General features: G+C 40.6%; 2 protein-coding genes and 1 long non-coding RNA gene across 5 annotated transcripts; all 3 read right to left on the bottom strand.

Annotated features, from left to right (window-relative positions):
• Positions 1-4,256: 4,256 nt before the first annotated feature.
• LOC117098071 lies at positions 4,257-13,097 on the bottom strand. Its single transcript, XR_004443161.1, has 3 exons — positions 12,989-13,097; positions 12,228-12,360; positions 4,257-4,400 (listed from the first exon to the last, which is right to left on the bottom strand). It is a non-coding gene; the product is annotated as an uncharacterized LOC117098071 (long non-coding RNA).
• A 23,596-nt stretch (positions 13,098-36,693) lies between these two features.
• IL22RA2 (interleukin 22 receptor subunit alpha 2) lies at positions 36,694-65,795 on the bottom strand. 2 transcript variants are annotated; one of them, XM_033235336.1, is made up of 6 exons: positions 65,340-65,795; positions 55,685-55,810; positions 52,343-52,478; positions 48,963-49,141; positions 41,446-41,615; positions 37,828-38,641 (listed from the first exon to the last, which is right to left on the bottom strand). In XM_033235336.1, exons 2-6 carry the CDS (start codon positions 55,743-55,745, stop codon positions 38,492-38,494), a joined length of 696 nt encoding a protein of 231 aa, XP_033091227.1. In that variant the 5' UTR covers positions 55,746-55,810; positions 65,340-65,795; the 3' UTR covers positions 37,828-38,491. The 2 variants fall into 2 exon arrangements, with proteins under 2 accessions (XP_033091228.1, XP_033091227.1); XM_033235337.1 differs by lacking the exon at positions 41,446-41,615 and having other exon boundaries at positions 36,694-38,641.
• Positions 65,796-90,118: 24,323 nt separating this feature from the next.
• Positions 90,119-110,911, bottom strand: IFNGR1 (interferon gamma receptor 1). 2 transcript variants are annotated; one of them, XM_033235335.1, is made up of 7 exons: positions 106,268-106,286; positions 99,469-99,583; positions 98,650-98,822; positions 96,849-97,021; positions 96,005-96,191; positions 93,212-93,339; positions 90,119-91,278 (listed from the first exon to the last, which is right to left on the bottom strand). In XM_033235335.1, exons 1-7 carry the CDS (start codon positions 106,278-106,280, stop codon positions 90,670-90,672), a joined length of 1,398 nt encoding a protein of 465 aa, XP_033091226.1. In that variant the 5' UTR covers positions 106,281-106,286; the 3' UTR covers positions 90,119-90,669. The 2 variants fall into 2 exon arrangements, with proteins under 2 accessions (XP_033091226.1, XP_033091224.1); XM_033235333.1 differs by lacking the exon at positions 106,268-106,286 and adding an exon at positions 110,728-110,911 and having other exon boundaries at positions 90,122-91,278.
• Between the last annotated feature and the right edge of the window lie 10,985 nt (positions 110,912-121,896).

Raw genomic sequence — 121,896 nt, 5'->3', positions numbered from 1 at the left:
TGTTAGTCTCGAACTCCTGACCTCAAGTGTGCTGGGATTATAGGCGTGAGCCACCGTGGCCGGCCATTACATGGTATAATCACTATGTATGTGTGTCTGTGTTTTCACATAGCGTTCTTTTTGAAGGACACCAGTCATATTGGATTAAGGGCCCACTCTACTCCAATAAGACCACATCTTAACCAATTACATCTGCAACCATCATATTTTTGAATAAGGCCGCATTTGGGGTACTGGGAGTTAGAACTTCAACGTATGAATGTTGTGGAGACACAATTCAACCCATGAGAACAACAGATTTAACGTCTCAGTCTTTTTATCTATCAACCAGAGATGTTAGTAATAGCCACATTGCAGAGTTGGTGTAAAAAAGATTCAGTCATTTACTAGACAGTTGTTGTAACTAGCTAAGCCTCGAAGCCTCATGCTCAGTCATCTGGAACATGTTAAGAACATCGAGACATCTCTGGCTCACAGCCAGCAGTTGGTAAATGTGAGCCATCATAATTGTTTACAACTGCAAGTGTAGATTTTGACCCTGGGAGGATTTTTTGTTCTAGATTTAAAAACTAACACCCCTACCCCTCCCATCTGACCTTTGACCAAGGTTTTTACTACACCTATAAAAATAATAATATAAAGGAGTATGAGCCAAGTACTAAAGTCCTGAGGAGGTGATATTTCTGTGTGCCAAGCAGTCACGGAAGCCTTCTTGGGAGATGTTAGCAGACTGTGTTAGTCTGTGCTTGCAATGCTATCAAGAAATACCTGAAACTGGACAATTTATAAAGAAAAGAGGTTTAATTGGCTCATAGTTCTGCAAGGCTGTGCAGAAAGCATGGTGGCTTCTGCTTCTGGGGAGACCTCAGGAAGCTTCCAATCATGGTGAAAGGCAAAGGGAGAGCAAGAGTCTTACGTGGCTGGAGCAGGAGCAAGAGAAAGGAAGTGGGGAGGTGCTGCACACTTTTAAAAGACCAAATCTCATGAGAACTCATTCACTATCACGAGAACAGCACCAAGGGGATGGTGCGAAACCATTGACAAGAAATCGCTCCAATGATCTCATCATCTCCCACCAGGCCCCACTCCCAGCACTGGGGACTACAATTTGACATGGGATTTGGGTGGAGACATGTATCCAAACCATATTACAGACCTTGAAGATGGGGAAGGGGATTGAATAATCCTTTTTTCAAAATCCTGTTTTGTGCCTCTGATTTTGGGAAAAATCACTGATCTTCCTTGAACTTCAATTTCTCTATAAAATGGCAATAATATAGTTGTTGCAATGATTAAATGAGACAAGATAAAGTGTTTGTCAGATGCCCCAAACACAATAGGTGTTCAGTGAATTTTTAAAAAAATATTGAAGTTGTGTTGTGGGCAAAGACTTGGGCAAATTTTTAGGAACAAGACTGTGGCTTTTGGGCAGAGCACAGTTGGACTTACTGGCTCAGTAATTCCACATTTGAGTTCAACGACAACTAGTTTCTCAATGATGACACATCAGGATCAAATACCCCAGGGACCTCTCCTGCAATTGCCGTTCTCTTTGAAGAGACAGTACCTTGAAATATGGCCACAGGAGGTCAGTAGCGTGCTGTGGTTCTACACAGAAGCAAAACACTGCGTCCCCTCTCAGCATCTTTAAGCCATCAATTCCTTGTTGTAAATTAAGAATATGTTATTTCTTCCATATTTTCAGAGAAATTGACAGGTTACCAGGAAGGAAATATGCTTTCAGCTTGTAAGATGGAATAGGCAGGCATTAACTGATTTTTAAAGACTTGTATTATGACACTGCTGTGTTTGAAGAAATTTTTGTAGTTGTTGTTGTTGTTTTAATGAAACCTACGTTTTGGTCAAGAGTGTTACCACATCCAGATCACAACTTTTCTAAGGAAATACACTCAAAGACATCTAACATTAGAATGAGATTAATCATAATGTAAGACTTCTCAGATGTTTGCAGCGGGGCTTCAGTATCTTAGATCTTATCACGATGGGCGATTGCTTGTCTTTTTCAAGCTTTGATTTCTCATCTTTAAAACAGGAATGATGCGGCTATTGTCACAATGAAGTGAGGAAATGTAGTTCAAGTGCCGATCACCAAGCCCTAAACATTTTGTGCTTCTGTATGCCCAGTATCCTTCCTATTTGGGGAGAATCCGAAGATGCGTGAGGGACAGGGCTTGCCTCTACCGCAGTGGAAGTCAAAGTGGGACAATGTTTTTTCACCTCTTTGACCCCTGGCTGCTGGAGCATGGTCATGTGACCAAAGCGTGGCTGGGCATCTCAAAGGCTCAGCCACTTGCATATTATTTGTGATGGTATAACAGCAAGTACCTGGGATCAGCAGGGCCCTGCAGGATGTTGGTGGGGCTTTGCCTACCTTCATTTCTGCCTAAGCATGCGGAGTTTTCCCAACAATGCTGGGAGCTAATTTATATCCTTCTAACAAATTCAGGTTAGCCAGAAAATCTACTTTTGTTTGCAACCCAAAACACTGAAGAGTGCAAGCTTCAAGTTTAAGTGCAAAAGTACTGGTTAAAGGATTCTGGCTGGTGGATAATAGAGTTTCTCCTGAGTTTTTTTTTCCACAGTACAATCGATGATTGTAAAAGAAAAGCTGAATAATTGAAAAAAGGCCTAGTGTTTTGACATGACAATAGAAATAATATTTACTAGACACACAGAGCAGGGTTTCAACCATCCTGTAATTGTCAGCCATGCAGCAGGGCTGTCTGAGGACGCTGTGCATGTAAATCATAGCTGTTGCCTGGATGAGATAACTAGGTTCCGGGTGGCTTCCCCTTCTTCTGGCTTCAGAGGTTGCACCCAAGCTTGGTTTCCCATGGGCCCAGTGACTTCCTCTCTCATACCGCACCCCCGTCCAACACACCAGACCTTCAATGAGACTAAATGGAAATACCTCTGAAATCTACTGATGAGAGAGCAGTAGAACTGACACTGTATATATGTGTGTGTGTACATACTTCAGTATCAAAACAGAAATTCCTGTGAATAAATTGCATAACAATACCATGTGGCCCCTCACCGGTGCATCCGAAGGTAAACAGCTTCTCTTCAGATGATGTTAGAATAATCATTTGTTCAGTTATTCAAGTTAAATGTCATCGACTTTTGAAATGTTTCATTGTGATTTAAAGCCTATAACTAAAAACAAACCCCACACCACCACCACAAAACAAAAACCAAAAAATAAAAGCAAACCACTGCTCTTTGCTTCTCAAACTCTCTCACTGCCTGATATCACACTCACCAGGACAATTTTCTTGGTGACAGAACCTCCATTTCCTCACTGTCTCCCTCATCCGCTACCCTACCTCCCATCAGCCCTGGCCTTAGGAATGAAGTGGTCAGAGAAAATGATCTCCTCATAAATGTCTGATGAAAACGGGCTTGCCACTCTGTAATATGGGAAGACATTTGTATCATCTATATTCTAGGTTGATCATAAAACCATCTTATAAAATTGGTTAATTATGCTGGAGTTCAACTGTTTATTATGTCAGACAAGTAGGGTTTTGTGGCAGGTCTGAGATGAAGAGATTGGTAGTCAGGGAAGACTTAATTTATGGCTTTTACTACCAGTAAAATCTGAAGCCTTGCAAAACCTCAATGGTGCCCAATTATATAAAGCCAAGGTAATTTTTCTTGCATCATCAATATTTAAAAGCCACTTGGCCGACCATGTTGGGACACCTATGTTTTGAAGCATGTGAGGAAACATCTGTGCGCACATTTACAGTATTCTATCGAATAATATGCTTCAAATTCAAGAGGCGTTATTTCACATTAGTAATGTTTACAGATATGTCTGCATCCATTGTACCTAAAAGAAAGTTAAAATGAGACAAAAATCTGGGGAAAAAAAGGTGGCAGCTCATTTCCTACAATTTCCTTTGCTTTTTAAACTCTTACTTTCAACTTAATGCTTTTTGCATGATAGTCTTCCCCTTTAATTCTTAAATTTTCCAAATTGACGTTAAAGTCTTTAGTGACTCCTTTTAATACCAAATAACTCTCTCTTTTTTTCTTTTTACCAACTCTGTAATATGCAAATGTATGTCTGGAGTACCATAAAAAGGATTTTATTTTTCAAAATAAGCAAAGGGAGAATGTAGGTAACAAAATCTAATACAGAAGATGCATTTGACATCATAGTATAGTAGAAAAAACCAAGTTATTCTTTCTTGCATCATTGATGTTTACAAGTCACTTGATGAGCCATTATGAAATATCTCTGTTTGTAGCATGCAAAGTTAACAGCTGGGTTACATTTATAGCATTCCACTCAATACCATGCCTCGGAGTCCGGGTTGAGAATTTGTAATTTGCAATTGATAGGCATACTTGCCTTCAGACATTGGAAAACTCTGAAATAGAAAAAATAATGGTGAAGATGTTATAAAGTATTTTTTTCCCTCTGGCAAGTAAAAGATTAATTACTGATAGTATACCAGCTCTTTCTTACAAGAAATCATCCTAAAATCCTAAAATATCCTAAAATATCCTTTCATATCAGAGTCATATCTAGAAGCCTCTTTCCGTGTCTGTCCTAAAGGACAAAATGCCCACCCTCCAACAGTTGAAGACAGATTTTTCATGGGGCATAATGTTGAATTTTGTGATGAATCTTGCTGAATTCTTCAGCCTTTGGCAGCAAAATGTGGCTGGGAAGAACGTGGACTGTGTGACTTCACCACAGCAGCTCAGTAGATGTCCTGGGGCTTGAACTTTCTGAACTTTGGCTCACTCTAATGAAATGGGAAAAACAATGGCAACTTTATAGAGTTGTTTCAAAGACTCTATGAGAATTACAATAATAGCTAAGATTCTTGAAAAAATTTCCATTTGCCAGACACTGACTAGAAAGCTTGATATAGACTTGTCGTTTCACACAGATCAAGTCTATATGGAAAAGGCACTTCAGGAATTAGGCCACAGAAATGTGAATTTATTCCTCCTTCCTCTGTCATTTTAAATTCTCATAAAAGGGACTCTGTTTTTTTTTTTTTTTTTTTTGAGATGGGGTCTCACTCTGTTGCCCAGGTGGGAGTGCAGTGGCAGGATCATAGCTTCATGCAGCCTCCAACCTCTAGGCTCAAGTGATCCTCCTGTCTCAGCCTACTGAGTAGCTAGGACTGTGTGCCATCATGCCTAGCTAGTTAAAACAATTTTTTTGTAGGGGTCTTGCTATGTCTCCTAGGGTGGTCAGAGACTCTTGGCTTCAAGCTATCCTCCTGCCTTGGCCTCCCAAAATGCTAGGATTACAGGCCTGAGCCACTGCACCTGGCCAAGAATGATTTTTTTTTTTTTTTTTGAGATACAGTCTCGCTTTGTCACCCAGGCTGGAGTGCAGTGGCGTCATCTTGGCTCACTGCAACCTCCGCCTCCCGGGTTCAAGGGATTCTCCTGCCTCAGCCTCCTGAGTAGCTGGGACTACAGGCGAGTGCCACTACGCCCAGCTACTTTTTTGTATTTTTAGTAGAAACAGGGTTTCACCATGTTGGCCAGGCTGGTCTCAAATTCCTGACCTCAGGTGATCTACCCACCTTGGCCTCCCAAAGTGGTGGGATTACAGGCGTGAGCCACCGCACCCGGCCACGAAGAATGATTTTTAATGAGAATCTAACAGCTTAAAGGACACAGCTATGTACCTTACCATTTCCCTATAGTTGAAGCGCCTTAAGATTTTTTTCTACTTTTTGTTTGTGTTGCAAAATGAGTATTATAATTTAATCCCTTTTCTGTTGATAGGTGTGAATAGTATTTTGCTTAAAGTTTTAAAATTACTAATTAATTGAATCATAAAAAATTACCAAAATTTGTATTTCCTTTTATAAAACTGCTTATGCCTTTTTCCTATTTATTTATTGTCTTCATGTTTTTCTTATTGATCTATAAGAGTTCTTCATATGCTAAGTATATTAACTTTTTATTCATTAACTGTTGCAAAAATTTACACCTCTCTTTTTGTCTTTTAATTTGGTTTATGGTAAGTTTTAAGGTTCATAAAATTTATAGCTTTATGGGGTTATAAAGTCTATTAGTCTTTTTTCATTATGACTTCTTCCATTGTTTTTATATTCTAAAAGCTATTTACCTTCCAGAGATCAGAAAGATGGTAAAGTGCTTTCTTCTAAGTTTATTTTTGTTTTTCAATTTAATGCTTTGGTTAATCTGTAATTTGTTTTGATGCATGGTGTGAGAGGAGAATGAGAACTTTCTTTTGGCCTAACCACAATGACAGGCCCTTATATCTACCTGTTAAAATAAATGAAAAAAGACATCCAAGCCAAATACTCAAAGCCAAGAAATCGATTAATAGATTTTCTTCTTGGAAATACGATCTTGTTACAAAGGAAAAAAGCTTAGGAAACTTTCATATAACTTCAGGTTTAGCCCAAGATTTTTTAAACACAGGAAAATCTCTTATCTTTTTTTCTTAGTTATTCAGGCATACAGTACATTACTTTTACCTTATTTCAGAGTATTCATGTCTGGTTTTGTTGATATATAAACACTTTGAGGCTTGTCTCTCTCTCTCTCTCTCTCTGACTGTCTCTTGTCACACATCCATATCTTCTTCATTTGACTACCCCCTCACTTCCTAAACCTGATAGGAAAAAAAAAAGGGTTACCTTCAGGTGAATGAGTAACTTAGAGTTGTGATACAAAGGACTTGCTGGGTTAATTCCCTGCCATGTTGCAAGTTAAGACCTCAGGAGGGATCCTGATGGAGACTGAAGCATATACATAAATAAACCCCTAGCCAGTGCTTGATTTGAATAGATTCATGGGAGCTGGGAACAGAACTGACCAGATGCCGGACCATATGATAAACACAGAGGATCACGGTGTGGTATAAAACCCGGGTAGCTCCGTGGTACAGCTGGCCATGCATAATCTTCCGCTAATTTATAAGGCGGGAGCATCTGCTCTTTCGCTGCTACTCTCCAATTTTCTAACAACCTTATCCTTGGGTCTCTGGGTTAATAGAGCAGCCCCATGATGTGGCAGGAAAGAAAGGAGGGTTATCACCAGGGAAAAATGACACCATCCAGAATCCTGACTTTCAGAGAAAAAAGAGAGAAAGTCCTTGATACTTGGTCTTATCCTGACTAAACCTTCTTTTTTGGATAGTGTCATTTTGAAATCATTCTTTTAAATAGGGCATCTTGGGTTGCCATCACTGGATAGTGTCTTTCTCTGTAAGAAGAAAGCTTCTTTCTGCTCCTTAATCTATTAGAGGAGGCCGGGTGCTATGGCTTATGCCTGTAATTCCAGCACTTTGGGAGGCCGAGGTGAGTGGATCACTTGAGTTCAGGAGTTCAAGACCAGCCTGGCCAACATGGTGAAACCCCGTCTCTAATAAAGGTAGAAAAATTAGCCAAGCGTGGTGGCTCATGCCTGTAATCCTAGCTACTCGGGAGGCTGAGGCAAGACAATCACTTCATCCGGGGAGGTCGAGGCTGCAGTAAGCTGAGATCATGCCACTACACTCCAGCCTGGGTGACAGAGCGAGACTCTGTCTTTAAAAGAAAAAAACAAGTCTATAAGAGGAGAATTTAGGCCAAACTAAAGCTTTCAGTTAGAGATAATATTGTTTCTACTTAATTCAAATCAACTAGTATTTTCAGGGGGCTACACAGGCAAAATTGAGAAACAGGAGTTATGATGCCCTCCTGGCCCAGGAACTTCCCAAACACCCGTTGAGAAGGCCTGTCTCCCTACTCATGATTCTTTCTCCTCTTACTCTTTCTCTTTCGACTTCCTGCCAGGCAGGTTGGGGTTATGGTGGTGGTGTGCCTTTCATTACCTACTACATTAGGCTCAGCTTTCTGCTACATCTCTGTTTAGCCCCACTGATGTATTAGTTGATAGAGGCTTAAAATATTTTGATTTTAAAAGAGACATCTGACACTGATGTTAAAAGGCTCAAAGGAGTGAATATCTTAATGATGGAATTTCGTTTTCTGGAACTCATAGGTAAAATAGTTTAAAGAAATGGACGACATTACCTTCGAATAACACTTTCTGAAAGAAACTCATTGGTCTAGGGATTAGAAGAGGTTTTAGTCCTTATTCTGCCACTATTATAGCCTCTGACATTGGTCACACCACTTAATCCCTCTGAGCCTGGAGTCTTAATACCTTTTTCCTTTTGAATGGCAGAGAAAAGCAAAACAATACACTTGGACATTACTCCCTTGAGGCTTTTGGGACAGCCCCCATTTTTTTTTTTTTTTTTTTTTTTGCTGAGCCCTAGAAAGGTATCTGAGGAACCTTCAATTAGAAAGTGGGAGTATACTCCAACATGTAGATAACCTTCTTGTGTGTAGTCCAACCTAGGAGGCATCTGACCAAAAAAGCTTAAAACCATTTTGCATTCCCTGGCACTCGAGTCAGAAGAGTACATGGATCTGCCACTAACGCGTGGACTGGGATCACGACCTCATTCATTGCCCCGAGATCCTGTACCTTGGTATTTCCCCAAAATCTTTAAAATGGGTAAAATGAGAGTATTACAGGGAGAATTACAGGATTTTAGAAGTCCATGGGCAAGCAGCCTCTTAACTACAGACACTACGCCCTTTCTTGCTTCCAGCTTAATTGGGTATTGTTTTCTGTTGGGGAAATGACTGGGGTCTTTGAGCTGTATTTTGATTGGTTGTTTTCTCTTGGGGAAATGACTGGGGTCTTTGAGCTGTATTTTGATTGGCACTACCATTCTAGCTCTTCCAGCCTTCCCAGTACACTGTGCTAGTGGGTTGACCTGTTTGTGTACAAAGGCCACTGTCAAGGATACCGTAAAACTCATAGACAAGCTTAGGTTGCTGTCATATTGGAATTCATCATATAAATGAATTTACCCCAAAGTGTTTATGGCCAAAACACTCGATGAAAGTTACATTTATGACCTTCTGAAGTTTCCCTTTGACCCAGCATCACCTTGGCCATTTGTATTCCCTTGAGCCTCCTGCCCTCCCCATCCAATGGACAGTGGAGTAGCAAAGGCTCATGTCAAGTTGTTGAGATGATTTTTTCAGTGCTGTGTGTGCCATGGGCAAGGGTCAGGGCAAAACTTTGACCCTGTTGATCCCTTCTCACACCCTCCTTCAGCTTTACCCATTTCTCCTGGGCCCGCGTGCCATCTTTGAATGCCCTCAATTTCTCACCATGTCCTGCTCAAAGACCGTATTCACTGATGGTTCGCTGGCTTTTGGTATTATAAAGATTCCCAAACTCCTCTGATCATAAGAATCACTTGGGCTGCTCACCTTGTAATTCTGAGTCAGAAAGTTTGGGGTGGGGCCTGCTGATCTGTGCATTTAACCAAGATTCCGGGTGAGTCTCATGATCATATGAGTCTGAGACACATGTATTTAATGACTATGAAAGTTGAAAGATGCCCCTGAGATCATTTAAACCAGTGGTTCTCAAAGTGCAGCTCCCAACCAGAGCATCAGTGTCACCTGGGATTTGTTAGAAATGCAAATTAATGACTCTGTGAAGCAGGAACTCTGAAGGTGGGGCTCAGTTCCCCGTGTTTTCACAAGCCTTCCAGACAATTCTTGCATAGGCTAGAACTCCAGACTTACTGATATAGACCAGCCCTCTCCTGTTGTCCTCTATTTTACAGATAAGGAATGTTGGCACTCTGTCTATCACTTTGGGACCTTGGGTGCTGAGGTTGGGGAGTGGGACAAGTGCTACAATCCCTAGGTAATTGTGAACAGGGTGAGAAAAGAGATGGTAGAGGGCTCCTGAGAATGGGGCATCAGTGGCGTGATCCTCAACTTCCAATTCCTATTCCCTGAGCCGGAGGTCTTATCGGTAGACAAGGACTCATGTTTGCTGAGGGTGCTGCTAAAAGACACTAGGTGTCTGAAGGGCCAAACTTTGGTGGTAAACTAGAGCTTAGATGTTTATAGTAACTCTCCACTAAGAAATCCCCTGAGAACCCAGCCACCAAGAAGCCCCAGTTCCTCTAGAGAAAGTCGTGTCTCACTCTTAGAGAAGTTTCAGCTCTGCTTTTGGTGGTTACTGCCTGCTCATTCTCAGGATGGTTCATGAAAGACTCTTCTACTTAGCGCTGTGGAAGAACCATCTGAATTGCAAGCTGTGGGTAGATAGTATTGTGGTGTAATCACACATCTTCTTGTCACACTGGTGGGAAGGATCAGGGGTTCAGCATAGTTCAACCATCCCTGTTATTCTCAAAACCAGTGTTCCCAAACTTCAGTCATTTGGCTATAATTTTCACAATGTTTCTAAATTCAAGTACAATATGTATTGTCATTTTATCTAATATTTTTAATTTGCTCAACTTAAAAAAACTAAGAATATTTTCAAAATGATTGTGAAGATAGTACAGAGAGTTCTCACATATATACCCCACACCTGGTTTCCCCTGTTGTTAAAATCTTATATTAGTATGGTACACTTGTCACAAATAATGAACTAAATTAATTGATACATTATTGTTAACTAAAGTCTGTGCTTTATTTAGTTTTTACTTAATGTTCTTTTCTTTTCTGTACCTGGATCCCATTTAGGGTACCACATAAATTTAGTCATCACGTTGTATTTGGGTTCTATTCCAGACCTAATAAAAAGTGAACTGATAAAAGAAAAAAAAAAAAGTGAACTGATGCAAAAGAATGACACTCTGGTTAAAGCTATTGCTGTGAGTATTAAAGCCCTTTGTCTCTGATCCAAGAGTCTCATGTCTTCTGCCAGCATCTAAGAAACACTGACAAGTCAATTAGTTAGTCTCCAAATAGGGTAAAGGCTCAGATATCTTACAGTTCTTGACAACTTTTTTGTTGTACAACTGAAGAATTCAAAAAGGGTAAAAAATGTATCAAGTTCTTAAATATTTAAACTAATTCAATTAAATTATAAAAGACTCCTTAAAAGTGATGGTTAGAAGTTGCCAGATTCATAAACAAAGTAATAAGGTTTATGAGTTGAACTTAAAAATTCAAGGAATAATGAGGAATTTGAATTTGTAATTTTAATAAATAAAGTATTAATTTAAGAAAATCACAGTATCGCCTTAGTACTTTTTCCTGCCTATAAAAGCCCCTATCAAGGATGCCACAAAACTCATCTAGATAAGCTTGGGTTGTCATATTGGAACTCATCATATAAATAAATTTACCCAAAATTGTTTATGACCATGAATGACAAAGCTTTAAGCACATTTGCATTTTAGCATAAGGTGAACAGTTGTTCAAAGAATGAATGTCTAATGGTGAAATTTTGCCACCAGTGTGGGGCTAGTGTCCCTCGTGTCACATTATGAGGTTAGCTTCTTTCACAGATTCAAAGGATAAAACAAGGACCCTCTACTTTGTCTCTACTGAATCCTCGAGACCTAGAACAGGCACATAATTGATGCTTATTAAAGTGGTACAAATTAATGACCAGATTTTAGCCAGGGCCAGATTTCAGTTTTAGAAACATCGCTCTGGCTGTAATATGAAAGTTAGATGGAGGTGGTAACACTAGAGAGGAGACCAAGCAGGAAGTCGGTGGCAAACCCTGACAGTGGACACACAGCCATGGCTTCTAGGGTTTTGGACTAAAATCCTATCCTCTTCAGCAAATAACTAGTCTCATTCTGGAAAACATCTGTTGGCTTATTAGTGGTCCCTGAGGGAGGCTGAAAGTCTGACCCCGGGGTCCCCTGTGACCATGTGGCCCACACTTGTCATCATGAATGGGTTTTCTCTGGACCACTAAGCCATGAAGCAGGAGGAGCTTAGCAAGACTGGATCCAATCTTACAGCACAAATAAAACTGCAGGATGTCAAGGATCAATGGAGAAGGTGACCTGCTCTGTGGACATGAGACCTAGTCAGTCTCTCATTTTCTCAATGTACTCATGAACAAATGTCTGTGCAGTAGAGATGGGGGTCCCATGTGGCTCAGAAGCATAGGCCTCCTCTCACTGAGGCTGATCTGGCTGCTGCAGGCCTGAGTGTCCCGTCAGCCAATGGCAGGAAGCAGCCTGTGAACATCTTGGAGGGGGCAGTGATTTGTCCTCAAAGGCGTGGACCCATCCAGATTTGGGTTTGCCTTCTGAGCCCATCATACTCATGTGACTTATTGAATGTCTTAGTCACCACGGGTGTTTTACCAAACACTGCTTCTGACTAAGAACTCAGTTGGCTTTGGGTCTGCTTACTTACGGTCAGTTACCTGGGCCACTGACCACTCTCAATGTTCTTTTCTGCACGTGGATCTTCAGGCTGACCTATTTCCTGGCTTGTAGGTTTGACACACTTTTCTTTCCTCTTTGAATGGTAGGTACCTTGAAGCTACCTGAAAAAAAAAAATTGGCTTGGGTAGGAAGGCAACACCCTAGATTTGTTCTTTGCCTGAGGCTTCCTCTCTGTTTGGCTGAGAAGTCTTAACAGGCCTTTGAGAAAGGGTGTGAGTAATGGTTTTATCATCTGCAGCTCTGGTTCAGTTAAGTGCTATTGTAAGCCTCTTTACGTATCAGTTGGCTTTTCAACACTTATAAGTCTCATCTTTTTGGATGCTCTCTACTTTCCTCCAACTCTGCTTGCGAACTTGCCACTTCTTGTCTTAGTTGATCACTGTTTTAAAAACCTGTTTATAGACAGCAAAGAGCAGCCAACACAGATTGACATTCGGATTCTTTCCAATAGCTTCATTTGAAGTAATAGGAGATGTGATCTGCTTCTCCAGTTATCGTAGGTAATAGTTTTGCCAAATGTTTTGTGACAACAGAACAAGGGTGGTCAACATTTTAGCCTGAAATACCCACGTCCCCATCACCTGTGATTCTGTCATCATACCAATGCCACATCTGAAGTTTCAGTTTTGGCAGCACCATGCACGTTTCTGCATTATTTAGGGCAAGTGCTAAGCTGCTGTAAAGAGAGGCCAAAATGCCCTGGTTTAAATATGATAGATATTTATTTACCTCACTTATTACAGTGCAGTACAGTGCAGGTTCTGTTCCAGGAAATCGTTCAGGGACTCATTTGAGTGAAGTCAAGCAATTGTCTTCAAATCATAGCTTCCACAGCTACTGAAGACAGAAAAAGGAAGGGTGATTTGAAAGTAAACATCTTTCAGAAGAGGAACTGGAAGATGAACATACCAATTTCATTCATTTCCATTTGGTGAGAACTCAGGTAACTGGCTACATCTAGCTGCAAAAAGTTTGAAAAAAGTCATCTCAAGCGGGGCAGCCCCACCCAAGAAAAAGTGAGAATAGTTTTGGGGGGATAAGCAAAATTAGAGTCAGCATGCTGGTCTACCTTATTCTTTATAGTGCTTATGTAGCATACGACTTAATAGACATACTGTAATTTTTCAACCATGTCCCTCTTGGAGGATTTTTAGATTGTTTCCAATGTATTGCTGTTATAATCCCTCTTTATGCATAAATATTTGTGCCCTGTAATTTTATAATTTGTGTCCAAACTGCCCTCTGAAGTTGTGTTATCCTATCCTCACACTAAGGGTGTGCTGGCTTCACCATGGCTTCACAAAATTTTGTCTTATCTGACTTTTTAGTTTTTGCCAATTTATTAGGTAAAAGATAGTCTCCTGTTTTAGCCCGCATTTAAAAAATTATGTTTAGCATTTTTTCCTTTCTTTATAAAATCATTTTCTTCTTTCCTTCCTTTCTCTTCTTTCTTTCTTTCTTTCTCTCTCTCTCCTTCCTTCCTTCTTTCCTTCTTTCTCTTTCTTTCTTTTTCTTTCTTTCTTTCCTCTTTCTTTCTTTCCTTCTTTCTCCTTTCTTTTTCTTTCTTTCTTTCCTTCCTTCCTTCCTTCCTTCCTTCCTTCCTTCCTTCTTTCTTTCTTTCTTTCTTTCTTTTCCTTCCTTCCTTCTTTTTTTTTTGAGAGAAGTCTCACTCTTGTCCCCCAGATTTGAGTGCAATGGCTTTATCTTGGCTCACTGCAATCTCTGCCTCCCAGGTTCAAACGATTCTCCTGCCTCTGCCTCCCAAGTAGCTGAGGTTAAGGTGCCTGCCACCCCGCCCAGCTAATTTTTGTATTTTTTAGTAGAGATGGGGTTTCACCATGTTGACCAGGCTGGTCTTGAGCTCCTGATCTCAGATGATCCACCCGCTTCGGCCTCCAAAAGTGCTGGGATTACAGATGTGAGCCACCGCGTCTGTAAAAGAAGGAAGGTCCCTTCCTTCCTTCTTCTTTCCTTCCCTGCCTCCCTCCCTTCCTTCCTTCCTTCCTTCCTTTCTTCCTTCTCTCTCTCTCTCTCTCTCTCTCATTTTGGAACTGCCTGTTCTAATCCTTTATCATCTTCCTGTTGAGTTTTTGGTAAGTTTTCACAATAAATTTTAATAAGAATTTTATAGATGCATAATGCTTTTCCAAATATAGTATTCCTGGGTATCACTAAATACCAGAGGTGGGCAAACTACAGCTTGGAGGCCAAATCTGCCCTGTAAATGGCGTTTTATTGGAACACAGTCATATTCATTTGTTAACATGTGGTCTATGGCTGCTTTTGCCCTACAATGGCTGAACTGAGTGGTTTTGGCAAATATTATATGGCCTTGAGCCTAAAATATTTACTCTGTAACCTTTACACTGAAAAAGGTTGCTGATTCTTGCCCCAGATTCCCTGAAAGAATCTCCAGTGTTGTGGGCTGCACACATATATTTTGAAAAAAGCTTCCCAAGTTTCCAAAGTTTGAGAAGCATGTTTGGGAAAAAAGTATCCAAAGTTTGAGAAACATGATTTAGTTAGTAGTAGGATACAGAAAGACATAGTTTCTCATCAGATTCCTTTTCACCTCCACTGCATTTCTTCCCCTTTTCTTTCCACATCTGACCACCCCAAAACCAAAGTTTTAAGAGAAACATCTAGGGGGTTTCCAAGTTAGTATGGCTAGTAATAATCTGTCTTATTACTCAGGCATTGCAAAATTTCTTAGCTGTAGTAAAACTTTATAAACAGTAAAAATTTGGGGCAAAAGCAAAAAATGGACATTTCTTGCATGCTAAAAAAGAAAACGCAATTCTTCTCTTTAGAAAATAATATTGATATGCACAGTTGTACATGTGTGTGCCTAGACATGCATACATTAGCATAATGATGTGTGTGTATGTTTATGCATAACACACATGGAAACATATACATTGGAAGCACTACTTGGGATCAAACTAATGATTCAGAAAGTCCAGTATATTGTTTCTAGTACATGTCCCAAGCCACTCTCAGACCTGCCAAGACCAGCTCGGTTGGGGAGACCCTAACCCAGCGGCGCTAGAGGAATTAAAGACACACACACAGAAATATAGAGGTATGGTGTGGGAAATCAGGGGTCTCAGAGCCTTCAGAGCTGAGAGCCTCAAACAGAGATTTACCCACATATTTATTAACAGCAAGGCAGTGATAAGCATTGTTTCTATAGGTTATAGATTAAAAGTATTCCTTATGGGAAACAAAGGGATGGGCTAAAATAAAGGGATGGGTTTGGCTAGTTATCTGCAGCAGGAGCATGTCCTTAAGGCACAGATCGCTCATGCTATTGTTTGTGGATTAAGAATGCTTTTAAGTGGTTTTCCGCCCTGGGTGGGTCAGGTGTTCCTTGCCCTCATTCCGGTAAACCCACAACCTTCCAGCGTGGGCGTCATGGCCATCACGAACATGTCACAGTGCTGCAGAGATATTGCTCATGGCCAGTTTTGGAACTAGTTTATGGCCAGATTTTGGGGGGCCTGTTCCCAACAAAACCTTTCATGAACAAGGAAATATCCAATTAAACATCTGAAGCTTTCATCTCAACATCAATCTCAAAGTTACAGGACGAGTCTGAATGATCCTACTTTCCCTTAGTACTCCATTTGACTCTGTTATTCGTGACTTTATTAGAGCCTCTTTAAAAGGTATTTATATTTTGTCCCTACTCTCATTCCACTCCAACAAAGTGCAATAGGATTCTGCTCCTAAGGACAGAAAACACTCCAGGTGATGGCATGCAGTTATTATATAAGTCACTAAAGCAGCATTTATTTTCTGTGTGATTTTCTCTCTCATTGCAGGAAATGTTTCAATACCACCTGAATTTCAGGCAAATGCTCATATAAAGTTTTTTTCCCTAAATGTAAACAGATTTAATATCCTAAATGAGGAGGAAATTCTGTATATGCTACACTGATAGCCTAGAATCTTCTTATGTGTGAACTAGAATTTCAAACAATTCTGTAACTTAAAAGGTAGAATTGAAGCATCCCAAAAACAATGTAGGCGTTGCATATGTTCCTTCAGCTTGGAGTTTAGAATTGGTATTTCCTTTCAGATGGTGCATTTAGGGCCAAAGGTTCAAGGGACTATGTTTCATTTAATAGGTTCGTTATGTTAGAAACAGTACTCTGGATCATAGAATTAATAGATTTTTCCAGAAATGGAATTATTATTATTATTCAGAAAAAGAAATTAGGTGCTTCATAAGATTTCTAGGCTCTTAGCAAAGGAATTGTGGAATTTAATGGGCTGACCAGGGCCCCTCTGTTCTGAATATCTTATGGTAAGTTCACTGTGTGAGAATTCTATGTTCATGCCCAGTTTGAGCCATGTGCAGAGCTATATATGATCCTGCATTAAGATGTCCTTTAAACACAATGCACACACTGAGATGTTTTGACTTAATAAAAGTGAAGATTAGTTAATGTGATGGTTAATTTCAGACATCAACCTGAAAGGGCTAAGGGATTCCCAGATAACTGGCACAACATTATTTCTAGGTGTGTCTGTGAGGATGTTTTGGGAATAGATTAACATTTGAATCAGTGGACTGGGTAAAGAAGATCCACCCTCACCAGTGTGGGCAGGTGTCATTCAATTCGTTGAGGGTGAGGATAGAACAAAAAGGTGGAAGAAGGAGGGGTTTTCCTCTTTCTTGAGCTGGGACACCCATCTCTTCCTGCCCTTGGACATCGGAGCTTTTGGCTCTCAGACCTTCAGACTCTGGGACCCAGACTAGCAGCCATTGACTGAGTTACACCATTGGCTTTTCTGGCTTTTAGAGTCACACATCATCAGCTTTCCTGGTTCTCCAGCTAGCAGATGGCATATTGTGGGACTTCTCAGTCTCCCTAACTATGTGAGCCAATTCCCATTATGAATCTCCTTTTATATATCTATATATCTATATCTTACTGGATTTGTTTCTCTGAAGAACTAGGACTAATACAGTTACCTTCTTTTTTGAGACAGAGTCTCGCTCTGTCACCAAAGGCTGGAGTGCAGTGGTGCGATCTTGCCTCACTGCAAGTTCCGCCTCCCGGGTTCACACCATTCTCCTGCCTCAGCCTCCCAAGTAGCTGGGACTACAGGCACCTGCCACCAAGCTGGGCTAATTTTTTTGTATTTTTAGTAGAGACAGGGTTTCACCGTGTTAGCCAGGATGGTCTCGATCTCTTGGCCTCGTGATCTGCCTGCCTCAGCCTCTCAAAGTGCTGGGATTACAGGCCTGAGTCACCATGCCCGGCCCACAGTTAAGATTTTCAAAATCTTCAAGGTTTTAAGATTCATATTCCTTACCCTATTCAATACAGATTTAGTTTACCTGTTCATTTCATCCTTAGGTTTGAATAACTTTTATTTCATCACTGACAACACCTTTTTTTCTTAGTGTCTCTCTTCACTCATGTAGATCATGTAGGTCAAAGGCTGGTAAACTATTGAAAGTACAGCAGCAAAAGAAAAAATAAATACATTAGTCTACACCAAAATTAAAAACTTCGTGCATCAAAAAACACAATCAACAAAGCGAAAAGTCAGTCCACAGAATGGGAGGAAATGTTTGCAAATCCTATATAGGATAAATGGTTAATATTCCAAATATATAGAGAACTACAGCTCAAAAGCAAGAAAACTTGATTAAAAAATGGGCAAAGGACCTGTATAGACATTTCTCCAAAGAAGATAGATAAATGATCAATAAACACATGAAAATATACTCAACATCATTAATCTTTTAGAGGAATGCAAATCAAAACCATGTAACACCTTATACCCATTAGGATGGCTACTATTAGAAAAACTGCAAAGTAACAAGTATCGGTGAGAATGTGGGAAATTGGAGTGAAGCACTGTTAATGGGAATATAAAATGGTGCAGCCTCTATGGAAAAAAGTATGGCAGTTCCTAAAATAATTAAAAATACAATTACCATATGACTCAGCAATGCCGTTTCTGGGTATATACCCGAAAGAATTTAAAGCAGGGCCTTGAAGAGAGATTTGTTCACCCATGTTCATAGCAACATTATTTGTAATAGCCAAAAAATGGAAGCAACCCAAGTGTCCATCAACAGGTGAATAATTTGTAATGCATGTTAGTGATTTCTTTCTTTGCTCCTATAAGGCTATTGATCCATCCTGCACAATTCCTTGAGGAATTGTCTGTCTAATCTACTTATCTATTGCTGTATAGCAAATGATCCCTAAAGGTAGCAATTTAAGACAACAAAGATTTGCTTTCTCATATAATTTAGAGTTAGCAATTTGGAACAGATTAGTTGGGTGGTTCCGGTTCATGAAGTTGCATTCAAGCTGAGCTGGGGATACAGCCTTCTTAAGGCTTAACTGAGGCTGGAGGATATAAACAGAAACCCAAGCTCATTCAGGTGGTTGCTGGCAGGAAGCTTCAGTTCATCACATTATGGATTACTCCATAACGTTGCTCATGACATGGCAGCTAGTTTTCCTTAGAGAAGTGATCTGAGAGATAAAGATTGGAGATAGACAAGTATATATATGTAGATATGCAGTAGTACCCTCTTATCTTGAGTTTCACTTTCTGTAATTTCAGTTACCATTGCCAACTGCAGGCCAAAACTCTTAAATGAAAAATTTCAGAAATAAACCTTTCGTAAGTCAGTTGCATGCCATTTTGAGTAGCATAATGAAATCTTGCACTGTCCTGCTTCATCCTGCCTGGAACATGAATCATTCTTTTGTCCAGTGGATTCATGCTGTATGTGCTGCCTGGCCATGAGTCACTTAGTAGCTGGGTCAATTATCAGATGGCAAAAACATAGTATATATAGGGTTCTGTACTATCTGCAGTTTCAGGCATCTACCGAGGGTTTTCCACTGGGGAACAGATCCTCCGTGGATAAACAGGGATGGGGAATACTGTATATAGTGTCTTTTATAACTCAGTCTCAAAAGTGACATGCTCTCACTTCTGCTATAATGGTCAGGTCTGACATAATATTGCGGGGGGACTACACAGGGTGTGAATAGCAGGAGGCAGGGATTTTGGGGCAATCTTGGAATCTGGCTACCACACCTACTGATGCTTTGTGACCCCTCAAGTTTCAACCCTCAGTAGCCTACCCACAACAAGTTCCCCCCGAGTCCTCCAGCTCCAGTAGCCCTCTTGTATTGAGTTCCTTCAAGACAGCTCATACCCAGCTACCAATTCGTCTCATGAGAAAATTGTTGTCTCTGCCATATTGATTGAGTGGTAGAAGCACAGACTTGTGCTCCTGCCTCAACTCTACCCTTGTGCTGCCATCATGAGCCGCTTTAGAAGAGTCTAGAAAATTCCCTTTGTTTGTTTTCTTTAACTATTTTGCTATTATTTCCATATAAGCATCATTATACTTAATCAAATAGACATATAATATTACTCTTTTAAGAACATCACATCGGTGTTTTCTGTTGGTGTTTACTTGCCTTTGTTTAATACTATTGATTGACTGCCATTTGTTCAGTCTTTTCAGTTAAATAATTTTATGTGTGCAAGTGCTGTGTCGTGATCAGTAATTACTTCTTCATTTAATAAAGAATGTGTGTGAAGTTGCAGGGATTCTGTCTGAACTAATTAAGCTGTGCATTTGATGATAATATTTTTCTTGCTTATTTTCATTGGTTTCACCAGTAATTAAATTTTTATGAAAGATTTTAAAGTCTAGTTTCTCTCATTGTTTTCAGATTTTGAGTTTAAGCTAACCATTTCTTTGAAGATGTTCTTATTTTACATCTTTTTCTTTTTACCTCCCCCATCTCCTTTTTTTAAAATTTAAATTTTAAGCTCTGGGGTACATGTGCAAGATGTGCAGGTTTGTTTCATAGGTAAATGTGTGCCATGGTGGTTTGCTGTACCTATCAACCCATCCCCTAGGTATTAAGCCCAGCATGCATTAGGTATTTTTCCTAATGCTCTCCCTCCCTCCCACTACCCCATGTCCCCCAACAGGCCCCAGTGTGTGTCGTTCCCCTCCTTGTGTCCATGTGTTCTCATTGTTCAGCTCCCATCTCCCACCCCTTTGATACATGTTTGATCAAGTTCTATCATTAGGCAGATGAAAAAATTATATAAGATTTGTTTTATATTATGAAATCCAGATTATTAATTCCTACCATATTCTTGACTTGTAGTTATTCTCAATGATTTAGTTTTAAAAAATACAATTGTGTTCAGACTGGAATCTATATTTATCTACAATTGAAATAAATGTTAAAGTGAAATACAAAAAGTATAATATCATTTTTAAAAAGTTATTTTTCACTAACATATTTGGGATATCTTGTTAAAATAAAAGGTAAAATAGAACTATAATAAATTATATGTACAATTGATGAGATTTTAGAATCAAGATGATCTAAGCTGAAACAATGTTTTTTAATTTTAATTAAATCTTACTACATATATTAATGAAAATAACACAATTTATAATTCTAGTGTTCCATCTTGCTTTAGTTGTCTAGATAAGTAATTGAGATACTACATATACACCTATTAGATACAGTTTTAAGAAAAACATAAATTGTTCAGTGTAGAAAAGTATTTTTTAGCTACTAATATGTGCAACTGCTGCACATCTCACACTGATTTGTGAAAGCCTCTAAAACATGTTTTGGAGCATGAACAGAAGCAAGTAAATGGATGCTTCTGGAACATGGTGCTTCATGATGCAAACATTTATTAGTTTAATGCTGTGAGGAAGGAACAATTTGGCAAATATATTTTTCTTTTCTCTTTCTAAGCACTTCTACCTCACAAGTCCTCCTTGATGTCTTTCTGGCATACTCCATAGCAGAACCCATCACTCTACACCCTACTTTATTTCTAGCCATAGGGTAAGAGGTGTGAACCACAGTTATTCCTGGGGTATAACTGGTATTTGTCAAGAGAGTAGGTGTTTTGAATTATGGGTTACACATGCCAGCACATTGGATGTGGTGTACAATATATGTTCAATGTATTTTTACTGAGTCAAATTATCTATACTAATTAGTTCACCTTAACTGAGACTGGATCTAGTGCTGCTGAGGCCATGAGACTCAAAGCAGAAGGATATTGAAAGATTCTTTAATGTCCTAGGAGCTTTAATGTTTGAAGAAAATATGTTCTTAATGGTTGTAAATTGTTTAATGTTCAATTAAGAAATAATTTTAATTTATTAATCAATTGCCTTTTTTTTTTTTTTTTGAGATGGAGTCTCGCTCTTGTCACCCAGGCTGGAGTGTAGTGGTGCAATCTCAGCTCACTGCAGCCTCCGCCTCCCAGGTTCAATCAATTCTCCTGCCTCAGTCTCCCGAGTAGCTGGGACTACAGGCACGTGCCACCACGCCTGACTATTTTTTTGTATTTTTAGTAGAGATGGGGTTTCACCATATTGGCCAGGTTGGTCTCGAATTCCTGACCTCAGGTGATCCACCCACCTTGGCCTTCCATAATGCTGGAATTATAGGCGTGAGCCACTGTGCCTGGCCAATCAATTGCCATTTTTAAAAAGGTGACATTTTCCAAAAGGATTACACAATACTTACACAAGTGATAAAAAAAAAGTCTTGGCCGCGCGCGGTGGCTCAAGCCTGTAATCCCAGCACTTTGGGAGGCCGAGACGGGCGGATCACGAGGTCAGGAGTTTGAGACCACCCTGGCTAACACGGTGAAACCCCGTCTCTACTAAAAAAATACAAAAAGCTAGCCGGGCGAGGTGGCTGGCGCCTGTAGTCCCAGCTACTCTGGAGGCTGAGGCAGGAGAATGGCGTGAACCCGGGAGGCGGAGCTTGCAGTGAGCTGAGATCCGGCCACTGCACTCCAGCCTGGGCGACAGAGCAAGACTCCGTCTCAAAAAAAAAAAAAAAAAAAAAAAAGTCTTATAAGTTTTACCAATTAGATTTTGCCAAATATTTAAACATTTATTAAACATTTAATTAGAGGCCTTTTACATTTTAATTTAAACGAAGATTCATAAGTACTTAAAATCCCATAAGAAACACAAATGTATAAAATATTGCAAAGTTTACAAAACCAGTTAAAGATGTTATACCAAAATGATTATGAACAGAAGAGACAAAATATTACTTTTTGTTCTTATCCTGCACCTTCCCAGGGTTTTATTTTTTACATTTTCTAGGGGTTTCAATAATCCTGCCAGCCATTGTTTTATTACTAGCTTATGATTTTTGTAACCCTACCAGACCCAAAGAAAAATGAAGGTTATTACAGAATAGCTGATATTGCAGGTTCTTGGGTAGAAATCACAAGTTCTTGAGTGGCAACATCCAAGAAATTCAAACCCAAGTGGTAGCAGACTGAGCCTATAAAAATGCACTCATTTCATTATGGGACTCGCAGGTCCTTGCCTTTTATGAAGATTCTCAGTTTTTGAGACATGTCTTTCTTTAAACGGGGCATCCTTTAAGTTTTTGAGAATAGCTGTACATTTTGGTATATAGATATAGATTGCTGATATTTTAAAAATACAAGTATTTATCAGTATTTTATTAAAATTAGCTATAATTGGTGGAAATTTTCCTTTCCTAGAAAATAGGAGCTTGAGTTTGTCTGGGTAGTTTAACATTTGGTGAATATGCCCTTTCGGAAGCCTCCTGTTGCCTGTCTTTGTAACTGATCTTACTAAGAGAACCCACAGGTGCTGGGCCTTCCTCTCTCTGCCTGTTGTATAAAATCAGCAGAGCTGATCAGATCTTCCTGTTCTTGGCACGGTTCCTACTTTTCTGGAATTGTTTGGTTAACTCACGTGTTTTTGTTCACCCTTTCCTGTTTACATAGACAGAAACAAATACAAATATACAGTTTGAAATATATATAGATGCTTAATTGAAGAACAAAATCTCCATAAATAGCACCCTTTCATATATTCATGATTTCTTCAATATTTTTATATTTGTATTTGTATATATTTTATAAATATTTTTATATTTTATATGTTACATATTTAAAAGTCATTAAAAATTAAAACCAATTATTTTCATTTTTATTATTACAACCAATTTTTTCTGCATGCTATGTCGACTTTTCTCTTTTGAGCTTTGTTTTGAACTCATTCTCAAATTGGCATAACTTGGCTGACAGGAAGTAAGCTGCCTTCTACTTCATCCTTTTAGCTCTGCCCCTAATTTTCTTATGACAAAAATAGTATCATAAGAAACATCTGGGTTTTTTCTTCCATACGGACTCATTGAAGAGTCCTGTATCTTTGAATTGGAGTTTAGTGTTAGAGACCTAAATCTGAGGGTTGGGATGCATCTGAGAATTGTGAAGGGTGAGAGCTGTCACTGCTACTATGGATTGAACGAAAGGTAAAGATATTTTTAAGGTTATGGCTTCACATTAATCTTCCAAATTTATCCTAGTGCCATATCTCATTTTAATTATAGTCAATAGTTTTATGACCCACCAAGATATCCTTCAACAGTCCGCCCTGACTCACACCTGTAATCCCAGCACTTTAGGAGGCCGAGGCGGGTGGATCACCTGAGGTCAGGAGTTCGAGACCAGCCTGGCCAACATGGTGAAACTCTGTCTCTACCAAAAATACAAAAATTAGCCAGGCATGTTGGCGGGCGCCTGTAATCCCAGCTACTCTGGAGGCTAGGCAGGAGAATTGCTTGAACCTGGGAGGCGGAGGTTGCAGTGAGCTGAGATGTTGCCACTGCACTCCAGCCTGGGCAACAGAGCAAGACACCATCTCAAAAAAAAAAAAAAATTTAGCTAGGGACTACGTGCCTGTACTCCCAGCTACTTAGGAGGCTGAGGCAGGAGAATTGCTTGAACCTGGGAGGTGGAGGTTGTAGTGAGCTGAGATTGTGCCATTGCACTCCAGGTTGGGTGACAGAGCCCCCCAAAAAAATCTTTCAACAGTGACAAAGCAGAGCTTAGTGAAGAGAGAATGTGCTTTTAGGGGATTAGTGAGATCCTCCAGCTGGGTCATCCGGAGGAAAAGATTTATGTATGTATGTATGTGTGTTTGTATGTGATATGTTGTGTCATGTGGTATGTGGTATGTGTGTAATGTGTGAGTATGCGGTATGTGGTATGTGAGTGCATGGTGTAGTGCATTGTGTGTGGTGGGTATATGTGTATGGTGTGTATGTGGTGTGGTGTGTGGCTGTGTGGTGTATTGAGTGTGTGTGTTTGTGTGTGTGGTGTAGTGTATTGCGTGTGTGGTGGGTGTATATGTATGGTGTGTGTAGAGTGGAGTGTGATATATGTGTATGATGTATGTGTGTGTTATGTGTGTAGTGTGGTGTAAGTGCGTGGATATGGCACATATGTGGTGTGTGTGTGTAGTGTGTATGTAGTGTGTTTTCTGTGTGTGGTGTGTGGATGTGGTATGTGTGTGTAGTGCATTGTGTGTGGTGGGTGGATATGGATGGTATATGTGGTGTGTCTGTAGCGCGGTGTCTGTGTTTGTATGTGTGTAGTGCACTGTGTGTCATGGGTGGATATGTATGGTGTGTGTAGTGGGGGTGTGGTGTATGCATATGGCGCATATGGTGTATGTGTGTGGTGTGTGCATAGTGTGTTGATGTGTATACTCTATGTGTGTGGATGTGGTGTGTGTGTGGTGTGCATGTAGTGTGATGTGTGTGGTATACATGTGTGGATGTGGTGTGTGTGTCGTGTGAGTTAGTGTGTATGTAGTGTTGTGTGTGGATGCAGTGTGTGTGTGGTATGTGTGAAGTGTGTATGTAGTGTGTTTTCTGTGTGTGGTGTGTGTGTAGTGTGATGTATATGTGGTGTATGGTATGTATGTGGTATGTGTTTGGGGGTTGTATATGTGTTGTGTGTATGTTGCGTGTGCATGTGTTGGGATAAGAAGAGGGAGATTGGCTGAGACTTAAGCTAAGACGGGTATGGCATGCCCAAACATTCTTGAAATTTTTGATGTAAAGTTTTATTTTTTCCTATCTTTTGATATTGATTGAATTAGGGTAGTGGTTAGTATTGCTTTTGAGTGTGTTGGTTTTAGAAGCATTTTAGCTTGAGTCAAAAGGACAAATAGTATATAACCATCACTCTTTTTTGCCAGCTTTTTTTTTGAAGCAAAAACAAAATTCTAATTCCTTAAGAATGAGCAAAACATGCGCCCACATGGCCACTGCTTTACAAGTCAGAGAGAAAGTCTAGAGGGAGCTCTGGTGACACTAGTTTAAGTGACAATGAAGTTACTTACATACATTCAGAAATTTATACAAAGAGGGCTTTGTGCATGGAGGCAGGTGGGTCAGGCACATCCTGGTAGTGTAACAAGCCCTTGGAAATCTGGGCACAGCTTATCTTTCTACTTTCACATCCTCCTGTATGTAGGGGCTTTTGTCCTTATTCTTGTTGCCTCAGGGCTAAAAGATGCTTTCTGCACCTCACAAGATGCCTTCTGTCAACTCTACTATCAGGAACTAGGGGGAAGAGGTAAGGGTGAAAGTTGTGGCAGTACCTACTTAATAACATAAAGTCTTCTTGAAAGTTCTACCCAGCATAAATGGTGGAAATAGAGGAAAGTGGATGGATTTAAGAAATATTTGGAAGGGAAAATTAATAACACTTGGAAATAATTAGATATGAAGGATGAGAGGGAGGTGCTAAGGCTGAGGTCAAGGTTTCTGGTTTGGGTACCTGGATTGGTGATGGTGCCATTCACTTAGAAAATTGTGGCAGGGAATTGAGTTTTGGGAGAAGATCATGTGTTTTGTTATGTTGAGCATGAGGTGCCTCCAAAACATCCAAAAGGTTGAAAATTAGATATAGTTCCTCTACTTCTTCCTTGCAATGAGAGTTCTTTTATTAGAAACAGTGTTGCGTGGTAAAGCATGATGGCCAATAAGACGCTCAATAAGTCCACAGGTGCTGGCCCAGACAGAAACACGATAAGCTAGGATGGTAAACCCAAATCTGGATGTGTCTACCCCACTGGGGATAGATCACTGCCCCCTCCCCAATACGCTAACATCCAAGATGTTCACAGGCTGCTTCCTGCCATTGGTTGACGGGATGTTTGGGCCTACAGCAGCCCAGGTCAGCCTCAGTGAGAGGAGGCCTGTGCTTCTGAGCCATGTGGGACCCCTGTCCCTACTGCATGGACATTTGCTCATGAGCACATTGAGAAAACACCAGGGTGTCTGGGAAAGAGACTGAGTAGATCACATGTCCACAGAGCAGGTCACCTTGTCCATTGATCCTTGACATCCTGCAGTTTTATTTGTGCTGTATGATTGGATCCAATCTTGCTATGCTCCTCTTGCCTCATGGCTTGATGGTCCAGAGAAGACCCATTCACGATGAGAAGTATGGGCCACATGGTCCCAGGGGACCCCCCGGTCAGGCTTTCAGCCTCTCTCAGGGTGAGTAATAAGCCAATAGACGTTTTCCAGAATGACACTAGTTATTTGCTGAAGAGGGTGGGATTTTAGTCCAAAACCTTGGACACCATGGCTGTGTGTCCACTGTCAGGGTTTGCCACTGACTTCCTGCCTGGTCTCCTCTCTAGTGTTACCTCCTCCATCTAACTTTCATATTACAGCCAGAGTGATGTTTCTAAAATGGAAATCTGGCCCTGGCTAAAATCTGATTATTATTTTATTCAATCACAATCCTTCAACACATCCACCTATGTTGTTTCAGTTTTGCCTTCCCAAGATCATATCTTAGATTCATAAATTTTTTTTTCTTAAAAACGTTTTGCACCTAAACAAACTGTGGGGTTCCTCTGAGGTTCTTCCCAGATTAAAAATTGATTTGTTTGTTTATTTAACTTTATAAAAAGTGGGGGGCTAAAAATAATTAACTTTGGGGTGGTCTATTTTTCTTTTTTTTTTTCTTTTTTTTTATTATACTTTAAGTTCTAGGGTACATGTGCATAACATGCAGGTTTGTTACATATGTATACTTGTGCCATGTTGGTGTGCTGCATCCATCAACTCGTCAGCACCCATCAATTCATCATTTATATCATGTATAACTCCCAATGTAATCCCTCCCCCCTCCCCCTTCCCCATGATAGGCCCCAGTGTGTGATGTTCCCCTTCCCGAGTCCAAGTGATCTCATTGTTCAGTTCCCACCTATGAGTGAGAACATGCGGTGTTTGGTTTTCTCTTCTTGTGATAGTTTGCTAAGAATGATGGTTTCCAGCTGCATCCATGTCCCTACAAAGGACGCAAACTCATCCTTTTTTATGGCTGCATAATATTCCATGGTGTATATGTGCCACATTTTCTTAATACAGTCTGTCACAGATGGACATTTGGGTTGATTCCAAGTCTTTGCTATTGTGAATAATGCCGCAATAAACATACGTGTGCATGTGTCTTTGTAGTAGAATAATTTATAATCCTTTGGGTATATACCCAGTAGTGGGATGGCTGGGTCATATGGTACATCTAGTTCTAGATCCTTGAGGAATCGCCATACTGTTTTCCATAATAGTTGAACTAGTTTACAATCCCACCAACAGTGTAAAAGTGTTCCTATTTCTCCACATCCTCTCCAACACCTGTTGTTTCCTGACTTTTTAATGATTGCCATTCTAACTGGTGTGAGATGGTATCTCATTGTGGTTTTGATTTGCATTTCTCTGATGGCGAGTGATGATGAGCATTTTTTCATGTGTCTGTTGACTGTATGAATGTCTTCTTTTGAGAAATGTCTGTTCATATCCTTTGCCCACTTTTTGATGGGGTTGTTTGTTTTTTTCTTGTATATTTGTTTGAGTTCTTTGTAGGTTCTGGATATTAGCCCTTTGTCAGATGAGTTGATTGCAAAAATTTTCTCCCATTCTGTAGGTTGCCTGTTCACTCTGATGGTAGTTTCTTTTGCTGTGCAAAAGCTCTTTAGTTTAATTAGATCCCATTTGTCAATTCTGGCTTTTGCTGCCGTTGCTTTTGGTGTTTTAGACATGAAGTCCTTGCCCATGCCTATGTCCTGAATAATACTACCTAGATTTTCTTCTAGGGTTTTTATGGTATTAGGTCTAACATTTAAGTCTCTAATCCACCTTGAATTAATATTCGTATAAGGAGTAAGGAAAGGATCCAGTTTCAGCTTTCTACTTACGGCTAGCCAATTTTCCCAGCACCACTTATTAAATAGGGAATCCTTTCCCCATTTCTTGTTTCTCTCGGGTTTGGGGGGCTAAAAATAATTAATTTGGGGTGGTCTATTTTTCTTAACTCGTTCAATGCTATCGTAAGAGTGGCATGGAAAAGGTTAAATAAATGAGGCTCAGCTTTTCCTAGATTAGTTCTGTGCTGGTAACGTCTTACTGATAAGTCTGTTTCAGAGCTTGTTACAACTTGGCAGGATGGATTGGCAAGCCCTGGATATTTGTTAAAAACTCTGTTTATAGACTATTCTTATCTTCAGGGGAAACATTGATCAAATCCTCAGAAAGTAATTATGTATTATACCCTAGTAGAAAATTTTACTGTCCTTCATTCTGATTTTGTTAGTCATTACAATAACTGCATCCAGTCTGTCTTCTTATAAACCAGTGGTCTCAGCCCTTCTCTTATACTTGCCTGAAGGCTGTGCTATAAGCTACAATTCTAGAAATGGATTGTTATCAAAAAAGGATAGTTTCAGAAATTTAGCGGAAAGAACTCTTCCAGAAACTTCTACTCCTATTGTTACTTGCAAGACTGGACTCATGCAAACATGGTTTCTGAGTGGACATTACTTAGACAACTGTCAGACTGTTCCATGGGACTAAGATTTCCAGAACTTTTTCCAGTCCAGAAAGACATGAACTCTTGAAACTAGACTGCTCCTCAATATCCAGTGAGGCAAGAATTAATTAAGACAAATGATGGGCCAGGCACAGTGGCTCATACCTGTAATCCCAGCACTTTGGGAGGCAAAGGTGGGTTTATCATGAGGTCCAGAGTTCGAAACCAGCCTGGCCAAGATGATGAAACCCCGTCTCTACTAAAAATACAAAAATTAGCCGGGTGTGGTGGCAGGTGCCTGTAATCCAAACTACTCAGGAGGCTGAGGCAGGAGAATTGCTTGAACCCGGGAGGCATAGGTTGCAGTGAGCTGAGATCATGCCACTGCACTCTAGCCTGGGCAACAGAGCAAGACTCTGTCTCAAGAAAAAGAAGAAAAAGAGAAAAATGATGAACTGATGAGAATACAAAACTGTGATTTTTTATTGGAATAATATTAGCATTAGTTTGATATTATATCTTTTTCTTCTTTTTTAGTTCCCTGCAAGTGTTGCATATCAATGTTATATTTTTGATGGGTATATGATGGATATTGCTACTTAATCTATTCTTAACTCTTTTATCTCTAATCTTATTTTAGTAGCACATTCAACATACTAAAACCTATGAAATGCAGCCAAAGCAGTTCTAGGGGAGAAGCTCACAGCAATAAGTACCTGTGTTAAAAAGTAAGAAAAATCCCAAATAAGCAGCTTAACATTGTGCCTCAAGGAACTAGAAAAATGAACAAACTAAACCCAAATTTAGCAGAAAGAAGGAAATAATAAAGATGAGAATAGAGATAAATCAAATAGAGAATAGAAAAGTGGTTAAAATTTTTCTGAAAAAAAATTTAACAAACCCATAGGCAGATTAAGAAAAAAAGAAAGAAGACAAATATGTAAAGTCAGAAATGAAAGTGGAAACATTACAACAGATGCCTCAGAAATAAAAAGGATCATAAGGGACTGACTATTGTGATCAATTATATGCCAGCAAATTTGATAACCTGTAGGAAATGAATACATTCTTAGACAAATACAACCTACCAAGGTTGAATCAGGAAGAAATAGAAAGTCTGAATATAATAATAAACAAAGAGATTACAGTAGTTATTAAAAACGTCCCAACAAAGCAAACCCAGGACCAGTTGATGGCTTTTAAAGCTGAATTCTACCAAACTCTCAAAGAAAAATGAACCCCAATATTTCTTAAACTCTTTCAAAAATAGAGCTGGAAGGAATACTCCCTAACACATTTTATGAAGCCAACATCATATCGATACCTAAGCCAGGCAAAGATACCACATAAAAAGAAAAGTACAGGTCAATAGCACTGATGCACATTGATGCAAAAATCCTTAATGAAATATTAGCAAATCAAATTTAACAATGCACCAAACATGTTATACCTCATGATCAAGTGGGATTTATCCCTGGCATGGGAGGCTGGTTGAGCATAGGCAAGTCAATCAGTGCAAGTCAATCAGTGTGATACATAACATTAACAGGTAGAAAGACCCAATCCACATGATCATATCAATAGATGCAGGGAAAGCATTTAACAAAGTTCAACATCCTTTTTCAATAAAAACTCTTAACAGTTTAGGTATAAGAAATTTCCTCAACATAATAAAGGCTATTTATGAAAAATCCACAGCTAGTATCATAATCAACGTGAAGAAACTCAAAGCTTTTTTTCTAAGATCTGGTAAAGGCAAGGATGTCCACTTTTTTATTCTACACAGTACCAAAAGTACTCTCAAGAAATAAAAAGTATTCAATCCAGAAAGAAAGAAGTAAAATTATCTCCATTTGCAGATGGCATGATCTTGTAAGTAGAGAACCCCAAAGACGCCACCAAAAAACTATTAGATCTAATACACGAATTCAGTAAAGTTGTAGGATACAAAGTCAACATGCAAAAGTCCATGGCATTTCCTTACACAAATAGTGACCCAGCTGAAAAAGAAATCAAGAAAACAATCCCATTTATGACGGTATCAAAAAAATACTTAGGAACAAATTTAACCAAGGTGGTAAAATAACTCTACATTGAAAATGATAAAACATTAATGAATGCAATTGGAGAGGACACAAATAAATGGAAAGATAGTCCATGCACATGGATGAGAAGAATGAATATTGTTAAAAATGTCCTATGCTATTTAAAGCAATATATAGTTGCAATGCAATCTTGATCAAAGTCTCAATGTCATTCTTGACAGAAATAGACAAAACAAATCCTAAAATTTGTATAAATCCAAAAAAGATCCTAAATAGTCAGAACAATCCTGAGAGGAAAAACTAAGTTGGAGATGTCACACTTTTTAATTTAAAATTATATTACAAAGCTATACTAATCAAAATAAAATGGTACTGGGAAAAAATGGACACATAGACCAGTGGAACAGAATAGGAAGCCCATAAATAAATCCAAACATGTATAGTCAACTAATTTTTGACAAGGACATGAAAAAGAAACAATGGAGGAAAGGACAGTCTCTTCAGTAAGTGGTGCTGGGAAAACTGGATTTCCATATGCAAAATAATAAAACTGGACTCTTACCCCATACCCAAAACAATTCAAAATGGATAAAAGGCCTAAACACTAGACCTTAAAGCAAAAAACTCTTAGGAAAAAACTTAGAGGAAAAACTCCTTTACAGTGGCCTTCGCAATGATTTCTTTTGTGTTTTGGATATCACGTCAAAAGCCCAGGCTACAACAGCAAAAATAGATAAGTGGGTCTACATCACACTAAAAAGCTCCTGCACAATAAATGAGACAGTCAACAAATAGAAAAGACAACTTACAGACTGGGGAAAATATTTGCACACTTTATATCAAATAAGGAGTTGATATCTAAGATTTATAAAGAACTCATACAAATCAATAACAAGAAAACATAACCCAGTAAAAAATGGACAAATGACTTGAATAGGCATTTCTCTAAAATGACATAAGAATGGACAGCAGATACTTTGGAAGTATTAGTTGAAAAAGTGTCCAACATTACTAATTATCAGAGAAATGAAATCAAAACCACTATGAGATACTACCTCTTAGCTGTTAGGATAGCTGTTATCAAAAGATAAAAGATAACAATGTTAATGAGGGGGAAAAAGGAAGCCTTGTTGCTATTAGTGGGAATGGAGATTGATGCAGCCATTATGTAAAATAATATGGAGGTTCCTAAAGAAATTAAAAATAGAACTACTATATGCAATTAATCTTCTGGTATATACCCAAAGGAAATAAAATTATTACCTCATGAAGATATCTGTACTCCTATGTTAACTGCAGCATTATTCACTATAGCCAAGATATGGAAACAACCTAGATGTCCTTCAATGAATAAACTATGGTATATACATACAATGGAATATTATTCAGCCTTTAAAAAGAGGAAAATGAGGAAATCTTGCCATTTTTCACAACATGGATTGACCTGGAGGACATTATACTAGGAGAAATAAGCCAGAGACACAAAGAAAACTATTGTATAATTTCACTTATATGTAGTATTCTCCCCAAAAGATCAAATATATAGAGAGAATGAAACAGAGTTACCAGTGCTGAAGTCTGGGAGGGGAGAATGGGGAGATCTAGGTAAAATGTTACAAAGTAGCAAATATATAGACTAAACAGGTCAAAAAATGTGATGTACAACAACATGTGGATTAAAATTAATAATAGTGTTATATACAGGATTTTTTTCTAAACTAAGTAGATTATAGTTGCTTGCCACAAGGGGAAACATGGTATATTAGCTCATTTTGCATTGCTATACAGGAATACCTGAGGCTAGGTGATTTATAAAGAAAAGAGATTGATTTGGCTCACCATTCTACAAACTGTACAAGAGGCTCATGGTTCCACACACGGCGGCTTCTGCTTCTGATGAAAGCTTCAGGAAGCTTTCAGTCATGGTGGTGGGTGAAGGGTAGCAGATGTGTCGCATGATGAAGGTGGGAGCAAGAGAGCAAGGGGTAAGTTCCCAGGCTGTTTAAGAATCAGCTTTCATGTGAACAAACAGAAAGAACCCATTCATTACTGCAAAGAGGACACCAAGCCATTCATGAAAGATCTGCCCCCAGGACCTAAACACCTCCGACCAAGCCTCACCTCCAGCACTGGGGATCACATTTCAACATGAGGTTTGGAGGGGACAAATTATATCAAATGGTAACTGAGAAGATGAATACATTGATTTGTTCCACTGTAGTAACCATTTTACTACACACATGCATCTTATAACATCACATTTTATACCTTAAATATACGCAATACAATCTTTTTTTTTTAAAGCTAGTTAGATATGGAACTTAGCAATGAGTGAATGTTTGCCAGTAATTGTGTAGACTTCAGAGCTCTTTCTAGTGAGTACAGATGGCCTCCAACTTACTATGGTTTGACTTAAGATTTTTTGACTTACGATGGATTCATCAGGATGTAACCTCATTGTAAGTTGAGGAGCATCCATATGTACCTCCGTTAATGCTGGATAAATAGATTCTTTGCCTTTTTTTTTTTTTTTTTTTTTGAGACGGAGTCGTGCTCTGTCACCAGGCTGGAGTGCAGTGGTGCGATCTTGGCTCTTTGCACCCTCTGCCTTCCAGGTTCAGGCAATTCTCCTGCCTCAGCCTCCTGAGTAGCTGGGACTAGAGTTGCGTGCCACCACACCCAGTTAATTTTTGTATTTTTAGTAAAGACAGGGTTTCACCATGTTGGCCCGATGGTCTCAATCTCTTAACCTCGTAATCCACCTGCCTCAGCCTCCCAACGTGCTGGGATTACAGGCATGAGCCACTGCACCTGGCCAACAAATAGGCTCTTTAAGGCACTGCTCTTCTTTGTCCCTGAGAGCAGACAGCCACCCACCACCTGACCAGCTGCCTTATCAGATCTCCCTGTCCCATGCTCTCTTATCTAACACTCACCCTTCAACATACAGGAAGAGGAGTCCCAGAGTTCAACAGGGCAAAACTGACATTTTAAAAAGAAATTTTAATTAAGAGACTAAAGGGAAATCTCTACAAAGGCTGAGAGGAAGTTCTAAAGGGTCTGATAGAAAGAGAATAAGCTGTGGAATTAGACAGATACGGTTTCCAGACCTTGGCAAATCTCTCAAACCATCAGAGGCTCACCTGTAAAGTAGAAACAATCATGACTACCTTGTAGGCAGTATGAAGAAATAGAAAACAGCGTACGTGCAAGTGTCACCTTGGGCAGGCCAAAGCCTAAACTTGCTGAGAAATATGCCTGAGGAAACGACCATCACTATATCCCCTCTCACAGCCAGTTTGCAGGATTGGGGTGAGACTATTTGTCACCATTTGCTTGCTCCTGTGAGCAGGCAGACCTTTAGCCAGACCCCTCAAAAGACAGGTGAGGGAGAACCCAGGGGCTTCAAATCCCTGTGAGGATGGCAAAGAGGGCCTCTCACATGCCAGAGCGTTATTCCAAGCAACTGGCAGTAGCCACAGCCCTGTCTTCACAGGGGAATGTAAGGACTGGGGGTGCTTAATCCTCACTAGGAGCTGTGTGTTCCCTGTTGAACCATTTCTCCAAATTTCCGTATTACATCTTGTGTGTCTATTGGAATCTTTCCTTCAGTCTCATTGGCACAAAAGAAGTTAGCTCTCTTCTGTTGCCCCCTCCCTCAAACAACTTTGATCTAACCCCAGGTGAAATAGGCTCATCTGCCTATCGGGTGTATTAGTCAGGGTTTCTTGAGGGACAGGACTGATAGGATAGATGTATACATGAAAGGGAGTTTATTAAGGAGTATTGACTCACACAGTCACAAAATGAAGTCCCACAATAGGCCGTGTGCAAGCTGAGGAGCAGGGAAGCCAGTCCGAGTCTCAAAACCTCAGAAGTGACAGTGCAGCCTTCAGTCTGTGGCTGAAGGCCTGAGAGCCCATGGCAAGCCACTGGTTTAAGTCCAGGAGTCCAAAAGCTGAAGAACTTGGAGTCTGATGTTCGAGGGCGGGAAGCATCCAGCATGGGAGAAAGGTGGAGGCCAGAAGGCTCAGCAAGTCTGTTCTTTCCATCTTCTTCTACCTGCTTTACTCTAGCTGCGCTGGCTGCTGCTCAGATGGTGCCCACCTAGGTTGAGGGTGGGTTTGCCTCTCCCAGTCACTGACTCAAATGTTAATCTCTATTGACAATACACTCGTAGACACATCCAGGAATAATACTTCAATCCAATCAAGTTGGCACTCAATATTAACCCTCACATAGGGCATCCTGGTTTTTCATGGTTTTATCTACTTGCCTCAACCTTTTTAGAGAAGACTCTAAAATTCTTTTTTGTCAGTATGGATATGTCTTTTTTCCATACCCAATTTTACTCCCTCTCTTCTTTTGAAGAAAATCTTGGACAGGACTTCTGGACTTAAGCACCAGCCAGGGAGAAGAAACAATACCTAGGAAGTGACACTCAGTTGGAGGAAGAATGATTATTCTAGAATTGCTCTCTGCTGTGGCACCAGAACTGCATGAGATCTGGTCTCTGCACATGTTGGTGTCTGCATCCCGGTAAAAAATGGCTCACTTTCCCACCCTTACCCACGGAGGAAGATGAGGCAGCCAGTTGTAAGAAATTACAAGAAAAGCCTCCCTCCTGATCTCCTGACCCACCCCTCTCATGCTCTCAGTGCTTCTACTCTTGCTTCATTAATTTATCCAGCAAATACTAATTGTCTAGTAGGTACCAAGTTCTGTTATAGATAATGAAGATATGGCTGTGGAAAAAGAACTAGAAACGTGCCTTTACATTCTAGTGGAAGAGTAGGAAGATAAACAATAAACAAGGTCAACAAGCAAACTATAGCATGCCAGGTGATTTAAGTGCCAGGAAGGAAACTGAGTGGTACAGATCATTGCAGAGGGTAGGTTGCAATTTTAAATTGAATACTGAAGTTAGCCTCACTGATAAGGCAGTCTTCCAGCAAAGATCTGACAGAGGTGAGGAAGTGAATCTGTGGAAACCTGGGGATATAGCCTTCCAGCAAATAGCAGGTGCAAAAATCCAGAAGCCTAAGGCATTTGTATTTGAGGGCAAACAAGGGGTCTGTGTGCTGGAGCAGAGTGAGCAAGGTGAGAATTAGAGAGTGAGGACGGAGAGATTATGAGGAAAGGAAACAGGTCATACAGCATCTTGGAGGCCATTATAAAGACTTTGGTTTTTACCTTTATGAGATGGGAAGCCATTGGTGGTTTTAGAGCAGGAAAGTGACATGATCTGATTTATGTTCCAAGGCTCATGCCGGCCGCCCTGTTAAGACAAAACTGGAAGGAGACAAGCAAATTGGGGACACCAGTGAGGTAGCCATAGTGACCATCCAGAGGAGATTTCTGGATGGCGGCCTGGAATAGGTAGTTCTGAAAAGTGTTGTATTTTGGAGGTAGATCAATAGAATTTATTGGTGCATTGAATATATACGATGTGAAAAAAAGCGGGGAGACAAAGATAACCTCAACGCTTTTGGCCTGAGCAGCTGTAAGGCTGGGATTGTATTTGATCACAGGGCAAGCTCAGTCGGGCTCAACACTGTTTGCTCCTTCCTAGTTGGAACTTCGTGTGGGCCTCAGATGTTTAACTGGAATTTCATCTGGCAGACGTAAACATTGTATTCTTCTTTTAAAAGCTCAAATAACAAATATTCTAAAATGTAAAGCAAAAAATTAAAGGATTTATTGAAATCGTGTGACAATATATCCCTAACACAATGAAGAAGATGACAATTATGATTTTCACATAGTATTTTGCACTTGCCTAAGCACAAAAGCAAAACCAGAGCAAGGCGAACAACATACAAACAAAATTTGATGATATCTAATAAGTTTCATGAAACAACCATAAATGAATTTTGTTTTATTAAATCAGGCTTCAGGACTACTGAATTGCATTCACTAAAATGCTGTTTGAAATTTTACTTACTCCCCACCCACCCCACTACTCTTTATTCATCGCCCTCCCCACAAGAGGACAAAAGGCAAAAAAGTTAGTAAGCAAGATATAAATAATAATTCAAAAACAGAGATCAAAGTAAATTTTTTTTTCAGTCTCTGCGTCTATGCTCAAATCAATGTTTTCTGAGCATACAGGAAAGCAAGGAAACCAATTCTCTAGCTCTTGCTCTGCCTCTTATTCTCCTCCAGCCCCCAATACATTTCTGAATATTTTTTAATCCATTTATCACTGAGTACTTGTATATAACCAGAAACCCTGACTATATTGTTAATCATACTTTGGAGCAATTTTCATGGGGAATTGTATAAATGTTCTCTGATATGTATCTCCTCACTAGAAAGACAACCTTAAACATAATAAAGACTTAGCCTGAAGTGAAGAAGGCAACTTTCTGTTGACCACACTGAGCCTTAGGTCACCAGATTTCTACTCAGGAGAGGCAGTGGGCAGGAGGGGCAAGTTTGGAGGGCTTTGTTTAGTTCTATAATCTCTGTAGGCACCCACCAACACCAGTCCTTCTCCTACTACCCACTGTGTGCTTCCAGCTTCAAGCTGAGTGCTCTGCATGGACCCCAGCAGTTCCCAATAAACCATCATTCATGGGATCCTCCTGTATAGAGATGAGGAAGGCACTACAAGCAAGACATGCTTGGCCAGAAGGGTTGAGTAATGAGGTCTCTTTTCTTCTTTGTCACTAAAAAAATTACATTTAATTTTGAGGATAAAGATAAATTATTCTAAGACAGGATTAAAAACTAAACAAAACAAAAACAAACGTAGAAAAGAAAACCTTAATACATCTTTTAAATGAGGGACAATTGTATAGAGTAGACTTCCTTGTTGTTAATAGTTTTAATTCAGATATCAATCTAGAAATCATAAGTTTTTTTCCCCAACACCTGTTCTTATTTACATAAAGTAGAATTTAAAACAAAATTTTGATTCATTAAGTAGAAATATTTAATAATAATAAATACATAAAAAGTATATTCATATAAAATAGAAATGCATGAAAAATATTCATCCATATAGAAATTTTAAATTGTCATAGCAATGTCAATTTAAGTGGCTCAAGAAGAAAGTGAAAACCGATTGCTTCAGGATTGCTTCAGTCTGTAACGCTATTTAAAAAAAATTATTTCAACATTTTCTTAAATACTCTTCATTGGTTGTTAAATTTTTATTTTGCTGTCTTAGAATGAAGGTTGTTATTAGGGATGTTACATTCAGAAATCAAGTTCCAAATTTCATAGAACCCTTTATTCTCTGCCTCATCTTTACATTTCAATTTTTTGGGGGAATGTCATTCAAATATAGTTTACAAATGAAATATGAAGGATGAAAGAATGGGTAAACAAAGAAGTCCTCAAGGTGTAACAGTGAATATTGCTTTAAGAAAATACAAAAACAACTTTAAATAAGATCCTTCAAACACGAGTCATCCCATTCTCAGGGAGCTTCAGAATTTCCACATTGCTGAGTGCCAAATTCCACAAGTCATGGAATTTCCACACATCTCTCTTCACTTCTCTGACTTCTTCTGTCTAACATGGGCTGATATATTTCAGCCACTACACAGTAGCTGGAATGTGGTGTTAGAGCTTCAATTTCAACAGCTCTGTGAGCCCCTTCATAAACCTTTTGCTCCTACACACGAGAGAAAATAATCAGTTGGTAAATGGCTGTCAGTAAGTCACAGTTGTATTTTTGTTTAAATTAACAAGTTGTACATGGTCACAGCAGTAGATGGGTTGTGGGGTTTCTTCCCAGACACACCCTTCTTTCCTAGAGTCCTAGGCCATAGCCTAGGTAAAGGTAAAGGGACAAGGCAAGTAGCTGTGTAGGTGCAACTTGACTTCTCCTTGAGGGCTGCTGGCTGGTTGACCCTGTGGTCAGAGTCTTCTTTTTAAGAATTTTGGGCCGGGCGCGGTGGCTCAAGCCTTTAATCCCAGCACTTTGGGAGGCCGAGACGGGCGGATCACGAGGTCAGGAGATCGAGACCCTCCTGGCTAACACGGTGAAACCCCGTCTCTACTAAAAAATACAAAAAACTAGCCGGGCGAGGTGGCGGGCGCCTGTGGTCCCAGCTACTCGGAGGCTGAGGCGTAAACCTGGGAGGCGGAGCTTGCAGTGAGCTGAGATCCGGCCACTGCACTCCAGCCCGGGCGACAGAGCAAGACTCTGTCTCAAAAAAAAAAAAAAGAATTTTGTTTGTTTTATGAGACACAGTTTCACTCCATCGCCCAGCCTGGAGTGCAGTGGCACTATCTTGACTCACAGCAACCTCTACCTCTCAGGTTCAAGGCATTCTCGTACCTCAGCCTACCAAGTAGCTGGGATAACAGACGCACACCACCACGCCAGGCTAATTTTTGTACTTTCAGTAGAGACGGAGTTTCACCATGTTGGCCAGGCAGGTCTTGAACTCCTGACCTCGAATGATCTGCCTGCCTCAGCCTCCCAAAGTGCTGGGATTACAGGCATGAGCCACCCCACTTGGCTTCTTTTTTTTTTTTTTTTTTTTTTTTTTGAGACGGAGTCTTGCTCTGTCGCCGGGGCTGGAGTGCAGTGGCCGATCTCAGCTCACTGCAAGCTCCGCCTCCCGGGTTCACGCCATTCTCCTGCCTCAGCCTCCCGAGTAGCGGGACTACAGACGCCCGCCACCTCGCCCGGCTAGTTTTTTGTATTTTTTTTAGTAGAGATGGGGTTTCACAGTGTTCGCCAGGATGGTCTCGATCTCCTGACCTCGTGATCCGCCCGTCTCGGCCTCCCAAAGTACTTGGCCTTCTTTTTTTTTTTTTTTTTTTTTTTTTTTTGTTGACGGAGTCTCGCTCTGTCGCCCAGGCTGGAGTGCAGTGGCCGGATCTCAGCTCACTGCAAGCTCCGCCTCCCGGGTTTACGCCATTCTCCTGCCTCAGCCTCCCAGAAGCTGGGACTACAGGCGCCCGCCACCTCGCCCGGCTAGTTTTTTTTTTTGTATTTTTAGTAGAGACGGGGTTTCACTGTGTTCGCCAGGATGGTCTCGATCTCCTGACCTCGTGATCCGCCCGTCTCGGCCTCCCAAAGTGCTGGGATTACAGGCTTGAGCCACCGCGCCCGGCCTTGGCCTTCTTTTTAAGAATTTGAAGTGTGCAGCGAGAATGGTGTGCAGCGAGATGAGCAGAGATAACTGCAGGCATGCAACTGTGGCCACAGAGAGACAGAAAGTCCAAGAGACAGAGCAGGATCCCTTAGAACTCACTTCTGTTTCCCTTCCCAGTCACCACTAAGCCTGCCGGCACTCCATGTCCTGCCTCTGTCCCTGAGATTGCTTGCCTATCTCCTAATAATCCCTCCCTCCTTTGTTTCTAAACAAGTTGGACTGTGGTTTCTGCTCCTTACAACAAAACCCTCTAATCTTAGATGACACCAAAAAAGGAACAAATTCAGTTATCCACCAAGTCCAGACAGAAGCACCGATGGTAGATTAGAATACCACAGAAAGGCCGGGCATGGTGGCTCATGTTTTTAGTGCCAGCAGTTTGGGAGGCCAAGGCAGGCGGATCAGTTGAGCTCAGGAATTTAAGACCAGCCCAGGCAACATGGCTAGAGCCTGTCCCTACTAAAAGTACAAAAAACAATAATTGGGTATGATGGCATGCACCTGTAGTCCCAGCTACTTGGGAGGCTGAGGTGGGAGGATCATCTGAGCCCAGGATGTTGAGGCTACTGTGAGCTGTGATTGCATCGCTACACTCCAGCGTGGATGACAGAGTCAGACAGACCCTGTGTCAAAAAAAAAAAAAACATAGCAAAACTGGCGCAAAAATAATCATGTGATTCAAAAGCTATTTTAAAATAAGGTGTGAGGCTGGACATAGTGGCTCATGCCTGCAATCCCAGTACTTTGGGAGACCAAGGCAGAAGGATTGGTTGAGGCCAGGAGTTTGAGACCAGCCTGGGCAACATAGTGAGATCTCGCCTCTACAAGAAAAAAAAAAAAAAAAAAGCTGGATGTGATGGTGCATGCTTATAGTCCCAGCTCCTCAGGAGGTTGAAGCAGGAGGATCACTTAAGCCCATATGTTAGAGGCTACAGTGAGCTATGATCACCACTGTACTCCAGCCTGGGTGACAGAGTGAGACCTGGTCTAAAAATAAATAAATAAGGTGTGCAAAGCCCATAAAAATGATTATTTGTGGCAGTCACATGGAATTAAATACTGTTAATACCAATCTTTAGATATGCAGGGAAAACCGTGGAGACAAACCGAAGGATGGAAAGGGCACACACACATTGATGGTGATGCCAGCACCAACGGTGGATCAATACTGGTTAAGAGTAAGAAGAAATTAAAGATAAGGAAAAATAAGAGGAGGCAGAGTAGCAGAAGAGAGCATCTCATATGACCAAAATATTGGTTAAATAAACAAAAGAAAAAACACTAAATATATCTATTCATCTGAACTTACCTTTTCTAGTGAATTGTTTATTATAAAAACTCGGTATACTAGTTCATAGTAATCTTCTATAGATATATTTTTTTCCTTTTGGTATCTATATGGTAAATTTGGAGCATGGAGAATTATCAACAAAGATCCATTGACTTGGGTTATATTCATGACTGGAGGATCTATTTTTGCTGGAGAAAAAAACGTAAAAATTTGACAAATCATCAAATGAATGTATTATATACAGATACATTATGTATAATGACAAATCAGCTTGGTGGGAGGATCACCTGAGCCCAGGGAGGCTGAGGTTGCAGTGAGCTATGATCATGCCACTGCACTACAGCCTGTGCGGCATAGTGAGACCCACATCAAAAAACAAAAACAAAAAGAAAAAAGAAAATTGCACATGTATTTGAATCTCAAACCTTTATAAATTTAGGGGGTGTTAGATTCTTAGCAGAGTAAAGACGAAACATACAAATTACTTTCCTCAGTTTATTGGAAGGGCTTTCTTAGTCCGCCTTTTGTTTGTTTGGTTGGTTGGTTGCTTTGGGGTTTTTGTTGAGACAGGATCTCGTTATGTTGCCCAGACTGGTCTCTAACTCCTATACTCAAGTGAGTCTCCTTCAACTTCCTGAGTAGCTGAGATTACAGGTGTATGCCACCACACCCAGGCTAGTCTGACTTTTTATTGACAGTGTAGCCCTTGGAGGTTCTAAGATTTTTGTGGGGGTATTAGTTATAACTCCCTGCCTTGTGCTGGCCTAAAACCTTGTCTTTTGTCCTGGGAGTGGCTGTTACCACTGAGGGTCTAGTTACCACATCCAGCAAATGCCCTCAGGGCAGCTGGGTCACTATGTTGATCCTCTGGTTCCCCTTTGATTTCCATGTACTTTGTTTTGACCCCCCGAGGATTCCCTTTATTTTCATTATTGCCCCTCTGTGGAGTTTGGAGAATGTGTTTTATTTTATCCAGAATTTCTAAGTGTTTTAGAAGAAGAGACTTTCCTACTCCCAGGCTACTTAATTTGGAACCAAAAGTTTTTAAACCACTTTCCAACTATATTGGAATAATGTGATAGTTAACTTTAAATACACATGTCTCTTTTGTAGTCAGGCACATATTTCAGGCATTGGCCTATCAGTGAGTCAGCTGCAGACATCACAGGGCTCCTGACTTATGATCTGTGATGCTAGATTTCTTGACCCATTCACTGATTGTGATTGTATTACAAGACCAAGTCAAGATTATTTGACCTCATAGCACTTTACTCGTTAACAGCTTTCTCCTTGAAATATTACCTTCCCACACTATTCATGAATGTATCAGCCCACAGATTTCCTCCTACCTCTTTGGCTATTCCTTCTTAGTCTTCTTCTAAGATTTTTCTTACTCAGGCATCAATATCTGATCTTACTCAGCCCTCAATGTCTGGTCTTACTCAAAACTGCCTCTCACTCACTGCTCTCTCCCTAGGCAATCCTATCAATGCCCACTGTACTGTATGCATGAAATGACTCACAAATTTTTGTCTCTAATAGACTTTACCTTTGAGTCTTGGATCTGAAGAGATTGTCCCTTGGATCTCTCAAAAGCATCTTAAACTTAACATATTCAAAACCAAACTCATAATCTCTATTACCTTGCATCCCACCAAACTAGTCTTTTTCATCAAACTCCATCAAAAACATCTCACCCATTCAGCTAATTATGCATGCAAGAAAATTAGAGGTAGTCTTTGACATGTTCTCTTCACCATTATATCCAATCTATCACCTGGTCCTGCCAATTTTTCTTACTAAATGTCCCTCCAGGAATAAATTTTCTCTAGTCCTTTTCATCAGCCAAATTCTGTCTCCTGTGGACTATTATTAGTAACCTACTACTTCACTTATCCGCATCCAACCTGTTCCTCCAAATATAGTCAAAATGACCTTTCCTATACACAAGTCTGATCATATGGCTCCTGAGTAAAATTACTTTTTTCTGGAGGAAGTCACAACTCTTTAAAAAATTATTGTACCTGCCCTACCTTTCCAGTCTCACTTCATTACGGACCCCTTCCTGCATGCTCTTCTTCAATATACTGCTTGTCTTTCAGTCTCTTGCATTTGCTATGCCAGACGGCCTTTGCAAATGCTGTTCCATTGCTTGGAATGCTCTGTTCTTTGCCTCAAGTGATCCTCCACCTCGGCCTCCCAAAGCGCTGGGATTACAGGCATGGAGCCAGCGCACCTGGCTTTCACATCTACTTTTAATCCAAGCAATTCTAGGGTCAAATAATACTGAAATCTCACTAAGTATCAAATGCTGCTTTTAACTGAAGAAAGTTTATTTTGTTTTATTTTTAAAATATTGCTTTGTCTCTAGATAGAAACCATAAATCATAACTTCTTAATCTAAGATAACATCCTGCTGCTCAAAAACAGGTGTCAGAGGAGCCAATGCATGCAGCTGGCTCATTAGTCTATATCACAGATGCCAGGAACATGCTGTCCCGAGGACCTAGAAACATGTTTTTTGAAATATGTCCTTCAAAGTTCTTAGGAGCTGTGGTAAGAGAGTGCAAAGCTGGGGGTGAGGAGGCAGCCGAATGGGTGATTCTCTCACTACTGCATCAACAAGAGTAGTAGCTATAGACTGGGTTTCTTACTCTTCTACTAAGAGGCCTGAAATCAAATGACTTTTTAAAGGACCCAGTCTAAAGTTTTTTTCGGCCGGGCGCGGTGGCTCAAGCCTGTAATCCCAGCACTTTGGGAGGCCGAGACGGGCGGATCACGAGGTCAGGAGATGGAGACCATCCTGGCTAACACGGTGAAACCCCGTCTCTACTAAAATATACAAAAAATTAGCCGGGCGAGATGGCGGGCGCCTGTAGTCCCAGCTACTCGGGAGGCTGAGGCGAGAGAATGGCGTAAACCCGGGAGGCGGAGCTTGCAGTGAGCTGAGATCCGGCCACGGCACTCCAGCCTGGGCGACAGAGCGAGACTCCATCTCAAAAAAAAAAAAAATAAATAAATAAATAAATAAATAAATAAATAAAGTTTTTTTCTTTTCTTTTCTTTTCTGATTCTTTTAGGGAGAATGGTCATACAGAAAACACACAAACCCTTCTTAACTCAATACTATCCCAATTTAAATAGAATTGAGCTAATTCTGTGTCAACGTCTTTGGCTATTCTTACCTGACTGGCCTAATGGCTTAGACTGAAGGAAGCTCTGTTTGATAAGTTAATTTGAATGTGACCCTATTTCTAGGCTTGAATATAATAATCAAACTGATCTGTGAATTCCCTTCACTGCTGTTCATCAGTTTAGTCATGAAATCTCCTTTTCCTCAACTAGAGAATTACTGGTTGAGTGTATTGGCCTTGAATTTCAATGTATCCAAGAAACAACGTGAGAGTTACCATGAATTAGTTTGCTCAACTCTATTCCACCCTCTTGCTAATTAGAGAGTTGGGGGGAAATACATCTAGCATTTTGGACATGATCCAATTAATTTGGATCTAATTGGACCTTGCACCAGTTAGAAGAGGTGTATAGATGGATCCCTAAGTACTACGATACAGAATGTGAATATTTCTGTGGCCATATGAATGCAAAGCAAAAGGCTCATACTGAAAGGCAGTCTTAAAAAATCTAGGTGGTTAGAGAATTGTAAGGAACCCGTAATAGACAAAACAATCTTGAAAAAGACATACAAAGAGGAGGGCTCACCCTTCCCAATTTCAAAGCTTACTACAAAGCAACAATAATCAAAATAGTGTGGTATGGGCACAATGATAAATGTATAGATCAATAGAATAGAATTGAAAGTCTGGAAATAAACCATGCTTCTATGGTCTATCGATTTTCAACAAGTGTGCCAAGAACACTCAATGGGGATAATTTTCAACAAAAGGTGCTGGGACAACTGGATAGTCATATGTCAAAGAATAATGTTGGACCCTTACCTCACACCATATACAAAAATTAACTCAAAGTGAATCAGACTTAAATGTAAGACATAAAACTATAAAACTCTTAGAAGAAAATATTAGGTAAATCTTCCTGATTTTGGATTTGGCAAAGGATTCTTAGATATGACACCAAAAGCACAAGCAACAAAAGAAGAAATAGATAAGTTGGATTTCATCAAAGTTTAAAATTTGGTATCAAGTGATACCATCAAGAAAGTAAAAAAGACAACCCACAAAATGGGAAGAGCTAGCTGAGAATCATATATCTGATAAGACATTGGTATGCAGAATATATAAAAACTCTTACAACTCAAAAATCAAAAGATACAATTGCATTTTTAAATGGGCAAAGGACCTCAATGTACAATTCTCTAGATAAGATACAAAATAGCCAATACACATAAAAAAGAAGCTCAACATCATTAATTAGCAGGTAAATGCAAATACAAACCACATGAGATACCATTTTATACCCATTAGGATGGCTATAGTCAAAAAAGATTGGTAAAAATGTGGAAAAATCAAAACTCTCATATATTGCTGATGGGAATGTAAAATAGTGCAGATGCTTTGAAAACAGTCTGGCATTTCCTCAAATGATTAAACATAGAGTTACTCTGAGACCCAACAATTCCACTCCTAGGTATATATCGAAGAGAAATATGTATGCCCAGCTGTGCGTGGTGTCGCATGCCTGATAGTCCTTGCTACTTGGGAGGCTGAGGTGGAAGGATTGCTGGAACCCAGGGGTTCAAGACTAAAGTGAGCTATGATTGTGCCACTGCACTCCAGCCTAGGTGACAGAGTAGGATCCTGTCTCTCAAAAAAAAAAAACAAACAAGAAAAAAAACAAAAAAACTCCCACACAAAAATTTTTACATGACTGTTTATAGCAGCATTATTCATAATGGCCAAAAAGTAGAAACTACCCAAATGTCTATCAACTGAGGAATAGATAAATAATATGTGGTATATCCATATAATGTACTATTATTTGGCCACAAAAAGGAATGAAGTACTGATACATACTACAATCTGAATGAACTTTGAAAACATGTTAAGTGAAAGAAGCTGGCCAAAAAAAAAATCATGTATTTTATGAGTCTATCCAGAACAGGGAACTCTATAGAGACAGAAAGATTAATAGTTGCCAGGGCTGAGGGCTAGGGGAATGGCAAGACTGGAAGGTGATAGCCAAAGGGTATGGAGTTGCTTTTTGGGGTGATAAAAATGTTCTAAAATTGACTGTGAATGATGGTGGTACATATTTGTGAATATAGTAAAAACCATTAAACTGTATGCTATATGCTTAAAGTATAAGCTGTGTGTATTATACCTCAATAAGGCTGTTTAAAAAAATCTAAGTGGATGCAGTGACAATCTATTTCCCCAGTGTCCTATAGTTGCTCTATGGGCTCTTGAACAAAATAATTACATGATGGAGGATATATATAGACTTAACAATATGGATCTCCTCTTATCAAATTTGGTCTGACCTTCAGAGTGTCATTGCAGAGTGATCTTCCTTTCCAGGAAGGATGATCAATGTTGAACCCCTAGTATAGTGCTATATTCCAGGGGCTCTCATCTTCCATCTCGTTGCAGGTAGGTTTTTTTTGTTCCCTTCCAAAACGGAGGGGGCAAGAGACACTGGTTATAGTTTTTCTTTACTGCTGGGTATAGATTCTGGTAACAGATTCTGTTTATAGATTTTTATTTACTGCTTCAATGCTTTTATCAGCAGACCCCTCACCACTCCTGGGACCACACATACACCCGTAGATGTAGTCAATGCCATATTCATGAGCATAGTACTCCACAATATATTGCTTATGACAAAGAACTTAAGTTAATGTGAAAGGAGTGAAGTAAGGTCTCAAGACCCACAGGACAAATATATGTCATATAATGTCATATATTTGTCACTCAGAAATCCATGACTCTATAGGAAGGTGAAATGGATAATTGAAAACTCAATTTGAGAGATGTCTTGTGAATTGGCATATGAATTGGTAAATGCTCCAATTGGTAAATGCTTCGCTAAGCCTGGGGCTAATATATGGTGCTATTTCTTCCATAGACAGAATTCACTGGTCTAGGATACAAGAAGTGGAAGTGAGAGGGGCAACTCTGACTGTTACCCATAGAGAACAACTCATGACATGTTTTTGTTTCCCATATGCTTGGCCTTGAATTCTTCTGGTTTATAACAAAAATGGTTTCCAAAAATTGGAAGTTGAGGCTCTTGCCTGACCATTTGGAGCTCCTTGTGCCATTTAGCTAACAAAAAGAAAATGAGGTTCTTATATTGTCTGGGGTGATTTATTCTGATTTTCAAGGCATAATACAGTAATAAATACATTGGGGTCAGGTGGAAGAATTCTTGGTAGGCTCTGGTGTACCTCTTAGAGCTTCTCTATTCAGCTCTAAAAATAATATAAGGTTAGGTCAAGCTGAGATAGGAAACACCAAAAGGACTGAAACTCCTCATGGATAAAAAGCTGAAGTGCTTAAAAGAAGGTGAATGTTGAGTTTATAATGAGAGAAGAAGTCATAAATATTAACTACAGCTTCATGACTAGTTGCAATTATGAGGACTGTGGTAAATATCTTTATTTTCTTTCTTGTTCTATTTATGCACATCTTTATATCTATACATTAAACCCCTTCTCTCTCTCTTTTTCTTTTCCCTACTATTTTAGCCAATGTCTGTTGGTAATGGTTCATTTTATCACCTATATCTTAGATTATGTTATTCTATGATTGTGACTAAACTAAAAGAGGAATAAATATCATTCAGGATGGATACTGAGAAAGCACTTTTGGTCTGCCTTTTTGGGGAGGTGAGACTAAAAGTCTAATTTCCTCAACAGAAAATTCTTCTAATGAGTATTTTCATGAACTTAACCCTCATGTTTGGGGAAGGACTAGGGCACTATGACAAATTCTGCTGTCTAAAAATACTTTTCTGGGGGCTGGGCATGGTGACTCACACCCATAATCCCAGCACTTTGGGAGGCCAAAGGGGGCGGATCACCTGAGGTCAGGAGTTTGAGACCAGCCTGACCAACATGGTGAAACCTCGTCTCTACTAAAAATACAAAAATTAGCCAGGGATAGTGGCACATGCTTGTAATCCTAGCTACTTGGGAAACTGAGGTCGGAGAATCGCTTGAACCCGGGAGGCAGAGGTTGCAGTGAGCCAAGATCGTGCCACTGCACTCCAGCCTGGGTGACAAAGCAAGACCCTGACACACACACACACCACACACACACACACACACACACACACACACACAGAGGCTCTGCAGTCAGATGCAGTAAATGTGAACCCTGACTTGTATAATACAGGTCATGAGACTGGACCAATGACTAAAGCCTCTACATCTTGATGTTCTGGGCTAGAAAATTAGGATAATAAAAGCTATCTCCTAGAGTTGTTCTGAGAATTAGACCAAATGAGATAACTATGTAGAGCCCTCAGCAAAGCAAAAGGCCTAGTCACTAGCCGTGCTCTGGGAGGGCTGTCCAAAAGCAGGAAGAACAAGGGCAAAGAAACTCCATGGAACTCACTTTCCCACCAGGGAGTGAACCGCGGCGTCATGCTCCAGTCTGAGTAGCTCCCAGCCGAGGCTGCCCTCACCCTCCCGTAATAAGGTTCCTGTATGTCTGAGGTTTCACTGGTAAGGTCACAAAAGAGTTCTTGAGTACCCCAACAGTCTTCTTTATTTTTCCATTGTCTCTGTCCATATCTGTAGCAGGGAAAAGGCAAAGATCTGAGTTTCTTTTCTCCACTCAAGGAGTCTTCAATATTTTCAGACTAATAATTCTTTATACCTGATTCTAGTATCAATATCACCATGATAGCTTATGGCTACTCTTCAGAATCTTTAAAAAAATTCCTTCTTATTAACTGTCTCAGTCCATTTTCTGTTGCTATAACTGAATACCCGAGACTGGGTAATTTATAAAGAAAAGGAATTTATTTCTTACAGTTTCGGAGGCTAGGAAGTCTAATGTCTAAGAGCCACATCTGGTGAGGGCCTTCTTGCTGGTGGGGACTCTCTGCAGAGATTTAAGGTGGCAGAGGACATCATAGGGATTCAAGAGAGATGGCCTTAAATACATATATATAAAAAAACAGAAAAACAGACCGACTTTTCTTATAACTAGCCCACTTCCTCAATAACACTTTAATTCATTAATCCATCAATGGATGAATCCATTCATGGGGGCAGAATCCTCATGACCCAATCACCTCCCCAAAGTCCCACCTCTCAACATTGCTGCATTAGGATCAAGTTTCCAACACATGAGCTTTTGGGGGACACATAGAAGCCACAGCATTACCTAAAGTGCTGTCTTGCTGGAAGATAAACATCTCTGACACTTTCTGTATCACTAACATAAGGGTTTTAACTTATTTTTTAATACTTGGCATAATGTTCTTTCAGGTGTGTGGACTGACTTCCATTTTTGAATACTCACTCTCCACATCCTTAATGCTCTGTGGTTTTGAGTGTTTGTGGTTTTTCTTTACTTCTCATCAGCTCGCTATTGAGTAATGTGGCTGCTTCTGAGAAGTTGCTACCACTTTTCATCTCAGGTGCTGCTTACCCAACATACATGATTAATCTCTTTATTGAAAATTGACGGGAACTTTTAGTGAGGACTATATATGGAGCCCTGTAATTAGGGGTTGGGAGAGGGGGAGTGAAACCCATGAAAAAAGGTAGTGAGGCAAGAGGCAGAGAGGTTGACTCAGCCTGAGGCCACAGGATGGTGTAATAGTCAAACAGAAGATTCATGCTTTGTTTCCTTACCTGCCATAAATCAGACCAATGCAACAAAGTGATGGTGGGGAACAGAGAAGGAATTGGAGTCTGGGGAGAAAGGTTTCCCAAATTATTTATTGAAAGACTTGAAATCTAACTTTCTAGACACATAATAAGGAAGATTGACAGTATCTGTACTCAGTAATCTACATGGTGATAGCAATTTCATTCTATCACAATTAAAGCAGTACCACAACATGTATTGAGTATACTTTGATGTTTCAAAATTATTATTTATTTATAATAAGTCCTTAACTTAGCTGTAATGACTGACTTCTCTTTTAACATAATATTTCATTGTTTATCCCATTCTAAATGTAAGGGATATAACAGTACTATAATCCATGAACTGGATACACCAAAGTGAAAGTTTTCAAAATTATAAATTTGTCTTGTGCTGTTGAAAATCCCATAGAGACAGGAATGGATTCAGGTATTCTGGGGTCTGAAATTTATATAATCTTGGTCCATTTAGTGTTTCTATAACAGAACACGTGAGGCTAGGTAATTGATAAGGAAAAGAGGTTTATTTAGCCCATGTTCAGCAGCCTGGGAAGTTACAAGAAGTGTGCTGCCAGCATCCACTTGGCTTCTGGTGAGAGCTTTTCATGTTGCATAAGAACATGCTGGAGAAGGTCCATGGGGAAAACAGATCGCGTGAAGAGGCCAAACTCAAGGGGCATCCTGGCTTTACAACAACCACTCTGATAGAAACATTTCCATGACAAATTCAGTCTTGCAAGAGTGAGAACTCACTCAACTGCAGCAATGATGGTACCAAGCCATTCATGAGCACTCCATCCCCATGATCCAAACACCTCCTACGAGGCTCCACTTCCAACATCACCACACTAGGGATCAAATTTCAACATGAATTTTGGTGGAGACAAACTCAAACCATAGCAGCTTGGGAGTCCCCTTTAAGAAAAGATTTATAAATATACAATCCTTGCATGAGGTCCTGAAGTTTAATCTTCATTAGATTCATGGTAAAACAGTTTCTAATCTTCTTAGTACTTTAGTCCACAAATAGGTTCACTTTTGACCTATTTATACTGCTCAAGGGGAAGTATAAAAAGAGTACCAATCTTTACTTCCTACATGCTGAAAGTATCTCCAGCTATGCACAAATCTACTTTTGTAATGAATAAATGAGCATTGTAAAGATTTGCAGATTTTACAATCATTACATAAGCTATGTAGAGAGAAGTAACAGTGGTTAAAGATGGAAATGCTTCTGGGGATATTCCTTCTGAAAATAATTAGAGGGAAAATCTGACCTAGGACCTACCCCATGCTGGAGAGACATGGATGAATTTATGGGATAAAAATTGCTATTTTGGCCATAGCTGCATTTGATTTTCTGAATTTCTAGTGAAAAACCATGAAAGTTAAACTGTAATATCTCCTGTCTCACTGTCAGGAGACAGGATTGAGCCTCAACCCCCCCTTGTGCCCCAAAAATATATGAGGGGAAAAACCTGACATTTTCAAATCAGGAATATTTGTTTCCAAGCCTTGAGCCAGGAAAGGTGTAGATTATATTTGAGTTTTGGCAATGATCCAGTAGGGGTAGCCTGAGGATCACACGAGAGGAACATGCAGCAGCGTGTTCCAGTTTGTGTTCATGCTCGCGAGACTCATTAGTTTTTGAAAAGAATTTTCTAAATTGTAAATCCACTCTGAAAGTGACTTTTAAATTAAAAACTTATTTTACACACTCACCTCCATGTTTGCCACAACTTCTTTTTCAACTATCAATAGTTTCATTCACTGAGTACTTTTTATGTGCTAAATAAGTTGCTTCCAACATTCGCTTGACAAATCTGTATTGAGAATCCACCATGTGCCAGGCTCTACTATGGAGGCGAAGGCTGAGCCTATGAGGTCTTGGTGCAGGTCTAGGGCTGAAGTATCTGCCCAATGCACTGCATACCATCATGCATTTTGAGTCCCCAGGCAGCCTGCAGGGGAGACAAGTCACTGCTATCCTGACCTTGGTTTCTTCTCGACCCCTCTGAAATGGAGAAAAAGCTCGGATACTAACACTCCATTGCATTCTAGAACATGTTATCCTAGTGCCATCTCTGTCAGCTGAAGGAGACTCAATTTACTTACATTTTGTACTGCACAAAATAGACACTGCTGTTGCCAGTAAGTGCCCTCCCAGGCTGCCACTGCAAAATGTTGTGAAAATTTCGGGACTGAAATTGTACCCTCTGAGGCTTCAGAGACTCATGTGCTGGCTGAGTTCCTAAGATAATAAGAGAAGGAAGAACATTGAACGTTGCTAGGAGCACTGTTGTTCCCAGCAGTAGTTTTCAATGGAATAGCTGCATCAGGATTCCGTAAAGCAGTTGCTCTATGTGCAGATAGTAGAGGTGGAGCCCAGAAATCAACATTTTGAATCTTCAATGCAATTTTGATACACGCTAAAGTCTCAGAATGATGAGTTCCAGATCATAAACATGTACATGCTATCTTCCCACCCTATTTCCCAGGCTGTGGGGGAAGTAAATTGCAGTAAAAAAAAAAAAAATTGCTATTATTTTATCCCCAAATAGTGATGGAATATAATGACTGAGATAAAGGACCCACACTGAGACCAACAACCATCTTCTTAGGAACCACTATATTGGTACTACTCAAGCAAAATTTGCTAGGGACCAATTCTGGCTCCAGGATCTCAGCCCAGCACTCAGTCCCTCCTTTCACAGGTTCTTGTTCAATCTCTGGGTCCTGCTTCCAAGTAGGTCTGCCTTTGCTGTCCCACTCTTGAATGGCTGTATTTACCTGCCTACATCCTGGCTCCAAGTATCCAAGCATAATCCCTCAGATGAAATGGCCATGCTAATGAGGAAAACAGACCAAGACCCTGCTGGGGGGCTAGTGTTTCTGAGACTAATCATGGCAGGGGATGGGATAATTTTGCACTGGCATGACTTGTGCTTTCTTCCTCGAATCATGCAACATAGGTGCTACAACCTCACTTGCCTTTAGTCACATGGAGGCAAGAGAACTTTGGCAAAATTCTGTTTGGGGTTCAAGGTTTCTTATAAGGGATAAGAAGTTGGGCAGAAGAAGGAGGAGTCAGGAAGCGTATCTTTTTTTTTTTTTAGATGGAGTTTCACTCATCGCCCTGGCTGGAGTGCAGTGGCGTGATCTCAGCTCACTGCAACCTCTGCCCCCTGGATTCAAGTGATTCTCCTGCCTCAGCCTCCCGAGTAGCTGGGATTACAGGTGCCCACCACCACGCCCGGCTAATTTTTTTGTATTTTTAGTAGAGACGGGGTTTCACCGTATTGGGCAGGCTAGTCTTGAACTGCTGACCTCAAGTGATCCGCCCGCCTCGACCTCCCAAAATGCTGGGATTACAGGTGTGAGCCACTGCACCGGGCCAGGGAGCATATCTTTTGTTTTCTCCCTGACCTCATCTTCTGTCACCCCAACCCCTGTGTTTGCAGTGTTGTCTCCTTCACTTGCTCCACCATGACCCTGATGACTCTACCTTAGGGCCTCTGCACTGGCCCTTCCCTTTTCCTGGTCTGCCTTCCCCTGGATTTCACATGGTTCATTTCACCACCTCCTTCAAGTCTTTGCTCGTTTGTATCACATTATTGAGATGGTTAAAAAAATACTCCCAAGCCCATGGTCTCAGCTCTGAACTTTCAAGATTTGTTATTTTCAAATGAACAAGACTATTTCCTCAGGCCTTTCTTCTTACTAACCAAATAGTATGAATACTGTTATTTGCTTTTTAATTTGTTTTCACTTTTATTGTTTGGACTACCATCAGTGCATCAAATGGTGTTGTGTTCTTGGAAAGAGTCTACAGCCACAATTGATTTTGCTCACAAAAATCACTGCCTGATCAATCATCTTTAGAACATAAAAATTCCAGGAGTTTTCAGGAGATGATAGGCACGATTTCCAGAAGGCCTGCCTAGAATTGATTTGCTAACATGAAGATAGATGGCTTAATGCCCTTTATCTCTCTGTCTATGGATTTCTTCTCTCATTTTTGTAACATCAGTGCTACCACCACCAACAGTAACAACACTGGCCTAGGCACTGAGGGACTTTTATCTGCATTCACTCATTTAATTTACCCAGCTCTTCTATGAGGAAAGTACTGTGCATTATGGTCTTCCTCTTAGAGACTGAAAAAACGAAGCCTTGGAGACCTGAAGGAGCTTGCCAGGCAGCAAATGGTGAAGCTGATTTTGTACCCAGACAGTCTGACTGTAGAGCCTGCCTTTTCCCTCCAACAGAAAGCCAAGAGCAAAGCCATGGGAGAGAGGAGCTAATGAAAGAGACAGACCAATTAGAAGCTGAGGGTATACTTTATCTTCTTCCTTCTTCCCTCCTCCTCCTCCTTCTGGCTGGCATTCATCAAACATTGAACATATATGAACATTAACTTATATTAGGCACTATGTTCAAAGCTTTACAACTTACTTAATTCCCACAGCCACTAAGTAAGATAAATATTTTTATTATCGCATTCTACAGATGAGGAAGCCGAGGCTTTAAAAAGTTGCATCTCATACTCAAGGTTACAGGCTTGGTAAGACGCAGAGCCAGGAACATTTTGGTAGCATTTGAATTCCTGCCATATTTTGCTAAATGTGCCCTTGCTGTTACCAAGGACCAGAGTCTTCTCAAATCCAAACATTTCTGCAAGATTAAGGCTTGAATTGCTTTTATGTATTAGTCACTAGACAACTGGCAAGTTACTTGAATCACCTACACTGAGGGGTACCTATCTGTAAACTTGGATTTTTAGAGGCTTGCTCAGAAGTATGCGGTGGTGATAAGATGCTCTACACTCCTGCAGTGTCCTCCACGAATACCAGAAGCAAATTCTCACCTGCTGTTTGTGGTCCCTATCCTGTGCCAGGCACTTCTCTAAGCATTTGGCATATATTAACTTATTTAATCTTCACAGTGACCTAGAATCCCCATTCTACTAATGAGGAAATTGAGGCAGTTAAGTAAAGTCCCCAAGTTTTCCTACATAGTGAATGGCAGATCTGAAATCCAGACTATGACAGTTTGGCTTAGGAGCCTGTGCTGGTAACCACCATGATATAGTGTTCCTTCAAGGTAAAAGACATTCTAAGGTGAGCGAGAGCCAGAGAGAAAGAGAGGGAGAGAGAGAGGAAGGGAGGGAGGGAGGGAGAGAGAGAGAGAGAGAGAGAGAAATGGATGTGCATTTGTTCTGTATGGAGTCTCTGCACCCTCTAGAGAGCCTTTTCTTTAGTGGGTACTCATTAAGTATATGTGCGGTTATTCAAGCTGCAGATAGACACTAACCCCATGCCTGCTCTGGTCATTTAGTGACATCAAAAGCTGCAGTCTTTATAAAGTCCAAAAAAGCACCGGTGCTATTTCTAACAGATCCTTGATCGGACTCAGATGACAAAGCTATGAGCAATTAAAAAGAAACAAAGCACTTACCTGCTATACCAGTAAGGAAGAAACTGATGAGGAAGCCTAGAAAGCAATGTTTAGGCCTCATGGTTGCAAGTGTGACTGTTCAGGCAACCAGTGTTCCCTTTAACCAGCTCAGGACCAAAGAGGAAACTAAAATCCACAAACAGACCATCACTCCTGGGTTTAAGGCAGATGGTTCCTTGAAGCAACTACAGTTTTATTTCGATACGGCATTATATTATTTTATTTTAGGCAAGTTATGAAAGTATAAAAATCACTTCAAAAAGCATTTGCTGTCACTTTTATGTGGAAGCTTGTTTTTATTGGGAAGCTCGTTTTCTGTTGGGGCTTTGTTAGCTGTGGAAAGGCAAAACACTGAGGATGGGCAGACCCAAAGGGCAGGGCAGTGCAGGGATTGTGCAAGTGGCAAGCAGGTGAGTGAATGAAACGACTTGTGGGGCCTTAAGGGAATCTGGCCCCAGGAGGCGGAGAGGCTGCCAAAGACTAGGACTTGGCAGCCAGTGTGATTTTGAGTAATATGCTTGGCAGTTGCAGCTATCGGGCCCACTGGTTCAAAGCAAGAGGGGTCTCTCGTTGATTCACTCTTTTCCTCCCCTTTTGGTAGATCCCCAGTTAATCTCCCTGCGATGCCCCATACCCTCCCACTGCCTCTAGGTCTCCACAGGGCTCCCTGCCGTACTCCTCAGCCTTCTCCACTCCATAGTGGTCCTGGGCTCCGTTTAGCTAATGCCTATTCCTCTTCCATTTTCACATGCAGTCTACAGCGAGCTGGAAAAAGATTTTGAGCCCGTCAAACTGCACGATTCCTTTAAAAGATGAATGGGGAAGACACTCCTTTTGAGCTACATTAGATCTTTTTCACATTGTCTTTCAAATCTGATTGAACCAGCTCATCTGTTCTCTATGATTCATTATATCGTTCTTCTTACCATTTTTTTTTTACTGCATGTGTTTAGAGGTACTAAAATTACACATGAAAGAACAAAAAAGTCATGTTCCATAGTGAGCAAGTCTGTGTAAACCTACCTTAAAGTCCAAGGAAGCTGAGAGGCCGAAGAAAAAGGCTGACATATCCAGTTTCTCAGAAAGAAGCATTTAATAGGGACTTATGAACAGAGCCATATGTGTGTCCTGAACAGTGGCAAGACAAGATGGTGGACCCTCATGCCATTGCCCTGTAGACCTGAAGAAGGAATTAAGGAAATCAGCTATAACCTAATAGTGGTAGTAATAGAAATGTTAAAATCCTCTTAAAGTTACTGCAAAGTGTGACCCCCCCTCCACTGTTACACTGAAGTTAAAAGGGAATATTAACAGCCTGTCTTCTCTCCGTAAACAGTGGACCTTATCTATACTCCCCAACTCCACATTCCTCAAAGTTTATTACAGGCCCAGCAAGTTCCTGCACAACTGCAGGGTCACAAGACCGATAAGTTTAGGTTTCAAGACATGTCTTTCTCAAAATGTAAGAAATGTTGTAATGCTGCCTTTGTTTCTTGCTTCTGTAACTCACTTCCCACCTCATGTAGTTCCCATCTTAAGATGTTTAAAAGTAGGAAAAGCTCTTTGTTCATGGCTCAGACTTTCTGGACGTATGTCCTACTGAACCGGTGATCACCTTAATAAACTCTCCTGAACCTTTTTCTGTCTCTCCAGTCTTTGATTGTCCCACAACATTTCTGGGGGCCAGTCCGGGATTAGAGATGGCAGATTTTCTGTCTCCTTTGCCTGTGGGCTAGAGTCCCAGGATGTGGGAGATCTGGGGTCCTTGGTCCTGCTGGGAGAATTTTAGCCCAGAAGGAGAACAGCCGTTCCACATTCCGGAGCCTTCCCCCAACGGCACAACTGGAACCAGTGGAAAGGGTTGCAGGACAGTCACAGGAACAGTGTGCAGACATATGAACCACGGTAAGGTTTGGGCCCTAAGGCAAGACCTGTCCCATAAGGATGGAAGGGGAGCCTGGTCACCTCCCAGGGCGTGACAACTAGTCCAATCCAAGGGTGTTGGAACAATGGGAGAGGCCCATTGATTCAGATGAAACTCACACTCTAACTGACACCAGACGCAGGTGGGGCTTGTGAGTCGGTCAGAAAGGAAAATCATTTTGGGGATGGGGGAGGTGTGTGAAAGTGTGTGAAAGAGATGGTCTCAGGAGAGACCAAGGCAGGGTTGATGTGGGGAGGCACAAATCTTTTAGTGTGGACTGTGTGCTCCGAGGTGAGTGTGGGAAAAACCAGACCTAGGACACTGCATACGGCCCACAGGACCAGCTCCACGGCTGCAGGTAGCTGTGACACGAATTAAGGCATGCTCCTGGCTAAGCAGTGTCCGAACCTCCTATAATAGGACCCGGTCTGGGGGATCCGAGAGTGAAAGCGTGTCGTGAGGGAGGAAATGGGAGGAAAAGCGTCAAAGCCTACTCCGCTGGAGTGCATGCTGAAAAACTTTAAAAAAAGATTTTAATGGTGATTATGGGGTTATAACTCCACAGAAACTGAGAACCTTTTTTGAGATAAAATAGCCATATTTTAATGTAGGGTGGCCAGCCAAGGGGACAATAGACAGGGAGATAACTGGCTGAGTGTTTCATGTGGTTACCAGGCTTGGAGAACAGCCTGGGCACCTGGATCAGTTTCCATATATTGACTCCTGGCTAAATGTAGTTCAGACCCGTGCTAAGTGGCTGCAGGCCTGCTTTGAGACCTACTGTAAGACTCTAATGGCCAAGACAAAACCAGAAGCAATAGAAAGAAACTGCAAGGCATCAGGAAAAGAAAAGGAGTCACAGGAAAAGCAAAAACAAAACAAAACAAAACAAAACAAAACAAAAAACCTGTCCTACAGGCCCCACCTGAAGAGTTAGAAATTCCACCGCACTATGCACCAATTTATCCTCCCTTGGCCCCTGGCAAGGCTTAGATAGGAGGCTGCCCTGGCTACCTCCGGAGACTCAGACTCAGAAGGAAGCACCCCTCAGGCAACACCATGCAGAGAGGAGCCAGAGCCCTTGCCTGAAAAGCCAGGGGAGGAACTCCAGGGGGATATGGTCAGCTGCCTTAGGTCAGTTCGCGTGCAAGCAATGCAGATGCCACTCTGAGAAACCTGGGGACAAATTTATTTGAATGCACAGAATGAAGTCCAAGGGGGAGAATAGCTCTCCATTTATCAGTCCTTCTCTACTACTGATCTCTTAAATTGGAGACAACATACTCCATCCTATACAGAGAAGTCTCAGGCTCTTATAGATCTAATGCAGTCCATTTTCCTAACTCACAATCCTACCTGGGCTGATTGCAAACAACTTCTTCTGTCATTATTTAATATGGAAGAGCACTGTAGAGTTATACAAGCCACTCTCCAGTGGCTGGAGAACAATGCACCCGCAGGCACAAGACATATCAGGCAGTATGTACAACAAGCACTCCAGATAGAGGCTGATGCAGGCTGGGACCCTAACCAGGCTCAAGGGCTACAAAGTTTGCCACGGTATCAAGAGGCACCCCTAAATGGAATAAAGGCTGGGGGGAAAAAGTCCACCAATATCGGAAAGCTCTCAGAGGTCTGCCAGAAGCCAGATAAAAGTCCCAGTGAATTTTATGAGAGGCTCTGCGAGGCTTACTGGCTTTACATGCCACTTGACCAAGAGGCTGCAGGTAATCAGTGTATGGTTAATGTGGCATTTGTAAGCCAGGCACAAGAAGACATAAAGCAAAAGCCTCAGAAGTTAGAAGAGTTTGAAGGCATGAATATTACCCAACTTAGGTGGCTACTAAGGTGTTTGTAAATCAGAATGAGGAGGCCAAGAGAAAAGCTAGATGCAGAACTAAGGAAAAGGCAGACTTGCTGGCAGCGGCCTTAGTTGGAAGAGAAACTTGTTTTGTGAGAGGATGTGGTCATAGTTGCGGTCATGATAGAGGACAAACTAGGCAAAACCGGGAAGCTAAGCCAGGACAAGAGGGCGGATCTAGGCTTGAGAGAGATCAACGTGTGAGATGCAAGCAGATGGGACACTAGAAGAATGAATGCCAAATTGTCCAGTGCCCTTGTTAGGAAGAGACTTGCTCCAGAAATTGCAAGCACAAATCTCCTTTGCACCAGAAGGGGACATGACTCTAAATCTAGGTCAAAGAAAAGCCATGATAATGACCATTACTGTCCCAACAACAGAGGAATGGTAATAATTTGGGTGCCCCAAACAGTTGTTACCCTGATGGAGCAGAGGGGGCATCACTGGCTTTCTAACCCTAGGATGTTAAGATATCAAGGACTTTTGTGTAAAAACCCCTGCATAACCTTGGAGACTGTGAATACTGTAAATCCAGCCACACTGCTGCCAATAGAATGGGTGGAGCATGGAAAGCCCCTGTTGTGTGACCCAGGGTATCACTGTTGTGTGGAAACTGTGGATGAGGTTTTCTCAAGCTGAAAAGGCTTAAAGGACTAGCCCTTAAAAGACCCACATGTTAAATAGTTTACTGATGGAAGCAACTTCATATCTAAAGGTGTCAGATGGGCTGGATATGCAATGGTAACACTGAATTCAATAGCCGAAGCCTGCCCTCTGCCGGTTGGAACTTTGGCCCAAAGAGCTGAGCTAATAGCTCTTACTAGGGTGTTGCTTTTGGCCAAAGGAAAATCAGTGAACATCTATACTGACTCAAGGTATGCCTTTGCCACTTTGCATGCCCATGGAGCCATATATAAGGAAAGAGGATTGTTAACTACTGAAGGAAAGGAAATCAAAAATAAAAAGTAAGTAGAGCAGCTCTTAGAAGCTGTATGGGCTCCAAAAGAAGTAGCCATCATCAATTGCAAAGGGCATCAAACAGGAGGAGGTGACAAGGCTAGAGGAAACAGAAAGGCGGACAGAGAAGCCAAAAGAGCTGCAATGACAGAGGTAACTAAGAAGGAAGAGGAAACCTTTGCCATGCCCTTATTGGAGCTTCCCCTTAAGGAACCCCCTAACTACTCCTCTAATGAAAAGGCTTGGTTTGAGCAGGAAAGTGGAAGTTACCAGAAAGGAAGTTGGTGGAAGTTCTCAAACGGGAGGCTCACCAGCCATCCCAGAAGCAATAGCCCCCGGTTCATAAAACAGTTTCATCAAGGAACACATATGGGAAAAACTGCATTAGAGACTCTTGTAGGATGGCATTTCTATTGCTGTGCCTAACTGCCATCACTCAAGCCATTTGTGAGTAACGTTTAACTTGTGCCCCAAACAATCCATAGCAGGGGCCAACATGGCCCTCAGGGATTCAGGAAACTGGAGCTACACTCTGTGAAAACCTGCATGTGAACTTTACTGAGCTGCCTCAGGCCGGAGGCTACCGGTACATGCTAGTGTTTGTCTGCACTTTCTCAGGTTGGGTCAAGGGATTTCCCATCAGGACAAAGAAAGCTCAGGAAGTAACCAGAATCTTATTCCTAGATTCGGACTGCCTCTAACTTTAGGATCAGACAATGGCCCAGCATTTGTGGCAGAAATAATACAACAGCTAACGCAGAGGTTAAAAATCCAATGAAAATTGCATACAGCTTATCACCCACAGAGTTCTGGAAAGTTGAAAGAATAAACTGGACGCTCAAACAGCTTTTGAAAAAGTTCTACCATGAAACTCATCTAAGGTGGGATCAGGTGCTGCCCATGGTCCTTCTCTGAGTCAGGTGCACTCCTACTAAATTAACTGGGTATTCACCCTGTAAGATAGTGTTTGGCTGACACCCCATCATAACTCAGATAAAAGGAGATTTTAAAAATTGGGGAATTAACCTTAAGAAGGCGAATGCAAGCCTTAGGTGAGGCCATGCAGGAAATACAGGATGAGTAAGAGAAAGAATACCTGTTAGCCTCACAGATGCAGTACATCCCTTCCAACCTGGAGACTCTGTCTGGGTCAAATGATGAGAACCCAACCACTTTAGGGCCTTTATGGGCTGGCCCCCATATTGTGATCTTGTCTACCCCCACTGCTGTTAGAGTTGCAAGTATCACACCTTGACTTCATCACAGCCAGCGGAAACCAGCAACAGCCACCGCCCAGGACCAGTGGACCAGTCAACAAAACCCAGACCACCCGACATGGTTGATCCTGTGGTGAAATCAAGCCACTGCTGACAAGGACAACTGCCCTGCTCTGACCACACCGGAGGCTGGTCAGTCCACGCATGACTGAAGCTTGAGGAAACATTGAGCCCTGCTCTAGTCACACAAACGGAAGCTGACTAGTCTATGCATGGCTGAAGCCTGAGGAAGTCAATGATACATACGTAAATGTGGCTTAAATTTACAAACATAGTTATACTCTTACTTGTAGTAATTATTTTGCTGTCCTGTTATCTCTGCAAATGCTGCCAAGCTTGTTGCCTAGAAAGGTGCCCATGCATAGTATAAGTTTAATCATATTAGTAATACTGAAGCCATGGACACTTTCACCTATGGTTATAAAAGGGGACCAGGATGACTGTCATCTCTGTATGATAGAAGCCTGATCCGGAAAACGTGTGACTAAAACTCTGTTGTACCAGGCCTACTGTGAGTGTATAGGGACTCATACAGGAACTTGTGTTTATAACCAGACTAGTTACTCAGTCTGTGATCCTGGAAACGGGCAGCCCCAAGTATGTTGTGACCCAGAGTTCTTGTTCTATGACTTCTTCTTTGAAGTCCAAATTGGTCAACCCCTAATGCCCCTAAGACCCGGTGAATTCCTGCGTGGCTGCAGGGTCACAAGAGTGATAAGTTTAGGTTGCAAGACATGTCTTTCTCAAAATGTAAGAAATGTTGTAATGCTGCCTTTGTTTCTTGCTTCTGTAATTTGATTCCTGCCTTACGTGGTTCCCACCTTAAGATATTTAAAAGTAGGAAAAGCCCTTTGTTTGGGGCTCAGACTAGCTGAGCCGGTGATCACCTTAATTTAATAAACTTTCCTGAACTTTTTTCAGTTGCTCCAGTCTTTGATTGTCCCGCAACAGACCCAGGGCTTACATACCGCTGGGAAGGGGCCTGCGTGATTCAGAAGGAATGTATATGACAATTGAAGTATGATAACATCAAGGTGCTTTTGACGTACAGGCAGGACTTATGACAAGTATGTGTTCTCATACAAGGAACAATAGATAAACCAGATATCTTAGAAGGCTTCCTGGAAAAGGATCAATCAGAAGTCAACATGGCAGATTAGCATCTAAGATGAAGTTGCTTTGGCCTTCACAACTCATAAAGGTTTTGTTGTTGTTAAAAAGAGATGCTCTTTAGATCAAAGGGGGAAATGTATACTGGTTTCTACTTTCTCTTGTATACTCTCTTTCAAGTTCTTGGTAGAGTAACTCCTTTAGTAAGGAATAATGATGGCTTCTAAGCGGTATCCATCCGTCCACCTATCCAATAACATTTCACAAATATTTGCTGTCCCACCATAAGCTAGGAATTAGTCTTAGCAGCAAGGATGCAGCAGCAGATAAGAAAGACATTGCCCCTGCCTTCCTTAAGCTTGCTTCTCAAGGGAAAAGTAGACAATAAGGAGCTATGGCAGGGTTACGACTTCTATTCATCTAGCCTTCTCTGTGTCTTTCTTCTCCTTCCTAAATGGGAGATGAAAAGTCAGAAGCCGGCTTGTAAAGCCACTTTGCCTCCCACCCTCCATCACAACCATTAACCAAGACTAGAATGTGGGAGGGGAAGGGAGTAAAATTCAAGTGCTGAAAGGAGAGGACTGGGTGCTGCTGAAGTGGAGGAGGCAGAGTCTTCAAAGAGAAAGGGAAGGATGGCCTTCCGCATACAGACAGGAGCAGAGGAAGTGTTCTCAAGTGTAGACCCTCCATCCCAACCCCATGACCCAGCACCTGTGAACATTTCTAGACACTTGGGTGCCTGAGACTGTGAGGCCTTGGGTGGAGCTGGGGCCACACAGGGAAAACCTTATTCCTGATCAAAGGGTCTTAGAAGAGAGCCTATCAGAAATTTCTTCAGAAACCAGATCTCAGTGGACCAGGCCACTATCATTTGTCATTTAACAAATTTCAGTTATTGGAGGGCAGTTGCGATGCATGCTTTCTAAGGCCAGCCCTATATGGAAAGGTTTGTGAGGATAACATCAGGTTTCCCAGTGCCTCTGTTCTATGTCAGTCTTCTGAATCCAGGCTTGTATCTCCTCCAACTGAAGTTTTTGGTGATTATAAGGTAGCTTCTGCTTTGAAAGAAGAAACATGCAGCACATCTTATGTTCCCTTTTCACCTCCTCATGCTCCTTAGCTTGCAACCTTCTCAGCATTGGTAATCAATTCCCTGCTAATGTTGCCCACTGAGCTCTAGACTTCACATTGACTTTGGTATTTAAATGGGGGATGATAATCTGGGTTTGAACTATTGATGTTCAACAGCTTCAATACCAATAGATCTCATTTTGAAGCAATCAAACTGCTCCAAGTTCCAGCTAAGAATAAAAGGAAAATATTTACATTCGAGGTTTTATGATGAGAGCAGCAGTGAATGATATTGAGGTTTCCACTGGGTTGCTTTGTCAAATAAATGAGGGGAAATTAGGGGAAGTGGGATAAGCAAAACGTATTTAATAATTGAATTCTCCCCAAAACATGAGCTTTCATGCTCTGTTAAATTTCACAAACCAGACCAGTTCTGTCACTGTTCAATTAGCTCTAATTGTGTAATAGAACCTGCATAAAAACCAACACTGTCAACAAGGCCTCAAGGTAGATGAAAAGATAAAATTAAATTCTAATTTCCCATCAATCTGGAAGCAGAAGAATTTGTACAGAATTGTTTCAAATGAAATGCCGTTTTGTTTGGGAAGTAAGAAAGTTTTAATCACTAGGGGATCTCCGCTCTGACTCCTTTCAGGCATGAAATGCTGGCTTCATTCCCTGCCCTTCCCCCTCCTCAGCCCCACTCCGCAGCAGGGAGAGTCCACCTTGATGGTGACAATGGGTATTTCCATTATCGTGTTGACTCTGGAGAGAACTTGCTTAAGCCCCTGTCTTGAACAGACTTGATTCTCTTCTTCCTTTCTTCTTGTGGCTTTCAGTAGACCAACCATTTATCTAATTAAGGAGTCATTATTCATTATTTTTAGGTGTGATATGGAATTTTGGGTTTTATTTTTATTATTTTTTTAGAGCTACCTATTGTAGTACTACAGATGAAATGGCATCATGTCTGGGATTTGCTTAAAAATAATACAAAGGCCTGGGAAAGGGGGTGACCGTCTATGAGCTGATAATTGTTGAAACTGATTGTCAGGTTTATTACACTCTACTTTTGTATATACTTAAAGTTGTTCATAACAAAGAAAAAAGATTTTTAAAGTTTATCTACAAGATGTGGCCGGACACGGTGGCTCACACCTGTAATCCCAGCACTTTGGGAGGTGGAGGTGGGTGGATCATTTGAGGTGAGGAGTTCCAGACCAGCCTGGCCAACATGGTGAAACCCCGTCTATACTAAAAATACAAAAATTAGCTGGGTATGGTGGTGTGCACCTGTAATCCCAGTTACTCGGTGGGGCTGAGGCAGGAGAATTGCTTGAGTTAAGGAGGTGGGGTTTGCAGTGAGCCGAGACTGCACCACTGCGCTCCAGCCTGGGCAGCGATAGAGCGAAAGTCCATCTCAAAAAAATAAATAAATAAATAAAGGTTACCTACAAGATGCTGTCTTCCTTTTGGTAATTTTAATGCCGCTGTAGTGTCAATAATAAGATCTCATAATTATGGGACACCATGTTACGTTTTTCCCATATTTTGTCTTTGTTAATCCTCTTAAGAAGCCTAGGAGGTTGGTACTATTATTCGTTTGATGTTACAGATGAAGAAACTGAGACATAGATAGAGAGGTGGAGAGAACTTGACTAGGGCTCTATAGTGAGTAGTGATAAAGTGAGGACTGAAATCAGGTCTGGTTAGCCTCAGGGCCTGAGGAGTATTATAAAACCGCTATTGTGTTATTCTTCACTTGTAATAGACATTCCATAAAGGGATAGAATGATGTGAAAGAAGATTTGTCCATTGTCTTCTCGAATTGTTTATTCACTCAAACAAATGTTTACTGAGCATCTGTTATATGCCAGGCACTGTGCTAGACATCAGGGATGCAGAAATGAACAAGACGGCAGAGCCAGCCCTCAGGGAACCAACAGCATTTTCTTCAACCAGGTCTTGGTAGCAAAGGGCTAAGTGTTTCTTATTTTTTTCAGAAAAGTCTTTAAAAACTGGTGTTCAGTATGACTTTGGTGCTGTCCATTGAAGGGAAGTCAGAGCGACTGTCTTTCTGCTAGGCCCTTTCCTTCATCCTATGATTTGGTGGGCAGCTGAGCATCTTTTAAAACTTTCATAATGGATGATAATCTGAAAACCACCCTTCTCTCCGGAAAACTACAGAGCTGTAGAGCCAACAACAAGGAAACAACTTGTTCTTTCTTATTTGCTGGGACCTTAATAACTCCACCGAGTAATACCTGTGTCCTTTAAGCAGTTCTGCATTCTGGAAATAATTGGCATGCAAAAATTCAAAATAGTTTGTGAACCTGAATTCAGAAAAGAAAAAGAAACATTGTTTTTTTTTTTTGTTTTTTTGTTTTTTTTGAGGCAGAGTCTCGCTCTGTCGCCCAGACTGGAGTGCAGTGGCGCAATCTCGGCTCACTGCAAGCTCCGCCTCCCGGGTTCACGCCATTCTCCTGCCTCAGCCTCCCGAGTAGCTGGGACTACAGGCGCCCGCCACCTCGCCCGGCTAGTTTTTTTTTTTTTGTATTTTTAGTAGAGACGGGGTTTCACCATGTTAGCCAGGATGGTCTCGATCTCCTGACCTCGTGATCCGCCCGTCTCGGCCTCCCAAAGTGCTGGGATTACAGGCTTGAGCCACCGCGCCCGGCTGTTATTCAAACACAAGTGATAAGCACAATGAATCATCTGAGTCAGTTTAATTTGGATTCGTTTTTGGACTGTGATGACTAATATGTTACTTAAAATCTCCACTCATAGGACTTAGGGCTTCATGAGGTTAACATTTCCTGCTCTTCACTCTTATTTTTCTGATTAAAAGATGCTGTTGATTTTGCTTTGATTATTCTTAAATTTTTTTAAAAATTTATTTCTGAAAACCAAAACATAAAGGAGTGGTAATTAAAAAAAAATTATATATTTTTATTTCAATAGCTGTGCTAGTGCAAGTGGTTTTTGGTTACATTTGCACTAGCAAGTGGATGAATTGCACAGTGGTGAAGTCTGAGATACTAGTGCACCTCTCAAACGAGTAATGTACATTGTACCCAATATGTAGCTTTGATTATTCTTCACCCAAGGTCACCTTGAAACTCCTACTGGATATCATCAATCAGTATGCCTATGCACCAGTGTGTTTGTACATATTGTTTGATCCTGAAAAGATCTTCATGGCATTACCAGAATACAACTGGTTGTCACCTCCTCCACTGTACCCATTTGAGTAACCTGCTATCATCATCTCTTGTGTGGACTGTGGCCACAGCCTCCTCACTGGTCTGCCTGACTCTGTCACTGTTCTCTGCATCAGGTGGAGTGTTCCTATTAAATGTCAGAATAGAACATTTTATTCAGAACCCTGCAATGCCTTCCCATCTCACTCAGATTGAAAGTCAACATTTTTACAGTCCCTTACTAAGCCTTATATAACCAGTCTCCATTACCTCTAAATTTATTTCCTACTACTCTCGTCCCAACCCATGGTGCTCCCTCCTGGGTGGTCTTTTTGCTGTTTCTCAATCATATCAGGTGCATCCCCACATTAGCAAGGTTCCCTCTGCTCTGATGCTCTTCCTGAGATGTCCAGGCTCCCTCCCTCACCTCCTTCATGTCTCTGCTCAAATATTACCTTATCAATGAATTCTATGACACCCAAAATAGCAGCACTTCTCCCCACCAGCTGTCCCTAGCACCTTTATCTGCTTGTTTTCCAAAACACTTATCATCATTTGGCAGGCTATGTTTTATTTTATTCTTGCTGTCTATCTCCCCAATTAGAATATAAGCTCCACAAGCTCAGGGATGTTATGTGCTTTGTTCACTGCTTGAACTCCAGCATTTAGGACAAGCCTGGGGACACAGTAAGCACTGATCACATGTCTAGTGAATCAATATAAAGAATGTGATTTTAGCAACTGCCATGAATTTACAAGAATTAAGCTAAAGGAACCGGAAGGTGCTTTTCTGCTTTTCATGATCTGAAGTAGGAGTCCTGAGCTGAAGGGTCTGAGATTCTCCAGACTGTGAGGTTACTGTGGTCAGATACTCACGAGCTCAGACGCTCATGGGCAACAATGACCTTTGCAAAATCATGTAATGTTGCAGTCAACTCGTCAGCTGGATAAATTAATCGAGTGACCTAGGAATTATCTGCTTCTTAAGGATAGATAGATTTCCCTGAGAAATCATCTGGGTGCTTTTGGAAGTTGGGCGCAGAAAATATAAGATAGTATTATTTGATAATTTTCTAATTCTAATTCTTCTGTGGTAATTAGTGTGTTTAGATTTTTTTTTTATCTCATCTAGGTTCAGTTTCTACAAAGTATATTTTCTTTAGAAGACTATTTTATTCATGCCTTTAAATTTATTGGTACAGAGTGGTGCAAGTTATTCCTTTATGATTTATTTAATTCTGTTTCTGTGACTTTCCTTTTATAATCTCCTGTTTTGAGTAATGATTTTCCCCTTGTTTTCTTATTTTTTCTTAGTAAATTGGTTATTTATCTTTAAATTTCTTTTCAAGGAACTAAATTTTGTATTTATGTATTCTACTTTTAAAAAGTCATGTCTCATTTTTATCTCCTTTACCTTTAAAAATTCCTTCCTTTTGTTTTTCTTTGATTTAATTTGTTGGATTTTTCAAACAATAAAAACTCCTGAGTCAGATATTTGTTTCATTTGTTTTATTCTTTATTTTATACCAATACAAATTTTTACGCTAGGAATTTCTCTGAAATGTATAAACTCCCTCGTTGGCTCTAAAATGTGATGTTTTCTTTTTTCTTTTCTTTTCTTTTTTAATTTTTGTTTAGCAATTCTGCAATTTAGATTTATTTTTCTCACCCAAAGGTTGTTAAGGAAAGAATGAAAAGCAAAAGTTCCAAATGGAAGGGCTGTTTAATTTTAATTCTCATTGTTGCTTTTTCATGATTTCCAGAGAAGAAGAAAAAGATGCTTGACTTACGTAACCATGCTCAATTTGGAAATACCCTTTCTTATTGCTTTGATTTCTGGGAGGTGGATTAACATTTACTATTAGATTCACTATTTAATTTACTCTTTAAGAACAAAGATAAAGTGTAGCCAGACAACTGCTTAGGGGTGTATCAGTCCAACAAGATGTACGTTGAGCTTCTAAACAAAATTTAAAAATCTTCATGAACCTTAGAATAAGAAAAATACCTTTTACATTTTAAAATAGTGACTTAAATTACTTTTTTTTACTGTAGCATATGAGCAGCCACCATGACTAACTTATTTTGTATTTCTAGCTTCACCTAAGGCTATTTCTGGATGTGGCTGCTGGCTTGTCAAAGTTAAATAAAGTGTGACACATATTGTTCAAAGGCAAGTGGAAGGTCTCATGTTTCTTTTTGAAATATAGGAAACTGGAGACATCAGGCAACAGTGGAAAAGCATGCACTTTGGAGAAAGGTAAAACCTGAGTTCAATTCTCTCGAAACGTACTTTGAGCTTCATCCATTTGCAATGGGGTCCCCATCCTGGCACTTAAAGGCATGTAGGATGCCATTTCTCTTTCCCCCTAAATGCTCCCACACAAACCCAGAGTACTCACTAACTTCATTTGATTTCTGGGGTCTCTGGACTCTTTAACTAAACCCACTTAAACATCCCATATGCCTTAAAATAGGGGCTCCACCTCAGTCATGGGAAGGATTCCAACCTTCTTCCACATCCATGTTCCCCACTTAGCCCAACAAGACCCTGGCAGAAGCTTCTGCCCAAGGGCCATGCTGGGCCTTGGGCTCCCCTGTCGGCCTTTAGCTGGCTTCTTGTACTCTGAGCTGCACTTGTTCCAGCCTGAGGCATCCCTCCCTCCCACCCTTCATCCACAAGACCCCAGCCCTGCCTCCTCAATGTTTTATTTGCATTCTGAGTTCCTACTATATTGTATTTTCAAGACATATATCTTCTAAATTTCTAAATTACAGTAAAACAACTTCTAAATTTCAAGTGTGATATGTTTTGGCTGTGTCCCCACCCAAATCTTGTCTTGCATTGTAGCTTCCATAATCCCCATATATTGTGGGAGGGACCTGGCAGGAGGTAACTGAATCATGGGGGTGTTTGTTTCCCATGCTGTTCTCATGATAGTGAATAAGTCTTACAAGATCTGATGATTTTATAAAGGGCAGTTCCCCTGCACACACTCTCTTGCCTGCCACCATGTAAGACGTGCTTTTGCTCCTCCTTCTGCTATGATTGTGAGGCCTACCCAGTCATGTGGAACTGTGAATCCATTAAACCTCTTTTTATTTATAATTTACCCAATCTTGGGTATGTCTTTATTAGAAGTGTGAGAAAGGACTAATGCACCGTGCCTCAGTTTCCTCACTTGAAAAAACATATAATATAATAGCCTTACCAGATAGCTAGGAAGGTTAATAAGGGAAACTTTGCCAACCATCTGCCTATAGTAGAGGCTCATGCACATTAGTTGTCCATCCCATTTCTTTCCCCTTCCTGCTGGAGCATGCCCCCAGGCTACCCATAGCTGCTTTGATGTTTCCCAAACTTGCAAGCAGGAATCAAGGTGTGTGGAGAGAGAGAGAGAAGATTCTCCATAGGTCCCAGGAGGGAGTCACACCTGATTCTCAGTCCTACAGAGGGGAAGTTAAAATAATGGGAAATGAGCAGTTCTACAGATGCGGTAACATAGGTAGAATTGTTGAAGTAAAGTCAATTCACTGAATTTGGCAAGCTGTTATAGCTGGTTTTTTGTTTTTGATTTTATCTAGCTTTTTGCAATCTGACTATAATCCTGTACTTTTATCTACATATTTTATTGACTTTCGATCAGTTCTGACTTGCAAGAATTTCTGCAATTCTTCTGTAAAAGTTTTCAAAATTTCTGGAATCACAGAAAACAGATGTGTTTCTCTCTCTGTAATACATAAAATAAATTATATTAATATTATAGGTTATATATAATAACATATAAATAAATATAAATTATATTATATAGAAATATATTTTTATTTTTATAAGTACATATTTATTTGGAAACTGTAAAACCATAATAAAGGAGTAAAACTGACATTAATATAAGTGAAATAGAGGGGGTTGTGTAGACAATATGTTTGGTTGACAAATATTTATTGAGCACTTGTCCTGTGCCAGGCACTGTCTGAAGTTCTGGGAATATGCAGGGATTAGACAAGTTCTTGTTCTCATAGAGCTGATATCCCAGTGCCTGTGGTGGGGAGGCAGATAAACCGACACATCTCTATTTTGTCAGGTGGTGCTAAGTGCCATGGAGACACACTAGGTGCAGGGAAGGAGAATAATGGGAAGATACCATTGCAGGTAGGGGGTGAGGAATAGCCTTGCTGGACAGGGACATATGAACAGAGGTCTGAGTTGGGTTAGGCAGGATGCCACACAGACATTGGGGGAAGAAAATCTGAGCAGAGGGCACAGCAAAACCGCAAGGCTGAGGCCAAATGAAGGAGCAGGAGGCGATGTGGCTGGAGAAGAGGGAGCAAAGGGCAGAGTGTTGGTGGTGAGGTCAGGGACCCAGCAGCCTGATCCAGGGGACTTGAACATGATGGAAGGACTTTGGGTGCATTCTGAGGAAGGGGAAGCCATTGGAAGGCATTAAGTAGAAAAGAATGGAAGTGAGAGTAATCATATGTGAAAGTTGTTGGAGTCACAATGGAGTGATGATGAGACAGGACAAGCAGTCAAGGAAGGAAGTAGAGTTAACACAATGAGCCCCAGCATTCACATTGTAATCCAGCTCATGCAGGCACAGCTATCTCCTGCAGGGAATATTTCCCATAGACAGCATTTACACTTTGATTTTACCTCTTTTCAAACTGACCCCGTTCTCATGATAGCAGTGAAAAACACAGCCCTAGGTGGAGATTTAAGATGCTAATGAGTTATGTGATGTACGAACAAGCATGTACAGCTACTGCATGTGTGCTCCCCAGAGGACCACTAAGAACATGCTTACTAGCAACACCTTTTCTCAGCCTCTTATGAATAATCATGTAAGAGTCCCATAAAAGGATTTCTCCAGCAATAATCAATGCTGTCTACTCAGTGGCTCATGCCTGTAACCCCAGCACTTTGGGAGGCCGAGGTGGGCGGATCACCTGAGGTCAGGAGTTTGAGACCAGCCTGGCCAACATGGTGAAATTTCATTTCTACTAAAAATACAAAAAACAGTAGCCAGGTGTAATGGTACATGCCTGTAATCCCAGGTACTTGGGAGACTGAAGCAGGAGAATGCTTGAACCTGGGAGGTGCTGGTTGCAATGAGTCATGATTGCACCACTGCACTCCAGCCAACAGAGTAAGACTCTGTTCCCCCTCGGCCCCCTGCAAAAAAAAAATAATAATAATGATGATGATAAGAGGCAACATTAATGACCACCAAAATTTTATTTTTTCCCGTAGCATTGCTGGGGTGGCATGGCTGCCTGCCCTGGGTTCATCCTTTTCCTAAGTGGGACTCCTATGACTGAGGGACTCAGAATCAAATGACTTATGGCCAATTAAATGTTCTAGTCCAGATGCCCAATTAAATGGGCATGGACAGACATTCGTTACCCTTTAAGTTATTTTTTAAGTGAAAAGTCAACAAAGCAAAAAAGTCAAAGGTGAGGTTACAAAAATGACTTTTCTTTAACTTCTATGCTACTGTAATCTTGGGTTTAGTTATTGACTTACAGAAATTATTTATACAAAACATAAGAATTGTTCTGAAAAAATTAAAAAATATATACCTGCATGACTCATAACTGGAAATATTATACCAGGAGGCTTTGTCACTTGGTATCTTTATCCTTTTACTTACTATTTTCTTTTAATTCTACAAGAAACAGTAAATTCTTTATGGTTGGAGTGGATGAAGAGGTGCCATGTAATAGCTCAGAAGGCAAAGTCCCTTGTTTTACCAGCTGTTTAGGCATCCATGTACTCATCCTTGATTTGAAGGGTTTGAGTTAATTCTATCCTTCCAAATCAGCTCTTACAATCTCATGTGTCCACCTCTTCTGCAACAGTCCCTGGCCTAGAGGGAGGATGCTTGCAACACAGGATTTTTTGCATGTTCCTTGTGGCTCCACTCTATTCTCCCAGTGCACATGTAGGCCCTTAGTCTGAGCCCACTCTACATTGATTTATTTCCCTTACTGAGCGTGTGTTAAAGGATGGAATTTTTCACCATGGGCATATTTAGGCAAGCCCCCTGCACACAATGTCCTGGATGGCATTTGGCTGTCTTCTGCCTCTATCATTCCCCCCTCTAAAGAAGTACATCTAACTGCCATTAGAATAAGGGTAAGGATAAAGACAAAGACCGATCTTAACGGCTTCCTCCTGACAGGGGGCACTGTTTTGGAAAGAAAACAGTTGGGTCTGCCTCAGAGGCCTATCTAAGGGTATCTGGTAAAGGGGACCAACATTCGAGGCTCTGGTTGCATAACTGACTGGAGTTTGATGGCCTGAAGGTGAGAAGAGACAAACCAGGTTATTAGAAGACAAATACCAAAATGAAATGGGGAAGGGTAAGGACAGTTAAAAAATCCTGAGGCTGCCGACATGCCCAGATAACTGGTGGCTATAGTTATGCCTGCTAAGATTTGGGTGCATGGGACTTGGCTTTGGTTAGCTCCCATAGTTTATTTTCCCAAAAAAGAAACCTCTGGGTTATGGGCACCCTATTTACTCCCATTACTTGGCAGGATTCGTAGGATAATTGTTCAGAACTAGAATATTGTTCCAGATTTTTACATTACCCATGCCTTTTGTTTCTTCTGAGCTGCAGCCAGAGATCCTGGTTGGTTCACAGGAATAAGCAGGGTTAATTTAAAATGTAGGCAAAATACTTAAAAACAACTAATGAGTCTAGAATTCAATGACAAATGTATGATGTTTTGAAACATAGTTTCTTTCTCCCCAGTCCTCATTTTTGTTAAAAACAAATCATAATAGGAATGAGTTGTTTGCAAAATAAACTTTAGTCTTACACTTGGCCCACTTATTGCGCAAAGTGCAACAAGAACAATTATTTTTACATAGGCTTTTTAAATTGGCTTTGATGGAACTTTATTCCACAAGGAATTTCAGATAGGACTTCATAAAGATGAGCCCACCCATGGGTTTGTACCTTCAAATACCTATGAGTTGGGTGAATTCCTCTCTTCTTGAGGTTCCAAGAATATGGGGTTCCTTGGCCTGTTAGAAAGTGATATTCTTTACTCACCACAGGTTTAGGAACCCTGTATGGGGTCTGTGTAGACAAGGTATGAGGCTGGTTTACCCAAGGGGCTTTGATTGGCTCTGCAAGTTGAGCTCGATTCCTTAAAGGGAAGCATACCCTTCTAGTCAAAGCCTTGGTAAAACAACCAGTTTCTTCAATTGCATTCTGCCACAAAAGAAAGTGGATTCTTACTGCACTGATGCAAATAACCATATTGTCCTAAGTTAAAAATACTCACAGATAGTTTCCAAATTCTAGAGGAAGCAGGCAGAGAGAAAAAAAAATGCCAAATTTTGTTCGCAGTCTATGTTACTCAATTATTAAAGATTGTGAATAGCTCAAAAAAAAAGGTCAGCAATGTTTTAAGCAAAAGTTTAAAAAAGATCACTTCAATTTTCTATCAGTTCAGTCTGTTCAGTTAACTCTTGTTCTGCTTGATATTCATGAAAATTTCAGCTCTTCATGAGTCCTGTCATTTTTCCTTTATTCCAATGTCACAATCTGCAAAGTTATCAGAAACCTGCATTTGAGAGCACCTGTTAAATTTCTATAACTGATTATAAATCCTCTTTTGAAGAAGATCAAAACAAAACAACAACTAACTGTGAATAACAAAATGTCCATGGTAGTTACAGTCAAAAACACAACTGAGAAAGAAATTTGGTTATCTCTGCGGTGTATAATCACCTAACATAACACCGTTAATTGTGATTGATAGCATATACTCAGATATTAGAATTTTAGAAATCCCATACAGTTTTGGAATATATATTACTATTTTTCATTAAAATATAACCCAAAGAAGACTAAACATCATTTTGGCAATCCCATGTCCATAAACATGTCAGGTAATCCTATTTACCTCTCTTCTGGCTGTTCCAGGGATGCTAGGGGTCAGGAAAGTCAACCTTGAAGCAGATCTTTGATTTTGAGAAGCCCATTAAATATGTTAGAGGTTTAAAACAATGTTATCAAGCAGAATTTCAGATTACCATAAGTTATTTATTTTGCCAAAATGGTGACTCAAAAATTTTAAAACAAGCCAAAAACTTTTACTCGTTAAGAGGGAAGACTTAGATTTCCAAACAATTCTGTCTTCACTTTCATTTCCTTGGCAGTATAACTGGAAGATAAACTGAAATATTTAATTATCCTTTACTATTACATGAAAATATTATACAAGGGAGAGAAAGCAAATTTTACCCTCACATTAGTTTACTGTTAATGTTAACCCCAATTTTTTAATGGAAGCTTATAGACAATTCTATCCAATCTTAAACAGTTTGATCATGAGGTAAGATTCTTATAAACTTTTTATAACCCTTTACAAATTACTAATTTACTAATCTGCTAAAGAATAGATTAGGGCCATAAGAAAACCTTGTTGTGCTTTCATTTCAATGCTCAGTCTGTAGAAAACCATATAATACAGTTTTGGATTTAATCAATGTTCACACACAGAATTTCTTTTGTAAGATTAATTTTTAGAAACCTTCCACCACTTGTTTAAACCTTTAGCTTTATCCTAATTTATAACTTAGGCAAAAATTTACATTTCCATGCATTTTTATAATCTTTGACTAATAACACATTTTACTGTTCTTTCATACCTGGCATGTAAATCTATTTTCAGTGGTCTCAATTACATGTTATAATGGTCCTCTTAGCACTTTTTATTTTTAGTTTAAAACCTGGTAAGTCGTTTTAATTATGCACTAGGTGCTGATAAAGTTTGATTCCTTCCAGCATAGTTAAGGGTGTGGTTAATTCCGTATGTCCCCAGGCCTTACCAAGTTGTAAAGCAGGTAGATCGAACAGTCCTCAAAGGCCAAAAAGCAGTTTACAACCTTAAAACATTTAGCAAACCTAATACCTGACTTGCATAATTGAGACCACCTATTTACATTTTAAGAACATTTGCATTTTATCAATTATCTTTAAGACTATTTTTATTTCTCAAAGATTAAAGTCATAAGAACTAAAAGGCATTATAGCTTTTACCTTTCCTCCTCCAAAAATATTTGATCTAAGTGCTTATTTTTCTTTAAGCCAATTAATCAGAACTCTTTTTTATAACTACACAGATGGACAAGAAGATAGAGTAGTTATAAGATTTTTCATTTGCCAATCTTCTAATTGGATTCTTGGTCTCTGGGTGGGGTCCTTTAAGAGCAGGGCTAAGAAAGCATGCAGTTTCTTTTTCTTTTCTTTTTTTTTCTTTTTTTCTTTTGAGATGAAGTTTTGCTCTTGTTGCCCAGGCTGGAGTGCAATGGCATGATCTTAGCTCACTGCAACTTCCGCCTCCCAGGTTCAAGTGATTCTCCTACTTCAGCCTCCCAAGTAGCTGCATGCAGTTTCTAGGGCCTAATAACAGGCATAGCTGGAATACAAAAATGGATTTTGAGAGCGATCTATTTGCCTCTAATTCCTGGGGTTCCATGAGGAAAAGAGAGGTTTCTCCCAAAATGGAATCCGTGGTACCTTTTCTGTTTTTCCCAAGGAGCCCTAGGCCATCAGAAATTATCTTAGGGCCTCTCATGTGTACATTAAGAGTGGCAAGACAAGGTGGAGAAAAGTAATTCAGTCAACTGAGAAAAAAACCTTTTTCCAGCAAAACAAGATCCAAGAAGAGAAAAACATAAAGGCCTTTCAACTATACCTATAACTTGGATATCCACTTTTAATTAAGCTGAGTGCTCTTTAAGAAAGTCCCTTTAAATCCCACATTACCTGACTTTAGCCATGCCAAGCAGCCAGTATTTCTGGCTTTGGAAGTTTAGCCAAAGTAACCTCACAGGTGAAACCAACAAGCCTCAATTAAGACATGCAAAGCACACCAGATTGGCTACACCTTAAGACCAGCCTCATAAACCCTTTTTCACTAATGAAAACTTGACAGGGAATATAAACAGCGATCCTTATCATTCTTTTCTCCAGTTTGTACAGGGAGAGAGGCCAAAAGTCTGACTGGTTAAAAACCTTTTATCCTTTTGCTGACATGTCAGACTTCTGGATTCCTTTCCCCTGAGCTCAATTCTAAGTCAACCAGTTTAAGGTTGGGGAAATTAACTTTTCTCAGGTTGGAGGATGCATCCTAGGGGAATGCCTTTTAGTACAGGGACACAATTACCCATCTGTGAAGAGAGGACAAAGGAGGAAAAAGTAAAAAAGAGGTTTTTTCAAAGGCTCCCCAGGGGTTCAGGATGCATTTGAAAAGGGGACAGATTGAAGACGAATGGCTACTCATCTAGAAAGGGGAGCGAGGCATCCCTGGTTCCTTTCTCTTTCTATGAAATAGGGTATGTGAGGGAAAGAAGGAACAAGCATCCTTTTTCCTTCTTCCATCCTTATGTCCCCAAGTCCTGACAATCTCAACAGGGTGCCACCCATGGGTGCCAATGTGGCTCTCACCCATGCTAACAAGGGACCTAGGGGGTGGGATTATCCACTGTTACCCACAAACTGCCTTTCCCCCTGCTGTCAGTAGGCTTCAAATGCCCTAGACCTCATTTATGCCATTGATACTAGTATGACCTTTATCCATGAAACAAGAGGCCTGGCTTGATTGGCAGGAATTAGTCACGCTCACCTGTACTGTGCTTTTTCATTTTTGTTGTTGTCTGCCTCTGGATCCCTCAGATGCAGTTTTCTTTCTTAGGGCTTCAACATGAAGCTTGGAATTGAGTTTGGGACAAAAGAACTGCGTCAGTAGGGGTGTGCATGGACTCACCAATCCCCAGGTGTCCCTCACCAGCCTGGCTGCTGCCTCCTAATCATAAGCTAAGGCTAAGATGCAGCTGTGAAACTGGGTCCTTCTCAAACAAGGGAGGGAGAAAGCATGTCCTGTGAATTAGGGTCCTGGTTTAATAAGATGCCTTCCAAAAGGGAGAAAACTTCTGGCATAGAGAAGGCCCCTCTACTCGCAGGGCTGTCTTATTAGGTTGGTGCAAAAGCAATTGTGGTGCCCATCATTCTAAGTAATGGCAAAAACCACAACTACTTTCACACCAGCCTACTCAGTCCTGACTTGGCAGACAAAAGAAACCAACAACAACAACAACAACAACAGCTTAAATGTAGGGCTATGTTAACTGCTGACAAGGTGGAGAAAAGAAAAAGACACCTGGGGAAGAAACCTCTTATTCTTATGCAAATGGATTTCTCCAACAGGGAGAGAAACTTTTAATTGCTGTTGGACTGAGCTGGACCCCTTGGCTGGGGGTGGGGAAGACTCTGTGGATACATGGCAGGGGACACTGGCCAGTTGGCTGCATGGGGCCTGGGCCCCTGAGATCACCCTGGGGCTGGGGCAACAGCTGTGGCTCAGTCCTGCTCTGGACGGCTGTTGGACACCACATGCACGTGCAGCAGACATAGTGATGTGCCCCAGACAGGAGGGAAGGGGGAATGGGGAGCTGCTATCTTCCTATCCATCCTACACATGTGCCTGTGGCCATTGGGGTGGGAGTGGAACACCCCCAACATTGTAAAAGAAAAGATAGGTGCCATTACAGTCCCCCCCAAAAGAAGGAAAATGCCATAGAAAAGACTGGGTTGGACTGAGGCCGACGTTCCTGACCCCTGAGAGCAATGTGGGGTGGGAGAGTGGGGTGCAATTTCCCCTTCAGAAAACACCTGAGGACAAGAAAGCTCAGAAACAAAAGGGAAAGAAGTTTTCTGGGTTCACATTTTACTCATCCAGGCAATGTCAGCTTTCTCATTATAACTTTTGGCTTTTGATTTTTTTTTTTTAATTTTTCAATCTGGACAAATAGTGTTTTAAAGACCTTTGCTTTAACCCCCTCAATTTCCATTCTATTTATTTCATTTCTTAACAACCATCCAAAGATTTCTATTACCCTTCTGGGGCAACTCCTTTGACTCTCTTTTGCCTTTCTCATTTTTTTTTTTTTAATTACCCCAATGTTTTATTAAGCATCTGTAAGACCCACAAGGGACAGCAAATTTGATAAGACTTGTCAAATAATTGTATGGTTCTGTTGGAGGAATGTCACCTGGGATGCCTACGTAAAAGGGACCTCTTTAACCCCCAAATTTACCATGACCTGGGTAATAGGCATATTTAGTGGGAGAATATCCTGGTCATCATAAAGCCAGTACCATGTGGCTTGCTTATGAATCATATCAACTGCTTCATCTGGGTTACTCAACTTGGCATTTTATAGGGAGAGTTGGGCAGTCCCTTTCTTGGGATAAACAGACTTTACAGTGGCATTTATCCAGTTCACTAGGGTTGGATGTTCTCTCAGAAATAACCTCCTGTGCATTTGGATCACTTACCAGAGATTTAATAGTGAGCTGTGGGTCCTGGATCAAACTAAAGCTCTTTCACTCTGTAGCATTTAAAATTAAGGATTCTGTCCTTAAATTAGTTATTTTTAAATCCATTATAGTAAAAGTATCTCAGGAAGCTGACAATACCAATCTACAAAATGGAACAATTCCTTTACATTAGACCCTCTGGTTTTAACAGTTCTTGTTTTGCCCTTCCCCTACATTTACTGTCTTCTTGGTAACCACAGGTCTGAGAGGTAACTTTTGTTGCCCTGGTTTAATTTTTATTTTGGGGAGTAGCTTGGAAGCTAGAGGCTTGAGCTGGGACAGACCCACTTCTGGGCTTGGTCCACTCTTAAGGACCAACCCAGCACTCTTTTACTCTCATTTCAGCTATTACAGGTAATAACCAAAGGATGAAACATTTTTCTTTTTTCCTTATTAGCTTGAGTTCCTTTATGCATTCAGTGAACTAACTCCCTGGGAGTATGAGTAGGATCCATCTCTAATTCCACTGGTAACTTTTATTTTTAGTAACTGACTATAGCCCAGCTGCAGCTCCTTAAGATGGGTGACCACATGGCCACTCAAGAGTCAGGGTTTCTCATTTCACACCCTTTTATTTTTTTCTTTATCCATTTAGTTTTATCTATATAATTTTTTCCTTTATTTTAGAGTGACGCGTAAATAGTCTCTAGAAAAAAATTACATTTTCTTTAGCAAAAACTACATCCTTGTGTTTTCAGAAACCTCACCAAAAACACCTTTTATTCACCTACTAGTTTAAGTCTTATTAACCCAAATTCCCAGTGGGGAAAAACCCCATAGGTTTACTTAATTTAAACATTACATGACTTACTAACCCAAATCCCCAGTGGGGGAAAAAAATAACCTCGTTTTACTTAATTTAAACATAACATGACTTTAAGATTTTAAATTACTGGAAAGACTTGAGATTAAATTTACCAAATTAATCTTACCAAAGATTACCAGTCATGTGAGCTAAAAGGCATCTGAGCCAGCTTCCATCAGTCTGATAAGCATTAATATTCTCTAAGCCAATTGATTAGAGCTCTTTCATACAGCTTGTTAGTGAAGTATCACTTCGAAATGACACATGTAAACATATGGATATAACAGACATATAGACAATGGCAGGTCCAAAAGATTTTTCGTTTGCCTCTTTTCAAAACTTCTCTCCCCTACTTTAGATGATTAATTTTAAAAAGTTATAAGACCAAACAGAAGTTGAAGGAGAGAGTTACCATTCTAGGCCTTCTCAAAAGAAAGAAAAGGACTGATATATCAATCTGAATAATTTCAAAAAGAAACATTACAGAATTTAAAAGTTAAAAACTTTGTGCATTATGAGTAACTCAATATTTTAAATAAAATCTTGTTCTAAGCAATTATTTAGCTTTGTATTAGTGGTTTTTTTTTTTTTTTTTTTTTTTTTTTTTTTGCGACAGAGTCTTGCTCTTGTTGGCCAGGCTGGAGTGCAATGGTGCCATCTTGCCTCACTGCAACCTCTGCTTCCCAGGTTCAAGTGATTCTCCTGCCTCAGCCTTCCGAGTTGCTGGGATTACAGGCACCTGCCACCACACCCGGCTAATTTTTTTATTTTTAGTAGAGACAGGGTTTCACCATGTTGGATAAAAGATTTTACTTGTCACATGAACTTGAAAAGCATTTGGGCTTATTGTTTAATGTATGAGTACCCTTACAACTTTAAACCAACTTAGTACCTTGTGGCCAAAAACACGTAATAAAATATGTGTTTGTATACATAAACACACACATACACACTCATACAAAGATCCTGTAGCTTTCACTTCAAAAATTTAATATTAATATAAACATATATTAATATAAACATATATTAATTAATTAATATAAACTCAAAATTTTAATATTAATATAAACATATATTAATATAAACATATTAATATAAACATATATTAATATAAACTTATATTAATATAAACATATATAAACTATATTAATATAAACTTACCAGTTTGCAGAAACAATAACAAAAAGAAATGGTTGGATGCACACAGTGGATTTTATCTCAGTAGAAATGTGTTAATAATAGCAGACAAAGCAGGAGGAAAAGAAAACAGAGAGAACTTAGGAAATTTAGAGTTGCAGGTTGAACTTTAGGTTCTGAATTTTCCTTGATGTAATTTGCCCATCAGTTTAAAATGTGCACAAGAACAGACCTAAATTGTAACCAGCTGGAGTATTAGAAAACCTGGCATGCCTTTCCATTTACACAACCACTTGCAAGTGAGGCACCATAAAACCAAATGAGGTGCCCGAGAGAAGTTGTTCTCCTTGTTTTTCCATATCCTTAGATAATTTGTTCCCCACATTTTTTCTTAAAAGAAGGAACTGAGCTGTGGCCTAGGTTTTAGTTTAGTGGGTCAAAATGTGCTGATTCTGGGTGGGGCTCCACAGTGTGTCACCACTAAGTCATTGCCGCCCTTTTATGTATCTCAGTTTCTCTCTCTGGAGGTTTAGACCTCCGAGGGCTCAAAATACGGAGTTCCTAAATGAGCTTCCTGGATGAAGCTTTTTAAACGAATTTTGCTGGGGGTTCCCTGTAGGGTGGCTGCATTTCATGGGGTTGGTAGTCAACCTCCTAGGCTCCACCCCAGTCACCCAGGGATGCCTTTTGGCTGGAAGGAGCAAAATGCCCTATCTTTTCAGAGCTTAGGAAACTCAGTCTGACATTTATCTACAAAAACAACAGTTTAGTTGCTCTCACACATACACAGACAAGCCAATTGAGATTAATTTTGGGAGAAAAGGCAATGAGAAAACTCTTTAGAATGCACCTCTGAACTACAATTAGGATCCTAAACAACAACTTTGTAGGAGGGCGGGGGAAAAAAAAGCTAAGACCAGCTGTAAACTGTTCTCAGTCGCTCCTAACTTTGTAGCTCTTGTCCGCCATTACACACTACAAGGACAAATCTTCTCACAGTACAAGGTAATCTGGTGCCCCCAAAAGCCAAAAAGGTCAGGTAATGCAATACAGGAAAGCAGAGCTTTAAATCTTAGAAGAATCTGCCCATGACCCTTGAAACTCCACAAAGAAAACAGAACACCCCAAAGGGGGTGGGAATGGCGCCTTTGTTCTGAGTTCTTTAAGGGGTCTGAGTCATTAGAACCCTCTTCTAGATTTTTCTTGGTACTGGAGATGGTGAAGGGGAAAGGTAGAGTGGAACAAAAGTAAACAAAAGAACTTTTTTTTTTTTTTAGGAAGGAAGTGAACACAGAAGAAAGTGAACACAGAAACCAAGCACATGTTTTTGTTTTTGTTTTCGTTTTTGCAGCTGCCAGGAATTTTGGCCAATTCAGAGGCCTTATTTCCCCTAATTTGGCATTCTCATTGGAATTTGACCAAGTCTGTTATAGCTGATCAAATCCTATGGGAGAAAGATCAGAACAACAAAACCCCCAACAATATGATTACTGAGTGTTCTAATGGCAAGGAGAAATTAAAACCAGCTGCTTGTCAATTTCAACTTGTAGTCATTAAGGAGAATTTCCAAGACAAAAAAATTCCAATTCAGCTACTTACCTAGGAATAGAGCCCTGGCACAAGATTGCTCTTTACCATCTTAGAAGCAGGAAAAAAACCTGGAAATGTGCACAGGACATAATGTTTTTGACTTCCCTGTTGGAAACTAGCTGAAACTCCAGAAAGGAGTTACCTGATATTCTTCATCATGGAAAGAGAAAAACTTGCTTTGCTTGTTGGAATCAAGTAAAACTCCAGAAAAGGAGTTGTACAGCAAAATAAGCTTTAGATCGCGACCAAATTTTGAGAGATCAGGGATTCTCTGGAGGGTGAGCTCCCAGGCCTCTGCAAATTGTCCTCCTGGTTTGAGCCATAAGGATAGCTCAAGCTGGTACCAAGCTGTATTTATCAAAGGTCAGGGGCACCTCCACTCAGAATCCCTTCATCACCAATTTGTGAACTCAAAAGTATCTGAGACAGGTCTCAATACATTTAGAAAGTTTATTTTGCCAAGGTTAAGGATGTGCCCATAACACAGCCTCAGGAGGTCCTGATGAAATGTGCCCAAGGTGGTCATGCTTCTATATATTTTTAGGGATGCATAATACATCAATCAGTTCCTTTAAGATGTACACTGGTTCAGTCTGGAAAAGCAGGACAACTTGAAGTGGGGCTTCCAGGTTATAGGTAGATTTAAGAATTTTCTGATTGGCAATTTGTTGAAAGAGTTAAGTTATTATCCAAAGACCCAGAATCAATAGAAATGCCTGGGTTGTGATGATAAGGGGTTGTAGAGATCAAAGTTCATCAGGCAGATGAAACCTCCAGGTGTGTCCAGAATTGGTGGGCTCTTGGTCTCACTGACTTCAAGAATGAAGCTGCGGACCCTCGTAGTGAGTGTTACAGCTCTTAAAGATGGTGTGTCTGGAGTTTGTTCCTTCAGACGTTCAGATGTGTCTGAAGCTTCTTCCTTCTGGTGGGTTCGTGTTCTTGCTGTCAGGGGTGAAGCTGCAGACCTTCACGGTGAGTGTTACAGCTCTTTTTTTTTTTTTTTTTGAGGCGGAGTCTCGCTCTGTCGCCCGGACTGGAGTGCAGTGGCCGGATCTCAGCTCACTGCAAGCTCTGCCTCCCGGGTTTACGCCATTCTCCTGCCTCAGCCCCCCGAGGAGCTGGGACTACAGGAGCCCACCACCTCGCCCGGCTAGTTTTTGTATTTTTTTTTTTAGTAGAGACGGGGTTTCACCGTGTTAGCCAGGATGGTCTCGATCTCCTGACCTCGTGATCCGCCCGTCTCGGCCTCCCAAAGTGCTGGGATTACAGGCTTGAGCCACCGCGCCCGGCCGTTTTACCGCTCTTAAAGGCAGCGCATCTGGAGTTGTTCATTCTTCCTGGTGGGTTTGTGGTCTTGCTGACTTCAGGAGTGAAGCTGCAGACCTTCACGGTGTTACAGCTCATAAAGGCAGTGTGGACCCAAAGAGTGAGCAACAGCAAGATTTATTGTAAAGAGTGAAAGAATAAAACTTCCACACTGTGGAAGGGGACCTGAGCTGGTTGCCACTGGCTGGCTCAGGCAGCCTGCTTTTATTCCCTTATCTGACCCCACCCACATCCTGCTGATTGGTTCATTTTACAGAGCGCTGATTGGTGTGTTTACAATCCTGGAGCTAGACAGAGTGCTAGACAGAAAAGTTCTCCAAGTCCCCACTAGGTTAGCTAGATACAGAGTATCAATTGGTGTACTTCCAAACTTGAGCTAGACACAGAGTACTGATTGGTGTATTTACAAACCCTGAGCTAGACACAGAGTACTGATTGGTGTATTTACAAACCCCGAGTTAGACACAGAGTGCTAATTGGTGCGTTTACAATCCTTGAGCTAGACAGAGTGCTAGACAGAAAAGTTCTTCAAGTCCCCACTAGGTTAGCAAGATACAGAGTTACCTAGATACAGAGTATCAATTGGTGTACTTCCAAACCTTGAGCTAGACACAGAGTACTGATTGGTGTATTTACAAACCCTGAGCTAGACACAGAGTGGTGATTGGTATATTTAAGATCCTCTAGCTAGACATAAAAGTTCTCCAAGTCCCCACCAGATTAGCTAGATACAGAGTGCTGATTGGTGCACATACAATCCTCCGGCTAGATATAAAAGTTCTCTAAGTCCGCATCGGGCTCAGGAGCCCAGCAGTCTTCACCCAGTGGATCCCACATAGGGGCTGCAGGAGGAGCTGCCCACCAGTCCAGAGCAACGCCTGCACTACTCAGCCTTTGGGCTGTCCGTGGGACCAGGCACCAGAAGCAGGGGACGGAGCCTGTCGCGGAGGCTGGGGAGGCTGGGGAGGCTCGGGGAGGCTACGGCCCTGCCGGAGCCCACCGCAGGAGGGTAGCTCAGACATGGCGGGCTGCGGGTCCCGAGCCCTGCCCCGAGGGGAGGCAGCTAAACCTGGCAAGAATTTGAGTGCAGCACTGGGGGGCCGGCACTGCTGGGGGACCCGCTGCAACCTCCTGCAGCTGCTGGCCTGGGTGCTAAGCCCCTCACTGCCCTGGGCCAGTGGCGCTGGCAGGCTGCTTGGTGTGCGGGGCCTGCCTAGCCAGTGCCCGTGCCTGCCTGAACTTGCACTGGCCTGCGAGCGCCACATGCAGCCCGGGTTCCCGCTCGCACCTCTCCCTCCACACCTCCGGGCAAGCAGAGGGAGGCAGCCCCGGCCTCAGCCAGCCCAGAGAGGGGCTCCCATGGTGCCATGGCGGGCTGAAGGGCCCCTCAAGGGCCACCGGAGTGAACGCCAAGGCCGAGGAAGCGCTGAGACTGAGGGCTGCTAGCCCGTTGTCACCTCTCACAGGCAGCAGATTTCAGAGGGAACAGATTGCAAATGTTTCTTATCAGACTTAAATTTAATGCTGGTCAGTTTTTCCTGAATTCCAAAAGGGAGGGGAGGGTGTAATGAGTTATGTACAACTCTCCCATCCCATCATGGCCTTAACTAGTTTTTCAGGTTAACTTTAGAATGTGCTTGGTCAAGAGGGTGCGTCCATTCAGATGGTTTGAGGTGGGGAGGGCTTACAATTTTATTTTTGGCTTACATAGTGAAGGTTAATTATCTCAGTACAATTAGGTCATCTTCATTTTTCTTTTAAAAATTTTGTCTTCCTTTATCTCCCTGAATACACACAGAGTTTACTATTGTCTCATTGCAAGACCCATTCTCAAATATTATTTTCTTTTAGAGAGACTCTTGCTGTTATTTCGGTTCACAAAATGGTGTCAGAAGTGAAATAAAAGTGGCCTCACCTCAGATGAATCGAATTGAGTGAAGTACCTACTGACCCCTTTGGTCCTCACCTCTTTTTATACCAGGAAAGGGACTGGCACGTCTCTGGTTATGTAGCAAAAATGTCCCATAGCCCAAAGGCTGGGGTCTGACATCCAGTCTGACTACATACCTGCGTTGTTCAGTTCCATGAATTTTCCTTAAAAAGGCTGTCTGCGAAGCCAATCTGTGAGTGCTCTCTACTACTCACCTTTTATTGATAGATATCTGCTCAATATTTAATTGTGGAGATACACTGTGCATGTTATAGTATTTTATAATTAGCTCTAGTAAGGATACTCTGGGAACATGCTAGTCAGAACATATCTCTGCTACTCTTTCCTCTAAATTAAATATCTGACACTTATCTCCTGAGCAGAGGAGCTACTGGAGCAAAGAGAGCTTGGGGTACGTGATTAAGCCTTAAAGCCCTGTAACAGTGCCAATGGAGAGACCAGTTATTATTTGCAGGGCGGTGGAAGGTAGAGTAAGTATTGCATCTCATAAATGAAGCTAACTAATGACGATACAAACAAAGCTGGCACTTATTATCTAAGTCATCTACTTATATTCTTATCAGGCATAAGAAGTTGTACCTTAAATCGAACCCAGGCAGTAATCTTAAGACAATTTTTCTTGGCATGAATAATGGTTCAGTAATGTGAATTTCTGGTGACCAGAAATAATGTAGGGGAAAAAAATTAAGTTTAGACACAAAACTGTGTTGGAAAGATGATGCTCTTACTAATTAACACAAACGGAAGCAATGACTCTTAAGAGCCAAAAGGGAGAGAGAATGTAATCCAACTCTCTCATGAGGCTAAGCGATTTGCCCACAGCCACCAGGTTGGTCAATCATTCTTGGAAAATAGCCTATACCAATTCATCAAAGTTTGAGGACAAGGGAATAAAAAACAAAATATAATATTGGCAATGAGAAGGCAGGATTACTCTTATTTATAGACGTTTGTATACTGGGAAAACCAATCAACTAAAAACCATGGAGGAAAAAAAGTTTAGATGTTGGCTAGATACAAAAACAATTTGTAACAATAGTTTTTGTGTGTTTACATACAGACAGCCATTCAGGAGCCACAATGCAAGATGACATTCCCATAAGCAACACAATACATAAAATATCAAGGAATAAACTTAGTAAGAAATGCTCTACACCTGTATGAAGTAAACCTCTAATGAGGGATGTAAGACTTGAAGACAGAAATAGTCTCTATTCTTGCAGAACATTCAATCTTTGAAAATATTAGTTATTTCTAAACATTTTATAAAGTCAACACAATGCCAACATAAATCCCAAAGGAGTTTAAAATTTGGGGGAAAACTTGGCCAAAACATTTAGGTTATAGTTCACCAGAAAAATAATTATTGCTGGCCGGGTGCGGTGGCTCATGCCTGTAATCCCAGCACTTTGGGAGGCTGAGGCAGGCAGATCACGAGGTCAGGAGATCGAGACCATCCTGGCTAACACAGTGAAACCCTGTCTCTACTAAAAATACAATAAATAAATAAATGATTATTGCTAAGAAATATGAGCAATGAACATTGGCTGAAAGTATTCAGGAAAGCCTCAGAAGTCAAAACGGCCTGTAATTGCAGCACTTTGGCAGGTTGAGGTAGGCAGATTGCTTGAGCACAGGCATTTGAAGCCAGCCGAAGCAACATGGCAAAACCCTGTCTCTACAAAAAAATACAGAACATTAGCCAGGTATAGTCATGGGCACCTGTTGTACTAGCTACTTGGGTGGCTGAGGCAGAAGTATTGCTTGAGCACAGGAGGTTGAGGCTGCAGTGAGCCATGTTTGTGCCACTGCACTCCAGTCTGGGTGACAAAGCTAGACTCTCTCAAAAAAAAAAAAAAACCAAAAAACACACAAACAAAAACCACATAAAATATACCCCAGTATAAGGTGTATTAAAATAGTGTGATACATAGACGGGAAAAGACTGAACAACAAAACTGTTCCAGGAGTGCTGAGAATTTGGCATGTGATAAATGTGACATTTGAAATCAGCATAGAAAAATGAGATAATTTAATAAATAGTATTTGGGATAACTAATTTGTTAGGGGAAATATATGAGTTGTGGCCTCAAAAAGATGTGTTGAAGTCCTAACCTCTGGTACCTATGAATGTGATCTCAACTGGAAACAGTGTCTTTACAGATGTAATCAGGTTAAGAGGAGGTCATACTGGATTAGAGTGGGACTCATCAATCCAATTGACTGGTGTCCTTATAAAGATCTGGACACAGAGACATACAGGGAAGAATGCCAAGTGACAAGAGGCAGAAATTGGAATAATGCAGCTATAAGTCAGGGAGTATCAAGGATTGACAATCACTAGAAACTAGGAAGGGCCCCTCCTCCCCCAGAGCTTTCAGATAGAATCTGGCCCTATTGAAACCTTGATTTCAGACCTCTAGTCTCTGAACTGTGAGATAACAAATTTCTGTTGTTTTAAGCCTCCCAAGTTTGTGGTAATATATTACGGCAGCCATAGGAAACGAAAACAAAATAATAAAGCTGGATCTCTATCTCTGTCCTCATATGAAAAAAAAAATCTAGATGGATAAAAGAATTACATGTAAAACACTCACCACCAAAGACCAGAAGAAAACATGAGTGAAAACTTGTATCAAAGGGGAAGGGCTTTTCAAACACAGAAGGAAATAAATTCGACTTTATAAACATCTTAAACATCTGTGTGGTAAGTCAAAAGGCAAGAAATTATAAAATAAATCTGTAACTCAGGGCAGATAAAGGGTAGTAAGATATAAACAGCCCATAAAAAAAAGGACAAAGAACAAGATGAGTTGGCATGAAAATATAAATAAGATATAAAAACATGCTCAAATTTACTAAAGAAATGCAAATGCATTTAATGCATAAAGTGTTTTACCAAGATTAAAGACTTATTTCAGTCAATTAGCTAGGGTGTAAAAACAGGTACTTCATTCACATTTGATGGGAGTGAACATTGGTATAAATATTTTGGAGGGCAGTAAATATTACCTCTTCCTTGGCTATTTCAATTATTTTCATATTTTTGCTTTTCCCATTCTAATGTGTGCATTGTTCATGTAAAGTCTTTTTTTTTTTCTGGTAATTTTCCCACAAGAGAGATCAAAGTCTGTTGAAGGATATTTACTTTTGTGGAATGTGATATGTACGGGGATATCAGTTTGAAAAGCAATTTACAAGACATTACCCCAAAATAAGTGACTATACCAGTTTCACTGCAATCCACACCACAACTTTTTTCACTAGTAGTATCTCATTTGTAATTTGCATTTTTAAGTGAAGAGAAATATCTTTCCAGAAACCAAAGAAATATGATTTGCTACTCATGTAAATGGTATTTCAATTTTTTTGGTAGATTAATTCACAGATTCATATTAATTTCTGAATATTTCTATCCTCTTAGTAATTCCAATAAATCCTTGTGTAACATACATATTAACTCTTGGCTTGCCTCTCACTGGAGATTCTTTCCACACCATGTAATTCTCAAGGTTCTTTCATCCATTTCCATGGCTCTGCCCACCACCTTTATGCTAGACTCCTCAATTCACATGCTCTACAGCGAAATCTTTTCTTCTCAAACCACTTGGAACAGTGTTCTGCACACTGGGTGTTAAACACCGAAATATAGACCTATAAGGACCATCTAAAAATATTAATTTTAGGGTTGTTTTAAATATTAAATATGAACGATTAGCAAATAATTCTATAGCATTAATGCATGAAAACAAGCACTGGATATAAAAATATTCTGCTTAACTATGAAAGACTGCCTAAGTGCTTAAATAAATGAATATAAAAACGAGTTTTAAAATTCTTTATTTAAAAATCTCTAACTGTAATGTTTCATAAAAAATATATACATGTTTCTATTTACATATTCCATTAATTCTATTAGTTTGAACTAGATTTTAAGTCCAATTTTGAAAAGCTTACAGAATTTCTTCTGAAATTAACCACTTAAAATTACTGTATGCATAAAACTTACAAAAACATATGCTATATCAAGGCAGAGAAAAGAAAAAAAGTGAAGTGGCTACAAAGGTCCCTGGGGCATCACCTGCTCACCTAGGCACAAGGAGTACTGGATACTGTTCCTTGTTACTGCTAACCTATCTGGATGTAAAGGGTCATAAATTACTTTTTTTTGTTTAAAAAAAAAAAAGTCTTTGTAGTTTTCAGGCCAAAATTGAAAATGCCACACATCCTCTTTACACTTTTATCTACACTAAGTCACTCCATTTGGTTGATACTAACTAAGATACAGTTTCTGAGATCATAATCTTTTCATGAAATTAAAGCAGAAAACTGTCCAGGAAAATGAGACTTCAAAGTTGGTGCATCTTAGCTGATCTCATGAAAATTCTCTGGAACCTTCTGTTGGTCTGTAACCAATCAAGGACTCTTTACGGCCATCATCCACAAGTAGATCCACTAGCACGTGCGGTTTATCATAACCAAAGGAGGTGGGGGCTTTTATTACTGTTATGAGCTCTTGTCCTTCTGTTTTTATTTCACCTTTATTCTTTGGGGGAAATTCTGAATCAGATAAGGAGTTATGTGATTCCAGACAGTTGGAATCAGTATCAAAACCATTTCTGGAGTGATCACTATCAGAACAATTTCTGGAGTGATAGGAGTTTAAAGTGACGCTGCAGGGTTCAGACTGGTTACTACTTAAAGGTGAAGAACTCTCTCTCTCTATTGGAGTCAGATGGCTGCCCGGGGCCATGTCAGGAATGTTTTCTTCAGTAGTCACCACTTCCGTTATACTAGAAAGTTCTTCTGTATGCTCTCCTTTTCCTGGATTGTCTTCAGTATGCATGCCTGGAACTGTTGCTGGAGACAACGGCTCTTCACAGACCACCTCCTTTTCTAAGGAAAATGGCTGGTATGATGTGATGAGTGATACATATTTTGATTCAGGTTTTGTCTCTAAAGTAGCACTTCTGACCACAGAGATCTATGGGGAGAAAAATTGATTAAAGATAAAAAATTGTTAAGCTTAAGTGCCTACCCTCAAAAAAACAAATGTCTAAAGTTATGGACCACCAAATGGCACATTTAGGATAACGGGTGAATCAGATGGCTGCCTTTTCTTTTTAATGAAAGGTACCATAGTAAGATTAAAAACAAAGTTTTAGCAATTTTTAAAAAGCCATCAGATATCTTTTTTAATTATTATTATACTGTAAGTTCCAGGGTACATGTGCACAAAGATATCTTATACTAATATACGTTGCTTTTTGAAACATTACTGTGATGGTTAATACTGAGTGTCAACTTGATTGGACTGAAGGATACAAAGTATTGATCCTGGTGTGTCTGTGAGGGTGTTGCCAAAGGACAGTAACATTTGAGTCAGTGGGCTGGGAAAAGCAGACCCTCCGTTAATCCGAGTGGGCACAATCTAATCAGCTGCCAGCATGGCTAGAACATAAGCAGGCAGAAAAATGTGAAAAGAGAGATTGGTCTAGCCTCCCAGCCCACATCTTTCTCCCGTGTTGGATGCTTCCTGCCATTGAACATTGCTTGTACTGGCTCTCCTTGCTCCTCAGCCTGCAGACAGCCTATTGTGGGACCTTTGATCGTTTGAGTTAATACTAAATAAACTCCTCTTTATATATATATCTCGATACTTATATATATATTCCATTAATTCTGTCCCTCTAGAGAACCCAGATACAATTATCTTCCACATGTATGCATATTATGTCTGCAAAGTGAGCACATCTACTTAATATTCTCATTACTTGCCTTCATCATTGTAATTTTTAGTGGCTCATATTATTTCTTTATATTGATAAATAATTTCTCTAATAGATGTGGAAATGTTTCCAATTTTTACTAGCTATACAACATGTTAAATATCCTGCACATCTTTTTATTTATGAAATTATTTCCTTATAATACATTTTTTAAGATTGGAGTGACTATATTGAAGAAATGGCATGTTTATGGCACTATTACACTGAATACCCACTGTGTGCTTTTCTTCTTACCAGGGCTAGATTACTTTTAACCAGCATTTACGCATTATCCTACTACTACTGGATATCCCGGTTTCTTTTTCCTTCTCTAGTGTAAAATGGCATACTGCAAGGTTGTTTTGTGCTTAATTACTAGTAAAAAATAAAATATTACAATTCATTTGTGAGTTGACTACTAATTGTTGAGAGTTCTTATCCACTGTACTTAAAGGTAGTATTTTTAATAGCAAATTTTAATGTGCCCTTTGAGCATCACAGATATTATTCCTGTCATATTTGATTCAAATAGATACTATTCTGTTACCTTTAAATGTTCTTTTCATCAAAGGCTTTGAAATGTTGGACATAAAAATCGTCAAACTCCTATGTTAGTCTCATTTTTGGCCAACTTTCCTTTTATACTCCAACAATAATGAAGTGTTTCCATATTTGCAGATCTTTCAAAATCATGCTTTCTTGGCTCTGCACCTTGGCACATTCTGTCCCCTAGTGCCTAAACTCCTGTGTGTCTCTCAAGACTGCTCAGGCATTGCCTCTGGAAAAACCATGACTAACCTCATCCCAAAGCTGGACAAAGTCCTCACAGGCTCAGGTATAAACCTTTTAACCTATCACACTGTATATATCCAATGTATACTTATCTTTTCTTTCCACTAGACTTTAAGATCTTTAACAGAATTGTCTGTGGTTTTGCCCTGAGAATTAAAAAACAAAACAAAACAAAACAAAAAAAAAAGTGCTGCATAGCAAAAGGCACAGTATGTCATTTTGGATGTGTGGTAGACTGATTGATGGCAGGTGACATGCTGTTGAATATCATTCCACTTTAAAAACATAATTTAAGAAACTATCAAAAATGGTTCAAGTTAACCTTATAGTGTGTACAAAAAAAATTAAATACATTACCAAGGACTTGGGTAATATTATGCTTTTTTCCTTCAATGGATTAATCTTCTTAATATAAAAACAGATCAATACCAGGCTAAGTACTAGAAAGAGTAGTAAAGCAGCAACAACTGGAATCCAAAGAGAACCTTAAAAAAGGCAGAAATCGCAAATTACAATTAAGATGGAATACTGCTATTATCTATCAAAAAGTCTTAGTGCCATTCTTGAATAGATTTACACATTAGTGAATATGGCCAGAGTTTTAAAGAACACTGAAGGAAGCAGAAGTTAGGAACTCTGAGTAAAAAATTAGGTATCTGTCTTGGATAGCAATATGATTCTTCCCAGCTGTGCAATTCTAGAACTTTCTGGGACTATTCTGCTATGACATAATATAGTTAAAATAGCTTTTCCACAATAATTTCCTTACAGCCCTACATACAGTGTGTTTCCAGGGTTATGTACTTCTTTCAGTTAAAAATGCAAAAGAAGAATTTTAAAAATATCTCTCCTTAGAAATAAATTCTGGCAGCTGGGCACAGTGGGTCATGCCTGTAACCCCAGCACTTTGGGAGGCTAAGGCGGGCGGATCATGAGATCACGAGATCAAGAGATCAAGACCATCCTGGCCAACATGGTGAAACCCCATCTCTACTAAAAATACAAAAATTAGCTGGGTGTGGTGGCGTGCGCCTGTACTCCCAGCTATGCGGGAGGCTGAGGCAGGAGAATCACTTGAACCCGGGAGGTGGAGGTAACAGTGAGCTGAGATTGTGCCACTGGACTCCAGCCTGGTGACAGAGTGAGACTCCATTTCAAGAAAAAAACAAAAACAAAAACAAAACAAAACAAAACAAAAAAAAGAAAAAAAGAAATTCTGGCAATGTTTATAGCTCTTAAAATGATTTAGCCCCCACTCCTCAGAATTTTCTGTTACATTTATTTATTTCATGACTGCAAATACTTATAAAGCTTCACAGATGTACATGCACACAGGAATGTTGCACAGGAATAAAGTCCCCTTAATTACAAACCAGACATAAATAATATAAAATAGGAAAGATTTGTGTCCAAGCACAGGCATTTAGAATCACCATTGTGTATTTTGCTCTAATGCTGCTTTTTATTTCTGCAGCACAGTCTTCAGTATTTTTTTTTTCACTAGTTCTCTCTTCCAATTAACAGCACTCTAACATTCTGTGGCAATGTCTGGCTTCCTTTAGGGCATTTTGTTACCTAGAATTTTCTAACTATGGAAGTTACTAGTTAATGAATGCTTCTATTACGCTTACTACAGGATGTGAAAAAAGTTAAATCATTACAAAAGTAAAAAATAACTACAAAACCACTCCCTTTAGTGTTGTTAGAAGTCCCATGGGCTGAGCAAGTCCTGGCTGCAAGGCATTGAGGCAAGCAGGCAGGGGCTGCTGCTCAGGAGCCACAGCAATGCTATCATGTGGCCATGTTATCAGTGCAGTTTATAATTCAGGCTAAAAACAAATCTGGGGCATTTGCAGTATTTCAAATTTTGAGCATTAAGAAGGCTTTTATTTTTCAAATAGCATAATGAAAATTAGCATAAAATGCATTGCACTGCTTTAAGGCACCTATTTGAAACCTTCATATAATGGCTTGAAGTTATTAGTATTGAATTTTAGGTGTTTGTTCTGACTCTTCAGCCTATATTTCCATTCTTTGAAAATATACTTGCATCATAAAATTTTAGTAAATTTTTAAACCTATGAAATATATTCTAAAAAATTCCTAGAAAAAAATGTATATATATATACACACACACATATGTATATATAGATATATACACACACATACACACAAAGATAATCATCAAAGCATGAGTTGTCATAGTGAAAACTCCTATACTCTTAAAAGTCCAAAAACAATAAAACATTAAATACATAATTTATATAGTGAAATATTCTACATTAATATTAATGAAGTATCTGAAATAAAATGGAAAAATATTTGTAATATATGCTTAAAGCAATACATAAAATCATATATACTATACAATATGATCATGTCTATGTAGAAAAACTAAAGAAAATATCAAACTGTGAGTAATGGGGTACTTTTGCATGGTAGAACTACAGATCATTTTGTTTTCTTCTGGCTTTTCATATTTTATAAATTATCTATAATGAACACTTACATTTCATAACTACAGAGAAAAGTCCAAACTTCTTTAAGATACCTGACACCTGAGAGTAACAGTTCTAAAGTTCAAGTTCTAACATATGTAGAACTCTACCTCCCAACCCCCCATATTAAAAGATGAAATAAATTATTGTAAAATGCTATTAAAAATGATCCATTATTTATTATTCAAACCCATCTATAAACTTTTTTGGATATTAATCGCAAGTCTTTGTCCAGTCCACATCATACAGTTGTAATCAATGAGCGTTCCTGCTCTTCAGTCTTTAAATTACAATCCCCATAGAGAACATTTTACTGGATTTGTAACATCTTGCTATAGTGAAGTAACAAACTGACTTATAATTCATAATCCTGAAATGCAAACATTTGTGCAGTTTTATGTACTTATTATATTTTTTTCTTTCCTGGGTCAAGGGGCCATCATACGGCTTTCCAAATTGGTTGTTCTATATCTTTTAATGTGTGAGAAATTGCTTTATTTTTAATTTTGAACTTTTCTAAGGAATGGAACTAATGGAACTGAATATTGTTAAAACAGATCTTTTGAAACTGCAAATGAGTTTGCTTTCCTCACATGATCCTATTTTAGTTACTGCTCCCTCTATATTTAGAAGAAAAATGGTAAGAATTTACCTTTTATGTTGCTATTGAAAACGGTAATACAAACTTCTTTTGACTTTTCAGTTGTAACACCCCATACATGTAAGACTCCTTCTGCTGAAACACAGTACTGAGAATTCAGTGAGGACACTGGAATCGCTAACTGGCACTGAATCTCGTCGCAATCATCTTCCTTCTGCGTGAGTATTTTATACTGGATCTAGATGGAAAAAGAAAACAGTGAAAATGCACAGCTTCTTTTAATCTGCATTAAAAAAAAAATCACCATACTAGTCCTGGTCAAACAACTGAAGAAAACATATATGACTGATTTGAACATGTCTAAAAACAGCTTTGATATCAATAAGTCAATTTGTTACTTCAACATAGCACGATACTATGCATCTGTTATATTCCTTATAAAGATGTTTAATTTAAAAACTCAAATTGCAGGAATGTTTATTGTTAGTTGTTAAACTAACAAATGTTCATTTGTCCTACTCATTTGTCCAGAAACTTAGCTGGTGAGAAACAGAAGTATTAATATTACTTTACATCACTGCCAATGAGGAAGAAAATCCTCATTTTACCAGTGGAGCAATGGAGGTGTACTGGGAAAAATCCTAGATTAGAGCCGTTCTGCTAAGTGAAGCAAATAAAAACGTAAATGTATTCATGTAGTCAGTGTCAGTGACTAACTCCGTATCATTTTTGCTTCAACAGCATTCATGTATTTTTTTCTTATCAAAATCTATGATCTGTGAGTCTTGTTTGAATATTTATAAGCATTCTATTTTCATTACACTACAGAAAGAAACAACTTTTGCTAGCTACACAAGAATTTCCATTATGAAAAATGTGAAATAGAAACACATACCTCACTTCCATTCATTCTCACATACACATTGTACACCTTAATGTAACAGGTAGTTTCTGGATCATAATCGACTTCCTGCTCTTCTCCATTTACAAAAACTGAAGGGTGAAATACGTCAATCATGATTTGCTTCTCCTCCTTTCTGATATCCAGTTTAGGTGGTCCAATTTTTCCTGGGGAAGGAGGAGGAGGAAGTATAATAAGTACTTGGAACTTCATGGTACATTTCATAAAATTACCAGAATCTGTCAATCAGCCTATTCTTTTTTTGTTCTGGTTGTTCTAAAGCAGGACCACATTTAAACCACTCCACAAATATCTAGAAGATAGTCTCAGTGTCCTTTATAAACAAATGTTTCATAAATCTCAGGAAAGAAGCACTCTTATTTAATCTAAATGCCTCTTTAGCAGTTTAATTTCATTTCTAGTTATAAACAAAAATAGTTATAAACTTTGGTTTAAAAAAGACTTTACATAATATAAACTCTATTAAGTAATTTTTCCTTTATCTTTGCTTCTGTGGATTAAGAAGCCTGGTTTCTAAGAAACGCTTCAGAAATGGCATTAGTTATCTTTCCTCACCAAAACTTTTTACTGTGAAAGATCAGAACTTACTCCATAAATGTTTATTAGGTCTTTGATGTTTGAGACTTTGTTGGTGAACCATTTATCTAGTCTTCACATATTACTGTGTACCACTGTGTGCCAGGCAGGTCTGTTTTTAACGCATCGCTGTATCCTCAGGGCCCGGTATACTTTCCGGCACATAGTAGGCCCTTGATAAATCTATATGGAAAAAAATCTAACATGCAGATGGTGTGGTAATCAGATGACAGAAGTGTGGACTCTGGGGAAGAAAAGTATTTAAAGGGCAAGGAGAGGAACAGCCTGTAGAAGACACCAAGGAGGCACAATCTGAAAGGCAGGAGCAGAGCAAGGAAGTGAGGCTAGAAGCAAAGGGACCCAGGGGCTAGATGACCAGGGAGAAGTCAAGTGACTAAAGGTGTCTTTCACCCAGGAGTGAGGGTCTGAGAGCTAAGGCAGGATGTCATAGTTCGAAAACAGGAACTGGCACTAAAGCTTCAGGAGTTTGAGGTGACAGCAAACATCAGGTACACTATAGGAGTGGGATGCTGGAAGAGTGAAGATCTGAAAATCACGGTGGCTGAAGAGAATAAGGAACTCTGCAATTTTTAAATGTATTAAGGTGGTATTCAAACTCCCCAGGCATTAAGAATAAGAGTTAGCTGCCAAAGTCCTTAGTGAATATAACTTACAAATGAATGACAAAAGATGGGAAGGGCAAGGGTGGTGCAGGGCACTGCTAGGCAGCACAGACCCATAATTGTATGAAGTGGAAATGTCATAGCATAGAAGCAGCAAAGTGATGGCCACCTGTTAGCCCTATTCTGTGGGGCTTGAAAGAAGGGGAGAAGGATACAGGTTGAGTATCCCTTATCCGAAATGCTTGAGACCAGCAGTGTTTTCGGTTTCTGAGTTTTTTTTTTCTGGATTCTGGAATATTTGCATTATACTTACCAGTTGAACATTCCAAATCTGAACATCCAAAATGCTCCAATGAGTATTTCTTTTGAGTGCCATGCTGGTGCTCAAAAAATTTCAGATTTTGGAGCATTCTGGTTTCCAGACTTGGGATGCTCAACCTGTACTGACTCTCTAAATACCTCCAAGTGCTTCTTAAGCACTGTGATAATTTTCAGCAACTGCTAATAAAAGCAAATATATAGAAGACATGTATGTTTTCCAATTTAAAATTTACATGTGTACACATTCTACTCACCATCTCGGCACACAGCAAATTCTTTTGACTTTGCATAGGCAGATTCTTTTTGTCCAACCCTGGCTTTAACTCTGACCCAAAGAGAATTTGATGGATCACCAACATGATCAGAAATATTACAATAATGATGAGAAATATTGATGCAGGCATCAATCCATTCTGCATTCTTAACACTAAAAAGAATAAAAAAATGTGAAGATAACTTTTACTGTTATTAAATAAACTCAAACCATTTCTGTCTGTGCTTTGCTTTTTATTCACAGCACAAAGCGGTAGAAAGAGCAGAGTAAGAATAGGATGGAGATGCTAGAGAAAGTAGGAAGACCTTACTCTTTAGTTAGAAAAACTACAAACTCCATTACAGTAAAGAGGCTCAATTCAAAATGTAAGACCTATGCAAGCCACATTCCACATTCAATTTTTTAAAAATCTGCTTTTTTAAACAACCCTAAATTCCATTAATATACATGTTAATTATAGGATTAAGCACATTACAAAAACTAACAGTTGTCAAAAAAGTTTTTTGAAATTTATATTGTTCTACTAAAAACTACATACACTATAGGAAGACAACATACTATTAGCTTTATTTGTCATGCTAATCTCAGTTTAGTGATACTTCTCTACTTCAATACTGATAAGGAAGAGGAAGTAAGAGGCAAGAAATAACTGGCAAAGAATTTACATCTTTAGCACTTTTGGACATCTACAAGCAGTTCAGGATGTTTTGCCATGTGGGAAGGATGATGAAAGGAGAACACAGTTGTGGAATTTGCAAGGACCTAAACAAAAATGGATAAATCAAAGAGTGACACTCACCCATAGTTCTTTACCTCTACAGTAAAAACAGAGACCTGTGGCATGCTCTGGTACTCCCAATATACGATGGTGTTCATGTTATAGGACTCAATTGTAACATTAGTTGGTATAGGCACTGTAAGAGAATAAAAAAGTAAAATGGATATTGTAAGAAACTAACATTAATATTGGAAAACCTTATTGTAAGATGCCACATTAGTCAGATATGTATATTTGAAGAAAAGCAGAATTCACCAGGATACCAAAATTATTTAAATTAAGAGTAGATATCTAGAAGTTAATTTTTATTGAAAAATCTATAGAAGAGTTCTGATTCATTTTAAATTATGGAAACACTGCAATATAAAGGAAACACAAGTACATCATGAAGCAATAAATTCTCAGAATATGGTAGAAGTTTTATAATCAAATGAACTGACTACTGTAATAATAATCCTCATTTCATCACTAGAATTTTCAATATTTGATACTGCAGATTGTATTCAACATTGATATGGTTTGGCTGTGTCCCCATCCAAATCTGAACTTGAACTGTATCTCTCGGAATTCCCATATGTTATGGGAGGGACCCAGGGGAGGTAATTGAATCACAGGGGCTGGTCTTTCCCATGCTAGTCTCTTGATAGTGAATAAGTCTCAAGAGATCTGATGGGTTTATCAGGGGTTTCTGCTTTTGCTTCTTCCTCATTTTTCTCTTGCTGCCATCATGTAAGAAGTGCCTTTCGCCCTTGCCATGATTCTGAGGCCCCCCCAGCCATGTGGAACTGTAAGTCCAATTAAACATCTTTTTCTTCCCAGCCTTGGGTATGTCTTTATCAGCAGCAGGAAAACAGACTAATACAAATGTCTACAGAGGAACTGGCTACACTAAGGATGGCCAATTTCACTCTAAAGTACCACCAACCTCTCAACTCTACACATAATACTGTTATGCCTTCAACACTTTTTCTGTAGTACAGGAATAGATACCTAAAGATTGAACAATGGAGCCACACATTCCAGTTTCATAAACATTCTGCTCTCTGGGGTGTGCAGGGCTTTTTACAAAACGTACCCAACATTTCTTCTTGCCTTCACTCTTTTAAACCTTTCAGAAGGCCGGGCGCGGTGGCTCAAGCCTGTAATCCCAGCACTTTGGGAGGCCGAGACGGGCGGATCACGAGGTCAGGAGATTGAGACCATTCTGGCTAATACGGTGAAACCCCGTCTCTACTAAAAAAAAATACAAAAAACTAGCCGGGCGAGGTGGCGGGCGCCTGTAGTCCCAGCTACTCCGGAGGCTGAGGCAGGAGAATGGCGGGAACTCGGGAGGCGGAGCTTGCAGTGAGCTGAGATCCGGCCACTGCACTCCAGCCCGGGCGACAGAGCGAGACTCCGTCTCAAAAAAAAAAAAAAAAAAAAACCTTTCAGAAAACATCTGTTAAGACTTGAAAGAGTCATGCAAGAGGACAGACAGAAGTCATTTTAACATCTAATCAGACACTACCAAAATCTAGTCATTAAAAATAGTCACAGGCCAGGTGCGGTGGCCCACGCCTATAATCCCAGCACTTCGGGAGTCTGAGGTGGGAGGATCTGTTGAGCTCAGGAGCTGGAGACCCCATCTCCACAAACAATTAAAAAATAAGCCAGGTAGAGGCCTGTGCCTGTAGTTTCAGCTACTTGGGAGGCTGAGGAAGATCGCTTGAGCCCAGGAGGTCAAGGTTGCAGTAAGCTGTGACTGTGCCACTGCATTCAGTTCTCTTAAAAAAAAAAAAAAAAGGCCGGGCGCTGTGGCTCAAGCCTGTAATCCCAGCACTTTGGGAGGCCGAGACGGGCGGATCACGAGGTCAGATCGAGACCATCCTGGCTAACACGGTGAAACCCCGTCTCTACTAAAAAATACAAAAAACTAGCCGGGCGAGGTGGCGGGCGCCTGTAGTCCCAGCTACTCGGGAGGCTGAGGCAGGAGAATGGTGTGAACCCGGGAGGCGGAGCTTGCAGTGAGCTGAGATCCGGCCACTGCACTCCAGCCCGGGCGACAGAGCGAGACTCCGTCTCAGAAAAAAAAAAAAAAAAAAAGGTAGTCATTTTTCCCCACTGTTCGGTGTAAAAAGGTTGTTATCCAACACCCCTTGGAAAACTGAACACACACACTTCTCCTTTCTCCCTTCACTTCTTTATAAACATGAATGTATACAGTTAGCGATGTGACTATTCAATCTCACCTAGCTGGAACATTCTATTAAACATGATTTACTTATATAATTAAAACAAATAAATGAATGGCAATGTGGACAGGAACAGGGGCTTCCAAACATAACTTATAATCATCCTCAAAAATTGTGAGAGGAACAGAAGTCTCTATTTTTTCAAAGTGCCTTGGATGATAATGATGATTATTTATATTTATATCAAGCAGACTGCTTAAATAAGAAAAATACTCCCTGGGTCAAACGTTAATAAACTTGGGTTCTTTCTTGGCCACACTGCTAAATACTTCAGATTTCCTGATTTTTCAAGTGAGGTGTTACTTTCATATCCCTAAGATATTTGCTTACTGATGAAGGGAAAATCTATATTTTCCCTGAAACAAAAATTCTAATATTCAAGACCAAACTGGTATATTGCCTTAATTTACAGTTATTTAACACATATATTATATTTTCAAAGCAGAACATGGATCAAGAGTTATTTAGGTAAATAATTGGCACTAATGAACCATTAAATGCTATCACCATTATTATTTTCTTTTTCTGATTATTTTTTCCTTTATTGCAGTGGTTCTCTGTGGGAAGTGATTTTGTTGCCCAGGACAGGCAATCAATGTCGGTAGACATTTTTGGCTCTCACAACCTGCAGAAGAAATGCGGGGGGTAGGTACTGCTGGCATCTAGAGGGCAGAGACCAAGGGTGCTGCTAAATATCCTAAAATGCACTGAACAGCCTCCACAACAAAAAACAATATAACCCAAAATGCCAGTAGTGCCAAGGTTGAGAAACCCTGCTTTATGTTTACAATTTAAGTGTTCTTCTTTAAAAAAAAAATTTATGAGGAAAAACTAACTTAAAAACAGAATGCTTTACAGTAAACCAGTATATTTCATGGCTCCCCTGAAACAAATGAATAGACTTGGTCATTGCCAAAATATCTAACTTCTATATTATTTACCAAAATGGTGTAATAATTTGGGCCAAAAGGTTGAGATTATAAACCTGGGAGGGTCTGAAGATTCAAATACTTCATACTACTAACTTGACCTTTTTGTGGTCAGTGACCAGACACCTAGTTTTTCTCCTTCTGCTTCCAGAAGCACTGCTGAAGGCTGTTGGTACCTGCCATCTCTGGTTCTCTAAGCAACTTCCTTGTAGGTGATCCCAACAGCACTGTTCTCGCCAGAGTAGCCTTGGCTCTTTGTTTTTTGTAGAGTTCCCATGGCTATTCATAGCAGGGTATACTGAGGCTTCCTTAAGAGCGTCTTTTTTCTATCACATGCTTGCATCTCAACCTCCTGAAACAACTCAAATACTTCACAATCCATATTTTAGGTAGAAATAAAAGTCACTCCTCTTCACCTGGGTTCAATCAACATTAATATCAAATAACAATCACACATATAAACACACTTTTTCAACCAGAAAAGAGAGGTACTTGATGCTAAGAAAACTCATACTAAATCTGAGCCTTCCTTCAGAGGCCATTTCTTCATTTTGGCATTTTTTTTGCCTCTTGAGAGGCTGAGAATTTTCAGACCAGGTGGTCCTGGTTTCTTTTTAACAGTTCTTTCCATGATTGAGCAGTCTCACCTGTTACCATAAGACCCAAGAAAAAACCAGGTGGCACTTTCAGCACTTTGCTTAGAAACCTCCTGAGCTAGATCACACAGCTCCTCAGACATTCTCTACTTTTGGTATCACTGAAAGCTACAGTGTCACTCAGCTTTCTGCCACTACATAGCAAGGATTGCCATGCCTCTGGTTTCCAAGACTGGAGATCCTTCGCTTCCTTTTAAGCCCCATGCCTCCACCTTTTTTTTTTTGAGATGGAGTCTCACTCTGTTGCCCAGGTTGGAGTGCAATCTCTGCTCACTACAACCTCCACCTCCTGGGTTCAAGTGATTCTCCTGCCTCAGCCTCCTGAGTAGCTGAGATTACAGGTGTGCACCACCACACCCGGCTAATTTTTATATTTTTAGTAGAGATGGGGTTTCACCATGTTGGTTAGGCTAGTCTCAAACTCCTGACCTGGTGAACTGCCCACCTGGGACTCCCAAAGTGCTGATATTACAGGCGTGAGTCACCGGGCCCCACCTAAGGCCTTCTTTTTAATTATTCCCAATAGGAATGGCTTTATAATGGTATATACTCAACCTGAAATTCCTGTATGTGAGAAAAAGGCATATAAAAGCCAATCTGCATACCAGAATATCAAAAAAAGTGCATTTGTACTTAGGAAGGGGCTATTAAATCACAAAATGGAAAACTACAAACAGGAGGAGGCTTGTGCAGCGTTAGATTAGTTTTTAATGTGAACCAAAGTATGTTTCCTATAATTTAAGTAAAAGCCTGATATGGTTAGACTAGGACAAGGACTTAAATCATAGCTTTCAAAGCAAGACAGACAGGTGGTAGGAGGAAAAGATTTCAATGATTTATAGAAAAAGAAATTACTACTAGGTTAAAAGAAAAACTTATACCCAAAAGATGTAACCTGTGGTTTTTAATGCTACCAGAGGAGAAACTATGTGGTTATGAGACATCTGCCTTTGTTTTGCCAAATATTACTTTTTGCCAAATGTTATTTGCCAAAATAATATGACAGACATAGGCAGTTTTCTTAAGCTTCAGAATTTTGTAATGTGAGGTTTAAATTGTTATATATTCAGATTAAATTAATTAAGACTTACAATAAACTTCTAATATATTTATACTATGTAAATAAAAATATATGTAGAAATAGCAAAAGAGTATTATTATCTCTGGGGCTTAAGAAAAGATCTTACCAGAGTGATTTCATGAAATAAGATCATCTTACAGATTTTCTCATCTCTTCAAAATGCTAAGATAGATAGTTTTGTGTAGCTCATGTTGCTTTTGGAAACGGGCTTAGAATTATTTAATGTATTACATCTGCCTACTATCCAGAGTAAACTTTAGCTATTTTAAGATATAATTCCCAGAACTCCCCTACAACTCACAGCTAAGAATTTAAGAAAACCAAACACAGGAGAGAAGAATTTGTTTTTCCTAACACTTTAATTACAATACAGAAAAAAAGGAGGGCCCTGGTTAAAGCCAACTGTTTCCTCAGAAAGCTGATAAGCCAGAAGAGACAGGATATGAAAAAAGAGAGACAAAATAAAGGAGCAGTGAAGATCAGCAGGTGATATAGAGTAGTGCTACCGACAGGACAATAAGAATGTCACAAAGGACCAAAACATAGCAGTCGTGATAGCTCTGCAATAAATGTTGGCGAATGTAGGGTGGATGGCAAACTACAGATACCTGCAGTATAGTCTGAGGATACTGGCCATTTCCTCCGCATACGTGGGTGACAGGAACCAGGGCTGCTACCTGCGCTCCATCTTGTAACCACTAAAAGCATCTGTGTCTCTTCAAAAAATGACAGCCCGAGGAGTTCATCACCCATCTTAACACACTAGTGTAAAAAGACTGTATAAAAGTTATGTACACCTATGGTGGAACGGGGCTATGGACTCTACAGAAATCATCCGACAACCTGCTCACCAACCTCTTTCATGGAAGAGCACACTGAGAAGCATAAGGAAGTGAGGATGAAGTAAACTATTGTTCTGGATTTTAAGTCATCTGACGCTACAACTCAAAAACAAATGTTTCAAATTAAAGCATCTGGATCTTTTCTGAGAGAACAACCCTCAGAAAAGATCTAACACCTTCCCCATGTTAAAGATACAGGGACAGGAATGGGAACTGTCACAAAGGTTTCATCTGCATGGCAAACAGAACCAGCATAAGAAATCCACACCGAATAAATGAAAAGTACCAAATCAAGGCCTTTGTATTTCTGTCAGAATATATTTGATTACAATCTACCTCCTGAATGGCTTCCGGTGCTGATAAAATGACTATTTTTCTTAATGCTTTCCAACTTTCACCTTAGCAAGGAGCCGCATCTCCCAGGTTTAAGCTGAGTAGGACATTTTGAGAATTCTTGCATGTGATGTTTCAGGTGGTCACTGAAATCTTCTAATTGAAATTTTTCTTTTTAAAGAGCCAGGCATAACACACAGTGGCCTGCAGTGAACTTGTAAGTAACTAACCTCCCCTATATTTTTCCCTCACACCACCACCAAGTTGGGGCTTACCCAATAAATATTTGCTCAGCCACTTTTCTGACTTGAAATCCAGGGCTTTATTCTTACTCCTATTTATCCAATTTCATCTAGTTGGGTTTGGCCTGGCATTAGTTCTGACTGGACCAGACCCATCTAGTCCCTGAGAGAAGTCATTTCTCAACACTAATTGTCTTTTGGACTAACTCATTCTGAATTGAGAAATAGTTTAAGAAATGAAAAAACAATGCAAGCTTTTCCAGTCTACTGAAAGAACAAACTATTTTTGTCTGTTGGAAGAGATGGAAGAATGAGTTAGATGCTGAGCCTATTTTAAGTTTCTCATACTGATCTGGTCAAGTTTGTCTTTTTAAAAGCCAACGCAATTTCTCACATAAGACTAAAGGAATTTAATATTTAAAGATATAGTTGTTAAATAATAATGTACATTATTGAATAATCCCTAAAATATTAAGTATTTACTACAAGACACAAAATGTGCTCACCTTTTTCATGCATTACCTCAGATACTCATCACATCCATCCTGTGAGGGAGACAATGTTATCATACATATTTTACCAATGAGAAAACAGAGCCTCAGAGAAGTTACGTAACGACTTGACAATATGCAAAGTTTTGTTGGTTTTAATTAAGAAAAATGCTTCCAACATCTTTGTGATCGTTTAATAAAATAAGGGGTAAATAACCTCCATATTTAAACTGGAATTGGAGAAGGCTATTTTCTGGTGACTTCACAAGCATCTGCTTCAAGTAATTCTGCTTCAAGTAATGTTTCCTGATTTTATTACATTATCACAATTATGGCCACCGCAAAAGTCAATGTATTAAAATGAATAATTTCTTAAAAATGCACGAGACTTAAACAGATACCTAGTATTCTGATTACTATGCATTAGGATAATCTAAAATAAAGATACCCCTTTAGTAAGAAAATTACAAGTAAATTCCTTTCTGTTAGGAATTCACTTCATTCTAGTTCAAACCTCATTCTGATTCTTTGTTCACTCAAAATTGAACCATTAATTACTCATCTAGTTTGTAAAGCAACTGCACTATTGGTATGCTGCCAAATTTTGTAAGACAGCTGTTTAAAACTATTACTTTTCTTTAGGTTTTCATACACACACACACACATACACAGATGAGACAGAGTCTTGCTCTGTTGCCCAAGCTGGAGTGCAGTGGTGCAATCATGGCTCACTGCAGCCTCGACCTCCTGGGCTCAAGTGATCCTCCTACCTCAGCCTCCCCAGTAGCTAGGACTACAGGCACATGCCACCACACAGGGTTAATTTTTGTATTTTTTTGTATAGATGGGGTTTTGCCATGTTGCCCAGGCTGGTCTTGAATTTCGGGGCTCAAGTGATCCTTCTGCCAATGTGCTGGGATTACAGCCATGAGGCACTGCTCCCAGCCTAGGTTTTCTTTTATATAGAACCAAAATGTGGTCCTTTCAAAGTCTGTATGAATCAAGAATCGGAATAAAGTGAAAAAGAAAATTTAATACCCTATTCAATAAATAGAATTAAAATGTATTATCCTGTGTATTTTGAATCTCGGAAATAACTATAGAATCCAAAGAAATAGTGAAAAATTTAAACAGTACTCAAGGCTTTATCCTAAAGTCAGATAATTAGTAGGAAGCATAGCTGATAAACTGCAAGGTCAGTGAAGAGCCTTGCAGTTGGTGTAAAGTCCAGCCTAGCTCTTCAGCTATTACTCAGAGTGCGACACCCATCTGGATGAAGAAAGCCAGTGGCACACCCTGATTCACTTAAAAATATATATACTACTTTTATGTGTAAAAGTGTATGAAGAATGAAATACTACTGATTAAGTGGCACATACCGATTTCATTTTCACTTAAGAAGTATTAATGAAAAGCCCATGAATGTAACACAATACATTCCTAAACACTTGGATTTCCTGGAGACTGACTATATCATTATATTCTCTTGTCTGCTTCCCTGTTCTTATCAGGCCCTCTCGTCTAAGATGAACTTTTATAGAGTCAAGCCCAGCAACAGTAAGAATAAGGCTGGGAAGCTAAGCAAGAGCCAGAGCATTGTAGGTTTCTTCCTACTTTGGAGACTTTGTGTTTTACATTAACTTTAAAAGAACAGGGAACACAACAAAATCTAGAATAATGCACTGAAAAATCTAGAGAAATGTGTTAGAAATGCACTTTAAAAGGAGGGCTCACTAAAACTAATGAAAAGCAGGGCCGGGTGCCTGTCTCTGCTAGAAGAGTCAGGAAAGGCTTCACAAAGGTGACCCCAGTTTTAGAACCAGAGGTACAGAGACAAATTCTAAAGTTTCTGCAGAATATAGAAGGCTGAAGTTGATCTTCCCATGGGAGGCAGACAGGAAATCCTCCTCCCAGGGCAGGCTACAAGGACGTGCAATTGTGCACTCATAAGGGTTACATGCTTAGGAGGGCCCCGTACTCAGAAGGAAGGGCCTGGCACTTGCTTTTATGCTATGCCTGAGCTAGCATTATCCTCTTTCTCTGCTGACATCAAGTCAGAGGGCTACTAACTCTTCCTTCTAAATGTTCTTCTAACTGTCCTGTTCTCCACTTTTTTTTTCTTTTTTCTTTTTTTTTTTTTTTTTTGAGACGGAGTCTCGCTCTGCCACCCAGGCTGGAGTGCAGTGGCGGGATCTCAGCTCACTGCAAGCTCCGCCTCCCGGGTTTACGCCATTCTCCTGCCTCAGCCTCCCGAGTAGCTGGGACTAGCTGGGACTACAGGCGCCCGCCTCGTCGTCCGGCTAGTTTTTTGTATTTTTAAGTAGAGACAGGGTTTCACCGTATTAGCCAGGATGGTCTCGATCTCCTGACCTCGTGATCCGCCCGTCTCGGCCTCCCAAAGTGCTGGGATTACAGGCTTGAGCCACCGCGCCCGGCCCCTGTTCTCCACTTAAAACTACTTCTCATTGACTCCAACTTAAGCAGCAGCCTCCTAATGGGCCTTGTGTTTACCCTAAACTACTTTATAAGATGACTGGTCTTTCTAAATGGCATGTCTGATTCTGCATAAAATCATTTCCCTTTGTAATTGATAATCCAATGATGTCAGCATTAGTAAATAATGACTGACTTCAGCAAGGCATACTGGGTGTATTATTTTGTTGGCTCAACACCTGTACTTCTTTCAGGCCCGCTTCTTCTGGTAACCCAACCTCACCCTTTACGAGAATGTCCTTCCCATGCAAGCTGGCACCTGAACCTAGCTGGGCAAATCAGAGCCTTTCCCTGGGATTTTGTTAGGATGGAGGAGGCTGCAAGACGTCAAAACCCAGAAGCTGTCAGAATCCATGATTCCTGCCAAATGTGGAAAGCTGTCAATACCAACAGTCAGAAATAAGAAATGGAGAGTCCTAGCAGTTTGGGTTCCTGGTTCTAGCTTCTTGAGACCCAGCTGGCATCTCTAATTTTCTGTTTAACTCTGGTTTTTCTGAGACAATAAATTCCTCTTTTTGCTTAAGTTAATAAAGCTAGGTTTATTGCTGGTACACATAATATGGCAATTGATTATTTGGTTTGTACTTCTCCACCTAACCTACCTCCCCTTGTAAGCTTTCACACACAGTTTACAATAAAACGCTTAATATTCCACGAATTCAACATGCTATCACACCTCTGCACCTCAGTCTCTGCACCTCTGGTTCCAACACTGGGGTCACCTTTGTTAAGTCTTTGCTGACTTCCCTAAAAGAGACAAGCACCCCACCTTGCTTTCCTTTAGTCTGTGCCTAAGTGCAAGCTCTTACGGCAAAGTACTGCAACTGCCCATGTGGATGACTGACTTAAGCCTGGCAGAGCAGTTAAGAACTTGGACTCTGGAGCCAAACTGAGCAGCTCCTCCACTGAGTGGCTATGACCTCTCTGTCAGTTGGGCAAGCCTCTCTGCAACTCAATTTCTCATCCATAGAGAGACAAATAACGCCTACTCTAGAAGATTGTTGTGAACACAGAACCAAAACGTGGACCTTTCAAAGTCCGTATGAATCATAAATCATAATATAATAAAAAAGAAAACTGAATTGAAAAGGTTTACTGATTTCTCTGGAGCTCGTAATCACAATTACTCTGCACTTCAGAAAAGCCATCCTCAACATTTGTTTCCTAGGAAATGTCAATAAGCAGGTGGAAATAAAATGCTCCGAAGAACAAACCCAGACGAAGAGACCTATTGCCAAATCTGCAAGTGAGTGCCGGCAATCCACCACTTCCAGACTGAGACTGGCCACTTCTCAGCTGCCACTTACTTCTCAGCTGGCGACAGAATGCATACTCTCCTACCCTAAGCACTTTGAGTCTCCCCTCCCCCGTAAGAAGTATTTAAGCCACGAACTGAGACCACGATGTCACATGCTGATCAGGACATTCACAGTCATGCGTCACTTAACGACGGAGATCCGTTCTGAGAAATGGAGAAATGTCCCCTTAGGCAATTTCTTCGGGCAGTAGCGCACTGACACAAACCCAGATGACACAGCCTACTGCTCTAGGGCATGAACCTGTACAGCCTGTCACTGCACTGAACACTGCAGGCAACCGCAGCATACTAGTGAGTATCTGCGTATCTAATCATAAAAAAAGTACAGTAAGAAAACGATATTATAATCTTATGAGACCACGCTGTCCCACACTGACCGGCAACGTCCTTCTGCAGCGCACAATCATATTTAAAAGTGGATTACAAGAGTCAGAAAAACAAACGGCGTGATTTGTTGTGGCGGCAACCAGGGAACTGACGAGTGCAAACCAGTGGGCCCCAGTCTCGCGACCCAACTTCGCGTCCCCGTCGCCCGCTCAGGGCCCGACGCAGGGGTCCCGAGAAAGGGCGACCGCGGAGAAGCGGGGCGGGGCTTCTCGGCTGGGGCGGATCCCGCCCTCCCTCTGGTCCCACCCGGCCGCAGCCCTGCCGCGAGCGACGGTACCTGAGGACGGCCCCAGATCCGCGGTGACCATCTCAGCCCTGCTCACACTCTGCATGACAAGGGTCAGAAGAAAGAGGAGAGCCATGCTGCTACCGACGGACGCCGGCTCCAACCCAGAGCTACTGCGGGCCGGGCCCCGCGCGGCCCTCCAGCCTCCGCCTAGCGTCACTTCCGTCACCGGGGTCTATGTTGGCGGCGGCAGGAGGCGGGACCAGGGCGTGGGCGGGGCCAAGTCCGGGAAGCCGCAGGAGGCTGACTCAGGAGGGGCACTCAGGAGGCGGACTCAGGCGCCACACCCCGCCGTGAGCAGGGCGCCCTGCGGTCGGGACCTGGGTTTCTCGGTGTGGGAGGAACTTGAGTGCAAAGGTTAAGGTCTTTCAGCCTGGCACCCCATTCCGCAATTCTTCTTCCAGTTTTTTTCAGTATCCTGGGGTTGCGAAAGTTTGCATTAGGCCACAGCGGAGCCACAATCCTTATTTTACTAACTCTTAGACTTCACCTGGGTGTCTTGGAGCCTGACATTTGTAGAAAAGAAAGAGACTTCAAAATTCATTTCCAGTCCCTGCTTTTTCATTTGGGGAACCTAAGACTTAGCTAGTGAAGTGGTTTGTGCAGGTTCCTACAGCCCAAATCAAATCGGCTTGGCCAAGAACTACTTTGTTCTTGGACAAAAAAACTATTTGCATTACCTTCTCAGCAATTCAGTGTCAAATCAGTTTATTAGGCAGCCTCTCATGAAGAGGTCAGCTCTCTTGCCTCTCTGGATTTGTCTTATTTTGCATCTCTGCCATTCCACTGCAGTCACGTTGCTAAATCAGCGCTTGTGCTCAAACGTGTATACGTCTAATGATCTCACCTGCTTCAATTCTGAGTATCATGACCTTTTGTAAAAATTTTAAATTGTGACACACCCTCTACTCCTCCTTACTTTCCCTCTACTGTTTCTTCATGGCACTTTTCACCTTGCTGTACACTATAATGTACACCTTGATATTTGTTTTCTCCTGAAATGTAAGCTCCGTAGAGCTGACATCTTGACTTGGCACTCAATTAATATTTGTTGAGTGAAAGAGTGCATGATTACTAGTGTTAAGGAAAATTTTTAAAGACGGAAAATCCTTAAGGGATTATCAGCCTGATCGTTTTACTTGTATTAATAAATCCCTTAGCTCAGTACTTCTCAAACTTCAACGTACATGTGAACCTTCTGCGGATCTTGATAAAATGCAGATTTTGATTCAGTAGTTCCAATTCAGGTTGGGTCTTGAAATTTTGTATTTCGGACAAAATACACCGGGGATGCCAGTGCCCCTTTCAATAGGGCCACATTTTGAATCAGAAGAATTTAGCTCAATCTAGACTAAGTTTAGGGAGAATATTTTCTTTGATGCGTTTCTGATGTCCACTATACGAAAGACGCCTTCTAGTCGTTGTAAGGATGCAAGGAAAAATAACTGATCTTTACTGTTTAGGCGTTTATGGAGTAGGACAAAATATGATATCCAGCTTGTAAACATTTTTGTAGTACTCGTCACACACTGGGTTACCCTGGCAGTAAACTCTGAGGTTGAGATTAAGGTATAAGACATTGATTAGGGAGTGCTCTTGGAATAAACCTCTGTGAAGGGGAGGTGGAGGAAGCAGAGCCTAGGAAGAAGTTGATCTGTGATGCCATCCCAATAAAGACTCCCCAGGGGCACTCTGGAGCTGGGATGGCCTTGTAAAGGTCTGTTGAGTTGGTATGAGGGGCTGGGCCTTAAAGCCCAACACTGATTAGCCATTGACTACCAACTGTCCCTGAAATGGCACATGATTTGGGGTCTGTCCATGTCTTTCATGGAGGCATTCCCCAGAGGAAGACTGACGGCTGAGTGTGTCTACTAGCAGCACTCCTAGCATCAGGAAGGGGACAGAACCCAGTCGTGTGTTCCTGAGAGGAATCTGGGCAAGTTTCACAATCACAGCACCCACCACCCTACCTCTCCTTCTGAAGACTGTGCTAGTTAGTCATTTGGAGAATAAATATATTTATTAATTGGGTGAATATTATCAAGTGATACTGTGTGTGACCGACATGGTGAGACACTGAGATAAAGACCTGAGCAAGACAGACATGGCCCCTGCCCTCATGGAGCTTACTGCCTACTGAGGGAGATAGCTGTTAAACAAGGAATTACACAAGTACTGAAATCGTGATCATCATTCCCAAGGAGAGCAATGGGAAGAGATTAAAGGAGCATAACCAAGAATGTAACTTAGTCTACGTTTTAAGGAAATTCTTTTTCTTTCTTTTGAGACAGGGTCTCACTCGGTCACCTAGGCTGCAGTGCAGAGGCATGATCATAGCTTACTGCAGCCTCAAACTCCTGGGCTCAAATGATCCTCTTGCCTCAGCCTCCCAAATAGCTGGGACTACAGGTGTACATCACCATACCTGGCTAATTTTTTTTTTTTTTTTTGAGACAGAGTCTGGCTGTATCACCTAGGCTGGGATACAGTGGCACAGTCTAAGCTGACTGCAACCTCCACCTCTCTGGCTCAAGCCATCCTTCCACCTCAGCCTCCCAAATAGCTGGGACCACAGGGGTTTTTTTGGGTGTTTTGTAGAGATGGGGTTTCACCATGTTGCCCAGGCTGATCTCAAACTCCTGAGCTCAAGCAATCCACCCACCTTGACCTCCCAAAGTGCTGGGATTACAGGCATGAGCCACTTAGCCTGGCCTTATGCCCGGCTAGTTTTTAAATTTTTTATAGAGCTGTGGTCTTGCTGTGTTGCTCAGGCTGGTCTCAAACTCCTGGGCTCAAATGATTCTCCTGCCTCAAGCTCCCAAAATGCTGGGATTACAGGTGTGAGCCACTGTGTCTGGATTTAGGGAAATTCTTTTTTTTATTTTTATTTATTTATTTTTTATTTTTTTATTTTTTTTTGAGACGGAGTCTGGCTCTGTCGCCCAGGCTGGAGTGCAGTGGCCGGATCTCAGCTCACTGCAAGCTCCGCCTCCCGGGTTTACGCCATTCTCTCGCCTCAGCCTCCCGAGTAGCTGGGACTACAGGCGCCCGCCATCTCACCCGGCTAATTTTTTGTATTTTTTTAGTAGAGACGGGGTTTCACCGTGTTAGCCAGGATGGTCTCGATCTCCTGACCTCGTGATCCGCCCGCCTCGGCCTCCCAAAGTGCTGGGATTACAGGCTTGAGCCACCGCGCCCGGCCGGGAAATTCTTTTTTAAGGAAGTTTTCATTTTGTTGTGACCTGAAGGATAAGGTAAAATTAGCCTGAATAAAGTTAAAAGATGGAGATGACCACAGACTAATAAGAGAGGTAGGGGCCGGGCGCGGTGGCTCAAGCCTGTAATCCCAGCACTTTGGGAGGCCGAGACGGGCGGATCACGAGGTCAAGAGATCGAGACCATCCTGGCTAACACAGTGAAACCCCGTCTCTACTAAAAATACAAAAACTAGCCGGCGAGGTGGCGGGCGCCTGTAGTCCCAGCTACTCGGGAGGCTGAGGCAGGAGAATGGCGTAAACCCGGGAGGCGGAGCTTGCAGTGAGCTGAGATCCGGCCACTGCACTCCAGCCCGGGCGACAGAGCGAGACTCCGCCTCAAAAAAAAAAAAAAAAAAAGAGAGGTAGGAAGAAGAGCAATAAACTGTATTTTTGAATCCGATATAAAAATCTCATACAGCTAACACGGAAACAAATGAGCGGCGCCAGCTTTCCTTGATAAATTTCCAGTGCCTAATGGCTGAGGAATATCCAGCTATACATTGGTCCCCGCTAGAGCCTCAAATTAGTTTTTAAAATGAAGAAAACAAACTGGGGAGGAGCTTAGATCATTCTAAAGCCAAGTGTATACTGAAGTGCTACTCAGGAGCAAGGCTACATTTTGAAGACCACACTCACATGCCTTTCCAGTTAATAGGCCAAATAAAACAATTTAAGAAGCTAGAAATATGATCCAATGAGAACAGAGCCTGTGTGTGCAGCACAAACTGTGCATTTTGGCTCTGAGCACAGTGCATTTCCTTCCTCTTTTCTCCAAAGCAGAAATGTCTGCCAGCTTCCCTTTAAAGGAGACAGCATGAAGGTTTGTAGCTGTAGCATGTAGTTCTAAATTCCCCTGATTCGTCTGTAAATTATAGACAATACTTTTGCCCTCTCACATTCTAGCCAATGCCTTTACACTGTTCCTTATTTAACTTTGTTTATTCCATAATACTTATTATTATCTGGAGATTTTACTGGAAATGTAATACATCTATTAAATTTGAATTAAATATGAATACATTGTATATGTTAAATGTATGCATATATATATTTCACAAATAATTACTGAAAATTGTAGTAATTGTTACCAAGGAGAGTAACTGGATTATAGGTGCATAAACAGGGACTTAATCTGAGATTTAAGGAAATGCATCCACGTGCATGTGTGTGTGCATACATAAATATATGTATATACACACATAGAAAATTTTGTTTCAGTAGTCTCTCTCTTTCTCTAAAAAATAAATTTGTTTTCTTCACTGTCAGATCCTGAGCACCTAGCCAAGTGCCTATTACTCCATTAATATTTATGGAATATTGATGATCCTGAATCATCAGTAGTATGATTATGATTATAATCCTGAATCATCAATATCAGCATTGAGCAGCTGAACCAATGTCTGTGGCCACTTATTAAATAAATATATGATGAACAAAACAAGCTTGTAAAGAGGTGTAGGACTGAAGCAGGGATAGTTGAATTTATGGCTGGCTAAGCTATATAATTGGGTCACTGATAAGAATTTAGAGAGATATTTGGATATCATATTGGTACTCAACAAAGCACTATCCTCTTGCCTTGCGCTCAACCCTCTTCTTAGCTCTCATGCTGGCATTCGATTGTATCAGACCAACCCCTGGCTTGAAGATGGTTATCCATAGACAATCAAGAATTCTAGTAGATGGCTTGTCTTAGAACACTGCCTAGGGTAGATGCCACATGCTGTGTGGTGACTGGCAGATACTACTCATTAGCTGACTGCTAACAGCTCTTCTCAGTCCCCTTCTACCTTGCTGCCTCCCTACTGTAGAGGCTAGACAGGCTTATTACTCCCTTTCCCAACCTTTGTGGCAGCTAAGTGTAGGGATATGACATAGTTTTGGTCAGCAAAACACAAGCAGAAGTCTGTGAGGTATGTGTATGTGTGGTGGGCATTGGGGTATAATGGGGGAGAGGATTGCAAAGCATTCTGTGAGAACTTTTCCTTTCTCATAGAAGGGGCAGATGCAATGGGAGAGTTTGCTGGCCTTGGCCCTTTTCCAACCTTCTTGACTTGAATGTAGATCCAGTGATGCTGGATCTTGGCATTTTGCAACCATGAGGCAACAAGATTGAAGATGAAAAGTCAACAGCTACCAGGGAAGAACAGGAAGATAGAAAGCCTGAATCATTGTCAGCATTGAGCTTCTGAACTAATGTCTGTGACCACCTGCCTTTGGCTTATTATGGGAGAAAAAAATAAACCCCTATTGCTTTAAGTCACCATCAGTTCGATTTTCTGTTAATCGTGCAGTTTTTTTGTTTGTTTGTTTGTTTGTTTGTTTTTAACTCAGTGTCAGGCCAACCTAAATAGATTCGCTTTCAGAGAGTTGGAATGTAAACCATGATGGAGAAGAGGATGACTGAGTGGAAGGGAGAAAGGAGAAAAGAAGAAACAACAAACTCAAGTACAGGATGTAGAAGACTAGAATAGTAAGCAAAGAAGATCACTTGTCGAGGGGAGAACAAGAGGCCCAGCAGCCAGAGGCTTAGCAGAACTGCCATGTGCCCCGAATAGTGCTCCCTCACTGTGCTGCCTGGGCACTAGCTCACTGGTGAGGCTTTCCTCTTCCGACATTCCCACACATCTTCACAAACATCCCTTGTCACTAAAGGTAACCTAAATGTCTCTGTTCCTTGCAACTAAAAGAGCGCAATGGGACAGGTATAGTGGCTCACGCCTGTAATCCCAGCACTTTGGGAGGCTGAAGTGGGTGGATCACAAGGTCAGGAGTTCGAGACCAGCCTGGCTAACATGGTGAAACCCCGTCGCTACCAAAAATACAAAAATTAGCTTGGTGTGGTGGTGCACGCCTGTGGTCCCAGCTACTTGGGAGACTGAGGCAGGAGAATGGTTTGAACTTGGGAGGCAGAGGTTACAGTGAGCTGAGATTGTGCCATTGCACTCCAGCCTGGGTGACAGAGCAAGGCACTATCTTAAAAAAAAAAAAAAAAAAAAGCACAATGTATTTCATTTCTAGCCAAGAAATTTTTAGCCATTTCAGTATCATAAAGGGCAGTTACCCTATTCTTTTAGAAAACATTTCACAATATCACACTAAACACCAGGCTGAAAAAACTGTTGCCAAAAAGAACTGAGTAATCTAAAGAAGCATGCAGTTTGTCCTCAGAGCCTCACACTTCCTCTTTCAGTGCATCTTCCCCTCCAGTCTCCGTACTTCCTTCACCACACACCAAAGCCCAGTGACTTCTTGCTGCTTCTCAGAAGCCCAGAGTCCTCCTACTTGGAGAATACCAAAAACTTCCCTAGCTCACAAGGCTTCAGCTGAAGGCATCTCTCCATCCTTATCTTTCATCAACATCTAGGTCAATGGTTCTGTATTCCATAGCAGATGCTCTTAGATGACTCTGGGTAATGGTAGATGAACAAATTGAACAAATTAATTTATTGACATCAGTATTTGATAACCATTTTGGGGTGGACACTCCTAGATATTTTGGCATTCAAACAGTTCTTAACTAGCAGAACCAATGTGTCCAATGGTGACAATGGAGGTCTTGACAAGAAAGGATACAATAAGATACTTTGCCCTGAGCAAAAAGGTCTTTTGGGTGCCTTTCAAATCATGGTATGATGGCTCATTTTTCAAAAGGCAGGGCATACCTTATATAGTTGCCACAAACTAGCAGCTCAGAGCCTGAAGTCAGCCAACAGATATGTTTTGTTCAGCCAGCAGAGAGAATCCATTTTTATTGGTTCTAGGCAGGGCATGTAGTCTTGTTAAGTTTTAAGTATCTATATTTAATGTGATTATCTTGAATGCCAATACTAGATTTCTAGAGCGGAACACTTTTTTGTTGTTGTTTGTTTTTGTTTTTTTTACTTACAGCAAATTATTTAGCCAGCTCTTATCTCTGGAGCTTTGCAATGAGACCCAGTTGTACATGTAGGCTGCACATGTCATCCTATGTGTAATGGTGTCTACCGTAAGTGAGGATACCCTACAAAATGAATCTTGGCATTTATATAGGAGAAAGGGCCAACTTTCCCCTCCCTCTCTGAGAAATGACGAGAAATCCTTTGTTCCCTGGTATAAACACATTCTCCTTGGGAACAGAAAGAAAGATTCTGGGCGCTTAGCTTTTGGAATGTAAATAAATTTCCCCACTGGAAAGATGAGACTAGGGTCTCTGGCTTTACATCCCAGGAGATGTCTCCATGGTCCTGGGGGTTTAATTCTTCCTTGAAATGAAAACACATGTATCTTTGGGGAGGTAAATTTCTCTGGCATTCTCACTAATCACTTTGAAGTTAATGCCAGGCTTGTCCTTTTAGCTCAGATTCCAAGATTCAGTAAAATGGGCTCAGAAAACCCTAACTGTTCAGAAATGTAAAAATATTATCTCTATGGCCCACAGTTCCACAGTTGAACCACACGCTTACCATCTCAACTGTCTTACACTCTGCAGCTTGATTTTTGTTACCTTTTTGGTTCTTACATGTAGGCATTTGTCAGTGATGGGATTTAGAACATGCTACCTGAAAATATGGTACTCGGGCATTTGGAGAAACAGCAGAACTGAGAAGGTGACTCTCTGACTTTTTCCCACACTTCTCCCCTGAAGCAGGTTATAAAAGAAATCTCGGGGCCGGGTGCAGTGGCTCATGCCTGTAATCCTAGCACTTTGGGAGGCTGAGGTAGATGGATCACCCGAGGTCAGGAGTTCAAGACCAGCCTGGCCAACATGGTGAAACCCCGTCTCTACTAAAAATACAAAAATTAGCCAGGTGTAGTGGTGCACACCTGTAATCCCAGCTACTCAGGAGGCTGAGGAAGGAGAATTGCTTGAACCTGGGAGGCAGAGGTTGCAGTGAGACGAGATCCCGCCACCACACTTCAGCCTGTGTGATGGGAGCTAGACTCCATCTCAAAAAAAAAAAAGAAATTCATGGGCCTTTGTCTGAAGGAGGTCACAAGGCAATATTACAGAGTGCACTTTCTATATCAGGAAGGAAGGATTTTTTTTTTTTATCTCTGATGACGCAGGGACACAGAGAAGTAGCTCAGAAGCATGCTTGCTAAATTCCCTTCATTTTATGACCATTAGATCACAGCCTTTTGTCCTCCAAGCACACTTCTGCATGGCTGCCCACTCTTCATCAAAACTCAGTATAAAAAAACACTTACATTAAATACATTTATATGCACTTCTCTTGTTAATCTGTCTTTTGTTATAGGTGCCTTGGCCATGAACCTAACAATGGGTGAGAAAAGAATCTCTTCTCCCCTACATCATCAAGTTATAACAACCAATACTTTGGTCAAAGAACATATACTTGCTAACATCTAGACCTTTAAAAAGAGAATTGAAATACACTCCATTTGTGTGAATGAAAAATTTATAATATGTCTTTTTGGACAAGAAATCATCCAAAAATGAAAATGTAATTTCTTACTACTCCAAATTACATAGAGGATAATTGTATCTGCATGGGAATGTGTCATCTGAGAAATGGGTTCATTTTGTCACAGAAATCCTAGTTGCTGGTTAGGAGTGAGCAAGATAGTCTTTGGTCAGTCATGCATTTTGTGAGTGAGACTGTGCAGCACCGTGATCAAGCCTGAAGCCCCCGAGGCTGGACTGCCTGCATTCAGGGCTCCCACCACCAATGCTTCATCATGTGATCTAGGACAAGGAACTTGTCTTCTCTGTGCCTCAGTTTCCGTACTTGTAAAGTGGAGATAGAATAATGTATAGAGCATAGGATCTTTGTGAAGGTGAAATGAGATAATTATGAAAAATCTGTAGTCCTTCGCCTGACAAGTAACATTAGCTGTGTTATTAGATGAATGTTAGCTGTGTTATTAGATAAGTGTTAGCTGTGTTATTATTTGCTACATCACCTCCCTCTCCTCTGTGATTTAAAGAGAGCTTATTCTCTAATAGCAAATGATAGAAAGAGAGAGGGAGAGATTTGTAAACTAGAAAGGGCATCACGGTTTTATTTCTTTGACTTGTAATGGAAGTTGGGACCAGCTCTGGCAAGAATGCCACAGGGAGCAGAGAGTTCAACTCAAAGTGGTGGGGAGTGGTTAGAAAATTTTTTAGAGTAGGAGGAGACCTTTGAACTGAATCTTGAAACCACTTTCTACTCTCACTTTGGGCTCCTAGAAACCACCAAATAGTGGTAGAGAAAATAAAACAGACATTTTTAGAAAGTGTGTATTTTCCTATCGACTAATAAGCAATGACTGTATTTTTGAAAAGCGTGTTTACAGCTTTCGATTCCAATAATTGCATGTGACAAATCTAAGCATGGTCAGCTTGTGCTTCTCCTGGCTTTGCCTTTTAATAGCTCCTGCACTGGCCAGCCATAGTTATTGTACCTCCATCCTATTCCTTAGTGATTTGTGGTTAAGTGTATCAGCAGTCTGATAGAAGACTGTAAGAGCTTACCTATTAAGATCAAGATAGAATGAGGGCAACACTATTCCCTAGGCCAAAGCAGGGAGGAACAATTTAACTGGGACCTATCTGAGGACATAAGCGTATGTTTTAGAAAACTACACCAACAAGGAATAGTTAGGATGGAAACATGACAAAAATGTGGAGTTCAGGGAAGCAAAATTTTTTAGTGTGTTCCCAGCAGCATCCAAGAGAAAGGATATCTTTTCCTGATAATGCACATGTCTAGTCCGTTTGTCAGGGAATGCAGGGGTTAATTAAGAGTATGAGAAGCCTGGCTGGGTGCAGTGGCTCCCAGCACTTTGGGAGGCCAAGGCAGGAGGCTTACTTCAGGCTAGGAGTTTAAGACCAGCCTGAGCAACATAGAGAGACTACGTCTCTACAAAAAATAAAAAATAGCCAGGTATGGTGGCATGCACCTGCAGTCCTAGCTACTGTGGAGGTTGAGGTGGGGTGATTTTTTGAGGCCAGGAGTTCCTGGTTACAGTGAGCCATGACAGCACCACTGCACTCCAGCCTGGGCAACAAAGTGAGACCCTATCTCTAAAAAGAAAAAAAAAAAAAAACGTATGGGAAACCAGACTCACTGGGTTCAAATCCCAGCCCCATCATTTAATAGCTTTAGAACATTGGGTAAGTTATTATATCTCTGTTTGCCGCACTTTCCTCGTCTGTAAATTGGGATTCACAGTAATACTCACCTCAATAGAGTAGATGTGAGGGTTCAGTGAAGGCATATGAGTTGTTCAGTGCCTGCGACAGAGAACGTGCTGGATAAATCATGGCTAGTATTTCTCTTTGCTCAGCATTGTCTGCTCACATTTTCATTCTCTTTCGTCTGGCCCTGAATCCCAGCACACTTCACACACAAGCCGACTCCACTTTGACATTCCTGACTTTAACTTTGGTTATTTCATGGGGCTAAAGCTGAGACTCAGACAGCTGGTGTTCAGCAGAATCACCCGCTAGAGCTCCTCAGAGTGCATAGGACGAGCAAATCAGATAATGGTAACAAAATATTGGGGGACTTCCTAACTGCCATGAAATGGACAGGAGCCCTACACAGGTGCTGAGTCACATCCCCTGATTTAAACTGGACTGGCAATCTCTTGAGATGACCTTGAGTCCTGCCTGCGATTGAGACTCAGGGACATAAACACAGAAGTGAAGGATGACAGAGAGGACAGTTGGCCTCTGGAAGAAAGCCACTGTGGGAGTGAAGTGTGGCAGGGTGACCCATTCTGGGCAGCAGCACCAGGCATTAGTGAGGGCCAGTGATTCCGGTAAAGTGTGAGCTGGAGCTTGGCTTTCCATCAATTGTGCTTTTATTCCCATCCCAAGTGTCTGTGCATTTAGTAAGGACAAGTGTAGATAACATGTCCCATTTGTGGTCTAAAACCTTTCAATGCATTTTGACACTTTCACTCATTGTGA

This window comes from Trachypithecus francoisi, unplaced genomic scaffold (genome assembly GCF_009764315.1).
Source record: "Trachypithecus francoisi isolate TF-2019V2 unplaced genomic scaffold, Tfra_2.0 Lachesis_group15, whole genome shotgun sequence".
In the NCBI taxonomy this organism is placed as follows: Eukaryota; Metazoa; Chordata; class Mammalia; order Primates; family Cercopithecidae; genus Trachypithecus; species Trachypithecus francoisi.
The sequence above is the reverse complement of the archived record's forward strand: the minus strand, read 5'-3'. Positions and strand labels throughout refer to the sequence as shown.

Coding starts and splice junctions, on each gene's coding strand:
- IL22RA2 (XM_033235336.1), bottom strand. CDS start 55,745: ATGAGGCCTAAACATTGCTTTCTAGGCTTCCTCATCAGTTTCTTCCTT. Junction 49,142..52,342: donor TATTTTGTGCAGTACAAAAT/GTAAGTAAATTG, acceptor TCCCTGCTACAG/ATATGGACAGAGACAATGGA. Junction 38,642..41,445: donor TAAACAATTCACTAGAAAAG/GTAAGTTCAGAT, acceptor TCTCGTGTGTAG/GAGCAAAAGGTTTATGAAGG.
- IFNGR1 (XM_033235333.1), bottom strand. CDS start 110,812: ATGGCTCTCCTCTTTCTTCTGACCCTTGTCATGCAGAGTGTGAGCAGG. Junction 98,823..99,468: donor GTAGAGGTAAAGAACTATGG/GTGAGTGTCACT, acceptor TATTCTTTTTAG/TGTTAAGAATGCAGAATGGA. Junction 96,192..96,848: donor TGAGAATGAATGGAAGTGAG/GTATGTGTTTCT, acceptor TTTTCCATCTAG/ATCCAGTATAAAATACTCAC.